Source organism: Thamnophis sirtalis, unplaced genomic scaffold, assembly GCF_051295495.1.
Source record: "Thamnophis sirtalis isolate CommonGarterSnake01/CBP01778 unplaced genomic scaffold, rThaSir2_p1.2 scaffold_12, whole genome shotgun sequence".
Taxonomy (NCBI): domain Eukaryota; kingdom Metazoa; phylum Chordata; class Lepidosauria; order Squamata; family Natricidae; genus Thamnophis; species Thamnophis sirtalis.
The window spans coordinates 56,213,661-56,357,342 of record NW_028261392.1 but is presented as its reverse complement, the minus strand read 5'-3'; the positions used below and the strand labels follow the sequence as shown (position 1 = coordinate 56,357,342).

The 143,682-nt window shown below is 42.4% G+C and overlaps 3 protein-coding genes across 3 annotated transcripts; 1 reads left to right on the top strand and 2 right to left on the bottom strand.

Annotated features, from left to right (window-relative positions):
• The first annotated feature begins 14,947 nt into the window (after positions 1–14,947).
• On the top strand, positions 14,948–25,435 carry CCDC190 (coiled-coil domain containing 190). Its single transcript, XM_014069462.2, has 4 exons — positions 14,948–15,304; positions 19,252–19,468; positions 20,900–21,017; positions 22,533–25,435. Exons 2-4 carry the CDS (start codon positions 19,294–19,296, stop codon positions 23,119–23,121), a joined length of 882 nt encoding a protein of 293 aa, XP_013924937.2. The 5' UTR covers positions 14,948–15,304; positions 19,252–19,293; the 3' UTR covers positions 23,122–25,435.
• A 2,500-nt stretch (positions 25,436–27,935) lies between these two features.
• Positions 27,936–51,157, bottom strand: HSD17B7 (hydroxysteroid 17-beta dehydrogenase 7). Its single transcript, XM_087726708.1, has 9 exons — positions 50,928–51,157; positions 45,626–45,829; positions 41,539–41,631; positions 37,867–37,981; positions 36,931–37,125; positions 34,884–34,988; positions 33,953–34,009; positions 31,917–32,015; positions 27,936–28,597 (listed from the first exon to the last, which is right to left on the bottom strand). Exons 1-9 carry the CDS (start codon positions 50,960–50,962, stop codon positions 28,499–28,501), a joined length of 1,002 nt encoding a protein of 333 aa, XP_087582834.1. The 5' UTR covers positions 50,963–51,157; the 3' UTR covers positions 27,936–28,498.
• A 9,906-nt stretch (positions 51,158–61,063) lies between these two features.
• DDR2 (discoidin domain receptor tyrosine kinase 2) lies at positions 61,064–135,675 on the bottom strand. The gene is made up of 17 exons (XM_087726707.1): positions 135,553–135,675; positions 127,464–127,571; positions 103,563–103,665; positions 100,986–101,217; positions 96,594–96,741; positions 94,780–94,876; positions 91,378–91,561; positions 89,602–89,845; positions 85,376–85,438; positions 81,816–81,946; positions 80,665–80,875; positions 78,324–78,547; positions 72,306–72,433; positions 69,813–70,004; positions 66,675–66,909; positions 64,000–64,149; positions 61,064–61,969 (listed from the first exon to the last, which is right to left on the bottom strand). The coding sequence occupies exons 2-17, from the start codon at positions 127,549–127,551 to the stop codon at positions 61,835–61,837; spliced, it is 2,565 nt and encodes an 854-aa protein (XP_087582833.1). The 5' UTR covers positions 127,552–127,571; positions 135,553–135,675; the 3' UTR covers positions 61,064–61,834.
• Positions 135,676–143,682: the final 8,007 nt, after the last annotated feature.

Here is a 143,682-nt window from a genome sequence, read left to right as displayed (position 1 = left end):
AAATTTAAGGAAAGAGATAAGCATTGGAGCCTTTTCAATATAAAGTTGGGACTCAATGATGGTTACCAGTTTGTTAAATTTGCTTGTGGAATACATGATGTGTCAACATTCTTTTATTTTAAATCAATTTTTCCTTAAGAGGCTGTTCAATCAAAAATGCACCGTGTGCTTCAGAGTATAGTAATATCAGTTTAATGCATGGCTTATGTCTATTGGAACGTTCATGCAGCTTAGAAAAAAATCACACCAGGAAATTTTCCATTTTTATTTATAAAATTGTTGATTTATCCTTATTAAAAATGATTATATTGTGTTCCCAGAGTATGAAATTGACTAGAACCTGGAAAAAAAGGCAAAGGGGATTATTAAAGGAGGGAGCTCTTAATTCACTCATTTCCAAATGGATTGCTAGCAATATGAATCCATTCTTCTCTCTTCCTTTCTCCATTTATAAGTAAAAAAACCTGAACTAAACTATATAAACAGGCAATCTTAATAATAACTTATACCTTCAGGTACAATAATGTAAATCACACAAGACATGTGGCACCTTCTCCTTCACTTAGCCATAGTTAACCAATGTATGTATATCTAGGGCTCATATTCTCAGTACAGCAGATTTCTGCTACGTAATTTATCATATGCTTACTAAGCAGAAACTGTATTTGGAAAACCATAGCATTGCTGTGTTTCACACCCAAAAGAGGCTCCAGTTTAGATCATGCCGAGATATCCCTGACACATTATCACATTCACAACTGCAAAGGACATCAGGCATGGAGGAGGGGGGGGAAACTTTTTTCCATACAATCAGTACCACATTTTGAGTGCTGGGGAAACTTGATGTCCCCTATAAAAACGTCTCTTCAACTTAAAAGTTTTTAGATGTTTTCTGCAAACAATTAACAATTGCACTTTTACTGGGAAAATATATTGCCTGAAAGTGCCTAACTATTCCAGCATGGGATTTTACGAAGAACAGCTTACTTCTGCAGATAGCTGATGTAGACTGAGAAAATGACATTAATATCGGCATCAGATGCATTAAAACTGTGTGAAAACTGGAACCAAGAACACCACCCATCATTAAATCTAAGCAGAGTACTTTCTATATTAAGAGACCCAACAGTTCTTTGGCTGTTGGACAAGCCCACATGGCATGCACTGCCCTCTTCTCTTTGGTAACCACCTCGTTTCCAATGAAGGGGATGGGAGATCCAGGCAGAGGGAGGAAATCGCATGGATCCCCCACCTCCTTCATTGGAAATGAGGCGGCTGTCAGAGGAGAGACAGTGTACGTCCGTGGGCTTGTCCAACATATCCTTGCCTCTTATTCCTTCTTCGCCTGTTTGAAGAAGCCACATGGGGCGCATTTCCTTCTCTTTCACAGCCGCCTTGTTTCCAATTTGGAGGGGGGAAGAAATCCATGTTTTTCCTCCCTCTGCATGGATTCCCCCCCAATTGGAAATGAGGCGGCTGTAAAAGAGAAAGAAATGCGCCCCGTGTGGCTTCTTCAAACAGGCGAAGAAGGAACAGGAGGCGAGGATTCATTGGACAAGCCCACGGGCATGCACTGCTCTCTCCTCTGACCTCTCGCCTTGTTTCCAATGAAGGGGGTGGGAAATCCATGCAGTTTCCCCTCTCTGCATGGATTCCCCATCACCTTCATTGGAAATGAGGCGGCTATGAAAGAGAAGAGGGCAGTGCATGCCACGTGGGCTTGTCAGGGCCTCCGGAAGAACGGGTATGCTAAGGCACGCTAAATTTCACCAACCGGTACACCTGTACCAGTCCATACCGGCTAAAACCCACCCCTAGCCTGTAGATATTTTCACAGACCTTTTTTTGACTTGTGCAGGTCTTCAATGGAAGGCAGGTTGGTAGCAATTGTTTTTTCTGCAGTTCTAATTATCTGTCGAGCTCTTTGGGCAAAATAGCAATGGGCTCCTCCACCTCTGGGACAACTGACTATTACATTTGATTAATAGTCTGGCTACAACTTTAATGAAGTGAAGGTCAAACATTTCTAATCGTCATCATATGTTGAAGTGAACAAGGTAAACTGTGGTGATAACCTTTGTCAGATTACCATCAATGTATATGATTCTGAGAGGAGGAAGGTCACAATCAGGGATCCCATGATCAATGACTACTAATCTTGATGACAGTTTGCTATTTGTGCCGCCATGAGTGGCATGTCTTAAATACAAGCTGTAAAGAAGCAGCAGTGAAAGAAAACTATTAGCAATAGCAATAGCAATTAGACTTATATACCGCTTCATAGGGCTTTCAGCCCTCTCTAAGCGGTTACAGAGTCAGCATATCGCCCCCACAGTCTGGGTCCTCATTTTACCCACCTCGGAAGGATGGAAGGCTGAGTCAACCCTGAGCCGGTGAGATTTGAACAGCCGAACTGCAGAACTGCAGTCAGCTGAAGTAGCCTGCAGTGCTGCATTTAACCACTGCGCCACCTCGGCTCTATTGCTCTGACCACATGCAGTTTCTCCTGTACTGCTATGTTAGAACGCTAGTTGTCATACAGAGAAGATGGAGTGTTGGGCCTGTGCCTTTGAACCTGCATTAAATGGAATTTGTCATACCCTAATCTCATTTCATACAGCTTTGATTGCAGGAATCATCTAATAGAGAGCCAGTCTGGTGTAGTGGTTAACGCATCAGGCTAGAAACTGAGAAACCCTAAGTTCTAGTCCTGTCTTAGGTACAAACTCAATCACTTTCTCAATCCTAGGAAGGAGGCAACAGCAGACCACTTCAGAAAAACCTTGCCAAGAAAACTGCAAAGATTTGTCCAGGCAGCCTCTGAGGATTGAACAGAAGTGGGGAGGGGAAATCATCTATCTAAGAAGATGATTGCTTAGTGACAGAATGGCTTTTGGTTGGAAGTTGTAAAAATAGCAGGAAAAAGTTTGTGGTTTGATTGACAGCCATTAAAAAAAGATGACAATAGTGTTTGTGTTTGAATACAATATGACAAATTGAAGGCAAGCAGAAGGAAACTCAGGTTGGGTTGGGGATAGGATGGGGATATTATATAAACTGTTTACTACAGCTCTTTCATGTCACCGAGGTTTAGCAGATATCTGATCAATATGGATAGATAGAATGGTTTCTTCTTGAGACACTGGAGTTTTAGCGCCTTTTGCATGGCTCTTGTCCCAGAGACTTGCTAAATTGCAAATGATTGTGTTGAATACATGATCACTACAATTTCAATATGTGGATAGCGTATTCCAGAAGACGTTATTTCCTTGGAACATTCAAAGGACTTATAAGAAAATCTGAAAACCTCTCCCTAGCTGTTCCTGAGCAAGATTTGCATCCTAGCATAATGCCCAGCGGTTGTTGGTTGGGGGGGGGGGGCATTGATAACAGCTTTTATGTAATTTGATAACTTGTTACAGTGACACAGTGTGACTCCTTTTCTTCTATTGAATATGATATGATATCATATTATCAGGGATATCAGGGAAGACTTGATTCTCCTCAATATAATCCTGTGGCCTTGGATTTATACTAAAATGTATAGATTAATTTGCCAATGAAGCACCGTATTTCAGTGATGTTTGTTGGAAGGCTTCTTAGACTTAGAATAACTTTATTGTCACTTTGAATGTACACTAATCAGCGTACATTACAATGAAATGATGTTGCATACAGCTCTCAAAGGGTCTCCATCTCTAATATAAACAAACATAACAAAGTAAATAAATAAATAAATACAAAATTGTTGTGACTCAGCAGAAGTTTGCTGTGAGTTGAGTCGGGATGCAGGAATAACAATGCAGCTGGGGCTCGTTAGTGTGGTCTTCTGGAGATAAAAGGACTGATGGTGCCATGCCCTGGTTGCAGAAGTCAACGTTCATCGTTCGTTCGTGGTTCATCGTGCATCGGCCGTGGTTTGTTTGTGAGAGGCACTTGGATAAGTGATTTGCCTTCTGTAACCCTGATTCAAAGAGACACTTGGAGACATGATTTGTTTTCTTTCTGTACACCTGGTGTTACCGTAAGAGATCTTTGTTTTTGCATTCTGTTATCTTCTTGCCCGAGACTTTATTTATGTTTAATTTTGGGCTCGCAGCCAGCGGAAGCCAGGACTGATAAAGTTATTTCCTTTTAAGTCTGTCTGCCTGTCGTCTTTGAACAAGCGAAGGAGGGGGGTCAGAACAGAAAATTATTTGTGTACCCACATATATTATATGACACAGAGAAACAACACAGTATAGTTCAGATGTGTGTCTGTTTTATACAGATAAAGTAGAATTCTAGCGTACATATCGGGGGCAGCTGGATATTTCATTTCAGTCCTCCTTGGCTGCATTATTTGTCTAAACACCAAACTGGGAATGACACTCCTTTGGTAACTATATTTATTTTGCCAGCGATTAGCCCATGCATTCATTGGGAGATTTGAGGTAGATGATTTGCTGAGAGAGTGGAAATTCCATCATGTATTTTGCCCACTGGCTAAATACAGCTTTTACAACTGAGTACAGTAGTAAATTACAGGTTCCCTTCCCATCAGCTCTAAAATAGTAAATTACTTCTCAGCAGCTTCTTAGATATAATTAATCATCCCACTCCTTCACCATAGATGTGCGTCTTAATTTAGATCTCAAATAAATCTTTTTCCACCCAAAAGCTTCATAGCCAACGTAGAGCAATTTTTTACTCCACAGGAATCGCGTTTCCACCACTCCCAACATCACATTCCCTTGTCTTTTGCAAAATAATAAAAAAAGTATTAGAAAACCAGTACAGTACATAAAAATCAACAACGGATAAAAATCAAGGTGAAGGGAGAAAGTAGGGAAGAGTCTTAAAAACTCACATGTATGTCGAGATCATTGCATTCTCCTGTCATTGAGAGATCAGTATCAAGGTATTCATCAGATTTGTTCGCCAGAGCCGAGGTGGCGCAGTGGTTAGGGTGCAGTACTGCAGGCCACTTCAGCTGACTGTTATCTGCAGTTCAGCGGTTCTAATCTCGCCGGCTCAAGGTTGACTCAGCCTTCCATCCTTCCGAGGTGGGTGAAATGAGGACCCAGACTGTGGGGGCACGTTTGCTGACTCTGTAAACCGCTTAGAGAGGGCTGAAAGCCCTATGAAGCAGTATATAAGTCTAACTGCTATTGCTATTGCTATTGTTCTACATCCCCGTGAGGCTTAATGAACAGAATGAGTCTATTTTCATTTCTGAACAAAAGGAAAATTAACCATGTATAAGTATTTAAAGAATTTGAAATAAATGGCAAAAATTGAAATATTTTTTTTAGCCAAGTTAGTTATACATAAATTAAGGGGTCGAGGCAAGTTTAGAATATTGAAATTTTACTAGAAGGTTTTGGAACTAACTATATAAAATAGCCACTCAGAGCAGTGGTGGTTTTCCATTATTTTTTACGACTGTTTTGCTCGTGGATATGCGTGTGCTTGCGCAAGTGTCTGGGCGGGTCAGCGGAGCCTCCCACCACCACTACTACTGGTTTGCCCAATCTGGGCTGAACCGGTAGCAACCCACCTCTGACCCAGAGTCACCTGGTTGAATTGGGTGGCGATAGAAACTGAAAAAATAAATAAAATAAAAATAGGAGTTCTGGTTTGGTCTAGTGGTTAAGGCATCAAGTTAGAAACTGAAAGGTGAGCTTTAGTTCCACCTTAAGGGCAAAGCCAACTTTCAAACCTTGGACTAGTCACTTTCTCTTAGTTGTAAGAAAGAAGCAAAGGCAAACCATATTGCAAAGCTGTAGAAGATCTTTTTCTTTTTTTTAATTCTCCAAAAAAGCAAACAAACGAGAAGCTGAGGTTGTCAATTATAGATTAAACGCCAGATTCCATGCTTCAGTCAGAATAGCATTCATACTGAGATAATATCCATGAAGGAGAAAATAATTGATATTGAGAACTTGAATTGCAAGAGAGTAGAAAGTGCCTTGGGCTGCTGGCAGATGGCCAGTAACAATCGCATTCCAAATATCTCATGAAATTTGAGAGCTTTCTATAGGCACTTTGAACCTTACAGGTGCTAAATCTATTGCCATAACCATCTGATTTTCTTTGATTGTATGTTTGCAAATGTAATCTAAGATCCTGAGCAAATGAGCAAAAAAAAAGGCGGGGGCTCTCAGGCACACCAGAGGTCATCAGCATCACCGCAATTTGGGTGTCCTCCTGGATCCTCAGCTGACGTTAGAACACCATCTGTCAGCTGTGACCAGGGGGGCTTTTGCCCAGGTTCGCCTGGTGCACCAGTTGCGGCCCTACCTGGACCGGGAGGCACTTCGAATGGTCACTCATGCCCTCGTCACCTCAAGACTGGATTACTGTAACACGCTCTACATGGGGCGGCCCCTGAAGAGTATTCGAAAACTGCAGTTGGTCCAGAATGCAGCCGCGCGAGCGATATTGGGTGTACCTAGATACACACGTTACACCTATCCTCCGCGAGCTGCACTGGCTCCCCATTGGTCTCTGGATGTGCTTCAAGGTGCTAGTCGTTACTTTTAAAGCCCTACATGGTTTAGGACCTGGCTACCTGAGAGACCGCCTCCTGCCACTTATCTCCCAACGACCAACAAGATCGCACAGGTTGGGCCTCCTCCGGGTGCCGTCGACCGGACAATGCCGGCTGGCGGCCCCCTGAGGGTAGGGCCTTCTCTGTAGCTGCACCGGCCCTGTGGAACGATCTACCCGTAGATCCAGACCCTTACCACTCTCCCGGCCTTTCGTAAAGCCACCAAGACCTGGCTGTTCCGGCAGGCCTGGGGCTGTTGATCGATATCCAGCCCCACTTAGACGGAATGCATGATGTGGAATTTTAATAATTGTATCTTATTTTTTAACTTTTAAATGTTTCTTTTTACCTTGCCTGTAAGCCGCCCAGAGTCCCAAGGGAGTGGGCGGCATACAAATCTTATTTAAAAAAAAAAAAGAATCAGAAACTAAGATTGAGGCTATTTTTCTGGAACGTTTATTTCTGATTGCAGTGCTAATGAGGCAGGACTTTTCAGCCACACTTAGCACTCCTTTAAGGAAATGCACTGCAAACATGTCTCCCTTGACTGGGGGCAAGTCTGCTTACCTTAGACCTGGTACCTGAGCTTAGGAACCAACAGAGCAGAGGTGGGTTCCTACCAGTACGCACCTATTCGGTAGAACCGGCTCGTCAAATCTACCGAACCGGTTAGAAGAGGTTCCACCAGTGGACCCGGAAAGCAGGCCACACCTACAGAAGAGGTTCCAAAAAATTTTGAAACCTACCACTGGTCCTTGGATATGATTATTCTACACTATCATGCTCCTATTTATAAAACTCAGTGCCTCTGTGAAAGGTAAGGATGACTACTGCGTTTGTGGTGCAATCAGAACATTGCGTGTGTTGAAGTTGTTTTAACGCAAACCAAAGATGCCTTTTAAAAAACAAGTTTACATCATATTCTTATGCAGGCCAGTGCTGTGTGTGACGTAATTTAAGGTGGTTCTGACAAGTGTCGTCGGCATCTTCATATCCGGTCACATGGGCGGCAAGCCACCCCCATCCAGTCACATGGGCGGCAAGCCACTCCCACAAAGGAGGCCACACCCACAGAGTAGGTTCGAACAATTTTTGAAACCCACCACTGTAACAGAGGCTTAAGAGAGGATGGGATCTGAGAGCTGCTGGACACCAAGTAAGAATGATACATTTGATCTTTGGGTTACAGTTATGGCATAGTGACAAAAATGTGCCCCATTTAACTGCTATCAAATCATTATTATTAATAGAAAATGCTAGCATATGGTTGGATGCAGAGGACAAGGACCTCTGTCTAGTAGCAGACTGATTCTTGAAGTATGCTCTTCCGTCACTTTAAGCCTCCACTCCTTTTTTTATGATTTCAAATAGCAGAAGGAGATAGCCTTTTCCTTTACTTCAGATCTTGAAGCTAGGGAGCAAGTTGGATAACTACATGGGGCAGCCCTTGAAGAGCATTCGGAGACTTCAGCTCGTCCAGAATGCAGCCGCGCGAGCGATTGTGGGTGCACCTCGGTACACCCACATTACACCTATCCTCCGTGAGCTGCACTGGTTACCGATTGGTCTCCGGATACGCTTCAAGATGCTAGTCATCACTTATAAAGCCCTTCATGGTATTGGACCTGGGTACTTGAGAGACCGCCTGCTGCCAATTACCTCCCAAAGACCCATTAGATCACACAGATTAGGCCTCCTCCGGGTTCCGTCTACTAGCCAATGTCATCTGGCCACGACCCGGGGGAGGGCCTTCTCTGTGGCGGCTCCGGCCCTTTGGAACGAGCTCCCTGCAGAGATTCAGACCCTCACCTCTCTCCAGGCTTTCCGAAAAGCCGTTAAAACCTGGCTGTGTCGGCAGGCCTGGGGTCGATGAGTTCCCTTCCCCTCTCGAATCGTGTGGCTGTTGGTTTGTTTTATATGCCTTGTATTTTTTGTGTAGTTTTTGTGTTTCCCTTCTCCTCCGTGGGTTTGTGCGCCGCCCTGAGTCCCGTTGGGAATAGAGCAGCATATAAATAAAATGAAACTCGAAACTAATAATAAGAAAAGTAGAGCAAAAAAAGTAGCAGCATTCCTGGGTGGGCAATAGAGTACAGTGGCAAACAATATACCATCTCACTGATTGCTGTACCTGAAGGATACAGAAAAGTCTGTGGGGTTTTGGGGGGGGGGGAAATGTCCCCACTAAATTCATTAAATTAAATGAAAAAGTTAAAGAAGTTACTCTGCGCTTATTATGCCAAAGTAACACTAGAGGGAGCCCTTCTTTTATAACAGCAATTGGTATCAGGATTGCCATCACTAAGCAATGCAATTTTAAAAGGCGATAGTGCATGATTGCACCACTTATCAATGGCAATCATGGCCGTCCTGGTTGTCACTGTAACCCCAAGACATGCAGGTTATTAAGTGAGAGGGGTCTTCCATGCGTCAGCCACAGTAGGGGTCATGCCTAATGCAATAAAAAGATATCCCAATGAGAGCTAAGTGGTTGAAATAAGTCTTCCTGAAGTTATTCAACAAACTCTAAAAGACTTTTTTCAAAAGAAAAAATAAACAAAAGAAGCATGCATGTTATAGGTGTAAACTCCTTGTTGATATAATTCTTCCTTCCCTACCTGCCTTTGGGCAGCAAGCCACTCCCACAAAGGAGGCCACATGCACAGAGTAGGTTCGAACAATTTTTGAAACCCACCACTGACTAGTTCCATCTTGTAAATGAACAAACATGTAACTTTTGTACACTAACATTTTCTAACATATTTGACACAGTTATTTTGTTTGAGAAGTGCAGAAAAAAGCTATGCTCGTAGCTACAAAGGCAAATTACAGTTCTGTTCTCACTATTTAAAGGTGCCTTAATCAAAGGAACGAGATGTTCAGATTTCCAATGTGGAAATAAGTCTGAGGGCACCTGGGAGAGGTTCTCTTCTTGACTTGGGTCCCGGACTTAACTCCTAAAAATTTAGGTGGGAATACAGTGACACCTTGTGGTAGATATAGAGCACCATTTTATTCCTATAGGCTGAGGAAAAGATCAAAAGTCTTCCACTTTCTGCATTGACGGTGGTAATCTTTCATTGCTCCTCCTGGAATAGCCTTCTAGCAGATGCATTCCTTTTTATCCTGCTTGTCTTACTTAAACATAATACTGAAAATAGAGCATCAAAGATAGGAACTTCATCTTTCTTGCTATTTGGAGAATTCTACTTCTGAAACAATCTTTGGAAAAATTTTGTTGCAGAAGTGACAGTGTGTGTGTCTCTTGCTTCAGTAGTGATAATGGAAAAATCATACCCTCCGCTAATGTGGCCTCCCACAGTGTCAGGGAAAGCAACCTATAGTCCAGTGGTGGGTTTCAAAAATTGTTCGAACCTACTCTGTGGGTGTGGCGTCCTTTATGGGAGTGGCTTGCTGCCCATGTGACTGGATGGGAGTGGCTTGCCGCCCATGTGACCGGATATGAAGATGCCGACGACACTTGTCAGAACCACCTTAAATTACCTCACACACAGCACTGGCATGCATAAGAATATGATGTAACCTTGTTTTTTAAAAGGCATCTTTGGTTTGCGTTAAAACAACTTCGACACACGCAATGTTCTGATTGCACCACAAACGCAGTAGTCATCCTTACCTTTCACAGAGGCACTGAGTTTTATAAATAGGAGCATGATACTGTAGAATAATCATATCCAAGGACCAGTGGTGGGTTTCAAAAAATTTTGGAACCTCTTCTGTAGGTGTGGCCAGCTTTCCGGGTCCACTGGTGGAACCTCTTCTAACCGGTTCGGTAGATTTGACAAACCGGTTCTACCGAATAGGTGCGAACTGGTGGGAACCCACCTCTGCTATAGTCCCAGGAGCACAGACACCTACTGCCTCTTCTTTTTTTTAGCCACTAAGAGCTTCTTGGGATTATGATTGCTGAAAACAGTTGGGACCTGCCTACTCTTTAGAACATAGAATAATAGAGATGGAAGGGATCTCGAAGGTCTTCTAGTCCAACTCCCTGCTCAAGCAAGAGACACTATACCAGTAACGGTGGAACTTTTTCTTACAGCATGCCAAAATTGTATGTGTGCGCTATTGCACGTGCGCACGAGCCCACTCAATCCTCCCCGCCCACCTGCGCATGCACGTGTGACCCCTCCCCAGGTTCCGGAGACTTTCCTGAAGCCTGGGGAGGGCAAAAGTGGCCACCCCTGGCCTTCTGGAAGGGCAGGAAAAAACCAGCTGGCTGGTGCACGCATGCGCGCCGGAGCAGATGGCTGGTGTGCCACCACATATGGCTCCACATGCATAGGTTCTCCGTCACAGCACCACACCGTTTTAGACAAATGGTTGTCCATTTGTCTCTTTGTGAAAGCCTCCAGCGATGGAGCACCGTTTATTTATTTTAAAACAAATAGATGAAAACTGCGACATAAAACCTCAAAGTAGGCATATTACAGTTCACCTACCTTTTTTTTTTTCCCTCAAGCTATTCCTTTCCTGCAATGTACATAACCCTATGCATTTGATGCTTTTACAAAATGTTGAACTGTGTCGCTCAGCCACACAAGGGTGGCCCAATACTTCCATTAGAAGAAACAATTTGATGTAATCTATTCTGATTTATTCGGCCCATGAATTCAGACTATGGAACCAGAACTGGGGAGGAATCAGGCCTAATCTGGAAAGTCCGTGCAGAAGATATATATATCAGTGCTGGGGGGGTCTTCTTCAGATTCCTACTGCATTTTTTAAAGAAAAAACAAACAAACATTGCACTTCTGTAATTTAATAGTTCATTGTCAAGTGTTGGTAATACAGCGGACGTGGAGTGGGGGTGGCTGGCATTGTTCCAGAGTACGCAAACATGTTGCATGTTCGTATGAATATAAGTACATTACAAAACATGATTTACTCACCACCAGTGAGTAAGCGCAGCTGCCCAAAACAAAGACGAAATAAAATGGAGACTCGCGCAGGCGTCCTCAGCTAAGGAGTCCAGCCAATCAGTGAGCTGGTTGGCCCGCTCACTGATTGGCTGGAGTCCAGGCCAATTAAATCAGTGAGCGGCAGGCTGGGCTGGCTTAAATTTGTAGGTAGCATAGAACAGAACGATGAGCCAGCCCAGCAGCTGATGGGCGGGAGCTGCGAGCGCCAAAAAAAGCGTGCCTTTTAAAAAAGCGGGCGGGACGCGGGAAAATGTATCAAAAAGCGGGGGTGTCCCGCCAAAAGCGGGACGTCTGGTCACCTTATCGTATGATTATCTCTTCTCAACATTTCCACTGTTGCTAGCACTCCCTAGAAGCTAGGAAGGTAAGAATTGAGGCTGTAGAAACTCATATCCTTACTATTTCTACAATAGCTACCTGTTCCTCTTCAGGATTTCAGTTTGGATCCTTTCCTGGCCTTTTTTAGAGTTGCCAGGAGCTGTAATAGGATTTTCTGCATGCTGAGGGGATATTTACACAGCTAGCATCCTTCTGTGGGAAGTTATTATCCAGCCCTCTCCCAGAAAAATGAAATATCCTAGGAAATATTGAAAAGGCAGAATATTTCTCTGGATGTGAAAAGAAGCATGTTTCAAAAGACAGAATAGTTGCCTGTAGCTTCCTGCCCATCACCAGCTAATGGGCCATTAAGAGGGCCAGGCTAGCCCACTTTACATAATAAAGACTTCTCCTCACTGCAGCTGTAGGGGGAAGGGATATTACTCAACTGACCACAAGGCATCTGAGAACTCATCACAGCCTAGAGAGTAGCCCCCTGCATGGCACCATGGGAGTCTGACAACCAGTCAGAATGCATTTCTTACACAGGAACAGGAAACAGAGAGGTGGGACTGAACAGGGTATAAAAAGCCTAGCAAGCCCCTTCCTCAGCCCTTCTCTCTTCTTCTCCATCAATATTGAAGCATGTGATCACCTTTTCTGTACAGGGCTCAAGCCATGTGGCCCTGTCCAACAATAAACCATCTTTCCAAGCAGCCTCCATGTCTCCAGTGTCTTCTTCCCCACTTGGAGCCGAACCCAGAAGGACATTTCTTTCAACACTTCCATGCTTCTAAAGCACTCCTACTGTTAACAATATTCATTCAGAAGTGTTTAGTCTTCTTCCTCAATATGTCGCTGTCTGAACCATACTAATATTACCCTTGGCTACAACACTGTGGGGGGGAAGCATGCTGCACCATTCAGAATATCTGGTGTTCTTCCCTGACCAATGATGCCCTCCAAAACCAATATTTCATTCTGTTGTATGGCTGGGGGTTTTGGGACGCTTTTCTAGGCGCACTCAAGAGGTGAATCACATGCTCAGGGGGAAACACAGAGACACAGCCCGAGAGCCAACAAATCTCTTGGTTCCTTGTTGCTAGGATTTTGACACAATAGCAGCCTTTTGTGGCACTGTTCATATTTGTCTTTTGCTTTGATTATACATATCAGGTAAACTCCACAAAGAATGAAAAGAAGTTGTCCAGTAGCTCTTTAAAGTCCCCTTCTTGGGGTTTTTGCATGCAGAAACTAAAGATTTGCATGCAGAACTAACGAGAAAGATTACCTAATACAAAGCTGCCCCTGAAATCCTTGGATGATCTCCCCAACACATTGTTACTACATTACTAGAGTATAACATAAAAAATAGGGGACATGTTAAAATGGGTTCCACCACAAATGCGCGCACAACAAAAGCGCGCCTGACTAAACCGCTGTGTCTAAAGCGCGGTGACAAAACCATGCGACGAATGAGCGACTAATTAGCCCTAAAGAGCGCCGACAGAAGCGCGCCGACAGAAGCGCGCTGTAACGTAACCCTAAACCTAACCCTGAACCTAACCCTAAACCTAACCCTAAACCTAACCCTAAACCTAACCCTAAACCTAACCCTAAACCTAACCCTAAACCTAACCCTAAACCTAACCCTAAACCTAACCCTAAACCTAACCCTAAACCTAACCCTAAACCTAACCCTAAACCTAACTCTAAACCTAACCCTAAACCTAACCCTAAACCTAACCCTAAACCTAACCCTAAACCTAACCCTAAACCTAACCCTAAACCTAACCCTAAACCTAAATGTAAATCTTACCTTAAATTAAATCGCGCTTCTGTCGGCGCGCTGTTGTCGGCGCGCTGTTGTCGGCGCGCTGTTGTCGGCGCGCTTTTGACATCGCGCTTTTAGCGCCGCGGTGTTGTCGGCGCGCTTATGACGTTCGCGCTTTTGTCGGGTCACGGTTAAAATATAGGCTTGGAAAGCGATCATGTGAACTAACTTAGATATCATTCAAATGAAATCATATATATATGGCCTTCCCCACATGTTTTTGGAGTGTGCCTCTGGCTGGACATTATAACATGAGTGCAGCCCTCAGCCTGAAACAAATTTCCCAATCCTGAAATTAACTAAGGCTCTAGAGCGTAGAGTCTTAGGGTTTAAGAAAAGGTCTCCTTTTTCTTTGCCAATTGTTGTTATGTGTATTGATTTTTAACAGTCTAAAGCAGTGTTTCTCAACCTTGGCAACTTGAAGATGTCCGGACTTCAACTCCCAGAATTCCCCAGCCAGCGAATGCTGGCTGGGGAATTCTGGGAGTTAAAGTCCGGACATCTTCAAGTCGCCAAGGTTGAGAAACACTGGTTCTAAAGTTTTGCCACTGTACCATAAGAGAGTTTATTTGGTGTTTGTGAAGTTTTTCCCTGAGAAACTGGCACACTCGAACAAGTCTGTTCTCAGTAAGACAGCATTTGATAGGCTGCTTTGTGGAACCTTTTATGAGTTTCTGGAAGAAATGAGGATGGTTCTAATGGGGGTTCCACCACAAAACCGCGGTAGACAAAAGCGCGCTCGACGAAAGTGCGTACGTGACGTCATCACAGCACGACGAAAACATCGCGCTGTGAGTGGTAAATGTAAAATTAAAGCGAAAACCTTACCCTAACCCCCCCAAACCTAACCCTAAACCTAACCCTAAACCTAACCCTTAACCTAACCCTAAACCTAACCCTTAACCTAACCCTAAACCTAACGCTAAACCTAACGCTAACCCTTAACCTAACGCTAAACGTAACCCTAACGCTTAACGTAACCCTAACCCTTAACCTAACCCTTACCTTTATGTGAATCAGCTTGCTTTAATTTTATTTTTATTTCGATTTTTAATTTTTTTCGTCGCGCTGCTGATGATGTCAGTACGCGCTTTCGTCAAGCGCGCTTTTGTCGACTGCGGTTTTGATGGGTCACGCTAATGGGAAGGAGGAAGGGAGGGGAAAGGAAGAAAACCCACTTTTCATAATGATTTCTCAGCAAATGTATAGATTTCAATTGCATTGCATGGGGAGAAACTTTTGACAAGATTGACTTAATTGTGCGTGAGAGAGAAAGAGGGCGGGAGGGAGAGAACTGTAACATTGGCACATTCTCTAATTGTGTTCTGTCTAAAGACTTCTTTCTCCTCGGCTGCCCATCTGTGTCAAGCAGCAGCTGAAGTTCCATAATCTCCGCCTTCCAGGCAACAAGCGACAATAGCTACAAAGGGATTTTCATGAAAGGCTGAGAATGCACTGATTTCACTTGCTCTCTGGGCAGCCAGTGCTGCGGAAAGATTTTGCTTCCCTTGCTGCTGGCGCTTCCTCCAGTTGCTCTTTTTTTCCGAAGGGGACAGGAGACAGGCTAATGGCAGCCTTCCTTGTCCCTTTGGATCATGCTAGGATTATAATCTCCTCACCCAGCTCCACATTCGTCTTGTGCAAAAGAGCATTCTTCACTTCAGCAAGGATTCTACAACTGTAAGTGCGCATTGCTGTTTGCCAGTATTCTTCCTGTGTGCATTTATCAGCAGTCATGTACTACTGATAAGAGTGGATATTTGAACATTATTCCATATTTGTTCAATAGTCTCACTGAAGTTATCATGTCAAAACCAATCTCCCATAGGTCTTTTCTGCTTGGTTATTACCAATAAATTTCAGTAAAGAAAGCTCTGGGTTTACCTGAATAGTGGTTTTTAAAATTCTTTGTATCATTATTATGCATGAGTCACTTTCCCCCTCCTTTTTCTCAAGTCTACCATCCGTGGTAAAATAGTCATTTCATGTCAAGTGGTTTGAGGGTCCCTGCTCGACACAGATTTTGATGAAATTTTGTGTGAACATGTAATGAAGATTGGTAAAGTGTTATGTGTGCCAATGCAATACTTGTGGAGATATAATCATTTGTTTATAAGTTATGAGTTATGAAAGTTTATTTATATGCCGCCCTTTTCCCTGGAGGGGACTCAGGGCGGCTTACAACTCGAAGGGAGGGGGGAAACAAACATTTAACACGTAAAACAATACATAATTAAAAGCACAACATTCATACCATTCGGGTGGGTTACAGTCATTAGCCCCAGGCCTGATGGGATAGCCAGATTTTAAGGGCTGTGCGGAAAGTCTGGAGGGTGGTGAGGGTACGAATCTCCACGGGGAGATCGTTCCATAGGGTCGGAGCTGCCACCGAGAAGGCTCTCCTCCGCGTAGTTGCCAGTCGGCATTGACCGGCAGATGGAACTCGGAGGAGGCCTAATCTATGGGATCTAATTGGTCGCGTGGAGGTAATTGGCAGTAGGCGGTCTCTCAAGTTTGACCTCATACCACAGCCTTCTACAGTATGAGTTTTTTTAAAGCACTTTTCTGAAATCAGAACCACTTGACATGAAATGACTAATTCCACATTTTCAACACTGATTAGAATACCTTTGCACACCTTGGATAATTTCTCTGGCACCATACATCATTTTGTAAGAGTTCTTCCTTAAATTGTAATAGTGTGAATTTTAGTCCTTTAACCACATTTTCCCCCATTGGTCCATCTGAACACTATAACCAAATTCTTAGCCCATTTTATCATCATTAACTTGTCCTTCCTCCATTTTAAGTCTTAGCAAAAGTTTGTAAAATGTTTGGGCTGAAATCAGTAAAGCCATTTCTGGGCACAGCTGGGGTCTGTATCTATTCCTTATTCATAGTATGGCATTTCTAACATAATGATTTTTAAGTCTACATTAACCTTGTCATGCAGTTAAAAAAAACATAGCATCCAAGCCTGAGATTGTGTCCTTCTAATTCTAACATAGACAAATGAGTTCGGATTTGCTTGATTGAAACACTCTGATCATGTTTCTGATGCCTTTGCTACATGTGCCAGAATCCTAGAATTCTCTGCATTCCACCCTATCCCTTCTCTGTTTTGCTCTCTTAACAAACATGGTACATCTAAGGGTGGGGTGGGGACTTCAGGGCAAACCTCAAAACTACCATATTTGCATAGTTTGGAAAGTACCTTTCAAGTTCCTTGTTGCTGCTCTCATAAGTTGGAGAGAGGACGTAGAAATAAATAATTTAAGACACCACTGGCATAATAGATTCATTTGAGCTTTAAAGGTGGCAAGTCAACACAAATGTTTGTCTTTGAAGATTACACAACTGAATTAACATATTAACTATGTGTTGAGCCATAACACATAGCAACTCAATCCCATGAACATAACAAAAAACTGTTCTCTATTCTGAGTTCCACTACCTCCAAGACTATTTCCTTATTTTCTCTTCAAATCTTTGGCTAAAGTCAATTTTGCTACAAGCAGATTTGTAAATCTATTAACTCAGAAGGGAATTTATTGACTTGATCTTTGGTTAAAGTCAGTTTCACCACATGCACAAGGGGATTGTGCTCAAATGAGGTGTATATTATATGTATATTAGAAGCTGTAGCATATACACACATACAGATAAGTGCATATAAACAAAAAACCTACAAAAAGATGGGATGCCATTCCTTGGGATGGGATGCCACTCAAGTCTTGAGTCTGCTGACCTAGATAAATCTTAGCCTTTCTGTGATGCAGTAGAGTGAGTGCATTCTGGGCCATGAAGTCCCAGACTCTAAAATTACTTCATTTAAAATGTGTTAATTGTTTAAAGAATTTAAATAAAATAATAATAATAAAGCCTCTATCCCTCAGATTCAAATTTTGCTTACATTGGAGGAAAATACAAAGCTGCAGTTTTTGCATCCTGTACCCGATGATATTTGCGAAGGCATATATCTTCTAGAGTCGCATTTCTTTATATTTTCTCTCTCCCTTCCCACTTTTAAAAATTATGGAAGACCCCAGAAGTAGTTTTCATTGTATGAGTTATATTTATCTGTATTTACCATAATTAAAAATAAAAATTGACTACTACTGCCACTTCTCATGATTTGATGTTTGGTGGGATTTTAATATTTTTATTTTTCAAGGTAGGTTGGCAAATGATTTTGATTCTGTGGACCCCCGAGAGGGTCTTGAGGGGCATTTTTAGAACAGCTGTTCTAAAGAGAAGGAAGACGGGGTTATATTTTGCTCCCCCTTTTCTTTAGAGTAATTCTGAATGAGCTATAGAAGAAGCTTTCCATTCATGTAGATAAAACTACAAGCAACTGTCATAGGGGGTGGTAGCCTCTGACAATTGCTTTTCTGTAGAAAATTAGCCAACTAGCAATGCCAACTCACTGTTGACCTGAAATGGAGTTTTACTTCTGGAAGATTTGAAAGTTGATAGACGGAAATGTTCTAGTGCCACAGGTCAAAAAAATATTTGGAAAGAGGGTTAAATGCAGAGGTGGGTTCCTACCAGTTCGCACCTATTCGGTAGAACCGGTTCGTCAAATCTACCGAACCGGTTAGAAGAGGTTCTACCAGTGGACCCGGAAAGCAGGCCACACCTACAGAAGAGGTTCCAAAAAATTTTGAAACCCACCACTGGTCCTTGGATATGATTATTCTACACTATCATGCTCGTATTTATAAAACTCAGTGCCTCTGTGAAAGGTAAGGATGACTACTGCGTCTGTGGTGCAATCAGAACATTGCGTGTGTTGAAGTTGTTTTAACGCAAACCAAAGATGCCTTTTAAAAAACAAGTTGCCATCCTGTTTCTCTTTATTTTCACTGTAAAAATAGGACAAGCTGAATATATTGACATATAGTAGAAAGACACCAAAGGGAGGAGTAGCGGGATAGAAGAAAGAGGGGGAGAGAGGGCGGGAGAGAGGATTGGAGGGAGGGTGAGAAGGAAAGGAGGGAGTGGACTGGGAGAGAGGAGTGGTAGAGAGGGAGGGGAAGTAGGGTAGAGGGGAATGATGGAGGGAAGATGGAAAGTTGGAGGGGGGGCGAAAGAAAGGTGTATGGAGGGTCGAAGTGGTATATTGGGTTTCTATTTTGGGGGGTATTGTTGACAAGAGGAATTGCTGTGTTTATTGTTTAATGTTGTATGGCCCCGGTTATGCACAGTATATATGTGACTGTATGAAAATGAAAAATGGAAAAATAAAACACATTTTACACACACACACACACACACACACACACACACACACACACACACACACAAAGAAAAAACAAGTTTGCATCATATTCTTATGCATGCCAGTGCTGTGTGTGAGGTAATCTAAGGTGGTTCTGACAAGTGTCGTCGGCATCTTCATATCCGGTCACATGGGTGGTAAGCCACTCCCATCCGGTCACATGGGCGGCAAGCCACTCCCACAAAGGAGGCCACACCCACAGAGTAGGTTCAAACAATTTTTGAAACCCACCACTGGTTAAATAATACATTTTTCTATTTCAGGATAACATTATCCCAAGGTAAAGAGCGACTGGAAGTGAAGTCCCCAGGATGGCCAATTACAGGTGTTTCTTCTTTCTTTTTAGGATAACCATCGATAGGTTTTTCTGCGGCCTTTTCAAATAAGCATGGCAGAGGGAGGAGCTTCAAGGCATTGGGAGGCAAAGAGACGTGACGTCAAGAGGGCAGAGGCCAGGCTCAGCCTGGGGCTGCGCAGCTTAGAAGAAGCCCGGCTCTACTATCTGAACACCATGAGCAGGGAACAGCAGCGACTCCAGCAGGAACTTCTAACGTTGCAGAAAAGTGAGGGTGCCTTTGCCTCTTTTCATCCAACATTTGGACATGAAATCTCTATTTTCTAGTTGCTTAGAAACGACAGAGTAGAATTGATTTGCAGGAGTTGAGAAATGTTGCCAAAGTTGTCTTAGAGAAAACTCCATGGTTAGAAATAGTCAGGGACGTGCAGTCACTAGAGGCAAGGGTGGCGGAGCCTCCCCAGTCTCCTGAGAGAAAGGAAAGAGTTTTAAATATTTTTTTTTTAATGAATTAAAGCCAGGATAGTTGCTACCAGATTTCAAGTCACAGTGGCTTGGTGTCTGCTCTCAATGTTAACTAGGAGGAGGCGAGAGAACTCGGGGCCTCTTTTGTTTAAGGAATTTTTTGCCTTTTAAAAGTTAACGAGGAGTTAAAAAGCAAAAGATTTAATATGCAAAAGAGGCACTGATTCTCCCGCCTCCTGATCTGGGAGCAGCGAATCATGTCTTGCACTTGAGCGACTGCGCAAGTGCAAGGGTGATTCTGGAGAGGTTTTTCTTTCACCAGCCGCCATTTCTTCTGTAGCCAGCCCAGCACCGAGCGGGGAGGACGAGGAGGAGGAGGAGGAGGAGTAGGAGGAGGAGGAGGAGGAGGAGGAGGAGGAGGAGGAGGAGGAGGAGGAGAGCGGTGAGCCCTTGTGGCTGGCTGGGGAGGGACTCACCGCTCTTCTCCCAGCCAGCCAGCCACTCACCCCCACCCGATCTGCTCCCTGCCTGGCCGGCCGGCCGGCACAAAAACTCACCGCTCTTCTCCTCCCAGCCAGCCAGCCAGCCACCCCCACCCGATCTGCTCCCTGCCTGGCCGGCCGGCCGGCACAAAGACTCACCGCTCTTCTCCTCCCAGCCAGCCAGCCACCCGACCTGCTCCCAAGAATGTCAGCGGGAACGGAGGAGGCGGGGGGGCGAGGCGGCAGAGCGCGGTAGCAGCGAGAAGCAACACCCCTGCCGCTGTGTCCGACAGGCATCTCGCGTTTATGTCCATCATAAACGAGAGACGCCTGTCGGACACAGCGGCGGGGACGTTGCTTCTCGCCGCTGCTGCGCTCTTGCCTCACCAACGGTATCCCTCACCGCACGTCACTGGAAATAGTGTAATTCAGCTTGGGAAGAAAATTCCACCTATACCAATCTACTTGCCCTAATCAAATACATTTAGGGTTTACTAGTTACATATGATTTGAATTCCAATTTAAACAAAGATGTTTAAGTTTGCTAATTTTTCTAGGAGCCAGTTTGGTGCCTTGATTAAAGAGGCTCTTCCTCTGTTCTCAAATTGGCACTCCTTGATGGCTTTTCACTGGAAAGAACACAGGGGAAAAATCAACAACATTCTCAAACAGTTCGTGTGTTCTCTTATTATTGTTTAGTTTGCCTTTAGAGATGAATCTGAATAGCAATTATTTCTTTTCCCCTTTCTTAGGCTGCTCCAAGCAGAAATTCACATTGGGCCCTGGACATATTCACTTTAAAGCAACATTTCCTCTACCTCCTTCTCTGGTTGCACAGAATTCTGGTGACTTCCATTATACAGGATTACGGTAAAAAAAAAAAAAATTGTCTCGTTTGAGGTTGTTCAGTTGTATAGGAGCTTTGGCTGTCTACATCAGCAAGTTCGAGAAGAGCCGAGGTGGCGCAGTGGTTAGAGTGCAGTACTGCAGGCCACTTCAGCTGACTGTTATCTGCAGTTCAGCGGTTCTAATCTCACGGGCTCAGGGTTGACTCAGCTTTCCATCCTTCTGAGGTGGGTGAAATGAGGACCCAGACTGTGGGGGCGATATGCTGACTCTGTAAACAGGTTAGAGAGGGCTGAAAGCCCTATGAAGCGGTATATAAGTCTAACTGCTATTGCTATTGCTAAGTTCCATTTTCTTATTACAGTAGTTGGCTGCCGTGGGCTTTGTAGCTTTAAATTGAAAGGGAAAAATGAGATCCCTCGAAGATGATACGATGTCAGTGTAACAGTAAGAAATAAGATGCAAGTAGTCCAGGTTTCAGAAGGACCAGGCCATAATTGAATTTAGTGAGCCCCTGGTATTCCTGATCAACACCTATTGTGTGACTCTTCAGTTTTTCCAGTAGTATTTCTACTAAGAGAAGAAAAAAAAATTGGAATAAGCCACGGTGGAGGGAGAGGTTACAGAGAGAAAAGCTTCTTACAATAGTCCTGACCTAATTGTGCAATTGCATTGCCTTACAATGGAAATCCTGCTCCCAATTGTAATTATGTTTGTAAGCTACCCAGAATCGTGGCACGACAAAACCGCACTCGACTAAAGCGCGCCCGATTAAACCGTGTCGCTGACGTCATCAACAGGGCGACAACAGCGAACGCGGAGAAAGAAAGGCGCTTTAAATAGCGCTTTGAAAGCAAGCCGATTCAAGTTAAAGTAAGGATTAGGTTTAGGGTTAGGTTAAGGGTTAGGGTTAGGGTTAGGGTTAGGGTTAGGGTTAGGATTAGGTTAAGGGTTAGGATTAGGTTTAGGGTTAGGTTAAGGGTTAGGTTTAGGGTTAGGTTAAGGGTTAGGTTTAGGGTTAGGTTTAGGATTAGGTTTAGGGGGGTTAGGGTTAGGTTTAGGGGTTAATTTTAGGTTTAGCGTTTACAGCGTGCTTTTTTCTCCGCGCTGTTGTCGCGCTATGATGTCAGCTACGCAGTTTCGTCGAGCGCCCTTTAGTCGAACGCGGTTTTGGGGTGGAACCACCCAGAATTACCCTACGGTAAGATGGATGGGGAATAGATTTTGCAAATAAATAAATAGTGGTTGTAAGCCAAGGACTACCAGTGAGGAGAAGAAAGTTGGAGGTGAGAAGCATTCCTTTTTCACCAGTGATATTAACAGGAACTATTTTAAAGACATGCAGGTGAGAAAAAGCTTTGTTTCCTATTAATTCTCTGTTCTCTCCTGAAGGGAGATACTGGAAGACAAGATAATGATCTCCAGAAGGATGGATTAGATATGTGTTTTCCATGCTTACATTAGAGACTACAATCCATTGATTACTTGTGAAAAGAATCCTAATGAAAGAAGAATAGCATTTCTCTCCTCCTTTTCTAGATCTCAAAGAAAAACATTGCCGAAGACTGGCGATGTTGCGTGGACAAAGCATCCTGCCATCCATCCATGGAAGCTCAGTGGAGATGTCTCCGGTTGTGAAGGAAAGAGAAAGGGACATTTGCCACCCTTGGAGGCCAAAGACGCAAGTGTTGCTGATGACAGAGATATGAGCAGCCTTAAAGACTCCATGGCTAAGCAGTTAAATATTTCAGCAGAGCCTGGGGACCAGACTGATATCATAGAAGAACAAGGAAAAGACTCAGTGAAAGAAGAGCCAAGGGATTCTCAAGCCAAAGGCACCATGGCCATCACCAAACCCGTGAATCTCCCTGGGAATCGAAGATCTTCTCTTGATCGTGAGAGGCTGATCATGGATCCTGAGGCCTATGCTGCTGATGGACGTCTCCGAACTATGTACAACAGGCCTGATTTCCTTAAGTCTTATGGTGAAGTTAGGAAAGCCCGCTATATTCGGCACAAGGGTATTCCAGCCTGGGAAAAGGAGCTCAACCTTCAAGATATATTTGGGCACAAAAAAACCATGGGGCATTCCTCCCAGGAAATGGTTGCTGCCAAGGCTAAACCCTAAGCAGGTAGAATGGGCAGATCTAGCAAATTAAAGCACCAAGAGGCCTCTGTTGCAAAAGGCTGCAGAGACAAGATCATTTCCCTACTTGCAACAGGCAAGCTAAATGCAGCCGGGTCTCAAGCAGGCAGCAAAAAAACCAGGTCTTTTATTGAGCTCTGGTGGGCTGCTGTACACAAGGACAAGGTGGGGAAGGAGGGGAGGGAAAGGCTCAGAGGTTCATTGAGAACATACAATTTGAGATCAGTGAATACTCGATGACTTAGTTTTATCAGAAGTAGTAATCAAGTCACTCACGGCTAAACCATACTGATATCGAGGTTCGAGGTTCATTTTATTTATATGCCGCCCTATTCCCAGCGGGACTCAGGGCAGCGCACAAACCCAAGGAGGGGGAAGGGAAAAACACAAAAACTACAAAAAGTACAGGGCATTTAAAATAACCAACAGCCACACGATTCGAGAGGGGAAGGGAACTCATCGACCCCAGGCCTGCCGACACAGCCAGGTTTTAACGGCTTTTCGGAAGGCCTGGAGAGAGGTGAGGGTCCGAATCTCTGCAGGGAGCTCGTTCCAAAGGGCCGGAGCCACCACAGAGAAGGCCCTCCCCCGGGTAGTGGCCAGATGACATTGGCTAGTAGACGGAACCCGGAGGAGGCCTAATCTGTGTGATCTAATGGGTCTTTGGGAGGTAATTGGCAGCAGGCGGTCTCTCAAGTACCCAGGTCCAATACCATGAAGGGCTTTATAAGTGACGACTAGCACCTTGAAGCGTATCCGGAGACCAATCGGTAACCAGTGCAGCTCGCGGAGGATAGGTGTAACGTGGGTGTACCGAGGTGCACCCACAATCGCTTGCGCGGCTGCATTCTGGACGAGCTGAAGTCTCCGAATGCTCTTCAAGGGCTGCCCCATGTAGAGCGCATTGCAGTAGTCCAGTCTTGAGGTCGCGAGGGCATGAGTGACTGTTGCGAGTGCCTCCCGGTTCAGGTAGGGACGCAATTGGTGCACCAGGCGAACCTGGGCAAATGCCCCCCTGGTCACAGCCGACAAATGATGTTCTAAGGTCAGATATGAAGGAGGAAGGGGTATAAACGATAAATGGACTGTGACAGTTCCTATTCCAATTTTTTTTCCTAGAAGAAATCGGTAATTATAAGTTCATTGTGTGCATTAGATTTCAATTGGTGCATTAGATTCCAATACTGTACTAAATATTCAAAGTAAATCAAAATAGGTAACACAGCAGGATGTTTTTTTAAAGCTGGGGTCTTTCGGGTCTTGGTTAACATATTTTGACATCATTTGAACTGATAACCATTTTAGCATTTTGGTATGTAAATCCCCCCCCCACCCACCCAGCTTGCCTTTTAGTTTTTAATGAGGGAGGGGGAGAAAATAGCTAGAGTGAATCTTCAATTCAGTTTAGCTCCTGGCGTCTATTTAGATGAGTCCCTGCAATTTTCCTAGCAAGTTTTCATAAGTGATTTGGCATTGCCTTCTTCCAGCAACATTATGTAATACCTTTATGAGGTATTGAGAGCCGAGGTGGCGCAGTGGTTAGGGTGCAGTACTGCAGGCCACTTCAGCTGATTGTTATCTGCAGTTCAGCGGTTCTAATCTCACCGGCTCAGGGTTGACTCAGCCTTCCATCCTTCTGAGGTGGGTGAAATGAGGACCCAGACTGTGGGGGCGATATGCTGACTCTGTAAACCGCTTAGAGAGGGCTGAAAGCCCTATGAAGCGGTATATAAGTCTAACTGCTATTGCTATTGCTATTGTTCTACATCCCCATGAGGCTTAATGAACAGAATGGGTCTATTTTCATTTCTGAACAAAAGGAAAATTAACCATGTATAAGTATTTAAAGAATTTGAAATAAATAGCAAAAATTGAAATACTTTTTTTAGCCAAGTTAGTTATACATGAATTAAGGGGTCCAGGCAAGTTTAGAATATTGAAATTTTACTATAAGGTTTTGGAACTAACTATATAAAATAGCCACTCAGAGCAGTGGTGGTTTTCCATTATTTTTATGACTGTTTTGCTCGTGGATATGCGTGTGCTTGCGCAAATGTCTGGGCGGGTCAGTGGAGCCTCCCATCACCACTACTACTGGTTTGCCCCAATCTGGGCTGAACCGGTAGCAACCCACCTCTGGCTGGGGAATTCTGGGAGTTGAAGTCCAGGCATCTTCAAGTTGACAAGGTTGAGAAACACTGAGTTCAGAGAACCGATTGTTGGAAGAAATCTCCTTTTGTTTTTTCCCACTTTACGGGGCTAATCATGTAAGGAAGGCAGGAAGGAAACATTCTAGTGTTGTTTCTAGCCTAATCTTTATTGACCTGCTTACAGAAACTGCCTCTCTGGTTAACCCTTATTACATTGTAACAGCTCAGGCGAAGCGCCCATCAATATGAGTGACATTGAGTTGGCCTTGGCCACCCAGTCACATGACCACTGAGCCCCACCTACCCAGCTGGTCATTAAGGCAGAGAACCGGTTATTAAATTATTTGAATCCCACCACTGAGCACAATCCACATGTTCCCCAACCTTGGTTAGAATTTTGTGCTAGTTTCTAAAACTCTTTTTTTTTTAGTCTGAATTATATCTATATATATGTACTTGGATTCACATATATATATATATATATATATATATATATATATATATATATATATATATATATATATATATATATATATATATATATATATATATATATATATATATATATATATATATATATATATATATATATATATATATAATTTTAAAAGAGAAAATACACTCCTCTACCTTGATACAGTTCTGAGCAATCCAGCCAGCGTGACCTTATCGCCCAGAAATTAAGACTTCCATTCCCCTTACTTAATAATGTTTGGTTAGGAGAATCAGCTCATTTAGTGCAAACTCATACTGGGAATGATAAAATCAGAGTTACTTAACTTAAATCTGGTTACCATTTCAATTTTATGTAATACAATTACTTTCCATCAGCATTTGGAAACTTGTGTTAGTATGTGTGGGCTTCCAAATATTAATAGTCTAGGAAATATAAATTTAGCATTTGTTATTAAAATGTTCTGGGAAATGGATGGTACTAATTGATTCAATCCGTATGCTATACTTTCTTTATTATGTAAGAGCCGAGGTGGCGCAGTGGTTAAATGCAGCACTGCAGGCTACTTCAGCTGACTGCAGTTCTGCAGTTCGGCTGTTCAAATCTCTTCGGCTCATGGTTGACTCAGCCTTCCATCCTTCCGAGGTGGGTAAAATGAGGACCCGGATTGTTGTTGGGGGCGATATGCTGACTCTGTAAACTGCTTAGAGAGGGCTGAAAGCCCTATGAAGCGGTATATAAGACTAACTGCTATTGCTAACTGCTATTGCTATTATTGAATATAGCTATGTATGTGATTATGGGTTTGAGCAATGATACATCCTCTTTTCTGAAACCAAGAAAGTCTTGATTGGGTGGGGGACCACTTGGAAATACTCCAATACCACATTTGATTTGCAAACTCTATTCAAATAAATATATCCTAAAGACACTTTAGGCTTCCCAAGGATCTTTTGTGCGTCCATTTTTCAGTAATCTAAAGAAGGGATCTTTTTGGCCTTTGCAAACCCTGGCAAGATTATTTATCTTTGCTGATGCATTGCAGTTATTACACATCTATTTGGTAGATTGTTTTGGCAGGGAGCATTTTTAAACAGGTCTGATAATCTGGTACTCTTTACAGTGCTTTGACCTAATTCTCTTGCCACTGGCTTTCTTGACTGGAGTTGAGGAATATTGGCATCCAGGATCCCTAGAAAATACCAAGCTGCCCGGATCTTCCTCAATAAATCCTTAATATTTATCAGAGACTCTCACTCAAGCTACAGTGAGTTTTGTATAGACATAAATAAGATTGTACTGTAACTTGCCTGCAATCGTTAGAAGAAAAAATTATTTCAAATAAAAACAGTGATGTAAAAAAACCTAGGATGTCAGACTTGAAGATCATCTTGCTGTTGAGATACAACTTATTCCAAAATAAGTTGTATCTCAACAGCAAAATAATGTCAACCACATACACGGTTATTCAGAGATAAATTCCATTTGCAAAATTGGAACATACTCAGTGGTTGAAAGAGATCTGCCAACAAAAAGACGAAGATCTTCATTCCAGCCACAGACTCGGTAAATATCCTTAGTTTTTTTTCAATAGTAGAAATTAAAACAAAAACTGAAGCTAGTGTTCCCTTGGACCTTGAGTTATGTGGTGAGAAACCTGGCTCTGCCATCGGAGGCAGATAGAATGACTCGTTGAAAGGAACACTATCTTGTTAGAGAAAAGAACAATTTTAAAGTAAAAGTAATCGTGTGAGCATTTTTAGATACAGAAATGTTCAACGCCGCTACCTTGATTATACAATCTTTTGAAAAACAGAAAGGATGTCATAGCGTGAGGTTATACATAGAGTGACAAAGTCAAGATGAGAAGTTCAGCTATGGGATCATAGCTGAACACCCCCACCCCCACCACAGATTTGGCATCCCAGAAAAGGATGCTTGGATTTTCTCTCATACAATTTAATGCCAGGACAGTGTTTGGGGGCCTAGCAAAAGTACCTGGAGCCCCAAGGCAGGGTTATTTGAGATCCCAACTAGGGGTGCCATATGTTGAATGAAAAAGCATCACCATTAGAGTGTTGGCCAAAAATATTCATTATAAAATACCTTTGGGAGGAGAAACCAGGTCGATCAATCAATCAGAATGGCGTCATGCTTCCAAATAATGATCCCAATCAATTCAGAACTATATAGCTTTTTTCAAAGATTTCCTTTATTAGATACATATCGGCACCTTCAGGTATGAATACAACCCTAATATTTCCAGTGGTTTGGTAGAATTAAAAATAGCTACTCCCCACCCCGCTGTGTCATAGATCATTTTGACCAAACAGGTAAGCGGCAGGCTGCTCAGTTGCTCCCCCTGGCTGTTACGAGCACTGAGATGACCTTGGTTCCCATGAGTCTATCACCGTTATGTCTGGCACATTAGAAAACATTTCACACTACATTGGTCCCCCTCCCCACACCATATGTATGGCAACTAAGAACGAAGAAAAAGAGAATATGGCTTCAGCTAAAATTGTCTTGAGAGTTGACAAATAGAGTTGGAAAGGACCTTGGAGGTCTTCTGGTCCAACCACCTCTTCAAGCAGGACACCTTATACCATTTCAGACAAGTGGCTGTCCACACTCTAGTCATACAATCCTCCACAGCAGTCCACTAGGAAAATCTGGTTTGCAAAGGCAAACAATAATAACAAAGAGTTTTCCAATTGGAAGAAACATTTTCCTGTGAAGGAAAATTTCCCTCTTGCTATTTTTTATCTGGGTGATCGTTGCTCCCTAAAACCTCCTTTTCTAATTCCAACAGGTTCTTGTACAGTTTTTCTGCCATGTCTTCATTAACATCCATCTGGAAATCAAAAAAGTTGTAATAATTAAATATGCACATACATTTAATAACTAAAATTAATAAATAAAGGGTGGGGAGAGTTAAAGGGTTAGCTCAGTTTCTGTCACTTATGCAAGATCTTTCTCTCCACCAAGTTGCCAAATTAAATTTGAAAGTATGGGAAATGCAAATCCAATGTCAGAAAACCTGAAGGGCAAGAAGTTAAATGAAGCCCTGCATGGCACAGTAGTTGAACCTTCTCCCAAAGAGGCGGGAATAGAAAAATCCCAGAAACTAGATTGGAGCGAGAAGAGACAAACTCAAAAATGCTGAGTTTGTGTATTTCTCAAGATCCAGTTTGGGAGATGCCTAAAGAATCCTGCTTCCACATCTGTCTGCCACGTCTCGACAAAGCGGTTATTAGTAAAATCAACTCACATATAATATTTAGAATGACAAAATGTGTACAAGTAGTCCTTGAGTCACGACTGTAATTGCACATTAAAGTCAGAAGTCAGGAGGACATTAAGTGATTCATGTTAAGTGAATGAGCCTCCAACTCATCTCTCCTCAATGCATTCGTTAAACAAGTGCATGGGTCAAATGCATGAGTTGTTAAGTGAGCATGGGGTGAATCAAGGGTGGGGAAGATGATTGGGGGGGGGAGAGTGCAGGAACAAGACCACCTGCCTCTGGCCTCCCAATGCTTTCCCCCATTGCGATATCTCATGTCCCGCTTCACTTCGGCCTCCTCTGTACCCAGCTCCTGCACCCACCACTGATCAATCACTCACTTATCTTTCAAAGATCTCAAGAGCTCAGGATGTCGGGGCAGGAAAGGAGGACAGGCTTTTTCTGAGACGCGGCCAAACCTCTTTGTTTCTGTCAAAGCTCTTTCCTTGCTACATGCTGCCTCTCTCTTCCAGCAAACACACATGGTCCCATGCTGACTCTTTCTCCCAGCAAGTGCAACCTCTTCTCTTACTGTGACTCTCCCTTTTTCTGCAGGCAAACATATGTTCTCCCAGGGAATGGATCAGTGGTGGGTTTCAATTTTTTTTTGAAGCTCTTCTGTAGGTGTGGCCTGCTTTGTGGGAGTGGCTTGCTAGCCATGTGACTGGGTGGGAGTGGCTTGCCAGCCATGTGACTGGGTGGGAGTGGCTTGCTAGCCATGTGACTGGGTGGGAGTGGCTTGCCAGCCATGTGACTGGGTGGGCATGGCCAGCTTGTAAAATGTGGTGAAACTCGCTTAACAACACTCTTGCTTAGCAACCAAAATGTTGGCTCAGAAACTCTGGCATTTGAAGCACGCAAGTCTTAAAGCTGTCAAGTTACAAGACCCTTGTACCCCTATAGTAAACTGTTACAAGAGGTTTGCATATATGATCTGAAACTAATCTACTATTTTTAAATAGATGTAGTAGAAGGTCCCAATTTGGTTGCACTTCTTTTCCTAGTAAATTATCATTTTCCATATTTTTCAAAAACATTGTTTAACATAATGTCCCATTGCCTTTGGGGACAGTAGCTCATGCATAGACCTTGAGACTCTTTAGAAGAAGAAAAAAACCCAGGGGTGTTCAAACTTGACAGCTTTAAGACTTGTGGACTTCAACTCCCAGAATTCCTCCTCTCGCTCTTCATCTTGATGATGTGCGGACGGGCAGGGGGAGGAAGCTGGAACCGGTTCTAAACAGCACTGTAGATTTGTGGAACCTCTTCTATAGAAGAGGTGACAACTGGCAGGAACCCACCTCTGGAATGGATGCACGAGGGGGGTAAACTATTCCCTGCTGCATGTGTGTGTTTTGTAGGAGAAAGGGGCGGGGTGGGTAGAATGCACTTGTAGGGAGAAAAGGGAGAATGATAGCAAGGGAAGAGATCGCCTTCGCTGGGAGAAAGAGGCAATATATGGTCATGTGCGTTTGCAGGAAGAGAGAGGCAGCATGTAGCAAGGGAATAGTTTTGCTAATAACACTCAAATCTCAGAAAGACTCTGCTTTTCTACTGCTTGGCTCCATAATGGAGTGGTTTGTCCTCTTTTCCTACCCCAACATCCTGAGCTCTGGAAAGGTAAGTGAGCAATCGGTGATGGGAGAATGGACAGTAGTGTATATAACTTGCAGGCTCAGTGCTTGTGGTGAACTGGGGCAGGATGGGGAGAAATAGGTGAGGGCGTGGGGAGATATGTTGCAGCATCTCTGCAATCAGTCCCGATCCAGCCATAAGGGCAAAAGACCACAAAGATGCTGCAACATACATAACTTCGCGGCTGGGCCATAAGTACTTTTTGGGTATATGTCATGTTTGAATTGCTGCTAAGTGTCCTATCATAACTTGAGGTCTATCTGTATGTGCCTAGGCTCTAACATAAGAAAATTGGGATAAAAAATTGGGATAGATGGGGATTATTGCAATGAGTGTGGCTTAGACAGAAATATCTCTTCAATTTCTAAAATTCCAGATTAGCAATAGCAATAGCAGTTAGACTTATATACTGCTTCATAGGGCTTTCAGCCCTCTCTAAGCGGTTTACAGAGTCAGCATATTGCCCCCAACAACAATTTCGGTCCTCATTTTACCCACCTCGGAAGGATGGAAGGCTGAGTCAACCTTGAGCCGGTGAGATTTGAACAGCCGAACTGCAGTCAGCTGAAGTAGCCTGAAGTGCTGCATTTGGTTCTACCACAAAACCGCGGACGACAAAATCGCAGTCGACGAAAGGGCGTATGTGACGTCATCACAGCGCGACAGAAAAGATCGAAAAATGTAAAAATAAAGCTAAAACCTTCCCCTAACCCCCCCAAACCTAACCCTAAACCTAACCCTTAACCTAACCCTAAACCTAACCCTAAACCTAACCCTTAACGTAACGAAAAACCTAACGCTAACCCTTAACCTAACGCTAAACGTAACGCTAACGCTCTAACCCTAACCCTAACCCTAACCCTTAACCTAACCCTAACCCTTAACCTAACCCTTACCTTTATGTGAATCGGCTTGCTGTAATTTAATTTTTATTTCAATTTTTCGATCTTTTTCGTCGCGTTGTGATGACGTCACATACGCGATTTCGTCGACCGCGCTTTTGTGGAACGCGCTTTTGACAGGTCACGCTGCATTTAACCACTGCGCCACCTCGGCTCTTCATTCACCACAGGATTCATTAACAGTTGCCTATGTGACTTTTTATAAGATGTGCTGGAAAGGATTTTTCTGGCAATCCTCAGTGGGAACCCTAATTTACACTCCCTGGTTGCAGAACTGTCCAGAAATGTATTGCACAGCCCGCTACATAAAGAGTGTTTATTGTATCACTTCCTCAAAAGAATTGACTTACCTTGCGGCTGTCACTATAATTCTTCCCCCAAATGTTAGTACAGCTGTGATATTTCACCAGGGGATCCAGCAACTCTGGCTTCTGCTTAAACAACCAAATCTAGAAGGGAACCCAAACATTTCTTATTCCAAGACACTTTACTTTACTTTTACTTTTGCCTTTATTTGTATGCCGCCCTTTTCCCTAAGGGGACTCAGGGCGGCTCACAATTCAAAAGGGAGGGGGAAGCAACAAACAATAAACAATACAGCATATTAAAAGAGAAAAAAACGCAACAATCACACCATTCGAGTGGGGCTATAATCTTAACCCCAGGCCAGCTGGGACAGCCAGATCTTTACAGCAGCGCGGAAGGATTGGAGGGTGGTGAGGGTCCGAATCTCCACGGGGAGTTCATTCCAAAGGGACGGAGCAGCCACCGAGAAGGCCCTCCTCCGGGTAGTTGCCATTTTGCACTGGCTAGAAGATGGGATTCGGAGGAGGCCTAATCGATGCGATCGAATCGGTCTGGTGGAGGTAATTGGCAGTAGGCGGTCTCTCAAGTACCCAGGCCCACTACCATGAAGGGCTTTATAGGTGATAAGTAGCACCTTGAAGCGCACCCGGAGATCAACAGGTAGCCAGCGCAGCTCGCGGAGGATAGGTGTTACGTGGGTGAACCGAGGTGCACCCACTATCGCTCACGCGGCCGCGTTCTGGACTAGCTGAAGTCACCGAATACTCTTCAAGGGCAGCCCCAGGTAGAGCACATTGCAATATTCCAGCCTAGAGGTCACAAGGGCACGAGTGACTGTTGTGAGGGCCTCCCGGTTCAGGTAGGGACACAACTGGTGTACCAGGCGAACCTGGGCAAATGCCCCCCTGGTCACAGCTGACAAATGATGTTCGAAGGTCAGCTGTGGGTCCAGGAGGACTCCACGACAGTGCTGAGAATATTTAACATCTCAGCACTGGGAGCCTCTTCACAGAAAACAAAGAACAGGGTGATCTATCTAAGGGATGGCAGGAGGAGGGAAAAACCTAAAGGAGATAATACACAGGTCAGCCCAGAGCACAAGCAATACCAATATGTTAAAAGAGATGGAAACACTGCTCAGGTTTTAAGAGAACTTGGCTGATTTCAGAGTGCATAGAAGCAAAGCCATCTCTCGAAGTCACTGCTGAGTTCTGCTTCCAATTTCTAACTACACGATCAGTCTTCAGCCCACATCTGTGAGAGAAAGAAATCTTGCACGTGTCATACACTGTTTCTATAGATAGACTATGTTCTGATCCCCTCCTCTGCCAAGTAATGAATGCCGAGACAAGCTTAACTGGAATGTACTTTAATAGCAAGACACCAACGCCTCGGTGTCTGAAAGTCAAGCATAACAAACAGATAAGGACCTTGGCAGCAACTCAGACAAACTCAGGCAGCAATAAACACAGATAACGCTTGGCAGCAAATCCAGCCTGTCAAGCTCACAGTACTGTCCTCCGACATTCAATTCCTGCGTTGACTTCTGCAAAGAGGGCCGTGTGCACAAGTAGCTTTTTATAGTTTGGAGAGGAGCCTAATGACCACCAGCTGAGTACAATCACCTCCTGTAATTGCGGAGTTGTTCCTGACGCCTAGTAGCTCTTCGATGGCGTGCATCCAGGAACAACTCACTACTGTCCTCCGGTTCACTCTCCCTTGTCTCCTCTCCACTGGTCCAAGGCTCAGATGCCTCCTGGTGGCCAACCAGCCTCTCTGCACCCTGCTCAGAGTCGGAACCCTGTCCAGGGTCCTCCACATCCTCCAGAGCCGACTCATAGGGCCCCTCGCTGTTGGAATCTGGTGGCAGCTTCAACGGCACCTGCTAGGCCACAACAGACTACTTGCCTATTTTTTTCATTATAAGGCAGGTGCTAGGCAAGCATGGCTAGAAGATCAAGCCCACAAGAGTTTTGCCTTATACCACAATAAAATAGCTATCAGCCTTGAGTCATGCAATCTATATAGGATAGGATAGAATGACCGCTCTGAGCCATGGATACGTTTAAGAGTATTTTACCTGTGCTTCTGCTCCATTGTACGGTGTCAGAGTGTACGTAGGGGTGTACAGGCGTAGCTGGTAGAGCAAAAAAAAGCGAAAAGGTTAGCTTTCTCTTCCCCCATGAAAACACATTGAACTAAAAAAAAATCTGTTTCAAATGAATCAGTTTTACAATTTCACTGAATATTCGCCATTGCAATATTCCTGTCAGAAAATTCTCAAATAGGATTTGCACCGTGGGTACTACAGGATACAATGGGTGGGCAACTTTTCTGAGCTAAGAACCTTGAATTCTAACATCATACAGTGGATGTACAGTTGAGGAGCCGAGGTGGCGCAGTGGTTAGGGTGCAGTACTGCAGGCCACTTCAGCTGACTGTTATCTGCAGTTCAGTGGTTCTAATCTCACCGGCTCAAGGTTGACTCAGCCTTCCATCCTTTCGAGGTGGGTGAAATGAGGACCCAGACCGTGGGGGTGATATGCTGACTTTGTAAACCGCTTAGAGATGGCTGAAAGCCCTATGAAGGAGTATATAAGTCTAACTGCTATTGCTATGTATTCACAAAATAGCCACCATAGGAACCTTGCTACAATGGACATAGCAAAACAAGAGTTTATCGGAAGGTAAGCCAGAAAGGTAGACTTGTTAATAAATATTATTCTAAGGACAAGTGGCTCCTTTGGCAGTATGCCAGCTTCTATTTAATAGCTTTGCAAACAATTCCTTTACAAAGTCAAATGGGCAGAGAATCTATTGGGCACTGGTGTTTAGGAACATACTGGCACCTACAGGTGTAACAAAGTAAGAGATACTTTCAGTACAAATTTGTATTTTTCACATTATGCTGAATCCTGAGGTACAAATTCAGTTTTCCTGATTCTTTATGAAACGGAATCAACCCTTCTCTCCCTCAATTGTGGTCCAATAATGCTTCAAAAGGCACTTACCAGCCATAATAAAGGGAAAAACAGCTTCCAGAAAAAAGGGGACAACATTTCATATGTCATATTGGTCATTACAACACCTGGACACATGACACTTGAAAATAAGCCCTAGTTGAGGAAAAAGGAGAGAGGGGAGCGATAAGAGGTCGAGAAACGTTCATCATATAAAATATAATCACACTACACATAGAGTCGTGCTCAGCTATGCCTCTTGACTAATACATACCCAAAAAAGGAAATAAATGTTTTTCTAAGCTTCCTTTTCCAAAATGGTCTCTTCTGCGTTCTATGAATATAAACAGCAGAGGACTAAAACTGTAGTACGTGGCCTTGAGGCCAATAGAAAGGGGCCTCCATAGAGTGAAATTGCTCTCCAAGCTTAGGGATCTTTTGGCAATGAGGTTGGCTGTTGTTGGCCAAATCTGACAATTCTCCCCCATGTCCTAGTGGGTCTTTCAAAATTATATCTTTGAAATTTAAGAGACCAGTCATTTAAATATTACAAGCTAAACTGCATAATGGGACAAGCAGAGAATAAACCGGCTGCAACTTTTATCTTAAAAGCAAACCCCATCTCTTAAGATTAGTGATGAGTCCCCTTCGGGGAAAAGGCCGGCATATAAATGTAATAAATCAAATCAAATTAAATCAAATTAGGGCATCTACAGCGACCAGAGATTACATGATGGAATTCAAAGTAGTCAGGAGAATGTTTGCTGTTTTTCTACATGGTAGCCTGGCTTTAACGCGCCAATTGCCTCCCAAATCTTGAATCTCAGCCCTTTCAGATTCAGATTCAGATTCAGATTTAATTTATTTGTATGCCGCCCTTCTCCGGGAGGGACTCAGGGCGGCGAACAACTCAAAAGGGGAAAAGGGGATACAAACACAATACATATAATTAAAATACACAAGAGTCATACGGCCATACAAGTCGAGAGGGGAGGGGAACTCATCAACCCCAGGCCTGCCGGCACAGCCAGGTTTTGACGGCTTTCCGGAAGGCCTGGAGAGAGGTGAGGGTCCGAATCTCCGCGGGGAGTTCATTCCAAAGGGCCGGAGCTGCAACAGAGAAGGCCCTCCCCCGGGTAGTAGCCAGATGGCATTGGCTGGTAGACGGAACCCGGAGGAGGCTGACCCTGTGCGATCTAACAGGTCTGTGGGAGGTAATTGGCAGAAGGCGGTCTCTCAAGTAATTCCTTTCGTTTGTCTTCTCTCCAAATCAGGCACCTGGCCCATGTAGGGAAAAATGGCAGTCAGAAGGACAAAAGATAGGAGAAAAGACAGGACGGGGGAGGTTAAGGCTATGTTCCACTTTGATAGTGACAATGTAATATATAGATAAATTATTTCTGGAATAATCAGACCGAGTCAGAACAATGGCAAATTCTAAATCTGCATCGATATGTATTTTTATCTGAAATGTATCTTTATCTGAAATATGCACATTTGGTAATTTATTTACAATCAGGATTGTCAAACCCACAGCCCGGATGCATCACGTGCTGCCCCCCCCCCTTTGCGTCTGATTTAGCGTAGGGGGGGGGGAAAGTCCTGATACATCACATGACGCTGCCATGACGACGCGGGTTTGACATCCCTGCCTTACTTGATTCCATTCCTTGCTATGAAGGTCAATTTAGAACAGTGGTAGTCAACCTGGTCCTTACCGCCCACTAGTGGGCGTTCCAGCTTTCGTGGTGGGCGGTAGGGGTTTGCTGTAACTCTGCTTTATAAATTTTATAAAGTAAAGTTACTTCCCTACTTTATAAATCACCATTACTGTGGAATCGGTGGGCGGTTAGAAAATTTTTACTACTAACAGAGGTACAAAAGTGGGCGGTAGGTATGAAAAGGTTGACTACCCCTGATTTAGGAGATATTGAAATCTATAAAAAGCTGCCCTTTCTCTGTCTTTGAAGCTTTAGAAATCTCAGCTGTGCATTATTTACAAACTTTGAAGTTTTATCTTTCCGGCCACCTGGACAGCATACTTGTTCTTTGGTGTTCCTGCTGCAGCCCCCTCAAAACCAAAAGTTCTGAGGCTCACCTGCTTGTTGAAACGCTTGTTTAAAGCCACACTTGTAAGGTCAGTGCAGTATTTAGAGGAACTGTAGGACTCTTTGCCCTGCTTGTGCTGGATGTCCTCAAGGCTGAAGTTAGACTTCTGGGCGCTGATTGAAGAAGTCCAGATGAGCTGGGAAGGATTTTCAAGGCAGCAGAGCAGAGGCTCCAGCTGACGGATCTGAAAGTAAACAAACCAAGGTTTACTAAGATTTCAAGCCTGTAGAATTGGGAAACACAGCAGCTTTACAATTGGGTTTTGGATTTGGATTTGATACAATTTGTAGGCCGCCCTATTCCCCGAAGGGACTCAGGGCGGCTGAACAAAGCCAAGGGAGGGGAAATTACAAAAAGTGAAATAAAGACAAACAGACAATACAAACAGTTTAAAAGCACAACAGACACAGCAAATTTGAGTAGCGGGGGGGGGGGGTCTTCACGGCCGTCTGGATGGCCTGGAGAGGGTCCGAATCTCCACGGGGATTCCAAAGGGCCGGGGCAGCCACAGAGAAGGCCCTCCTCCGAGTAGTTGCCAGCCGACATTGGCTGGCAGATGGAATACGGAGGAGGCCTAATCTGTGGGATCGAACGGGTCTGTGGGAGGTAATCGGCAGAAGGCAGTCTCTCAAGTACCCAGGTCAAATACCATGTAGGGCTTTATAAGTAATAACTAGCACCCTGAAGCGTATCCGGAGACCAATAGGTAGCCAGTGCAGCTCGCGGAGGATAGGTATAACGTGGGTGTACCGGGGTGCACCCACAATCGCTCGCGCGGCTGCATTCTGGACCAGCTGGAGTCTCCGAACACTCTTCAAGGGCTGCCCCATGTAGAGCGCATTACAATATCAATGCTATGATGCCATGCCTATTTTCAGAAGTCGAAACTACGAGGCATACATGCATTTGCTCAAAATTTCCCTACCAATACAAAATGTCCGAAGAAATTGGTTGCAAAGACTTCCTGCAGGCCATCTGGATTGACCCTGTCCTGCTGGGTCATCAGTCCCTCCGCGGTGGTGAGCATTCGAAATACGTTGCTGAAAAGAAGATAAGACATTACATTTAATTTTACCAAGGAAAGGACTGGAACCTTTCATTATTACCCAAAATATCATTTCCTTGCCATTAAGCATTTGTATAGAGGTCCAATTTTTCAGTTCACCAACAAAACCGCGAAGCCCTTATCCACGCTGACATAAGCGCGGAGGGCAAATCCGCGCCATCCGAAGCGCTAAGGAAAAAGGCGACCCTAGCGTGACGACATAACCGCGGAGGGCAAATCCGTGCCTTCCGAAGCACTCAGCACCCTAACCCTAAACCAAACCCCTAAACCTAATCCTAACCCTTACCTTAATTTAAATCGGCTTTCTGCCGCCGCGCTGTTTTAAAGAGCCCTTCTGTTGCCGCGCTGTTGTCGCCGCGGTGATGACGTCGCGGTGATGATGTCGCGGCTGTAGCGACGCGGTTTTATCGCCGCTATTTTGATGAGCGCGGTTTTATCGGGCCACGAATTTTTCTTTTAGTTATTGTGAGAATTGACAGAATCCTTAGCTTGAAACCATAGTACTCTAGAATTCTTAAATTTGACCATCAGCAAACTCCAGTAAAGTTTTAGATGTTCTCTAAGACCTCATTGAAAATAACATAAAGCAAACCATGGGTTCTAGTATTTTTCTGTAGCATACAATTGGCTAGTGTCCTCTATTGAAATCGTGGTTGAAAAGGAGCACTTTATTATGTTCCGTTTGATAATATAAATGGTTGATCCTGACCACTTTCTCTTAAACCTATGTAAAAAGCAGTGCCTCTATACATTTTTCAACTTTAAGGTGATCCAAACCTCCCAGTTCTTTTTCCTGAAGCACGGCTAATTTGGTTGAAAATATTTGGCACTGGCATATAGATGCAGTGTTTGTTTTCATTCTGAAGCCTCTTTGTCCAAAGCCTAGTTTGGACTGATGTGACAAACTTCAGCCAGACTTATCTCGCAACAATGGTCACCCTGACAATTGAAACTGGAAGGAAGCCACAGGGTGTGTGATGTGAAGAACAAAACAGATAGTAATCTTGGGCTGTCAGCATTACTTCATTCAGTAATCAGGAAAGAAAACCACAGGACTCCATTTGTATTGAAATCAAGTGTACTTTTACTAATGATAAATGAACAGTTGCAAGGCTAAGCTGAGTCTGGCTAATTAGGCGCGAAAGCTAATAATATAATGTATAATTCATTCCCCTCCCCTTGGCATCCCCGTGCACAGTCCAATCATATTTCCCCCAAATGTCAGGTGTGAGATAACTTCGAAAGGCATCACCAGGATGGAATGCTGGACCGTTGGCCTTGGCGGGAAACACCCCTCCTCCACATGCACAGTAAGGTGGTCAGTTCAGCGTCTAGAAACTTCTCTAGCACATCAATGATCCCCCTCCCAAATACCATGCTCCCCCCCCCCCCGTTTCAATGGCAGCCGAAGCAGCAGCAAAGCAGAGGCTGACATGGGCTTTTTCTAAGTCAAGGCTTTTAAATTTCTGCCACCAGCATATAAGCAAATTTCATAATTATTGTGTGGGTTTAATGTTTTTAACACAGGAATAAGTTTGCATGGGTGAAGGGTAAAGCCGGCTCCAACCTTGGTTAATTTATCTGTTTGCTACCTTTTACTGGAATATCCATTGTATCCATTCCTCCATTTTATATGGCACACGTAACACCACTTTTATGAGAGCTGCACTGATTACTGATATGCTTCTGGCTGCAATTCAAGGGGCTGCTTGTCACCTTTAAAGCCCTACATGTCTTGGGGTAGCTAAGGGATTGCTTTTTTCCCCAAGAGCCTCTATCCTTCAACTCAATCTAGCACAGTGTTTCTCAACCTTGGCAACTTGAAGATGACTGGACTTCAATTCCCAGAATTCCCCAGCCAGCGAATGCCTCTACCCTCCAACTCAATCTAGCACAGTGTTTCTCAACCTTGGCAACTTGAAGATGTCCGGACTTCAACTCCCAGAATTCCCCAGCCAGCAAATCCAGCCTAGAGGTCACAAGGGCACGAGTGACTGTTGTGAGAGCCTCCCAGTTCAGGTAGGGACGCAACTGGTGCACCAGGCGAACCTGGGCAAATGCCCCCCTGGTCACAGCTGACAAATGATGTTCAAAAGTCAGCTGTGGGTCCAGGAGGACTCCCAAGTTGCGGACCCTATCTGAGGGGCGTAGTATTTGACCCCCCCAGCCTGAGAGATGGAACACTTGGCCAATTAGTGGGAGGGAAGCACAGCAGCCACTCGGTCTTATCTGGATTGAGTACAAGCTTGTTAACCCCCATCCAGTCTCTAACAGCCTCAAGGCCCTGGCTCATCACGTCCATCGCTTCATTGAGTTGGCACGGGGCGGACAGATACAACTGTGTATCGTCCGCATACTGGTGGTATTTTATCCCATGCCGTCGAATGATCTCGCCCAGCGGTTTCATGTAGATATTAAAAAGAAGGGGGGACAGGACCGAACCCTGCAGCACCCCATATGTTAGGGGCCTAGGGGTCGATCTCTGCCCTCCGACTAACACCGACTGCGACCTGTCCGAGAGGTAAAAGGAGAACCACCGTAAGACAGTGCCTCCCACCCCCACCTCCCGCAGTCGTCGCAGAAGGATACCATGGTCGATGGTATCGAAAGCCGCAGAGAGGTCAAGGAGTACCAGGATGGAGGCATGGCCTCCATCCCTGGCTCTCCAGAGATCATCGGTCAATGCGACCAAAGCGGTTTCTGTGTTGTAGCCAGGCCTGAAGCCTGACTGGAATGGATCAAGATAACTGGCTTCCTCCAAGGACCGCTGGAGCTGAAAGGCCACCACCTTCTCAACAACCTTCCCCACAAAGGGGAGGTTGGAGACTGGACGATAGTTGTTTAGAACGGCTGGATCCAAAGATGGTTTCTTCAGGAGGGGTCTCACCACCACCGCCTTTAAAGCGGGGGGAAAGACCCCCTCCCGTAGGGAGTCGGCAACAACCGCCTGGATCCAGCCCCGTGTCACCTCCCTGCTGTTAACAACCAGCCAGGAGGGGCACGGGTCCAGCACGCATGTGGAGGCACCTACAGCTCTCATAGCCTTGTCCACTTCCTCAGGGGTAACAGCTTGAAAATCAATCCAGCGATGACCTACCAGATTATCCCTTAGTGCCTCAGCTGGTTCTGCAGGATTGGAGTCCAGGTCTGCCCGAAACCGAGCAACTTTATCCGCGAGGAATTGGACGTAGTCCTCAGCCCTGCCCTGCAAAGGATCACCCGTATCCCTCCTATTTTAAATACAATTTTACAATTTTAAATTGTAAGCTGTGATGGATGGCTATAGAAAAGGAAGGAAGGAAGGAAGGAAGGAAGGAAGGAAGGAAGGAAGGAAAATTTCTGACACTCACTGTCCATTTCCCACAAGGAAACGTAATGGGAAGTTGGAAGTCACTCCCACTGATTTAAAAAAAAAACATCTATGATCATTCTGTTTCTCTGTTTAGGTAAGGAAATATCTTTGAAATGGTGGCAAGGAATTTTTCAGAGTTATGCAGAAAAAGAACAATTACCCCAGCTTATATAACATACCTGGAGAAGAGGCCACGCAAAAATGCCCAGAAACTAATACGTGGATTGACCATGATGCCAGCATTCAAGAAGAGATAATCCAATCTCTGAAATCTATATAATGAAGAAAACATCCGGTTATCGCAAGAAGAAGCAGGTACAAAATGACCTGCCAAAAACAAAAACCTACTTAGCTGGTTAATTAAACTTCAAAGGCTTTAAATGCATAACTAATCTAGAAATGTAATAGATCAACGTGTAATAATTAATAACACTCTATCTTCTTGCAAGAGGTAGTTCTGGGCTAAATGTTCATGTTTATGTCTAAGTGAATTGTTTCACGGAGAAACCAGAAGTCTTAGAATGACCTCACAGTGAGCAGGAAGACAAAAAAAAAATTGCCTTGTATTCACATTTAGGAAAATTACTTTTCTTCTCTTAACAGTGTGTGTGCGCGTGTGTCTGTCTATCTATCTGTTTATCTGTTGTGGTTCAGCAGGAGCCGTTGGAGCTGCCACCAGACTCCGACAGCAAGGTGCCCTATGAGTCGGCTCTGGAGGATGTGGAGGACCCTGGACAGGGTTCCGACAGAGCAGGGCGCAGAGAGGCTGGTTGGCCACCAGTAGGCGCCTGAGCCTTGGATCAGTGGGGAGGAGACAAGGGAGTGTGATCCGGACGTCAGCAGTGAGTTGTTCCTGGATGCCCAGTACCGAAGACCTAATAGGCGTAAGGAACAATTACGCAACTACAGGAGGTAATTGCACTCAGTTGGTGGTCATTAGGCTCCTCTCCAGACTATAAAAGGAATGCTTTTGCACATGCCCCTTTTGCAGAAGTCAACGCATTAACTAATATTGGATGAACAGTACTGTGAGCTTGGCAGGCTGGATTGCTGCCAGGGCTTATCTGTACCGGTTTGCTGCCAAGGACCTGTCTGTCGGTGAATAAATTCTGTAAAGTATCTTTGGCTTGGAGTGTTTTGGTGTGGGACGAGGGGGGTCAGAACACTGTCTGTCTGTCTGTCTGTCTGTCTGAAGAGGAAGACTCCAGAAAAAGTTTTACTACTTGATTCTACCAACTGTGCAAGGCCACATTTAGCCATGAAGCAGTGGGACTACGATTCTTACGATACCTTACCAATTAGATGTTCTTATTGGCATTGATGGGTATGAACTTCAACATTTATGAAGGATACCCAAATGATCGATTTACTCACATACTACATAAACACAATGATCTTTGTTATTGGTCCAATACGATTAAGAAAAGCTTGGATTAATAACTCTGCAGTTATTTTAGGGCACCAATTTGTCAATGTTCCATAATTCATACTGCATAAGAAAAACATCCCAGGTCAGTGTTGAGGAGAAAAATCAACACCAGTCATTTTACATTAGAACAAACTACAGCTAAAGCAGTGTTTCTCAACCTGGGAGTTGAAGTCCAGACATCTTCAAGTTGCCAAGGTTGAGAAACACTGAGCTAAAGCCTAGATCAGTGATGGTGCACCTTTTCAGCAAGGGAGCGTGCATGTGGGCGTGGGCGCATCTGCTCATCTGGGCTGCAGCCTGAAAGACGAGCTGCCCAGGGGACATGTGCGCATTGGAAAATGATCTTCTGGTTTCCAGTGCACACATAAGCTCCAGCCAGGTAGTCTTCCAGTTACTAGCGCGCATGCGCGCATGACGATCGGCTGGCTGGTGGGCATCCTTATGCCAGCAAATGGAAGACCAGCTCTTCCAGTTTCCGTCACTGCCGCGCGCACGGAGACTAGCTGATCGTCGCACGCAAATGCACGCCAGAAACCCGGAAGAGGAACGGGTGACGACACATGTGCCAGGTGACATGGCTCCGTGTGCCACTTCAGACAGGCGTGCCATAGGTTGGCCATCATGGGCCTAGACTAGTGGTAGTCAACCTTTTTCTACCTACCGCCCACTAATGGATCTTTCTTGATGGAAAAATTTCCTTACCGCCCACCACTTTTTGCGCAAGTGTGGAATATTTTTTAGAAAGGAGGGTGTTTTTTTTTAAAAAAAGAGAAATGTACGCACATTTATCTTTTTGTTTTATTTGTGCTGATAAATAAATAAAGGGAGACTAGCATAGATCTATTTCAAGCTATTTAGCTCTCATCAGCTAGCCATACCCTTACTGGGATTCGAACCTGTTAGCTTCGTCCCATAATTGGGGCATACCAGGGGTTGTGACTTTAAATATTTATCTTTTTATTTCTACTTTATGCATGTTCATAATGTTTTTAACTTTATAAAGTTTAATTAGAAAACAATAAAGTAAATTGAAATTAGCTTTACTAGTGATTAATGAGATCTTTGAGGCTGATGCTGCGAGACTAAATATTTGATATCTGGTTCGATTTTCGTAACAACTAAGGTCTCCTCTTTCGGTGATATTCCGACGGTTTCTCTGTTTCCTCATAATATGATTAACAGCACTAAAGCCTGATTCTACACGATACGTGGTAGCTTCTGCCTGTCCCTGCTATCAGTTTCCACTCCTCCCCTTCCTCTTCCCACGTGTTTGCTTGTTTGCGTGCACGCGCACATTGGTTTATTGATGTGTGCGCTCACGCCTGCCCACTCGCTCAAAAGGAGGTTTTAACCTCCAAAGTCCCTACCGCCCACCTGGAATCCCGAAACGCCCACTAGAGCGCCGAAGTGGCGCAGTGGTTTGAGTGCAGTACTGCAGGCCACTTCAGCTGACTGCTATCTGCAGTTGAGCGGTTCAAATCTCACCGGCTCAAGGTTGACTCAGCCTTCCATCCTTCCGAGGTGGGTGAAATGAGGACCCAGACTGTGGGGGCGATATGCTGACTCTGTAAACCGCTTAGAGAGGGCTGAAAGCCCTATGAAGCAGTATATAAGTCTAACTGCTATTGCTATTGCTATTCTAAGCTTTTAGAAATCTGTGTACATATAGAAATAGCTTTTCCTTTATCAAACTGCAACCTAAATAACTAACTTTGATTTTATACACACACACACATAACACACATACACACACACACACACACCCTTATCTACAGGAAAATTCTTATAAAAAAATAAATAACTTTAAAAAGTTTTTTCTGTTGCTCATATAAAATGTATTGACATGCATTTTAGTGGCAAAATATTTTCAACCACAGTACGGTTTAGTGATCCCAGCTCAAGGTTGACTCAGCCTTCCATCCTTCCGAGGTGGGTGAAATGAGGACCCAGACTGTGAGGGCGATATGCTGACTCTGTAAACCGCTTAGAGAGGGCTGAAAGCCCTATGAAGCGGTATATAAGTCTAACTGCTATTGCTATTGCTAGTGGGTGGTAGGGACCAGGTTTACGACCCATGGCCTAGACCATAAAAGTAAAATTAGAAGTAATTGCCACTGCAGGGACCAGCAAAAAGCATGCTTTGGAGCTATGCCCTCCCCTCACACTGCCTTTCTTCCCATCTTTCTATTGCTTTTTTGCTAGACAAAGATTCTCAGTTGTTTGCAGAAGAAATAGTTCAAGGACTCCTTTCACTGTTGTTCAGCTATCTGGCTTGTTTCAGCTATCAGATGTTTTGGTCTGCTTTGAAAAAAAAAGATTAGTGCTACCTCTTGGAAAAAGTATTCAAGATTAACTTATTGTAGAAACATGCAATAGGGGTATGTCTTAGAAATCCATCCTGGAGAACTGATTGAACAGAACGTCCTGAACGTCCCATCTTCTAGCCAGTGCAAACTGGCAACTACCCGGAGGAGGGCCTTCTCGGTGGCTGCTCTGTCCCTTTGGAACGAACTCCCCGTGGAGATTCGGACCCTCACCACCCTCCAGTCCTTCCGCGCCGCTGTAAAGATCTGGCTGTCCCGGCTGGCCTGGGGTTAAGATTGTAGCCCCACTCGAATGGTGCGATTGTTGTGTTCTTTTTAACATGCTGTATTGTCTATTGTTTGTCTTTTCCCCCTCCCTTTTTGAATTGTGAGCCGCCCTGAGTCCCCTCAGGGAAAAGGGCGGCATACAAATAAAGGCAAAACCAAAACCAAAAACCAAGCTACACATAGGAACAATTCTTTCCAATAGACTGCTTCTAGCTACTCATCCGATTGCCCTTCTCCTCCCCTTACCTCATCTTTATTTCTTGAGCTGCGTGTAGGACAGATTCCAGCCTCCCCACATCTATTTTAACAATGCTGATATGTGCACGTGGGAAGGAAGATAATAAGTTGTCACGGGTGGCATTGGCTTTGTCCATGTTTCTGCAGGCTAAACAAATATGGATGTTGTCATCTTCCTGGAGCAGACGTTCACACAGCGCAGAACCAATCCCACTGCAAGAGTAACAACATATAGTTAAGGTCTGGCATAGAGTATCACTAGCAACGCTCTATGAAGTTCATTATTCAACAGTTGAGAAAATACGTATATTCCCTAGCGTGACCCGACAAAAGCGCGCATGACAAAAGCGCGCCGACACAACCGCGTCGCTAAAACCGCGACGTCATCACCGCACAGACAAAAGCGCGGCGACAGAAGGGCGCTTTATAACAGCGCGGCGACAGAAAGCCGATTTAAGTTAAGGTAAGGGTTAGGTTTAGGGTTAGGTTTAGGGCTTAGGTTTAGGGTTAGGGTTAGGTTTAGGGTTAGGTTTAGGGTTAGGTTTAGGGTTAGGTTTAGGGTTAGGTTTAGGGTTAGCGTTATGTTTAGGGTTAGGGTTAGGTTTAGGGTTAGGTTTAGGGTTAGCTTTTGAGCGCTAGTAAAAGCATTTTGCTGAGCGCTTTGGAAGGCGCGGATTTGCCCTCCGCGGTTATGTCGGCGCGCTAGGGTCGCATTTTGCTTAGCGCTTCGAATGGCGTGGATTTGCCCTCCGCAGTTATGTCGGCACTGAAAAGTGCTTCACGGTTTTGTCGGTGAACCATTCCCTAGTATCTCTCTGTAAATGTATGCATTCCATAAATACCAAAGTGACTTTCCTGTAGATGTTAAAAGAGGTTTTATAAAATAATTGTTCTGAGATACACTAGAAAAGTGATGGTTAACCTTTTTGGCACTGAGTGCCAAAACTGGAGCATGCGCCTGAACACTGGAACCTGGAAGAGAGCAGCTGGCTGGTGCGCATGCGTGCGGTGTCCAGCTGCACTTCCGGGTTCCGGTGCGCATGTGCAGCTGCTCTCTTCTGGGTTCTGGCATGTGCATGCGCGACAGCCAGCTGGTATTTTATGCGAAGACCAGCTGGCCGGTGCATACAGAAGAGAGGAGCTGACTGGTGTGTATGCAAACTGGACCAGCTGTCCGGCATTCATGCGCATGACAGAACCCGGAAAAGCAGCTAGCGATGGTGTGTGTGCCCACAGAGAGGGCTCTGTGTGCCACCTCTGGCCTGCATGCCATAGGTTTGCTATCACTGCACTCATTAATAAAATGAAATGAAATGAATGAAACGCACTAGAATAAAAACAGTGATCCAGCAGACCCTGAAACATGTCTTCACTGGTGGACCGAAAGTGACTTTGCTTTGTCTTTAATGACTTCATTTAGCATGCTGAAGAGGAAGGGATCCAACTTATATTGCATCCCTGTTCTCCTTTCATATGACAAATATTCTCACTACCACTAATTGTGTAGCTATGATGCATGTGAATGTTGGGAAAGTAGGACATCATTATAATGAAGAAAAAAACTTATTAATAAGGGATCACCTGATTCTTTGAGTACAGATCCAACAGACTTGCCAAAAAGATTTATATATTTGATAGAAGATAATTGGTTCATTATCGAAACAACTGGATATTATTAGAAATATAGATAGATGCAATAGTAACAAGCATATAGATAGTTGTTAGAGCTATAAAGTATTTGTATTTGTATTTGTATTTTATTATTTGTATGCCGCCCTTCTCCGGGAGGACTCAGGGCGGCGAACAATTCAAGGGGGGAAAAAAAGGGGAACATAAAAGACAAAATACAAATAATAAAAGTGGACAACAGTCGCACAACCATACATGTCAAGAGGGGAGGGAACTCATCACCCCCAGGCCTGCCGGCAAAGCCAGGTTTTGACGGCTTTTCCGAAGGCCTGGAGAGAGGTGAGGGTCCGAATCCCTGCGGGGAGTTCATTCCACAGAGAAGCGGAGCTGCCACAGAGAAGGCCCTCCCCCGGGTAGTAGCCAGATGGCATTGGCTGGTCGATGGCACCCGGAGGAGGCCAACCCTGTGAGATCTAATGGGTCTGTGGGAGGTAATTGGCAGCAGGCGGTCTCTCAAGTAAAGGAATTAAGTTGTGGGCGTATTAGTACCAATAGTCCCAAAATAGCTTTTTTTCCAAAAGGCAATTGGTCTTCGAAAACATTTCCTTCTTACCTAATAAGCTTCTTCAGTTTTAACTTTAGAAGTGAACCTAATAACCTGGATGATTCAGAATCTACACTGACAATTAGCACCAGTAACATTCAAGAAATATAGCTGTGTCATTCCAGAAGCAAAAAAAAAAGTTTCGGAAGGAGGATGCTAAAATCCAAATAGTCCAAGATCAACTTGTTCCACATGTACAGTCAATGGAACTTCCTTGCCAAAGAGACTACAATGGAAAAAGCAAATCACCCATACGTATTAGACTGACGTGAATGAGATAAGGGGTTTATGGTGGTTCTGGAAAAGAGAATCTGGAATGAAGAGTTTTCAGAAAGATCTGCTTTCTTGCTACCCACAGGTCTTACCTCCCTTAGACCGATCAGATCTCACAGGTTAGATCTCCTCCGGATTCCATCCGCCAGCCAATGTCGGCTGGCGACCCCCCCGGGGCAGAGCCTTCTCTGTTGCAGCTCCAGCCCTCTGGGATGATCTCCCTGTCGAGATCCGGACCCTTACTACCCTCCCGGCCTTCCGCAAAGCCACCAAGTCCTGGCTGCTCCAGCAGGCCGGGGGGTCTGTGAAACACCCAGCCCCGCGGAAACTGTGAATGTTGCGGTTTTGTTTTTAAAGTGTTGTCTTTGTCTAGTTTTCCCCCTTCCCTTGTCTATTGTGAGCCGCCCGGAGTCCTTCGGGAGTGGGCGGCATACAAGACAAATAAATACAAATACAAATACTCCTTAGGCAAAATGGCTTCAAAACCTGGGGCAGAAGCCTTATTGGTTATGAAGTCTTCTAACAACGCATCTTCAGTCTATGGACTCATCCCTGCACTTAGGAAAATTTTCCCTTCTCCAAAGTAGCCTGCATTTATAGAATAACTTGCGATCATTCTGCCTTGCCTAATTTCAAACCTAAAATTGCAAAGGCTGAAAAATATTGCCCTCTAAAGCAGGAACAGATTTCTTTTACAGGTAATGTACTGTATCCTCCTACCCCCCCCCCCCAAGAGATCTCAGTGAGACTTTTAAGTGCATCCTGGGAAAGGGGACTCTTCCTCTGAATCCTTAGTTTCACTAGCTGTCTAGGTCAGTGGTTCCCAAACTTGGCAACTTTAAGACTTGTGGACTTCAACTCCCAGAATTCTCCAGCCAGAGCTGGCTGGAGAATTCTGGGAATTGAAGTCCACAAGTCTTAAAGTTGCCAAGTTTGGGAACCACTGGTCTAGGTGGTGGCAAATATGATAATTGAGTTATGCACTTTGAAAAAATATAAAATATTTCATTTTATTGGCCTTAAATCTTTTGTTACTCTACTTAATTTGGCGACTCCAAGTTACAGTATTAAGTTTCTTTTTACCCAGTTTAAAAAAAGAAGTTATCATCTAGATCAGTGGTAGTCAACCTGGTCCCTACCACCCACTAGTGGACGTTTCAGCTTTCGTGGTGGGCGGTAGGGGCTTGCTGTAACTCTGCTTTATCAATTTTATAAAGAAAAGTTACTTCCCTACTTTATAAATCACCATTACTGTGGAACCAGTGGGTGGTTAGAAAATGTTACTACTAACAGAGATACAAAAGTGGGCGGTAGGTATAAAAAGGTTGACTACCCCTGATGTAGAAAAACACCCAGATACTTTAATGTTTCTTCACAAAATTGCAACTGTTTGATCCCTTCTTTTAAGATCCAGTTATTTACCAAGCTTGACTTCTTTTTACTGACCGACAGCTAGAACAGGAAATTCGTGTTCCTTGCCTTCCCAAAAATGAAAGGGCTTTTCGTTAAGGGATGCAAAGACATTAGGCTAGTTGACAAAAGTCCAGTCTTTTTTTTAATTATTATTATTTTATTTTATCAATTTCATATATACATTCACAATTATATGATCTCATCACTGTTATTAATAATATGTATTTATAACAATTTTTTCCCTACAGTTGACAATATACTTGAAAATTGCTTTCTTACCATCCCATAGATCCATCTTATCTTACAACGGTCCTACTTCTTCTTCCCTCCCTCCCTCTTTCCTTCCCTTGTTTCTTCTCTCCTACTCTCCTTCCTTCCCTCCTTTCTTCCCTCCCTCCTTCCCCCTTCCCTCCCTCCTTTCTTCTCTCCTTCCTTCCTTCCCTCCTTCCTTCTCTCCTTCTCTCCTTCCTTTCCCCTTTCCTTTCCTCCTTCCTTCCCCCTTTCCTTCTCTCCTACATTCCCTCCTTCCTTCCCTCCTTTCTTCTCTCCTTCCTTCCCTCCTTTCTTCTCTCCTTCCTTCCCTCCTTGCTTCCCTCCCTCCTTCCCTCCTCCTTCCTCCCCCTCTTTCTTCTTTCTTCTCTCCTTCCTTCCTTCCTCCTCTCCTTTCCCTTCTCTCCTTCCCCTTCCTCCCCTTTACCCTTCCCCTCTTCTTCCCATTCCTCCCCTCTTTCCTTCTCTTACATTCCCTCCCATTCTTCCTCTGCCTTTCCCTTTCTCCTACTCCTCTCCTTTCTCCTCTCCTTCCTATCTTTCCTTCTACTCCTCCCTCCATCCACTCTATCCGTTGTTGTGTTTACATATTCTCCTCTTCAGGGGATGACCTGGTTCTCTCTTTTTTTTTCCTTATTTGAAAGTTATATATAAAAAAGGCAAGATTTACAAAATACAAGATACAAAAACAGTCCAGTCTTAAGTAGAACTAGCAAGGCATCCTTTAATTTACTATATTGACATATACCATGTAATTCTCTTTCCCTTGTCCTGCAGAGCCCCTTCAACTTTACCCAGCTTTCAAGATAATGGTGAGCATCAAGCGGCTTGTTCTTAAAAGCCAGCCAACAAAAATTAAAACATTGATTTTTAATGTTTAATTAAATTTAATTTTTAAGAATGTAAAAAAAAAAAACGTAGCCTGGGCACAATTCAACAGAGTTAAAGTATTTTCAAGTTCCCACCGGATCCTACGCTCTTTACCCACATGGTTCATCATGCCACCGGCTCTAAGCATGCTACTCCCCGTTATGGGACCGGCACATCTTTGCAAATTAACTGCATTAAACCGATTACATCTCCCCTTTTCCCGGGCTTTAAACCTCAGCGATCCGCTCTCACCTGGTGGCGCCGGTGACTACAGCTACCCTTTGCATAGCTGCACGAAGAACCAGGTCGTGCAACGGGTCGGTCGAAAATGAAGGGGAGGCGGCGGGAGCGGCTATTTAAATCAGGGGTCTGCGCCGCCTCCAAGAATCCGCGGCGCTTCCTTCTGGGCGATCCCAGCTAGCCAGGCGCCGCCCCTGATCAACTCCTCGCCGGCCCAGCTTGCCCGTCGCCTCTCCATCCCCAGTCCCGCAAAAGCCAACGGGGCGGTGGCGTGACAGTAGCCCGACGACGGGAAGGCGGGACCTGGGGAAACTCAGCCATTTAGGTGAGTCGCCGGCATTGGGACGGCGTGGTTGTGAGCTTGTCATTGGTTGGAGGCAATGAAATATGAATATGCAAATAGCCATGGTTCCGTTCCGCTCTAAGAAGGCACCGGAGGCAGGTGGGGTAAAGCAGTGTTTCTCAACCTTGTCAACTTGAAGATGTCTGGACTTCAACTCCCAGCATTCCCCAGCCAGCGATCGCTGGCTGGGGAATGCTGGGAGTTGAAGTCCAGACATCTTCAAGTTGACAAGGTTGAGAAACACTGGGCTAAAGGGTGAAGCTGATGCGTAGCAGCTATTAATGAGCTATTAATTAATTAATGAGCTGTTAATGAGCAGAATAAGTCGAAACTTACCCGCTTGTTCCTAGACTTCGGCTTTTCCCATGTTTGGAAGAAATGTCCTTCTGGGTTCGGCTCCAAGTGGGGAAAAAAGACACTGGAGACATGGAGGCTGCTTGGAAAGATGGTTTTAATGGTGGACAGGACCACATGGCTTGAGTCCTGAACAGAAAATGTGATCACATGCTTCAATGTTGGTGGAGAAGCTGGTTTGGTTGAGTTCTCAGATGCCATGTGGCCAGTTGGGTAAAAGGCCAATATTATCATGCCTTAATCCCATTACTCTGGAGCTGAAGGGGAGAACTCTTTATTATGTAAAGTGGACTAGCTCAGGCTTTAATGGCTCTTTTTTTCATAGGAATTTTTTTTATTTTCCATTTTCATAGCATATAATCACATCTATACTATTACATAGTCAATATCATGTTGTATTAAGTAATTACATCAATTCATCTTACCATCAACTACCAAAGGAAAAAAAAAACCCAGTTATTGGCTCTTCTGCTCTCCATACACCATATTTATACCTTATCCGACACTTTCTTCCGCCTCTCTCCTCCCCCTTTCTACATCCTTTCTTTCCTCCATCATTTTCTACTCTACTTCCCCTTCCTTTCTCCTTCTCCTCTCTCCCCTTACCACTCCTCCTTATACACCTCACCTTCCCCCCTCACCCTCTCTCCTGTCCCTCTCTTCCTATCTTTCTTCTCTCCTCTGCTTCCCACTCTTCCTCTAATTCACTTGGTGTATTTCAGCTTCTGAGCAAACTCCCTTTTGTATTGATGGTATTTATAATTCCATTTCAATATACATAAAAAAAGAAAAAATAGCAGTATACATGTACAATCATAATACCTTAAAATCCAACACCCCTCCTCCAACTTAGTAAACTCCACTCCCTCCCCCCCAACCTTCCCCCCCCACTTCCCAGAACCAATACAAGGTGTAAATCTTGAACAAAAACAGTTCAAAATATACTTAAAGAAAAAGTAGAAAATTAATAACGTCTTTGAATTGAGCTTAGCTCCTCCTTGCTAGGCTAACTATAAACAATTTGTATCGTTTCTAATCCTAATCATAAACTATCTGAAATTTCCTAAACCCATATTTATTTTGAATATAGTCAATCCATTTTTCAATCTCGTTTATATCTCTCGTTTGAATAGTCCTTAAGATATGCAGATATTTTAGCCATCTCTGCAAAGTTTGTGACTTTCAATGTCCATTCTTGGATAGTAGGCAAATCTTCCTTCTTCCAGTATTGCTCCACCAACAATCTAGCTGCAGTTATCAAGCGCAAAATCAAGTTAATCTCTACTGCTGTACAGTCAGTAATTATACCTAACAAAAATAGCTGGGGGGGTAAACTTTATCCTTTTTTTGAGAACATTTTGCATAATCCACCATATTTTTATCCAGAATGCCTTAACCTTTTTGCAAGTCCACCATATATGAAAATATGTAGCGTCCATACAATCACATCTCCAGCATTTAGGCTGTAAATTCAAATACATAGAAGCCATTTTTGGGGGGATCTAGATGCCATCTGTAAAACATCTTATAAAAATTTTCTCTCAAGTTTTGGGCCTGTGTAAATTTTACATTTCATTAATGGCTCATTGACAAAGTGGGGATGGGCAGGAAGCTGCAGGCAGCTATTCTGTCTTTTAAAACATGTTTCTTCCTTTTCACATCCAGGGAAATATTCTGCCTTTTCAATATTTCCTAGCATATTTCATTTTTCTGGGAGAGGGCTGGGTGATAACTTCCTACACCCAGATCCATTGAGAGAGCTGATAAGATCTTGACAGTCAATTTAGAAGGCTTCAAATACAGACCCGAGTAGACGTATCTACTCAGAAATTAATACCTTTTAATTCAATGAAAATCACAGAATTGGATGATAGCTTTAAAAAGGGGGCGAAGGAATTCATGCATCGAGGCATGAAGTTAAAGATAGCCTCCCAGTTTGGAAGGACCATGTCTCCAAATACCACTTACAAGATGCGCCAATAAAAGTAAAAGGTAGAAGCTTTTCACAGACAGCTGTAAAGCTAATTGAAAGATGGTTAAACATTTTAGACTGCCCAGTTGCCAAATTCTCTCTGCAGTTTACAATAAAACACAATAAAAGATCACTCCTTTGACTTGTTAGCCTGGCTATTTTGGGACATAGGTCTCCCCCCCTTCCCTCCCGTATCAATAAGAAGCAGCCCTTCCTAGTTCACACTGTAGAACAAGGCGGTTCCACCACAAAACCGCGTTCGACTAAAGGGCGCTCGACGAAACCGCGTAGCTGACGTCATCACAGGGCGACAACAGCGCGGAGACAGAAGCACGCTGTAAACGCTAAACCTAAAATTAACCCCTAAACCTAAACCTAACCCCCCTAAACCTAATCCTAAACCTAACCCTTAACCTAACCCTAAACCTAACCCTAACCCTAACCCTAAACCTAATCCTAACCCTTAACCTAACCCTAAACCTAACCCTTATCCTAACCCTAAACCTAACCCTAACTCTTAACCTAACCCTAAACCTAACCCTAAACCTAACCCTAAACCTAACCCTTAACTTAACTTGAATCGGCTTGCTTTCAAAGCGCTATTTAAAGCGCCCTTCTTTCTCCGCGCTCGCTGTTGTCGCCCTGTTGATGACGTCAGCGACGCGGTTTAATCGGGCGCGCTTTAGTCGAGCGCGGTTTTGTCGTGCCACGGAACAAGGCATCTCTGTCCAATTTGAGGCAAGTCTTTGGCCTTGTGATATTAGTTGCTAGAGTCAAGACTGACTTGACTTACACAAAAATATACCTCAAAATGTTGATTTATGATGCCTGACTTTACCATTCTATTAACAAACTTGAGAAGCTCAATAAATCAATGTTGAATAATTCCACAAAGTCTAAGTATTTATAAAATGCACGGGCATTCGAGACTATTGATAATTTCAATAGGTGGCTTGAGAATGGCAATGGGAAAGCAGCAGTCATAACTACTTTCTGTTGTTCATGTGCTGCATTTATTTTGCAACGTTCGTGGGAGTTACTGAAGGCAAGGGTATGCTCATTGCCAGAGAAACTTTGTTCCACTGCTTCAAAATATGAAGGAAATAGGAACTATTTTTCCATTAAGATATCAGGGCAATATCATTTTAAAAGGAAAAGAAAAATCTTCCCTCGGTTCCAATTTAGTTAATGCTATAGGACATTTGGGAAGCATAGGGCCACTATCTCACCCATTCTGCCCCCCTCATCTTCCCTTGAATGCCAGGCAATTCTTTATTTTATCTCCCCCAGTCACAGCCTTGGTTCTCCTGAACTCTGCGGTTTCTCTTAGCGATTATCATTCAAGGGCAAGTTCTTCCTCCTATTCCAGTGGAGGAGAAAAGTCAGACACAGCTTTCTTAAAAGTGTCTCTTTAATCAACAGAAGAAGAACAACAACAAAAATGGAATTCAGGACAGAAGGAACAAACAGTTTTGTTTACAATTCAATGATTCGAGAGCAAAACCATTCAATAGAACTTTCCAGAGAATAAAAGAAAAAAACCTATACAATTACGATTAGGCATTTAAAAAAAAATACTGATTTTTTTGAATTGAGGATAAATGTCTATTATCTACCATTATCAGCCTAGATTAAGCATGATACCTGTACTTCCTAGAAATGAAGGGATTATACATAATTGTATATATAGTATATCCTTCCCTAGCTTCCACCCTGTAGAAAATAATTACCCTTGAGCTGCGGTTGGCACCACACCTCTTGTTCCTCCAAAAGACCTTTAAAATGTGGTTTTGTCAACTAGTTTGGGGATCCCATGATAAAACAGAGCCTACAGAAGGTGTGCGTGTGAAAGAGAGAGAGATGGGCAAATGGGATTAAGTAAATAATAAAATGTCATCAAATAAATAATATTTACATGATATTCTCATTTAAATCAATGGGGCTGGTTTCACAGGATTTGACTACAAAATTGTCTCAGTAAGACTGATGTTCTGCATATTCAAGACAGTAGCAATAGCAGTTAGATTTATATACCGCTTCATAGGGCTTTCAGGCCTCTCTAAGCAGTTTACAGAGTCAGCATATTGCCCCCACAGTCTGGGTCCTCATTTCACCTACCTTGGAAGGATGGAAGGCTGAGTCAACCTTGAGCCGGTGAGATTTGAACTGCCAAACTGCAGATAGCAGTCAGCTGAAGTGGCCTGCAGTACTGCAGTGCTGCATTTAACCACTGCGCCACCTCGGCTCTTTAGACAAAGATCAATATCCAAAGAACTGCATCCCTTGTCTCAGCTAAGGGGAGATTTGAGTTTCCTTATATAGGTAGGCCCCAAGACTTGCTATCTGCGTGACCTGACAAAAGCGCTAACGTCATAAGCACGCCGACAACACCGCGGCGCTAAAACCACGATGTCAAAAGCGCGCCGACAACAGCGCGCCGACAACAGCGCGCCGACAGAAGCGTGATTTAATTTAAGGTAAGATTTACATTTAGGTTTAGGGTTAGGTTTAGGGTTAGGTTTAGGGTTATGTTACAGCGCACTTCTGTCGGCGCGCTTTTGTCGGCGCGCTTTAGGGCTAATTAGTCGCTCATTCGTCGCGCGGTTTTGTCACCGCGCTTTAGACACCGCGGTTTAGTCAGGCGCACTTTTGTTGTGCGCGCATTTATGGTGGAACCGCTACCTGACCCTATCCCCTAAAACAAGGGCTCTATGGAGAAAGGAGACCTAACGGAGGGAAACTGCAACTGGTGGTATACCAGCTAATGGGAATCAGCTCTCCTCCACCCACCCTCCAGAGCTCCAGGCTCTCAAATCACAAAAGAGAAATGTTGTCGTGAATTTTTGGCAAGTGAACTGGACAAAAGTTATTTTGATAGCTCAATAAAGAGATTAGCAGGGGAAACCTGGGGCCAGATCCCTATGTCAAGTTGCCCATGATAAAACTTCCAAGGCCGTAATAACCTTGTCAAAATGTACAGTATAGTAAATGGCCTCATGAATCTAAATCTAATCATGCCATTTCAAAATAAGTAATATAGACTTGAGAAAAGTATGTATTTGACAAAAGCAGGAACCCGGGCATCCCATCAGATGTAACACATTGTGAAATTTTAGCTGTTTTAATTTCTAATCAATTTAACACTGGGATCTGCAGAAGATAAAGAGACATGTCATATTGTCCACAAGCATCACACAGGCTGATCCCTGACTTATCTAGTAACCTTGAAAAAGCTTTCGGTGATGCTGTAGTGACTTGTGTAAAGGAAAACACTGAAAACCAGTCCTCTATATCATCTTTATTTAAAAACCATTGTTCCTGAACAGTTCCTGAACTTTATGTGCATAAAGTTACTGAACTTTAACAAAATATTGAAAGAATGAATTCCCATTTCCCCTGGAAGTGTAACAGTTTGGCTTGTGTTTTGATGATAAATACAAATGATAAAATACAAGTATCTCTGAAATTTCACTGACTTGTCTAGAAATTACAATACTGTGCCCTAATATGTAATCCATGGCCATATTGTAAACTCAGTGACTACTATAATCTATTCATTAATTTGTTTCAGCAAGATAATAATTGTAAATGTAAGGGGGGGGGAATCAGCCGAGACTCTCTTGTAGTTGTAGAATTCACTGAGCTGTCCACAGCCTTTTCCACGGGGTGAGTAGCCTTCTCAGTTTGTAAATTGCATTTTTAAGAAGGCTTCTATAGCTTTTATAGGAATAGGTATGGGAGGCCTGGAATTTCTTTTAAAAAATAAAGAAAGACAATAAAATAAACACATCAAGTCTAATTTAGGCTTAATTTATTTACCTGGATTATTATTATTTTAAAAAAATACTATTTAAAACTATGCTACCATAATTTGGGAAAAGCCCAGATGTCATTAAAAAAAAAGGATGGTAGATGCTTCAGTTTATAGATTACTGACCTATGCTTCAAGATCTAGTTTGATACTTTATAGAATTTAGAATTTAGAATTTAGAATTCCAAAATTCTAAAATTCTAAATTCTAAATTCTAAAATTCTACTTTACAGAAAGTTTGCAAATGAATATTTTTTTAAAAAATAGGTAGAACGCTGCATTTACAAGCTACTGTAGGTACTTATACAAACTACTGCTTATTTTAAGGTTCTACAATTTGTATTTGCCCATTTTTATTTGTACTGCACTGCAAATATGACTTAAATACAGCTTTATAGATTAATTTATTAAAATGTGCTCCTATATTGAGGGCTCAGGGAAAGGGATGACTTATAAAGCTTCAGCTTGATTGCCCATAAAGGATTGTTTCTTGCCTTACTCTCCTATCTGTGAGCAATGTGAATTTATTGGCATTGTATTTCTTGAAGAGATAAGTAAAGGACTGATTATTATTGCTTGCAACCCAATTAGAGGTTCAAGCCCAGCTTCTAATTAGAAGCTCAAGCATAGCTAGAAGCTCTAGTCAATTCATCTTTAGGTTAGGAGAGATAAATAATATCCATTTTTCAAAGGAGAAGTGTGGGGTGAGGAATATGTGTGGCCAGGACATGAAGATCATTCTCTTCCTACGTTTAACAGTTCAAATTCCATTTCATTCCTAGCCTTGTTCTGATTCCACAAGTGAGTTATTTCCGTATGGTTTATGAGGCACAAAATAAGTACAAGGGGAAGAATTTGCGATGGCTGCATCCCAAATGAGCAATCAAAAAGAAGAAATGCTATTGAATTAATAATGTAAAATTTGCAGAAAAGCCAGGTTTAGGTGCAGGACTTTCTATCTACAGTATAAGAGTACAGTATTAATGAGTAAAACAGAAAAGCAGAAGCTGGAATACATGAGTCTCCCACGACATTAAAGATAAAAGAACCTAGCCAGTAACTGCACTTTTCCTGTCCTTGACCAATGATCAAAGAAAAGGTAGACAAGCTGACCATAAAGACTCACAAAGCTTGATTTAAGGTTCTTTTGTAGATGAATACCAAGAAAACAGATAAATTCCATTTGTGCAGTATGTGATAACACTGTGTAGCAAACACACTTTCTCATCTCAGTCAAAACATGTCAAGCCAGACCAGCTTTGAAGTTTCAGGAAACAATTTCTCCTCTGCCTACTCCTTTACCTCCAAAGAAGCTTACTTATTTCTAAACTATACTATTATAATTTTGTGGCACCCAGATCAGGCGTGAAATTCTGGAGAACCGGTAGAGGAAATTTTGAATAGTTTGGAGAACCGACAAATACCACCTCTGGCTGGCCCCAGAATGGGTTGGGAGTAGAAATTTTGCAGTATCCTTCCCCTGCCATGCCCAAAAAAATCACTACAGAACCAGTAGTAATTTTCTTTTTAATTTCACCACTGACCCAGATGGTTTTCAATGTCATTGAGACAATCTGGTCTTTGTTCTGGGTCTACTGATCCCACAATCTGTAAAAGAAGCAACTCGCTCATTAATTCCTTATTATGCTCTAGATTTTCTAGCAATTAACTGATGGTTCCAAGTCGTATCTACAGATCACAACACCATGGTGTTCTGTCACCAAACAAATAAGGAGCCACTGATTTCATACAAAAGCTATAGCATTAAAAGATTTGCACGTCCAAACTTTGGAAAATATCAGTCTTATATTCACAATGAAAAAATCCAAGACATTTGATTGCAAGAAGCACAAACCAACCTATTGTTAATATGGTTCATAATCTAATGTGAAGTATAACAATTGAAATACCAGTCAATCTATGTCAACTGTCAGTTGATAGCCTCTCTCTCACAGATTCCACATATGAAAGAAAAGTATAAGAAATCTACTTTAACTGCACTTCACAGTGATTTTTGAGGTTTGATCTAGCAGCAATCCTGTATCAATGTTCTTGCTTTTTGTTTAAATGGAAATCCTAACGGTATCCATTTTTTTAACCCCCATACTATGCATGATTTAATAATGACCATTTTTAAAGCCCATGGCCTGCTTGTGATTCATCAAGATCCAAATTGCATGCCCTAGCATCCTGAAACTATATTGCCAAATGCCAATGGTTGTTTTTTTTTTAATGATAAAAACAGGAACATGAGAATCTTTGGGCATTTTTTTTCTCCTACTGTATTTCCATATCTCAAACCTTCAAACTAACCTGAAATTGCTTGTTTAGGAATTTGGGTAATTGAGAGTAGAAGGTATCTCCCCACAAATACACATGCAAAAAATTTGAAATGTGCTCCAGAGGAAGCTATTTAGACTTTCTCCGTGTTGGTGAGGAGGAGCGGTTTGCCTCTTGGAGGTATCCTGCTTCACCAGCATCCCCAAAACTTTGAAAAAAATGCAAAAATAAAAATAGCTAAAACAAATTTAGTCCCTTCCCTTACATCATCAAAAGGTTTCTTATAGTCCACTGGAAGGTCAGGAGCTAAACTGCAGTCTTGACTGGTTTGTCCCACTCTGTCCTGAAATAAAGAGCATCACATATGCTAGCTTATCCTCATATACTCCGTTCCTTTGGTCATTCTGATTGCATTCTAAAGCCCATAAAAGAGAACATCTAGGGCATAAAAAAAATGACTATAAAGCCACGTGTATTACAGCTGTAATATACCAGCTAAAAGCAAATCCATCTTTGTGACTGTGAACTATCTGCTATAAGCTAAAAACAAAGTCAGATATTCAAAACAGGGATCCAGAAGCTACAAGGGGAAGTAAGCAAGATATGCTTAAATGTTACGGTAATTGCAGCACAGCACAGAAGGAATTGACTAATTTTTCCAATACCTAAGTTCAGAACAAAAGACATGTATCTGAATCTACCTATCATCAAGTTTGTGTATATGACGAAGGGAAGGGAAGGGAATTGCTTCCATCTCTGGGCCAGTCTTTACCCAATGCCCTACCAAATGCCTTGGCCTAGCCTGGTTGACTGGTGAGATGGCATGTGCAAATGGAGTATGGACTATACTTTACATAAGAAAACCAACAGCTTTATTGCTACTCTGCTTTTACTCAGGAACTGCACATCTGTATTTAGAGGACTTTTAGTTGATCTTCAAGATGTCTGCACCTGTCCCAAAGGTGCTTTTCTTGAAGAAATCTTTTGGATGAGAAGTGAAACATTTTCAAGGAAAAAAACCAAGAAAGTCCAGTTGCCTTTTAGAAAAGCATCTTTGGGATAACCATGACCTGGATGATTGAGAATCTCCATAGATATAATGTCTGCTACCCATTGATAGTGTGAATGCGCCTATGAATGTCGCCTTATTGTAACTTTCCATCTGTACATCAGGATTAGGGTATCCCTTCTCTTCTGGCAACACTCAGATTAAGAGCCAAGGAGAGAGGCCAAGGCACTCGGTTCTCTACAGTAGGGGGTCTCCAACCTTGGCCATTTGAAGACTTATGGACTTCAACTCCCAGAATTCCTCAGCTTTGTTGGCTGAGGAATTCTGGGAGTTGAAGTCCACAAGTCTTCAAGTGACCAAGGTTGGAGCCCCCTGCTCTACAGGGCAGTGAGTGAAATGTGTAGACTATAAGTGGGACATAGTCTTTAACATCCAACTTTTTTGTAACACACAAACATTCTGCTCAGAGCAATCTAGATTCCACCCCAAATTAATTACATTTTGCAAAGTCTGCATAAGTGTTTAATTGATACAAAATTGCACACTTTATCTTAAGTTTACCCAACCCATTCTGTTATTAGCAAACCCTGTCCTAAATCACAGGAAATCTATTTCAGTACCTTCTTTGGCTTTTGAGATTTCAGCAACCATTGTCCAAGCCACAGTCTGTGTCCAGTATGACATTCTGCTCTTTTACTGCCTCTTACACAATTACAGCTCTTGCACACAGCAGTGGCATAAAACACTACTGTACTAATTGCTTCAGTACTTTCCAAGTCCATGTGCCTATTTCCAGGTCAATTCCATTTTCAAGCTTTTTTTTCATATCCTTTTTTTCCGGGAAAAAGAATATATTTTCTTCTCTTTCATAGACAAACTCCATTTAAAAAAAAACACACACACACAACCTAGAACATTTACAAGATAAATAACTTTTTCAGTCTTTACCAGTCCAAAACACAGCACCATGAATGAGGTTATGTAGCAGACCTGGTCAGATCCCCATTTCTCTCTCATCTGTCCTTTGATGGTTGATTTGAGTCCAGCTGTGTTATTGAAGGAAAGGTGAAGTGGCTTCAGTTCTGGGTATAACTTGGAGAGGGGTAATGTGACAGGGGAAAGGGGTAGTCTATAGCATTTGAAGGCATCACTATGAAGTGGTTGCTTCTTGAAGAAAGCAGTGGATTTCTTGGAAGGAAGGGCGAGCTTTAGTATCTCGTCTCCAACAGTTGAGCATTAGCTTATATACAGGATCAGGGCAAAATGAAGGCTGTGGAAGGTAAGTCTGAAAGGGAAGAGAGAGATAAAAGCGAGTATTGAAGGAAGGCAAAACAATTCCTTCTTAAAAAACATTAAAACTTCTTCTGTCCATATTCTGCTCTGTTCATTTATGGGACGTTAGTTGCAGAATGTGATTCATAGTAGATAATCTCATTTATTTTCTGTTGGTGATTTATTTAGCACATCCGCATCCCTTTTCCACAGAGTTCAGTTAGTTTGTAAGATAGCAATAGCAATAGCAATAGCAATTAGACTTATATACCGCTTCATAGGGCTTTCAGCCCTCTCTAAGCGGTTTACAGAGTCAGCATATTGCCCCTAACAATCTGGGTCCTCATTTTACCCACCTCGGAAGGATGGAAGGCTGAGTCAACCTTGAGCCGGTGAGATTTGAACAGCCGAACTGCCGAACTAGCAGTCAGCTGAAGTAGCCTGCAGTGCTGCACTCTAACCACTGCGTCACCTCGGCTCTACTGCTATCTCTCTCTATTCTTGAAACAATACAGTGAAGTAAACTTAGGTTAAAAGTGATTTTATCAACACACTGCCCAGTAATATTTCTTTTTCTGAGTTAAATACTGGTCTGCTCTGCAGAATCAAGCTTGAGCAAGACACTATTTCTTGAAAGCAGGAATGCATGATGTTACTATCTACCCAACCTGAGCCAACGCAGAAGGAAACTTTCACCTCTCAATCCCTACTGTTATACATCAAAAGTAGTGTGTTTGACTAGCACTAGCAAAAGTGGTACTATCTGGTTTTCCTATTGTGCTTCGTTACATTGCAGGCAAACACTCCCATCCATTGTCACTGCTTTCTTTACATGGCCCATTTTTAAAGAACATTTTCAAATGGTAAAAAGCTGGACTTTTGTTGTTGTTATTAACTCCTCAATGAAAGATGGTCAGTTTTTCCTTTCTTTTTAACCTTAGGGATTTGACAAGTGTTGTGCTAGTTTTCCTTTCTAGCTCAGGTGTCAGGAAGAGTGGTAAAATTGGTGAGTTCCCCCCTCTTTTTAACCAGTCAGTGAATGCAACATGAGGGGGGGGGGGCAAAGCATTCCTATTCAAGCAAATAGCAATAGCAATAGCAGTTAGACTTATATACCGCTTCATAGGGCTTTCAGCCCTCTCTAAGCGGTTTACAGAGTCAGCATATCGCCCCCAACAATCCAGGTCCTCATTTTACCCACCTCGGAAGGATGGAAGGCTGAGTCAACCCTGAGCCGGTGAGATTTGAACCGCTGAACTGCAGATAGCAGTCAGCTGAAGTGGCCTGCAGTACTGCACTCTACCCACTGCGCCACCTCGGCTCTAAAGTGAACAGAAATTATTCCTAGCTAGATACTGAACTGCATATTAAAACACTATAGATTTTTGAAGTACCGGATGTCCTCACTTTATGCCAACTCACTCAGCACCCGATCATTACTACAACATTGCAGCATCCTCCGGTTACATGCTCATCATTTACAACCTTCACTGCCATCTTCCAACAAGAAAAACAGGTGGAGAAGTCAGCATGAGGATGCCAAGGGTGATCACGAGATGTCGTGCTTAACAACATCACATCATTCCTTAACTATTGTAATCATAAAGAACTAGAACTGCTGTTGCTAAATGGGATGGTCATGTCACATCAGGCTTCGTGATCACATCACTTAGCAATGGAAATTCTGGTCCCGATTACCCTTGTTAAATAAGGATTACCTGTATAGTTTCCTCAATAGGTCAAAATAATGTTTCCATTTTCTGAATCTGCAAAGATCTATCTATCTAAAGCAGTGGTAGTCAACCTGGTCCCTACCGCCCACTAGTGTGCGTTCCAGCTTTCATGGTGCGTGGTACGAGTTTTGTCTGATATTGAAGCATTTTCCTTTTTAAAATTTAATTGACTTCCCTACTTTATAAATCATCATGAATGTGGAACCAGTGGGCGGTTAATTTTTTTTACTACTAACAGAGATACAAAAGTGGGCGGTAGGTATAAAAAGGTTGACTACCCCTGATCTAAAGTATTCATATATTTTCATACCTGTCGTCCCTGATTTCTGAAAAATTCTCCGGTGTTCTCAATTACTTGCTCATCAGATAGTTGAGAATATGGTTGCTCTCGGCAAAATGTGAAGGTTTCCCAGAGTGTAACACCAAAAGCCCACACATCACTGGCAGTTGTGAATTTTCCCTGGTTGGAGGAACAGAGGGGAGAAAATCAAAATGATTTATATATACAATACAATACAATGCAATAGCAGAGTTGGAAGGGACCTTGGAGATCTTCTAGTCCAACCCCCTGCCTAGGCAGGAAACCCTACACCGTTTCAGACAAATGGATATCCAACATCTTCTTAAAGATTTCCAGTGTTGGGGCATTCACAACTTCTGGAGGCAATTTCTGTTCCACTGATTAATTGTTCTAACTGTCAGGAAATTTCTCCTCAGTTCTAAGTTGCTTCTCTCCTTGATTAGTTTCCACCCATTGCTTCTCTTATATAACTAACCAGAGATTCGTGGTTTCCATAAAAACTAAGCAGCTCCAAGGAGAAAAACTGCCTATAGGAAAATAAAAATGTATGAATCATATAGATCTGTATGTTTCTGGAAATTGGAATAGATCTATTCATGTTTCAGTCTTCACCTGGTGCTGAAACTTTTCAAAGAAGCTGCTGCGTAGAAAAGACACAGGAAGGAAGGTAAGAGGAAAGGAGGGAGGAAAGGAAGGAACAGGGAGGGAGGAGAGAAGAACAAAGAATGAGGGAGGGAAGGAAGGGAATGAAGGAAGGAAAATTTCTGACATTCACTACCCATTTCCCACAAGGAAACCTTGGAAGTTGGAAGTCACTCCCAGTGATTTTTAATTTTTAATGCCCATGATCATTCTGTTTCTTTGTTTAGGTAAGGAAATATCTTTGAAATTGTGGCCCAACAAATCATGGGTGGTCTAGTCCAGAGGTGGGTTGCTCTTGGTTTGGCCTCGATTGGGCAAACCGGTAGTAGCAGCGGCAGGAGGCTCCGCCCACCTGTCTGGACACTTCTGCGCATGTGCAGAACCATCGTGCGTGCCAATGGTGGGTTCCGGATCTCATTGCAATCGGTACGGTGCAATGGGGCCCGGCTTCCACCACATGAATGCGCGCAGCACACCTGGGACGCTCCAGTTGCTCGGCAGAGCATCACACAGGCGCCGTATGCTCTGTGTGCATGCGCAGAAGCGCCGAAGAGCTCAAATACAGGTAAGGATGGCGGGCAGGTGGGCCCTCCAAAGCACCATACCGGAACGGTACCCAGTGCTCCCAGCAGGCACCAGTACACCCGTACCGGGGCGTACCACCTGCAACCCACTACTGGTGCATGTGCATGAGCACACATGCACGCACGAGCAAACCAATAGTAAAAAAAATGGAAACCCACCACTGGTCTAGACCATGATTAAATGTGCATTAGGATAAAAGTGAAATGATACTTTAATACTGGCACAGATAAATATGGAATAAAGATATCTCATGCATGTGCTGGGGATGAGATAAAGGCAATATCATGAGATCACAGCAGAATAAAAGGAGGATGCTTGGTGTGATTAAGTGAAAGTAAGGGTAGGCCCAGGGGTGGGTTCCTGCCAGTTCTAACCTCTTCTATAGAAGAGGTTCCACAAATCTACCATGCCGTTTAGAACCGGTTCCAGCTCCTTCCCCCTGCCCGTCTGCACCATGCTTACCCCGCCTGCCGCTCACTGATTGGCTGGCTCACCAATCGCCCCACCCGTCTCTAAGAGTCCTATCTAAACCTTAAAGTCTTAAAGCTGTCAAGTTTGAACATCCCTGGAGTTTTTTTTCTAAAGGGTTAGGGATGCAAGGGTCTTGTAACTTGACAGCTTTAAGACTTGCGTGCTTCAAATGCCAGAGTTTCTGAGCCAACATTTTGGTTGCTAAGCAAGAGTGTTGTTAAGTGAGTTTCACCACATTTTACAAGCTGGCCACGCCCACCCAATCACATGGCTGGCAAGCCACTCCCACTCGGTCACATGGCTGGCAAGCCACACCCACAAAGCAGGCCACACCTACAGAAGAGGTTCTAAAAATTTTTGAAACCCACCATTGGGTTGGCCCTATTGTTAGATTAAATGGGCAATTAGTCTGCAGTTATCCCTAAAAATTTCCACTGACCTCTGTAGTCATAATAGCAGAGGTGGTTCCTACCAGTTCGCACCTATTCGGTAGAACCAGTTCGTCAAATCTACCGAACCGGTTAGAAGAGGTTCCACCAGTGGACCCGGAAAGCAGGCCATACCTACAGAAGAGGTTCCAAAATTTTTTGAAACCCACCACTGATCCTTGGATATGATTATTCTACACTATCATGCTCATATTTATCAAACTCAGTGCCTCTGTGAAAGGTAAGGATGACTACTGCGTTTGTGGTGCAATCAGAACATTGCGTGTGTTGAAGTTGTTTTAACGCAAACCAAAGATGCCTTTTAAAAAACAAGTTTACATCATCTTCTTATGCATGCCAGTGCTGTGTGTGAGGTAATTTAAGGTGGTTCTGACAAGTGTCGTCGGCATCTTCATATCCGGTCACATGGGCGGCAAGCCACTCCCATCCGGTCACATGGGCGGCAAGCCACTCCCACGAAGGAGGCCACACCCACAGAGTAGGTTCGAACAATTTTTGAAACCCACCACTGCATAATAGCAAGTGCAACATGCTCACCAAAAGAATGCTTTCCCAGGACATCCAGCGAATAGGAAGCACTGCCCGGCCCTGGATTCTGTAGTAGTCCCCACTGTAGAGGTTGCGGCTCATGCCAAAATCTGCTATCTTGATAGTGTAATTCTTCCCCACCAGACAGTTGCGGGTAGCCAAGTCTCGGTGAACAAAATTCAGGGAGGAAAGATACTTCATGCCAGAGGCAATCTGGATAGCTATTAATTTCAGGTTGGCATAACTGAATGACAGAAGAAAAAGAAACAAAAATGGATCCTTTAGTAGTTGTCCGCAGTCTTAAAGAGCAAACATGCCATACATTCCATCAGCTACCCAGGACAAAAGAGAAGGATTTCCACTTAGAAGGTTTATCAAATCTTCTACAGGTTAAAGTAGATGATGCGTAAATTGTGCGGTATTCTGTTCAAGTTCAACTTGTGTGTTTTTAAATAAATTGCAGTCCAATCAAGATCAGAACCATCACAATTGGGGAAGAAAGAATCATTCCCACCGGGCCCTTTACTATATCCCTACAATCATGATTGCCTTTAAAAACTTTCATGGACGCACAGGTAGTGCTTGACTTATGACCACAATTGAGCCCGAATTTTGTGTTGCTAAAATACATTTGTTAATTGAGCTTTGACCCATTTTATGACCTTTCTTGCCACAGTTGTTAAGTAGCAATAGCAATAGCAATAGCAGTTAGACTTATATACCGCTTCATAGGGCTTTCAGCCCTCTCTAAGCGGTTTACAGAGTCAGCATATTGCCCCCAACAACAATCCGGGTCCTCATTTCACCCACCTCGGAAGGATGGAAGGCTGAGTCAACCTTGAGCCAGTGAGATTAGAACCGCTGAACTGCAGATAGCAGTCAGCTGACGTGGCCTGGAGTACTGCACCCTAACCACTGCGCCACCTCAGCTCACCTCGGTGAATCACTGCAGTTGTTAAGTTGGCAGCATGGTTATTAAATGGCTCTGGCTTGCCGCCCTGAGTCCTTGGGAGAAGGGCGGCATATAAATCGAATAAACCTATTGGCTTTGCTTTTCAGAAGGCCACACAAGGTGATCGTGTGACTCCAGGACGCAGCAACAGTCATTGACCAGTCGCCAAGCACCCAAATTTTGATCACACGACCATGGAGATGCTTCAATGGTTGCAAGTGTGAAAAACAGTCATAAAGCACTTTTTCAGTGCCTTTGAAATTTTAAATGGTCACTAAGAGAATAGAGCCGAGGTGGCGCAATGGTTAGGGTGCAGTACTGCAGGCCACTTCAGCTGACTGCTATCTGCAGTTCAGCGGTTCTAATCTCACCGGCTCAAGGTTGACTCAGCCTTCCATCCTTCCGAGGTGGGTGAAATGAGGACCCAGACTGTGGGGGCGATATGCTGACTCTGTAAACCGCTTAGAGAGGGGCTGAAAGCCCTATGAAGCGGTATATGAATCTAACTTCTATTGCTAATAGCTGTAAGTTGAGGGCTACTTGTAATTTTTTTTAAAAACGAATAGAAATCTCTCATGGCTAGGGGTGAAATTTTAATTATACAATAAGAAATTTAAGGAAGCTTGAGGTTTCTTAGGCCTGAGGATTCCCAGACAGATCGCGCACTATGTATTTAGCAACAAAGTGAATTAAAACTTGAGTAGAACAGCATGGTGCACAATTAACATATTATCTAGTTTAATTCTGGGTGCTATGTTTCCACCATGCTTAGCAGTGCAATTTTTCTTTTGAAAGGCAAACAGCCATCTTGATAAGGATTTGCAATCAAACCATAAGGAACAATCTGTGAAAACTGACTCCCTTTCATCGCATCAACTTCTAACTCGCAGTTTGCCAAACAGAAATAGGAGGCGGGTTAGTAAATTCCTAGGCGGGGTGGGAGAGGACTACGGAATGCATGAGAGCCTTCTGCTGCTGGAGAGGAGATACGCACCAAGGCCAAGTTCTCGGAGCTACCAGCCAACTCAAAATGTTTTCCCAATACAAAAGTACTGAGTGTAATTGGTGGGCGATGTACTATGGATGGCCCAGGGGTGAAATGGGAGTTTTACCTATGTGGGATTTCATGGGAAAACCTCAGAGCTGACTTTGCTTCTGCTGTGCCTAAATGGAACTTTCAATAGTTTTACTCTTCGTAGTTCCTACATGCCAGGAGTTTCTTTTTTGGATGTGCCAAATGGGACGATTGGCACAATCTTCCTTTCCTCTGACTATTAGCAGAGGTCAAAGAAGAAGAGGGTGAATAAATTTTGAAGAAAGTCTTCTAATCTATTATATAGAGCCGAGGTGGCGCAGTGGTTAGGGTGCAGAACTGCAGGCCACTTTAGCTGATTGTGATCTGCAGTTCAGCGGTTCAAATCTCACCGGCTCAAGGTCGACTCAGCCTTCCATCCTTCCGAGGTGGGTGAAATGAGGACCCAGACTGTGGGGGCAATATGCTGACTCAATTTGCTAAAAAAAATCTGTAAACCGCTTAGGGAGGGCTGAAAGCCCTATGAAGCGGTATATAAGTCTAATAAATAAATAAATAAATAATCTTCCCAAAGCCAAGAGATAATTACATTTTTGGCTCTAACTAAAGCCTCAAAAAAACCTTGCAACATTCCTATCATACACATATATTCTCAGACTAGTTTAGTTTAGTTTTAGTTTTATTATTATTTATAGGCCGCCCTTTCCCTGAGGGGACTCAGGGCGGCTTACAAAATATAGGAAGGGGGGTACAAAACAGTAAACATAAAACAATACATAAGTAAAAATAGTACACAACATTCATTCATCATTCGGGTGGGGACAGATTACGATCTTTATCCCCAGGCCTGACGGGATAGCCAGGTCTTGAGGGCTGTGCGGAAGGTCTGGACGGTGGTGAAGGTACGAATCTCCACGGGGAGATCGTTCCAAAGGGTCGGAGCTACTACTGAAAAGGCTCTCCTTCGTGTGGTTGCCAGTCGACACTGACTGGCGGATGGAACTCGGAGGAGGCCTAATCTATGCGATCTAATAGGTCGCAAGGAGGTAATTGGCAGGAGGCGGTCTCTCAACTAAGATAGGTGTCCAACTGAAAAATGGAACAGGCCTACCTCACAAGAAAAACTGTACAGGCTAGAATTGAGGGAGTCCTTATTTTCTACCTGACAGGAGGAGTAGAGCTCTCTGTTAAGTTTTGAGGTTCCTGACGAGACAGAAACTGGTTGAGATCACCATTTTCCATGTACTCAGTAATCATGCAGAGAGGATCATCAGTGATGCACACAGCCAGCAAACGGATTATATTGGGGTCCTTCAGCTTGGACATAATCTTAATCTCCTTGAGGAAGTCATTCCTGCCAGAAACAAAAGCCATGTAAAAGTGAAATTAGTGAGCTATGTTGTTTTCAAGAAAACCTGTTAGTATGGGGTAGAACCCAACAACCTGTTGTAAATATATGTGAGATGTTTGAACATTCAAAAGCATTATGCACAAGCTACCGGTATGTGTATTATTTTAATATATGGCATTAGATTACTGGGTCAGATTACCAACAATTTATTCTTTAACTTGGACTGGCAACAAGCTGTTAGAATCCCTTTGACTTCCCTCTTTGCCCAGGTTGTTTAGGTAGCAGGAAACAAAAAATTCAAACAGCAGCTGAAACCCCAACATGAATATTAATTAACGAAGTACACAATGTACCAAGGCGGCTTCCAGCATAAGTGCCTCTGAAATGAAGGAAGTGGCGAAACCTTTGCAATACATCGATTCTTATGACAATTATGCTATACATTATATTTGCCTTAATTGATAATAAAATCAGGAACAGGGGGAATTGAAAATTAATGCCCCCCAATCTCTTAAAATGATTGTACCTTTGGTAGTAACGCTGTAGAAAATCAGTTGGAGATAGTGATGTGGACCATTTTTTTCCTTACATGCATAGAACCCTATATTCCCATGTAATGACTGAGTATGCAGTACAGAATTGAGTATTTAATTTAACCATTAGAAACAGTGGTGGGTTTCAAAAAATTTTCGAACCTGCTCTGTGGGTGTGGCCTACTTTGTGGGAGTGGCTTGCTGGCCATGTGACCTGGTGGGAGTGGCTTGCTGGCCATGTGTTTTCTCTCTCTCTCTCTCTCTCCTTCCGTTTGTCTCTGTCCCTTTTCCCTTTTTTTCTTTCATCTCTCTCTCACTTTTTCTTTCTTTTTTCTTTCTTTCTTTCTTCCTTTCTTTCTCTTTCTCTTTCTCTCTCTGTGTGAGTCTGTGTGTGTGTGTGTGTGTGTCAGTGATGGGTTTCAAAAAATTTTGGAACCTCTTCTGTAGGTGTGGCCTGCTTTCCGGGTCCACTTGTGGAACCTCTTCTAACCGGTTTGGTAGATTTGACGAACCGGTTCTACCGAACTGGTGCGAACTGGTAGGAACCCACCTCTGATTAGAAACCTATACTCTGTTTTTGACCTGTCTTTGGTCTAGAACACCTGGGTAGAGGGAATGCTCTTTCTCATGTTCAATACACTTTAACCTTGGGATAGTCTCATCTTTGGCAAGATTAGGTACGTCAAGAAAAATAAGATAAATGTATCATAATTGCCCTTGGCGAAATCAAGCTGGCAGCCCACTCGCCATCCATGTTTTGAAGTTCCCTGGCAAGCAGAAGAGTTACAGAGTCTTTTTTCCCCCCTGCATTTCAGAATGCCATAACCTTATTTTATCTCCGTGCATTGGAATAAAGCCCTAAATACTCACACTTACGGGGTTACTACCTTATCTTTGAATTGAATTGAATTCCTTTGAATTTCCTTTATTTGTATGCCGCTCTTTTCCCTGGGGGGGACTCAGGGCGGCTCACAATTCAAAAAGGGAGGGGGGGGAAGACAAACAGTATTCCAATATGGAAACAATACAACATATTAAAAGAGAGCACAACAGTCACACAATTCGGGTGGGGTTGGAATCTTAACCCCAGGCCAGCCGGGACAGCCAGATCTTCAAAGCGGCGCGGAAGGATTGGAGGGTGGTGAGGGTCCGAATCTCCACAGGGAGTTCGTTCCAGAGGGTCGGAGCAGCCACCGAGAAGGCTCTCCTCCGGGTAGTTGCCAGTTTGCACTGGCTAGTAGATGGAATTCGGAGGAGGCCTAATCGATGCGATCGTATCGGTCTAGTGGAGGTAATTGGCAGTAGGCGGTCTCTCAAATACCCAGGCCCACTACCATGAAGGGCTTTATAGGTGATAAGTAGCACCTTGAAGCTACATCTTTGGAGAAACCCAATCTGAAGGGTTAGTTTTGAACATTTTATCTAATTTTTGCCATGAAATAATAAACATTTTTAACATGAAGATTTAGAAATGTCCTGTGCCAGTTTACTATATTTGAAATGTAATCCATTGTGTGACTTTTTTTTACTTTTCGGTCAGTTCCGTATAACAACGAAAATGCTTATGCCCATTGACTGATGCTCTGTGAGCTTGATTGTTTCCTTGCTGACTTTTCATTATGTGACCTCAGTAACATCTAATGATATCTAGTCAGGTAATGAAACATCTCTGGGAAAACAGCCAAGCTCTCAGAAGACCAAGGACTCCACCGTTTAACCCTGAGAACCGCAGCTGTATTCAGCCTCTTCTTCTTCTGTTTGTTCCAAGCACCTAGCATTCTTGTTGGCATCAGCTCTCAGCATTTTCACAGCTAGTAGGACAGGCTGGGTGACACTACCATCCAGAAAAGCATCCTGGTCCACAGATTTCTCCATTCCCTCCACTTCACAGAGGTGAACCTAGAGGAAAAAGCAACAGGCTTAAGTGGTTTGACAGGTCACCCTTGCTTACATAGACAGAAGGTCTTGATTTTAACAAAAAGCCCCATAAGATCTCATTTCTTACTCTCTGTGAAGAGTAGGAATGCATCCAAAATGCTATTAATTTCAGGGTCAAATATACTTGGGAATGTTAAGATCATCTGTTTTTTCATTCCAATGTGTTTATCCTTTATCCAAAGACACACAGACAAAACAATTATTATCTTCAAGGGTTTTAAACAGAGAAGTCTCACAGACAAAACAATTATTATCTTCAAGGATATTAAACAGAAAAGGGCAACTTGACCGCCTAGAAAAATCTGATCGGTGCCATTCTATATCTCAGAGATTAATGATTAATCCTTGACTTTTGTGAGCAACATAAATGATCCTGTGTCTTTAGTTATCTAACTGCAGTATTAAATAATAAAGGTAAAGGTTCCCCTCACATATATGTGCTAGTCGTTCCCGACTCTAGGGGACAGTGCTCATCTCCGTTTCATAGCCGAAGAGCCAGCGCTGCCCGAAGACGTCTCCGTGATCATGTGGCCAGCATGACTAGACGCCAAAGGTGCACGGAACGCTATTACCTTCTCATCAAAGTGGTCCCTATTTTTCTACTTGCGTTTTTACATGCTTTCGAACTGCTAGGTTGGCAGAAGCTGGGACAAGTAATGGGAGCTCTAGGGATTTGAACCGCCAAACTGCCGACCTTTCTGATCAACAAGCTCAGTGTCTTAGCCACTGAGCCAACACATCCCTTATTGAATAATGTTATCCCTTAAAACTGAAGAAACATCAGCAGATATATCTGGTTCAAATCAAAACTTTATCCTTAAATTGTTTAATAGCTGCTGGTATGTGATTGTTGCTATGTTGTCTTGAATATTTAATATTTGCTTTGGGGGCTCTTACAAGCCCCCAAAGAAGCTCCATTGCTTCATTGCTCAAACAAAATAGAGGATTGAAAGTGAGTATCTAATAGTCATAACATGGTCAATAAATCTGTCATTTGATCATCCACTTAATCATGGAGTTGGGGCACTTTCTGAAAAATATTTGGATCCTTCTTTTAGAGCAATTAATATCAAGATGTTTCCTATGACAATACAAATATATATTTTTTTCAGAATATACTTTTTTTATTTTCCATTTTCATAACGTACAATCACATGTATACTATTACATAGCCAGTATCCTATTGTATTAAGTGGTAATTACATCAATTCCTCTTGTCATCAACACCCAAGAAGATAAAAACCCATTATTAGCTCTTCTGCTCTCCGTACACCTCTTTCTTCTACCTCTCTCCTACCTCCTTTCTTCCCTCCAGCATCCTTTCCTACTCTACTTCCCCTTCCTTTCTCCTTCTCCTCTCTCTACATTCCACACCTCCTTATCCTCCTCATCTTCCCCCCTTACCCTCTCTTATCCCTCTCTTCCCATCTTTCTTCTCCCTTCTGTTTCCCACTCTTCCTCTCCTTGGTATATTTCCGCTTCTGAGCAAACTCCAATCTATGTTGATGGTATTTATACTTCCATAACAATATACTTAACATATCCTAGTTCTAAAGAAAAAAATAAGAGAAGACAGTATACATGTGCAATCATATTACATTAAAATTTAACACCCCTCATCAAACCTCACTCCTTCCCACCTTCCCCCCAACCCCCGCCCCAACCTTCCCTCCCCCGACTTCCCAGAACCCGTACACGGTATAAATCTTTAACAAAAACAGTCTAAAATATATTGGAAAAAAAGAATAGAAAATTGATAACATCTTTACATTGAGCTTAGCTCCTCCTTGCTAAGCTAACTTTAAATAGTTTATATCATTCCTGATCTTAATCATAAGCTATCTGGAATTTCTTAGTCCCGTATTTACGTTCTTGAATTATAGGCAAGTCTTCCTTCTTCCAGTATTGTGCCACCGACAATCTAACTACAGTTATTAAGTGCAAAATCAAATTAATCTCTACAGCTGCACAATCAGTAATTATACCTTACAAAAATAACTGAGGAGTAAACTTTATCCTTTTTCATGTAGCTACGATGGAAATAAAACTTAAGGAGGATATATGTGTTGCGCATAAAGAACTGTCTGATAAACTTGAGACTCAGGTTCAGAAGATCAGGGATGATATGTTGGGGGTTGTTAATTTGTTAACAGAATATGTCTTGGAAATTGAAGACAGATTAGAAGATCTTAATGATGCCAATACTAATTTGGTATTGAAAATTGACGTGGTGCAACAAAAAGTTGGAAATGCTGATAAAGAAATTATTATGCTATAGTATAGACAAATGGAGTTTGCACTAAGAATAAGAGGTTTGTGTGAAAACAATCAGGAGAATTTGAAACAGATTCTTTTAGAAGCTTTAGATAATCTGTTGGGAAGGCCAGGGGGAAATTATGATTGGCAAATTGATAAGGTTTATCGTGCTAACTTCTGGCTGGCGAAACAGAAGCAGCTCCCACGGGACTGTGATTTACTTTACTACAAGAGACATGAGGAATATGATATTGCAAGAGTCCTATAAAACTAAGCTTCAAATTGGGGGTCAGGAAGTGATTGTTCTGAAAGAGATACCACCTCAAATGCTAAGATCCAGGAAAGACTATGCTTTTTTAGTTGAAGAGCTTAAAGATCGTCAACTACAGTTCAGATGGGAGGCACCAGTTGGACTATCATTCATCTTTGAGGGGCAAAGATACCGTCTTAAATCAGTATGGAAAGCTCGAGACTTTTACCATAATATCTTGAAGGCCGGACATCCTGCCTCACCTGGACCTAGCGAAAGAGAACAAGAAGGACAAGATAGACAGCAAACTACACAAAGCTTCTTGGGCAGCCATGTTGCCATGCTGCAGCCCCTGCTCCGATTCAGAGGGCAAATCTCTGCTCTGCGAGGGACCTATTGGCCCCCGCTGGGTCTGATGAGACGCTGCCCCTTCTTCGCCACCCCCCTCCAGGAGGAGGTTCTGATTCAAAAGGGATCTTGGAATAGGTTTGTGAGACAGGGTTCATGTGAGGCTTTTGAAAGGTCACTCCCACACACACATCTGTTCAGCTGGAGAACTTCCGGTCAACTCAGAGTGAACTAATTTTTGAGGTTAGAAGTAGTCTCATGTTAGATTATACAAGTTTGCCCCTCATCAAACCTAAATAGGATTCTGAACTCAAGCAGGTATTTTAAAAAAACGGAAAGAAGGAGGGAGGGATAATGAAGGGGTAGAAACGGTGGGAAATAAAAAGCAAACAAAATCTCAATTGGGTTTGGCAGTGGTATAGAGAAAATTGAAAAGGGGGGATGTGTCCCAACAAAAGGAAATAAAAAGCAGACAAAAGATGTTTCAGAGGCTGACAGTGGCATAAGGAAAACTGAAGAAGGAGGTTACACCCTAACAAAGGGAAATATAAAAGATTTCTTTGATGGTGGCTTGGGGAAAATTGAAGAGGGTAGACGTGTCAAAACAAAGAAAAGGAAGAAGACAGGAATAGAGAAGTGGGACAAAAGACTTATTAGGAAAAATATCAGACACCTAGAAATAGTTATATGGGAAAATATAAAGCTGAGATAAGGGGTTTACTCCTAAATATGAGAATAAAATTGAGTTGCTAACTGATTGAATATGATAATGGAAAGATAATTAAATAAAGGTTAAAATATATGGAATATGGACAAATATGAAACTGATATGGGGAGATTGTAAAGCAGAGGTTTGTGATTCACTTTTATACATGATAATTCTAATTGATTGAATATGACAATAGAAGGACAATTAAGCATGGGTTAAAATATACAAAACATGGACATATATAGAACTTCTAAGATGAACTAAGTGAGATGTTTACCGCTTGTTATTCTACATAATAGATTAAGGGAATTGTAATGAACATTGAACAGTAAGGATGGCTATTTATAGACAATTAAGGGTAACCTAAACCAAGATATGGAAAAATGGAGAGGGAACATGAAATATACTTACAATGGGAAACTATTGAGATTTAAAGACAGAATTACAAAGTGGGGGTGTGTAAGGATGCGTAAGTATATAACTTTAATGATGAGAATAGCTGAGAATTGTAACCAGGTTTACATCTTGGCCAAAATTAGGCTGGGCACAATGACTATATATGTATACATTTTTTTTCTCTTTTTTTAAAAAAAGGAGGAAGATATATGTTAAAATTAAATATGTTTATTGAAAAGGAATTATAAATACCATCAACATAAAATGGAGCTCACTCAGAAGCTGAAATACACCAAATAAATGAGATGAAGAGTGTGACGTAGAAGAGAGAGGTAAGGGGAGAAAAGAGGGATAGGAGAGAGGACAGGAGGGGGGAAGAGGAGGAGAGAAAGAAGGAGTGGAAAGGGGAGAGAGGAGAAGGAGAGAGGAAGGAAAAGTAGAGAAGGACGACAGAGGGAAGAAAGGAAGTAGGGAGGGAGAGGAGAGAAGGAGAAGTAAGTGATGGATAAGGTACAAATATGGTATATGGAGAGCAGAAGAGCCAATAATTGTTTTTGGGAGTTGATGGTAAGACGAATTGATGTAAACATTTAATAATACAATACAATGTTGGCTATGTAATAGTATACATGTCCTTATATGTTATGAAAATGAAAAACTATAAAAATAGTTCACTCTCTGGGTCACCAGGAATTGATCCATTGATCCATTGAGGATTTTCAAATCAAGAAAATATTACTATATTTACTTTTTGTTACCTAGATTCTTGTTAAGTGAGTTTTGCCCTATTTTACGACTTTTCCTGCCACATTTGTTAAGTGAATCACTACAGCTGTCTAATTATAGTAAGATGGTTGTTAATGAATCTTGTTTCCCCATGGACCTTGCTTGTCAGAGGATTGCAAAAGGGGATACACATAGCTCCAGGATACTGCAACCATCGTAATATGTCAGTTGTCAAGCATCCAGATGTCAATCGTGTGACCATGGGGATGCTGCAATGCTCATAAATGTCAAAAATGATGATGTGTCGCTTTTTTTCAGTGCTGTTGTAACTTCAAGCTGTCAGTAAGTAAACTGCTGTAAGTCAAGGACTACCTGCATACACTGATTGAAAGCAAAGAAATCATGAATTGCTGTAGCATAAATTTTACAGCAATTTTATGATTTATTTCCACCCAGATTTTGAAGATATATCTACTGTATTGTGTAAATGTGTTTTATTTTCCATTTTCATTTTCGTACAGTCACACATATACTGTACAGAACCGGGGCCATATAACATTAAACAATAAACACAGCCATTCCTCTTGTCAATAATACCCCCCAAAATAGAAACCCAATGTACCTCTTCGACCCTCCATACATCCTTTCTTTCTCCCCCCTCCAACTTTCCATCTTCCCTCCATACTTCCCCTCCCCCTCTACCACACCTCTCTCCCAATACACTCCCTCCCTTCCTTCTCCCCCTCCCTCCAGTCCTCTCTCCCACCCTCTCTACCCCTCTTTCTTCTATCCCTCTACTCCTCCCTTCGGTGTATTTCTACTATCTATTAATATATTCAGCTTGTCCTATTTTTACACTGGAATTAAAGAGCAACAGTATACACGTGCAATCGTGTTACTTTAAAGATATAGCAATAGCAGTAGACTTATATACCGCTTCATAGGGCTTTCAGCCCTCTCTAAGCGGTTTACAGAGAGTCAGCATATTGCCCCCAACAATCTGGGTCCTCATTTTACCCACCTCGGAAGGATGGAAGGCTGAGTCAACCCTGAGCCAGTGAGATTTGAACCGCTGAACTGCTGATCTAGCAGTAGCCTGCAGTGCTGCATTTAACCACTGCGCCACCTTGGCTCTACTGTAAAGAACCAGGGGAGCAAGCTCTTACCTCCCCAAACTGCCCTTCTCCCAATTTCTCCTTGAAAGTCAGCAGCTTCCTAGGGAACTCAGCCACAGCCACCTCTTTGCCGTAGAGCAAGTCCATGGTGATTGCAGGTACAGAATAGGTGTTGCTGCCGGTCACTCCCTGCAAGTTCACAATGTCTGCTTCTGCGTAATGGGGAACCCCTTCGGCTCCGTTTGGTTGGGTTGGCTTGGTGATCCCACTGCAGCCTATGAGGAGAGAAGATTAGACACAAGAAAAATCTCAATGAAGAAGATCCTGAGCTTTGATGGCTGGTAACTTTGATGGCTGGCCCCTAACATATGGGGTGCCGCAGGGTTCGGTCCTGTCCCCCCTTCTTTTTAATATCTACATGAAACCGCTGGGCGAGATCATTCGACGGCACGGGATAAAATACCACCAATATGCGGACGATACACAGTTGTATCTGTCCGCCCCGTGCCAACTCAATGAAGTGATGGACGTGATGAGCCAGGGCCTTGAAGCTGTTAGAGACTGGATGGGGGTTAACAAGCTTGTTCTCAATCCAGATAAGACCAAGTGGCTGCTGTGCTTCCCTCCCACTAATTGGCCAAGTGTTCCATCTCTCAGGCTGGGGGGTCAAATACTACACCCCTCAGATAGGGTACGCAACTTGGGAGTCCTCCTGGACCCACAGCTGACTTTTGAACATCATTTGTCAGCTGTGACCAGGGGGGCATTTGCCCAGGTTCGCCTGGTGCACCAGTTGCGTCCCTACCTGAACCGGGAGGCTCTCACAACAGTCACTCGTGCCCTTATGACCTCTAGGCTGGAGTACTGCAATGTGCTCTACATGGGGCTGCCCTTGAAGAGTATTCGGCGGCTTCAGCTGGTCCAGAATGCAGCTGCGCGAGCGATCGTGGGTGCACCACGTTTCACCCACGTAACACCTATCCTCCGCGAGCTGCACTGGCTGCCTGTTGATCTCCGGGTGCGCTTCAAGGTGCTAGTTGTCACCTACAAAGCCCTTCATGGTATTGGATCTGGGTACTTGAGAGACCGCCTACTGCCAATTACCTCCACTAGGCCAATAAGATCCCATAGATTAGGCCTCCTCCGAATCCCATCAGCCGGCCAATGTCGACTGGCAACCACCCGGAGGAGAGCCTTCTCGGTGGCTGCTCTGACCCTTTGGAACGAACTCCCCGTGGAGATTCGTACCCTCACCACCCTCCAGACCTTCCGCGTAGCCCTTAAAACCTGGCTGTCCCGACAGGCCTGGGGCTAAAGACTTCAACCCCACTCGAATAGTATGACTGTTGCGCTTTTTAACAATGTATTGTCTTCATGTTTGTAACTTGTTTGTCCTTCCCTTCCCTTGAATTGTGAGCCGCCCTGAGTCCCCTCAGGGAAAAGGGCAGCATACAAATAAAGTAATCTAATCTAATCTAATCTATAAAGCCTCTGGAGCCTGGGGAGGGTGAAAAATGGCTTTATAAGAGGCTGAACTCAGCTGGGCATACGCGCTGGCCAGCTTACAAGGCAACGCCTCGCATGCCCTGACAAATTGCTCCACGTGCCACCAGTGTCATGCGTGCCATGTGTTTGCCATCCCGGGCCTATACAATCAAGGAACTTTCACTAACCTGAACTTGTATATTATTTACATAGATAGAATATAATATTCCTCTATTGCAGCTGAGAATTTCATCTTTGACCTCAGCAAAAAAAATGCTGATTTTTAAAATTTATCACATTTGTGATAAGTTTGATCTGAGAGCAACATGGATGATATTATCCCAATGTATCCTTTCCACAATCCATACAGATGTTTACATAGAATAGGGGTCCCTAACCCCTGGGCTGTGGACCGGTACCAGTCTGTGGCCCTTTAGGCTGCGCAAGTAGTGGGTGAGTATACAAAGCTTTAATTGCACATGCATGGGATCTAGATGACACATGTGAAACCAAACACACACACACCGCCACCATTGCTGCTCTGTGGAGCTAGAAAGGTTGGGGAACACTGACATATAGCAATGATTATCAATTTACCAAAGTTTGTACACCGTTCTATTCCTAAGAGCCAAATTACTGTGCATAAAGGAATAAGAGAGTCCGTTATTGCTAGAATCAGCAACTAGTCCTTCCCTCATTTCCACTGAATTTACCTCATCAAGTGGCAAGCACATAGATAATTAAAATTAAGCCACACTTTCTGGTTCTAGGTCAGTGTTTCTCAACCTTGGCCACTTGAGGTCCACAGGACTTCAAGTTGGCCAAGGTTGAGAAACACTGTTCTAGGTTATTCTAGTAGAAGTGGGAATTTGTTCACAGTCTCTTTACACCTCTTGGGCAATCTGACCTGCCTCGTCTTCCCCTGGGATGAATTCAGGAAGCTTGCGGATCAATCGCGATGGCTCTTGATAGTCAGCTCCAAGGGGGAATATGCAAGCATAAGTGGAGTTTGATTCTTGTTCACTGGATGGTGTGGAGCTGTTGTGGTGGAACATATTGGATTCGCTGGGTAGAGAGAGACTCACAGTCATTTCATCATCCAGCATCCGTCGAGAGGCCTAGAAATCAAAAGAAAACACATATTACACCTATCCTCCGCGAGCTGCACTGGCTTCCTATTGGTCTCCGGACGCGCTTCAAGGTGCTAGTCGTTACTTATAAAGCCCTTCATGGTTTAGGACCTGGCTACCTAAGAGACCGCCTCCTGCCACTTACCTCCCAACGACCAACAAGATCACACAGGTTGGGCCTCCTCCAGGTGCCGTCAACCGGACAATGCTGGCTGGCGACTCCCCGGGGGAGGGCCTTCTCTGTTGCTGTGCCGGCCTTGTGGAACGATCTACCTGCAGAGATCCAGACCCTTACCACTCTCCCGGTCTTCCATAAAGCCATTAAGACCTGGCTGTTCCGGCAGGCCCGGGGCTGTTGATTGATATCCAGCCCCGCTTAGATGGAATGGGTGATCTGAATTTTAAACATTGTATTTTTATTTTATTCTGTTTTTAAATTTAAATGTTTCTTGTCTGTTGTGAGCTGCTCAGAGTCCCCTGGGAGTGGGCGGCATACAAATTCTAATAAACTTGAAACTTGAATAAACTAAACATATGATGTTCATAGTCACTATAAATTGATAATGATAGAGTATATTATAGAGCAGATTCCAACGTAAGGTGGCATCTCTGTTCAAATAATATTTATGTAAAACAACTTAGAAGCTTTCCATGGTACAGAGTTTTTAATGGGCCAGGTTTCATATTTGCGTACTCTTCTGTTCAAAAAATGATTTCATGGATCACTGAGCAGTGACTCAATCAGTCATAATTATATCAAGATTCTTTGGGTGCATGAGGAACTTATGTCTACATAAAAAATATGCATGCACCCACATTTATTTCCCAATTTTTATTAATGACCTTTAGACCAGAAGTTAATTTCATTAGCCAATGTCAATAATATATATTTATGATGAGCATTCCTAGCATCTGCCTGTCCTCTTACCTTTTCTAACATCTTCTGCCAAAACTGCCTCCAGAGAATGATGACAATGATAGCCACAAGGATAAAGATGATGGCCACTAAGCAGCCAATTAAGATGCGAGTGTTGCTGTCATCTAATTTGAGAGTAGGATCTGTTAGAAGAGACGAGGATAATTGTGTATCATACGTTGTAGGTGAAATGATGAAAACGAAAACAGGAAAGCCAATTAGTTGCCAACCCTTGTGGGATTCCATTCCTCTCTTCCTACACATTACCACTTGTTGTTTACCACACATTTCAAAGTGCAATAAATATGTATTAGTAAACAGGAATCCAGATGTAGAGCCGAGGTGGCGCAGTGGTTAAATGCAGCACTGCAGGCTACTTCAGCTGACTGCAGTTCTGCAGTTGGGCTGTTCAAATCTCACCGGCTCAAGGTTGACTCAGCCTTCCATCCTTCCGAGGTGGGTAAAATGAGGACCCGGATTGTTGGGGGCAATATGCTGACTCTGTAAACCGCTTAGAGAGGGCTGAAAGCCCTATGAAGCGGCATATAAGTCGAACTGCTATTGCTATTGCTATGTCTATTTTGAAGCAAGTCTTTCTGTCATAAGGATATTGCAATTTCTCATCAGTCCTTGATAACATTTCCCTTTCATGGGAGGTGGATGGATATACAATTATACAATTTTATAATATAAAATTAAATAAATTAAATAAATAATAGCAATTATCACTGAGACCTACAGTATATACTGCCTTGCAGCCCTCTCTAAGTGGTTTACAGAGCCAGCATATTGCCCCCAACAATCCTGGCTCCTCGTTTTACCAACCTTGGAAGGATGGAAGGCTGAGTCAACCTTGATCCTGGTAAGACTCAAACTGCTTGCAATTTGGAATTCTAACCACTGCACCACCACGTAATAATAATATATAATAAATAAATTATTAATTGGATAGATACAATTTTCTCTTACCATGATAACAGTTTTTTTAATGTGAATTTTTGAATTAAATACATGACAATTATTGTTCCCAATCTATCACATAAGTAAAAGCTGGATAAGCCACCAAGAATAAAGAGACTTTCCATTATTAATAACTAAACTAGTCTAAGCATGCTAACACAATGCTGGCGTTAATGAACAGTTGAAAACAGAACAGTATCTTTCAAAACATTCATTTGTATGTTCATTGTTTGAAGCATAATTTCAGATACAATTTTTAATTTTTTAATCCAGAAGCAATTGCGGCCAAGATAGTCATTTGCCAGAATCTCCTTCCTAGGGCTGAGAGAAAATGATTGGCCCAAGGTCATGCAACTGGTTTTGTGCTTAAGATGGGATTAGAATTCACAATCTCCTGATGCTGTAAATATTGCACCAGTCTGGTTCCCAAGATAATGTCTGGAGACTCTTATTTGGCGATTAGATTTTGAAGATATGACAGTGATCACTGCAGTTAAAAGCCTTGATGTTTTAGTTTAGCACTGGAAGACTTTCCCTCAAGGATTGAACATTTACTATTCTATTGGCACCAAAAATATCTCTTATTATTAAATTTTAAAATCCTTTATTTGTTACCTATGCTTTACTGTATTTGTTAAAAAAATTTTTGGAACAATTCTATCTTCCAGGAATAAAATGGAGCTATATAAAGGAGCTGTATGAGTATCACATGGCTGTCCTTCTCAATTTCAATCGTGGGAAAAGACGCTTGTGGTTGACAGGGATTATGTATGTGCCCACATTCTCTCTGAAGTACCTTCCTGCTTTCAAATTGAAACTGCTCCATAATTACTGCTTACTCAATAAATCACCTTATTCCATTTTGTTTCAGATTCTTTTCTCAGCAATTAACTCATTTGTCATGCTGGAGACAGGCCGAGAGGGCATGGAGAAAGTTAGTCTCTCCATAGTCCTAGGAATTTATGATATCACAATTGAATGGAACAGATTGGTAACCTATCTTTTTTAACATTGTGTTGTCTCTTGACGTTTAATTTGTTAAGCATTTGATATTTTACTTACCTCTCAATAGTAGAAAACCTCTGTCTAAGGGCTATAAACCTTTCACTGCAGGAATGGTTCTCAAAAGAAAGATGGATTTCCTTACAGAGGTGTGGAGAGTAACTACTGAAGGCATCAGAAATAGTAAAGAACAGAAACAAAAGAGAAGTGAAAGACTGAAGGTGCTAAAGAAAAAGGTTTTGAGAACCTAAATGACAAGGACTTAAAGTTGGAATCAGGCAATGAGAATTAGAAGTTCCTTTTTTGATAACAGAATCCCTACAATATCTTGTAAATGTGTATGTTTTCATATCTGTATTTCTTTAATACATGGACATTGTTCTATTTTCCCTTTATTAAGCTATTTTTCTGGTTTTATAAATATTATCCTTTTACTCTTTATACACAAACATGCATACCAGTGGTGGGTTTCAAAATTTTTTGGAACCTCTTCTATAGGTGTGGCCTGCTTTCCGGGTCCACTGGTGGAACCTCTTCTAACTGGTTCGGTAGATTTGATGAACCGGTTCTACCAAACTGGTGCGAACCGGTAGGAACCCACCTCTGATGCATACTAAATGATTCCACCTTCATATCCAAAAACACTGATTCTTGGGATTTCTCTTAAGTATTATTGAAAAGATAGCCTGTACAACTAATTATTTTTCCCATGATATTGTACATTTCAAGTTAACACAAGAGAGGTGAACAGCTTTGGAGACCGGTATTGAATGTTGGGAATGTAAGTAAGTAAATTTATTGTTATAACCACAAGTTATGCCATATAGCAATGACGGTAAACCTTTTTTGGCTGCTGTGCCAAAAGCAGTGGGAGCACAGGGGGGTTGTGTGCCGGCACGCCACACCCATAATGCTATGCATGCACGTGCATGCAGACAATTAGCAACAAACACCCCTCCCTGCTTTTGCTGTGGTTTTTTTTCACCTTCTCCAGGCTCCAGAAGCTTTCTGGAGGGCAAAAACCAGCCCTATGAGCAAACCGGAAGTGACTTCCAGTTCGTCCATAGAGCCAATTTTTGACCTCCGGAGCCTTCAGGGGACTTCAGGAGGCTTCCCTGAAGGCTCCGGAGGGCAAAAAAACGAGCAAACCAGAAATGTGCTCCTGAATTTTCGGTTTGCCCGTAGGGCTGGTTTTTCGCACTTTGCAAACTTCAGGGAAGCCTCCGGAGGACGAAAAACAGCCTCAAAAGAAGGCCGAAGTCAGCATGTGTGCTGGCCAGCTGACGGCATCGCCTCGCGTGCCCTGACAAGTGGCTCTACGTGCCACCTGTGGCACGCATGCCATGCATTCGCCATCACGGCCATATAGCATACCATATATTAAGAAAGTGCTATGCTTCTGAAAAAGGGCTGCAAATAAGAACCTAGTAAATTTCAAAGCTCCAATTTAGGTAAATATTTCCTTTCACCTCCAATAGCATCCACTCTTGCCAGAAGAATCCTGCTTATGGGGGGGGGGGTATCCTGATATAAACACACACATACAAATTTTGTGGTGCTAAATAAAAATACATTTATGAATATTTTCCCCGACATAGCAAAGTACATACCATAGGTAGTCGGAATCACTGAAGACTCAGGAAGGGCTCCAGAATTGTTGTACATCGCTGTATCTAAGAAAAAAATGAAAAGGAAAAAAGAAAACATTACTCATATTCATAACAGAGTAGAGACAATTGTAAACTTTTGCTTTAAAAACAGTGAACCCGTTTGAATGCGCTCAAGTATGTTGGCAATCACATCCAAAGATGCCTGTTTCAACTGCATTTGCATTGGATATGCTTGTCAAAAAAACAAGGCATAATAATATAAGTGCATTGGATATAAATCTAATGTTCTCTTCAGGGACAAGAAAGGACTATGCATTATTGCTGATAACAATATCCCACTTTTCTAAGTATTTGCTAACTGAAGAGAATATGCAATCAAATCAAATAAATCTAGCAAACTCATTTCAAATATAATCCATACAAATTTATAATGAACATAGAATATCTTATCAGACAATGAGAAGCTGAATCTGGCAGCAACATTGTGAACCAAATCTTCTTGACTGATTGCAAGAGTAACCTCACATAAAGTAAATTATGATAAACCATTCAGAAGTACCAAAGTAATTACAGGTCACATCTAGGTCTGACTTCCCCAGTTGCAATAGAAAATAATCAAAGATACATAGCTGGTAGGAGGAATGCAGAGGTGGGTTCCTACCAGTTCGCACCAGTTCGGTAGAACCGGTTCATCAAATCTACCGAACCGGTTAGAAGAGGTTCCACCAGTGGACCCGGAAAGCAGGCCATACCTACAGAAGAGGTTCCAGAAAATTTTGAAACCCACTACTGACACACACACACAAAGACAGACTCACACAGAGAGAGAAAGAGAAAGAAATGAAGAAATAAATAAATAAATAAATAAATAAATAAATAAATTAGGATTAGGATTAGGATTTATTTCATTTATATGCCGCCCTTTTCCCCGAAGGGGACTCAGGGCGGCTCACAACTCAATCAGGGAAAGGAGGTACAAACAGGGGATAAAAAGACAAACAAACAATACACAATTTAAAAACACACAACAATCATACCATTCGAGAAGGGGGGCAGAAGCTCTTTAGCCTGTCGGAATAGCCAGGTTTTAAGGGCTTTGCGGAAGGCCTGGAGGGTGGTGAGGGTTCGAATCTCCACGGGGAGTTCGTTCCAGAGGGTCGGAGCAGCCACAGAGAAGGCTCATACCATAAAGTACATACCATACTTATTAATAAATAAATAAATAAATAAATAAATAAATAAAGAAAGAAAGAAAGAAAGAAAGAAAGAAAGAAAGAAAGAAAGAAAGAAAGAAAGAAAAAGTGAGAGAGAGATGAAAGAAAAAAAGGAAAAAGGGACAAAGAGACAAAAGGAAGGAGAGAGAGAGAGAGAGAGAACACACGGCCGGCAAGCCACTCCCACCAGGTCACATGGCCAGCAAGCCACTCCCACAAAGGAGGCCACACCCACAGAGTAGGTTCGAAAAATTTTTGAAACCCACCACTGGAGGAATGCCTCACCAATTGGATGATTCTCCCTTCATAGAGAAATATAGGTGTCAAAGCTCTCCTATTTAGACCTTACAACAAATGCATACAGGGCAAAGGAAGTGGGTAGACCATCCCTGCACATACTTTGCACTGCTATAAATAAATAGACCTAAAGAGTATAACCTGCATTCTGCAACCTGGCCACAACCTGTGAGGCATTTATCTGAGTCCATCATAAATGAGCCAAAGATATAGGGGGGGTGGGGTGTTAATATAATTGAAATACAATGATTGCCAGTTCAAAGCCTGGTGTGAATTTAGAAAGGATCTCTTGCAAAACTAAAAAAAAAACCAACTGCTTCAGAGTCTTTTGATATTTGTGATCATCATTAAGGTTCCAAATTCTGACAGACTGGAACCAGCATTACAGTTCTCAAATTAAATTGAACTAAATTAAACTAAAAAAGAAAGAAAGAAAGAAAGAAAGAAAGAAAGAAAGAGGGAGGGAGGGAGGGAGGGAGGGAGGGAGGAAGGAAGGAAGGAGGGAGGGAGGGAGATTGGTTTAAGGGTTTTTTCAGTGGAAGATTCTTTTCTTTTCCAAAGATTCTTTTCTTTTCCAAAAAGGGGGACAGGTTCCTTTCCCAATAAGTTTATTTTAAATGCCTTAATCTTAGAACTTTAGAATTTAATTTGCTTTAGTTGCAGTCTAAAACAGAATCACCTCAATGTGTTTTTATTCACAACTCAGTAGTCAGACTATATAAATTTTATTACACTGAAGATTTATGCTGGACTTTAAACTAAAAAATGTGTGTCAAATATTTTCTATCATATTAGTTAATATTTTCTGTAATATTACACTAAAAAGAAAATATTACATTTATGAGGAAGCAAATAAATTATTTTAATAATATTAATAATGAACAGCATCTAGGCAATCTCTGTTACTTATTTTGCTAAGTATGACAATTATTTACCCACATCTATTGCTTACTATCAACAGTCTAATAAAGATGGGGAACTTTTGATCCACAGACTGCATGCAATTCTGTAGCCCACCCAAAATATCTCAAGACAACTGACCAAAATTTGTCAGCAAAATGGCCACATTTCCGTGGTGCAATTTTAGCTCATTGTTCAGAATGTTAGGAGAATTTCATCATGCGGATTGGAGCGTCTTGCCACCCTAATGAGACTTACTCTTATTCCTATTATTTAAAATCTCAGATCGAAGAAGAAATATGAGGCTGAAAGGCTGAGTTGTGGTCTCTCATACTTTTAACATTTGTCTACCACTCCCCGAAAAGGTGGGGCTGTAACTGGGAAGGGAGACTTCTGCTCCAATGTTTATTTTTGGGTCTGTCTAGGTAAGATCAAAAGTTGCATAACAGGGAAGAGAAGTTTAGATAAGGTTTTCCTCAGGGGTGGGTTTCAAAAAATTTCGGAACCTCTTCTGTAGGTGTGGCCTGCTTTCCGGGTCCACTGGTGGAATCTCTTCTAACCGGTTCGGTAGATTTGACGAACCGGTTCTACCGAATAGGTGCGAACTGGTAGGAACCCACCTCTGGTTTTCCTCCTCTGAGGTCATCTACAGAGAACCCCCTCCCCCTTCTCAGTGTTGGCCCCCCTTCTATGCATCAGCTTACTTCCAAGTATCCACTCCACCATCTTATTAAACTACAAAGACTGTTCAGGAAAACATGTGGGGAAGTGAAGGTTCAGTCTACCTTTATGGATGGTACTGTTATAGTATGCTGATTGGGAATATTTTGTGGAACTAGTTTTTTAAAACTCTCTGTTATGGCTTTGTTTTCCCAATTGCTCAGAGCCTGTGGGAGTTAAGCGATATAGAAGCCTCATCAAGAAAAAAATATACAGTAAATCTCCTATCAACATTGATAAAAACAGCGACTGCTCTCTATGGAAGCCTAGCAAGTGTGAGACATGTCAGACCGACCTGCATGCATTAGAACAAATTCAGAAAATTCTTTGTACAACTCAAAAGAAAAAAACAGTTTTAGTCTATACTATTTACTAAAACATTTTCCTGTTTTGTCTCCTTTGGAGGGCCAAAGATCTTGGGGAGAAATGCTGATGGCAAGGCATTTAGTAGTAGCATTGTAACAAGCCCTAATTCATAAAATCCAATATAAAATCCATCATTGTTGTCTGTGAACCACCCAGAGTCATGTAGATCAGGGGTCTCCAACCTTGCAGGGGTGGGTTTCAACTGGTTCGCGGCGGTCCCCGCGAACCGGTTGGTCGGCGAACCCGGAAGTAAGTAACTTCCGGGAACGGCGAAGGGCGCACCCGCCCGCCCACGCTCCTTACCCAGTTTTGATGAGTTCTGCGCTTCCATGCATGCGCAGGATGCATACAGCGCCTGCGCGATCCTCCAGGAGCAGCTGGAGCATCGCACAGACGCTAGTACGCATGCGTGCACTGCGCACGTGCACGAGGACGCCGCCGGCCCCGTTCCAACCAAACCGGTTGGAACGGGGCGAGAAACCCACCCCTGCAACCTTGTCAACTTTAAGCCTGGTGGACTTCAACTCCCAGAATTCCTTGACAAGGCTGGAGACCCCTGATGTAGATGATATAGAAATTTGATAAATAAATAATCTGTAACTTTATCTCCAGAATTTATTTATAAGTAACATCTTAGATGCGGCTCTCTCTGTCCCATTCATGTATTAATATATCAGTGATTTCAGTATATTGCATTTCTTTTAACACCCTGAATTCCCTTCATCATACCTGACTGGAAGGTAATCTCACTGAACATCATCCAGGTATCAGCAAAGTAAAACTGGCATTTGATGGCATTAGCCATCCGATGGAAAAGGGGAACAGTAACAAAGCGGGCGCTGGGATTGGCATCATCTAGTACCAGTAGCGAGGAGACGGTATTTGGTTCCCATTCATTTGCATCAGAGCGGAAGTAACACTGCACCTCCTTGAAAATCTTTACGTCTTTGGCAAACATATTGTTGCAGTGAACCTGTGTAATAGAGATAGATGTTCTATAAACTGGTCATGTTTATTTACCTCTGAAACCATGATGGGTCCCAATCAGTGTGGCTGCTTTGTGTGCAAGTATAATATATGATGAAATAGTACGGTGTGTCCCTACTTACCAGTCTGTGAAATTGCAAATGAGGAGAGCAAATTTATATAACCCGAGAGTTTCAATCCATCTCTATTCCAGCTTGGTATTCATGCTTATATGAACACATTAATATGCCAATGATTCATGGGATATTCCTGAATTCAGAGGAGTGTCTCCAGGGTGAGCAAATTCATAATTTTCTGTTTTCATTTCTTTTAATTGCACATAAACAAAATTCACCATACAGACATAAGTTAACAGCAATAGCAATAGCAATAGCAATTAGACTTATATACCGCTTCATAGGGCTTTCAGCCCTCTCTAAGCGGTTTACAGAGTCAGCATATCGCCCCCACAGTCTGGGTCCTCATTTCACCCACCTCGGAAGGATGGAAGGCTGAGTCAACCTTGAGCCAGTGAGATTAGAACCGCTGAACTGCAGATAACAGTCAGCTGAAGTGGCCTGCAGTACTGCACCCTAACCACTGCGCCACCTCGGCTCTTGTATGAAAAAGATAGGTACCATTTTTGTATAGAGAGGATCCCTCAACTCTCCCCGTACTCTAAATCAGGGACGTGCAGTCACTAGAGGCAGTCATGAGGAAAAGGAAAGAATTTTAAAGAATTTTTAAAAAATAATTAATGCCAAGGTAGTTGCTACCAGATTCACAGTGACTTGGAACAGTGCTTAGTGTTAACTATAGGAGGAGGCCAGAGAAATATGGGCCTCCTGTGCATAAGCAATTTTTTGCCTTTTAAGAGTTAAGCAAGGGTTAACAAGCAAAACATTTCGTATGCAAAGGAGGCACGTGTTCTCTCGCCTCCTGTAGAGGGCATTTTTAGAGGCTTTTTAGAGTTCTCTGGGAGCAACTAGCTCAGTCTGACTCAGAGCTCTGGCCTTTCAAGAGGGCAGGGCAGGCAGAAGCAGAGTTGAAATCATCTCTGAAACAGCTGGAAAAGGTGTGTGTGTGGGGAGGGGGAAGGAATTCAAAAAGTTTGATTGGAAGGCAGCAGGGGAAGTGGGGGGGGGTATGACAGAGGAGCTGCTTTCAAGCCTTTGGAAAATATATCCAATCCAACTTCTGTGTTTGTGTTTGTTTCAGAGTGAGTGTGTGAGTGAGAGAGGGATCCAATTTCTCTGTGTGCGTGTGTTTGTTTGAGAGAGGGGAGAGGGAGGGAGAGAGGGAGGAAGGAGGGGGAGGGAGAAGAAAAAAAATGGGAAAACTTATTTTGCAAGGGGGAAAAATGCTGTCACTTTAAATCAGAATTGAGCATGCCTGGCTGTGGAATTCTGGGAGTTGAAGTCCACAAGTCTAAAAAGTGCCTCACCAGCTATAAAGCTGACCGCACGTCACTGCTCTAAATAGTATTTAGTTGGCAACCTGAAAGGAATTCTGACTGAAGCTTCAATTTTGACAACTAACCTTCATGGTGGTGAAATTTCTGATTCGGTCAAATTCAAAGGTGATTTCCACATGTCCATTTGTGGTGCTCTCATTACTCCAACCAACATAATCATAACCAGGCCATACATGATATTCGTGGCTCTGGCTGAAATCATCCAAGCCAGAAACCCCATCTGTTAGCTGTCCTAATCCTTCTGTCATGCTGATGGCAGACATATGAGAAGGAAAAGAAAAGGACAAGATTAGCATTTCCTTACTGAATTTCAACAAAACCAGTTTGTCCAAAACTGGTACCGTGTTTCTCCAAAAATAAGACAGGATTTTATTTTCTTTTGACCCCCGAAATAAGCGCTTGACCTTATTTTTGGGGAGGTCTTATTATTTTTGAGGTGCAGGCAGTGCCGGATTTTCCTATAGGCTAACTAGGCTTCAGCCTAGGGCCTCAAGATCAAGAGGGGCCTACATTCAAATTGTTAGCAAAATTAAAATTACACTATTCTAAAAACAGTGAACACTAAAACACTGAACCGAAAATAAGGAGAAATTCTACGCATGTGACTAATAAACAAACATAAAAATGTATTGGTTAAGATCGTTCCAGCGCCGCGGCAGTTGGGGAGCCCGCCCACGTTCCCAGCACCGGCGGTCAGGCGAGAGGCGTGGCCGCTCCCAGTAGCCGCCCTGTCAACACGGAGCCTACCAGCGGCCAGGCAGGTGAGGGCGAGGGGGCTGAGCCAGGCAGCTGAGCGCAGCAGGGGAGGCATCTGGCCTCGCTGCCATTGCCACAGAGCAGAGCCGCCCTCCGTCGGGAGGCCAGCTATATATATTGATATATATTGATATATATCACAGTAATTATGTATTTTATTGTCTCTCATGTAATTTACAAACTTAAAAATGGGAGGTGAAAGGGCCTCATAAGTGGAATAGCCTAGGGCCTCTTTTCATCTGTAATCCGGCCCTGGGTGCAGGAGGCGGCGAGCATAGTCACCTCAAGGCTGCTGCTGTGTTGCAATAATTTTGGGGAGGGATTATTTTCAGGGGAGGGATTATTTTAGCTCATGCGCTCAAAAGCCTGATTGGGCTCATTATCTGGGGAGCCTTATTTTCAGGGAAACAGGGTAGCGAAAGTGGATTTTTTTCCAAACAGAATTAAAATAGGATGGAATTGTAGGCTTATTTAGCAGAAGCAGAAGTTGAAATGTGGAATCCTTAGTGGAAAGTCCATTTGGATAAAGACAGAGGGAGCCAATTTCCTGGTCAGTTCTGAGACTCTCCTAGCAGAGGTGATTGCCATGAGAAATGCCACCTTAAGGGTTAGAAAACGTAACGTGGCTGTCCGTAAAGGCTTGAAAGGAGATCCGGTGAGTGAGTTTAAAACCTTAGACAGATCCCAGGTAGGGTACCAGTGCACCTGTGACCCGTCAAAACCGCGGAGGACAAAATCGTGCTCGACGAAAGTGTGCATGTGACGTCATCACAGCGCGATGAAAAAAATTAAAAATTGAAATAAAATTAAAATTAAAGCAAGCCGATTCACATAAAGGTAAGGGTTAGGTTTAGGGTTAGGGTTAGGGTTAGGTTAAGGGTTAGGGTTAGGTTTAGAGCGTTAGGGTTACGTTTAGCGTTAGGTTAAGGGTTAGCGTTAGGTTTAGCGTTACGTTAACGGTTAGGTTTAGGGTTAGATTTAGGGTTAGGTTAAGGGTTAGGTTTAGGGTTAGGTTTGGGGGGTTAGGGTAAGGTTTTCGCTTTATTTTTACATTTTTCGATCACAGCGCGATGTTTTCGTCGCGCTGTGATGACGTCAAATGTGCGCTTTCGTCGAGCGCGATTTTGTCCTCCGCGGTTTTGTGGTGGAACCCAGTGCACCACTGATAGTCTCCGGTTAAAAGCCCCCTTCAAGGTACGACGCACCGTGGGGTGTTGAGTTAAGGACTGCAGTCCCCCAGTACCAACGCTAGTGCAGCTACCTGCCTCCTGATGGAATTTGGAGACAGACCCCTATCAAGGCCGTCCTGGAGAAAATCATTTAGCTTCATTTGGCTTTGAAGTCTTTAAAGATTTTGTTGTTGTTTTCTTAGCAGTTCAGTATTCGCACCTATATTGTATTTGACTTTTTCTTGTTTTCCTTTTATGTTGTACATTTTGATATAAATTTTTATACAAATCTGTTTAGCAATGGTAATAAATGGCATTGATAGGGGGGGGGTTATTATTTATCAAGTTAATCACAGTGATATAGGAACAGAATAAAATATTCCTTTTAGCTAGGGCTGATTATCTTCTTTTATTCTAAAAGCAATTTATGGAAGAAAAGGTTTTGGAGGCCACTCTAGAGATTCATAGACGCTTGTAGATAGCATTTGCAAAAGAGCCTTATGTCCCCTTGTGACTCCTACATACAGGTAATCCTTGACTTACCATTGTAATTAAGCCCAGAATTATGGCTATAAGTCATGCTAGTTGTTAATGACTCATAATGTGAGTCATTATGTCACCGTGAACGATTTTATGACCTTTTTTTGCAGTGGTCACTTAGTAAAGAGATCTGACGGGTCCCAAAGACCCGTCAGATCTCACAGGGTCGGCCTCCTCCGGGTTCCGTCCACCAGCCAATGCCATCTGGCTACTACCCGGGGGAGGGCCTTCTCTGTAGCAGCTCCGGCCCTTTGGAATGAACTCCCCGCGGAGATCCGGACCCTCACCTCTCTCCAGGCCTTCCGGAAAGCCGTCAAAACCTGGCTGTGCCGGCAGGCCTGGGGTTGATGAGTTCCCCTCCCCTCTCGACTGGTATGGCTGTGTGATTTTCGTGTATTTTAATTATGTGTACTGTTGTTTATGTTCCCTTTCCCCCCCTGAGTTGTTCGCCGCCCTGAGTCCCTCCTGGAGAAGGGCAGCATACAAATAAACCAAATAAAAAAAAATAAAAAAATAAAAAATAAGTGAAGCAAACCTATTCCTCCCAAAGGGTATTTTTTTGCTAGAAACCAGAATTTTTCTGGCAAAAAAATAATAATGTTGTAAATCATGGTCACGTAACTGCTGGGTGCTGCAAATGAGTATAAATGTAGGCTCCTCATAACATTTTTTTCAAATGCATATTTTATGTTTATCAGATTTATAATGGAATACAAGTATGGCAGGTTGTTGTTGTTGTTTTACAAATATATGAGTTTTAGCCTACATACTATTGCTCACATAAGATGCACATTTGGAAATAAGGATGGTTGCACTGAACACAAGATCTCCCCCTAATCATCAAAATTATATGAAGGTGTCAGACAGCCAAAATCTTCTGTAAAATACTGTAGTTATAGTTTATATTTTACTTCTATTGTTTGCATTTGAACACTGGACGATTTTGCTCAAACATTAAAAGTTTTTCCTCTCCTTCATTGGACATATGAATAGACAACTCACCTATAACCATCATAGATTGAATCATTCAAGTAAACCACGTTGCCATCAGGTAAAACTAATTGCTGTCCAGCTGGAGCATTATATGAAACCAACCCATCTGTAGAGGAATAGAAATAGAGTTACTTTTCTTGTTTCTTTTTTACAACGTTTTATTAAAAGGCATAAGCATTACAGCTTAGTTCTTTAGATGCATAGAATGGCTAGACTGATGTAAGTTTAAATTGGATGGGGGAAGGAAGGGAAAATAGGTTGGTTATGAAATATAGGTTAGATGCGAGACAGATTATAAGTACCGGTAACTTTCAATTAATGTTTAATTAACTTAATGCTTAACTTAATCCTTCAGCTGCCTGAATTATTTTTAATAGTAATTTTATTAAAAATTGTAATTACAATGCTAAAAACTAACACAATTCTTCAAAAATATCATTCAGTATACCCAGCTGAAATATTTTGCTTCATGTTTTAATTGTAAACTAAATGTTAATCTCCTCTCATTGTAATCTTTAGTTCCCTCTAGTGTCCAATTTTAAAAATCTTTTCATGTGGAGTTTTCCTATGGGAAGGATTCTTTACAATTAATTCCAAAATCTTATTTCAAATTTATCTGGACCTTCTTCCTTTTCGTATAATTTAATAAATCCAGCCTCTGCACAGAGATAATGCATTTGTTTTTTGTCTTTTAAATTGTTTCCATTTCACATACTTCCTTAGCACTGAAAACGCTTCCTGGATGAGAAGCAAAATGTTTTTTTTTTAAAAAAAAAACAACCCAATAAAGTCCCGTTGTCAAAGCACCATTGGGACTAATATAGAAGAATTAGGATTTGGGCACTAACAAAATAGTGTGTCAACCAATCACTGCTATGATGATCAAACATTAATATAGACTAGATCAGTGGTTCCCAAACTTGGCAACTTTAAGACTTGTGGACTTCAACTCCCAGAGTTCTCCAGCCAGAAGAGCTAGCTGGAGAATTCTGGGAGTTGAAGTCCACAAGTCTTAAAGTTGCCAAGTTTGGGAACCACTGGACTAGATATTACTACAGTGATAGAGTGGTGTTACAATGTTCTAGCACAAAATCTTCAATTTGAATTTTTCCTGTACCAATCCAATTAACATTTGCAGGACACTTAATAGCAAAAAGAAAAAAAGAAAAAAAAAAGAAACCTTTCCTAAGAACCTGGTGTTGGTCAATACTCTGTTATCAATGATTAAGAGACACATCACATAAAAAAATGGGCATCATAGTATATTTCCTGGCAAATGTGAGTCCAATTTCATTCCACAGCTCCAACATGCATTATGTTGTTAGAATATCCGGGGGTGGCAACAGCATCTCTCCCTCCCTCCCTCCCTCCTTCCCTCCTTCCTTCCCTCCCTCCGTGTGTGTGTGTGTGTGTGTGTGTGTGTGTGTGTGTGTGTGTCTCGTTCTGCATGGGCAAATCAAGACTATCTGTAAAAATCAGCTTCTGTTTCAGCTTATAGAACAATATTTTCTTGTGCTTATCTCTGCACAGGAAGGTTTCATTTGCATTCCACACAGTCAGAGAGCAGGCTTGATTTTCTAGGTCAGTGTTTCTCAACCTGAGCAACCTTAAGATGTGTGGACCTCAGTGGAGAGATAACACCCACACATCTTGAAGTTTGTTGAGGCAGAGAAGCACTACGCGATTAGAGATACATCACCACAAACATCAACCTTTCATCCTATTGACAATTTGGGCCTTGGGACTTCTCCTTTCTCCATCTGCTGTTCCCTGACTGAAGTATTCTTTCAGCATGAATCCTCTTCAAAGGTTGTTGTGCTTACCCAACCAAACACAACCGTACAGCTCGACTCTGAGACACACATTTGTAGAGTGATCAGTCACAGGGATGAAACGAATGAATCGCCCAATAATAGGTGGCTCCAGGTCCTTGAGGACAATGTCGTACGGATTAGTGTTTCCTTCAAGTACCTGAGGAGAAGGAAAGCAAATGAAAGACAGAGGAGGAGGTTATTGGCGAACGAGCGGGAACAGAAGCAATTTAGTCATGCTAGCTTATCAAGTGCCATCTAAATATGTACACAGATAACGTAGCATATTTCCATTTGGTTCAAATCAGGGCATTTCCACATGAGCAGCTGCTACCAATCATACAATATTAGCTAGTTTTAAACGAATTGAGCTTTTTTTGTTTTATTTTGCCACAATTTATTTGAAACTAGAGCAAAGCATTTTATTTTTTTTAATCAAACTGTGACTTTGTTGTGTCAGCTCTGCCAAAGCTTATAAAAACCGGGACAGCCAATACACCTTCATCCAACCATTCAGAAGGTACTATACATTCTGAACCATTCCAGAAGGCTAGAAAGGAAGATGTAAGATTAAACCTTAACTAACCTTTGCTAACTATTTTGACCAGTAGTCGATGGGCTCCTGTAGAACTCCTCTATCATCTGGCCAAGCCTCCATGATATACACTACAGTTCCCTTGTAGCTGTGATGGCGAACCTATGGCACGCGTGTCAGGCGGCACGCAGAACCATTTGTTAGTGCACGCGAGGTGTTGCCCTGTCAGGTCCAGCGCACATGTGCATGCTGACCAGTTGACTTCAGCTTTCTTTTGAGGCCATTTTTCACCCTCCAGAGGCTTCAAGACTCCGGAGTGCAAAAAAACCAGCCCTACAAGCAAACCGGCCTACCTCCAGAGGGCCTCCAGGGGGGCAGAGGAGTCTGTTTTCACCCTCGCCAGGCTCCTAGAAAGCCTCTGGAGCCTGGGAAGATAGCAAAAAGGCATGTCAAAAGCAGGGGGGGGGTCACATTGGTTGCGTGCGCATGCACGGGGGGTCGCACACATGTGCGCTGGGGTCACATGCATAGCATTATAGGTGTGGCACACCCGCACACAACCCCTCTTCCCTCCCCGCGCTTTTGGCACGGGAGCCAAAAAAGGTTAGCCATCACTACCCTAACATAGTGGCCCTGATTTTTATATACCAATATAGAGTAAGTGTGTGTGTATAAAACAGTGGTGGGTTGCAGGCGGTACGCCCCGGTACAGGCATACCGGAACCTGCCCGGAGCACCGAGTACCATTCCAGTACAGTGCTCCGGAGGGTGCATCCACCTGCCCAAGCTTTTTACCTGTCCTTTAAAGCCTTCGGCACTTCCATGCACGGGCACCTGCGTGATGCTCCACCAAGCAGCTGGAGCATCGCGGAGGCTTGTGGAGCCATTGCGGGCACCTACGACGCATGCGCGTGCTGCACGCGTCCATGTGGACGACCGGTTGGAACGGGATCTGGAACCCACCACTGGTATAAAAATATAGCTGGATTATGTGCAAGCAAATTGGTGCTGATTCAGTTTCCACATTGATTGACCTCCTCCAAAACAATATGTCCCCAAACCAGGCTCTTCAGATGCTTCCTACAGAGCATCCATCACCGCTGTAATTGAGACCACCAGTCTTGAGGCTGGTAGTCAGCTGTCTTTCTCTCGCAAGATTATGGCCCTCTTAAGGGAGCCATTCTTTTGCATAAGGTATCCCAAATATAGAGGAGTTACTATGACTTTTTCAGAAGCATAGATTAAATAAATATTTTCTTAGCATTACCTATGAACTGGATCAGTTTCCAGTTTTGGGAATTTTTATCAGCTTTGTCAGAATGTTGAAAATCCATTATAACTTGGTCTTGCCATGCTGAAAGACCACATTAGGAGATCCATGATTAATCTGAATATTTTTTTTAAACTACAGATACTACAGGAGATTGGATGATTAATAAAATCCTCACTCCACAATATTTTCTTTAACTCCAGTGCTCTGCAAGAACTTGGTGCTCATGAGATACTTAGACCTCATTTCCCATTGTTCATAGTGATCGCATTTGATGAGAGTTGAAATCTAAAATGCCCAGAGAACACTAGATTATCTGCTTCTGTCCTGCACCATTTTCCTAAATCTAATATACTGTCCGTTTGATAGTGTTCTATGGTTTCTTCCATTATGAAGGAAACAGGAGCTAAAACGTAACTTGGATCAAAGACATTGTGGAGAACAGCCTGCATCTTCTCTATTAAGCATTTAATGGGCAGGAATTTTGTTAAAACATATAGTCAAATAATTTCTATGGTCTGAAGTGGAATAGTTGAGTTACAGGTTTTCTACCATGGTGAAAATTAGGCTGTTTTCCTTTTGCAGATCTATAATTCCCACTGCTAGAATAATAACAATTGAGTGTGACCACTAAAACAGACTACTAACCACAAAAAGAAACAGGCAAGTCAACACAAACATATTATATGAATTAATATTCTTTCTTTCTTTTTCTCTTCCCCCCACCCATGTGTGTGTAAGAGAGAGAGAAAAGGTAGACCAGTCTAGGGAACTAAAGTTATGCATGTGAATCCTACTTTTATTATAACGTTATTGTAACAGAATCTCGCAAATCTGAATGTACTTCCCCTTTCCCAGGGGTGGGTTTCAACCGGTTCGCGGCGGTCCCTGCGAACCGGTTGGTCGGCGAACCCGGAAGTAAGTAACTTCCGGGAACGGCGAAGGGCCCACCCGCCCGTCCGAGCTCCTTACCTGGTTTTTACGAGTTCTGCGCTTCCACGCATGCGCAGGACGCATACAGTGCCTGCGCAATCCTCCAGGAGCAGCTGGAGCCTCGCACAGACGCTAGTACGCATGCATGCACCGTGCGCGTGCACGAGGACGCCGCCGGCACCTTTCCAACCGAACCGGTTGGAACGGGGCGAGAAACCCACCCCTGCCCTTTCCCTCTGTTTATCTGGGTGAAGATTAGGAAAGATCTTGTCTGAGATGCTCTTTCAGTTTACATTTCTGCACTGGACTCAGATTTCTTTTATTTATTTCTTTATTCTTTCTTTCTTTTATTTGAGTCCAGGGTAGGAAAAAGTGGACCTGGTCTTGATTACTGCTCTTCCTCCTATACCTCAAGGTTATTCCTTCGGCCCATGACACCATCTTGACTTTTTTGAATCCCCTCTAAAGACATTGTTAGGAATATAATTCTAACAGTTGGGTTGGCAATATATAAATCATGTAACAATGTTGTACCTGTTTCTTTAAATCATACTGTAAAATGTGATTGGTTGCTGTTTTCCTCAATCGGCCATAAGAGGGAGCCAGAACGACTGTTAGCTCTCTGTTCGTTAGATGCTGGGCTGATCTGATCTGAGTGCCGTGAGCTATTGTAAGTTTTGCAACTGCTAGCAAACTTTGAGTTCTGAACTGATTATATGATACTGGACTATGTTATTTGGATTATCCCTTAACTGAAAGGCATTGATGACTGACTGTCTTATCAATGTATGACTTGGACTGTTTGATGGACTCTGATACCTCTATTTCCACGAAAGTAAAAGCCTATTTAAACTGCAGTGTCTCTGTATGCTGGTTTGTGTGTTCTCCAACACAACTCTACAACGCTTCCCTGAACGTACTCGCTCTCCCAATGGGGAGCGTACATAACATCCCCTCTAAAGACAACTCGCCCTCAGTGATGGAAGTTCAACATGAGATCAAAGTAAGTGGTCACTTCTTCAATCCAAGGGTTAAAGACATCAGTTGTGCCATGAACACTTGCCATAAATTTTGGACACACTAGTTAAGCACCATCATACATTCTTTAAGCCTGTCCTTTATAGGGCTAACTCAAACAGCTGCTCACAGTTACTTTCAATTAATAGTGATCACAGATCAGTCCAGAGTTTCTATTGTGGAAACCACAGTGAAAATCATGGACATTGTGCATTCAAAAACAAAATGTTTAAACCAGTGTTTCTCAACCTTGGCAACTTGAAGATGTCCGGACTTCAACTCCCAGAATTCCCCAGCCAGCATTCGCTGGCTGGGGAATTCTGGGAATTGAAGTCCGGACATCTTCAAGTTGCCAAGGTTGAGAAACACTGGTTTAAACATTTCATCCAAGTTCATAAATTGTTAATATTTCTTGAAAATCATAGCCATGTTTAACAGAAACTATTTGATACCAGTTCATATACATTTTATGCTGGCGGTAGCTCTGCCTTCTTTAGAGACAGTCTTCAGAATTGGATAGGTTGCCTCCCGTATAGAGACAGAAATGAATAAATAAAGCCTAAAACAGTCCTTAAATACAACCAGATGTTTCATGCTTAATAATGGACAATAAAAATAACACCACAATCCCCTTTTCTTCCTTTCTTACCTGGCTTCCATGCCTGTTTTGCCAAGAAATCCAACGGGTGCCATCCCGGCTGTAGTTAATTTTGTACATAGGAGCAAATTCATTGCCATGGCCTCCTGCATGCCGGCCTTGTGTCCCTACTAAGGTGATAAAATGCAACTCATGTAAATCAACCTCCAGGAACTCCTTGAGATCATCGGGTTCCACAGGGACTTCAGGGCACCACGCACCATCACCATCTTCTGATGCTAGTCTAAGGAAAAGCAGAGGGGGGAAATGGCTGTTGTGGTCCATCATCCCAAAGCTATACCTTATATCTTTCAAGCCTCTATGCATTGCCAACTATGTTGTACTATCTTGTTGCCTCATTATTCTGAAGAGCAGGCTCCAGAACTTCTTTTTGCAGGGCATTTGTGTCCCTGGCACATCCATATCAGTGGTGGGTTTCAATTTTTTTTAGAACCTCTTCTGTAGGTGTGGCCTGCTTTGTGGGAGTGGCTTGCTGGCCATGTGACCGGGTGAGAGTGGCTTGCCAGCCATGTGACTGGGGTGGGAGTGACTTGTGAGCCATGTGACTGGGTGGGTGTGGCCAACTTGTAAAATGTGGTGAAACTCACTTAACAACGCTTTTGCTTAGCAACCAAAATGTTTCTCCTCCAGTCATGTTGGCTCAGGAACTCTGGCATTGAAGTGTGCAAGTCTTAAAGCTGTCAAGTTACAAGACCCTTGCACCCCTAACCCTTTGGAAAAAAAAACCCAGGGGTGTTCAAACTTGACAGCTTTAAGACTTGTGGACTTCAACTCCCAGAATTCCTCCTCTCGCTCTTCATCTTGATGATGTGCGGACGGGCGGTGGGAGGGAGCTGGAACCGGTTCTAAACAGCACTGTAGATTTGTGGAACCTCTTCTATAGAAGAGGTTAGAACTGGCAGGAACCCACCCCTGATCCATATGATGACCCAAGCTTCTCAATTCCCATTCAGCATGAATTCATGAGCAATGATGTTGTTAACGGAAGGAACATGACAAGACAAACACAACGCTGGGAACCAAAACCCTAGTTTGAAATGTGAGACCAACTGACAAGTCTAGAACTACAAGGATACCCTGAGGTCCAATTATTGTATGTTGTCAAAATGCTTGCATTGAATGATTTTCAACTTATTCCAGCTAAGTGCAGCAATAGCAATAGCAGTAGACTTATATACCGCTTCATAGGCCTTTCAGGCCTCTCTAAGCGGTTTACAGAGAGTCAGCATATTGCCCCCAACAACAATCCGGGTCCTCATTTTACCCACCTCGGAAGGATGGAAGGCTGAGTCAACCCTGAGCCGGTGAGATTTGAACCGCTGACCTGCTGATCTAGCAGTAGCCTGCAGTGCTGCATTTAACCACTGTGCCACCTTGGCTCATTGCAAACAACTCAGAAGACAGCATAATGACTTTTTAAGGCTCTTAAACAAAATTAACTGAAATCTCTAAAAAACACGTGAAGGCCCAGATCTAAGTATGCAATATGAAACTGAAACTGATGAAGTATGAAATGTTAACTACATATTGAAATTGGTGCTTTCTCTTGTATCACGTTTGCTTCCATTTTATTTGTTCCTGAAAGAATTTAAACAAAATAAAGTCATCTAGGACACAGGGTTTGTTAGGTCCCCCAAAATCTAAGGTCACATTGTTTCATGTTCATGCCCAGTGTCAACAGGGACTGTGTGAAAAGAGGACTAAGGCATCCCAAAACTTCAAAAAATTTTTTTAATAGCTCAGAAAACAAAACTCCTTCATTCACAATGATGCTGATAATCAAGGACTACATTTTTATTTACAATATTCAAAAATTAAGGCAAAAGATAATTTGTAAAATTCATAAAATTCTATATATTTGTTGAGGGGGCTAAGCCATGGATACGGTAGTCATCGGCCCAGCCATGATGATTTTTTACCATAATCCTAACCCAAACTACTTTTCTGGATACTATATTATAAAACTTCGGAATTAACTAAAGACATTTAGAGCAGCAGGCAATCTGGTATATCAGTCTAGCTATCCAAGACCAGAGGTGGGTTCCTACCAGTTCGCACCTATTCGGTAAAACCGGTTCGTCAAATCTACCGAACCAGTTAGAAGAGGTTCCACCAGTGGACCCGGAAAGCAGGCCACACCTACAGAAGAGGTTCCCAAATTTTTTGAAACCCACCACTGGTCCTTGGATATGATTATTCTACACTATCATGCTCATATTTATAAAACTCAGTGCCTCTGTGAAAGGTAAGGATGACTCCTGCGTTTGTGGTGCAATCAGAACATTGCGTGTGTTGAAGTTGTTTTAATGCAAACCAAAGATGCCATTTAAAAAACAAGTTTACATCATATTCTTATGCAGGCCAGTGCTGTGTGTGAGGTAATTTAAGGTGGTTCTGACAAGTGTCGCCGGCATCTTCATATCCGGTCACATGGGTGGCAAGCCACTCCCATCCGGTCACATGGGTGGCAAGCCACTCCCACAAAGGAGGCCAAACCCACAGAGTAGGTTCGAACAATTTTTGAAACCCACCACTGTCTAAGAGACTCAGGTTCCTGATCCTCCTTACCTTCCATACTTTGCTGCTGTGGATTCTGACCACTGGCTTGAAGCAGAAATGTCTTCATCAGGGATGTGCCCACCTGACATACCTAAGGGGTAGCGACAGATAGCTGCAGAAAAAAGATAGGAAGAGGATAGGAAGATATATCATTCACTTATAAATGGGTAGTGAGAATTTAAACCTCTCTGGCAGACCCCCTCTTCTTCTTCCAGAAAGCTCCCAATAAAAGGTACTTTTGATAAGCTGTTACGAGTCAGGCTAGACTACTAATCTCAGTATTGCTGGGGGTTCAGTAAACAGAAAGGAAATAGTTTGGGGATCTTACTGCCCCAAATGCAGAACTTAGTAACACCTATTGAGCCAATCTTGAGTACGAAGCATAGCAATTATAAAACCACAGCCAAGTTGGTATAAGGTAGCAAAAATTAGGAGACAGATGATGGAAGCAGTTAGCTTCCTCCCATAATTGGGGCTTACCAGGGGTTGTAAAAATCTAATAGATACCTTTCACCCTGGCATCACTGATAACGGATAAGAGCCTGTGGCCTAATGACTAAGAAGTCTGCCTAGTATGTAATATAGCCCAGGTTCAAATCCCAGTAAGGGTATGGCTAGCTGATGAGAGCTAAATAGCTTGAAATAGATCTATACTAGTCTTCCTTTATTTATTTATCAGCACAAATAAAAAAAATTAAAAAAACACAAATATAACAAAGGCAACAGTAAAAATATTGGGTTTCTGTTGTGATGGACTCTTGTGACGAGCCGATTGACAGATGATGGAAGCAGTTAGCTTCCTCCCATAATTGGGGGCTTACCAGGGGTTGTAAAAATCATATATATATATATATGATATCAAGATCACGTGAGGTACTAATACCACTTTATGAAGCATTAAGACCACACCTACAGCTTTAAGCTGTATTTACATGTTTAATCAACTTTTCATTCATAGAAATCACGCAAAATTAGTACTTTGATGAAAATGTCTGCAGTCTGATTGAGATGCATAATTTTTATTAATATAGCCAAAGTCTTTTTAAGGTTTTGAGTGAGTTTATGTACTAAAACAAACACAACTTGAATTTTCGAGAACATTAGAATCGAAAGTAGCCAATCAGCAGCGAGCTTTGGTTGACCAATCAAAATACACAGAGGCTAAATCTATGAGCCAATCACTGTTGTCATTCTCTCTGACTATAAATAGGCCTGAAAAGCATTGAAAAATTTAATTTAGCCCTGGCTGCAAGCAAGGATGAAGGCCTTTGCTTTCACCAGTACTGAACAGCAGCATCGCATCATTGTGCTTCATGAAGAGGGTTATGCCTGTACAGAAATAGCCAAGAGAGTGAAATGTCATCGCACCACAGTGGGCAGAGTGGTTGAAAAATACCAAATAACTGGTTCAGTTTACAACAGGCTCCGCTCTGGAAAAGAAAGTCGACAAAACGGCAAAATCGGGCTCTGCAACGCATTTCAATGGCTGACAGGAAGTTCACCTCACCTCAGATTACAAGAATTTGGGGTGAAACATGTGATGTAAAAGTGTGCACAAGTACAGTGCGTCTCAGACTGCTTGCCAGAGGGCTCAAAGGCTGCAGGGCTTACAGTAAACCTTTGCTCATAGACGCTCATCACTCTTGTCGACGTGCGTGAGCCAAGAAGTATGCCAAGTGGACCAATAAACAGTGGGCCAAGGTCATCTTCGGTGACGAGAGCAATTTCGACTTGACTGGAAATCAGTGCAATAAGTATGTCAGAAGATTTCCAGCTGAAGAATTTAAGCCGTACTGCCTGAATCTCTCTGTGAAGCATCTATTGCACATGATGATCTGGGGCTGTATCGCTGCTTTTGACATTGGTCGGAGACAAATCATGCAGGGAATCATGAATTCCAAGCAGTATGTTAAAATCCTGGGAAAGACCATGCTTCCTTCAGCTCAGAAACTTGTAGGGAAGGATTTTTGCTTCCAGGATGACAACGCTCCTTGTCACCAAGCCAAGTTCGTTCAGCAGTAGATGAAGAAACATGGTATTCGACTCCTGGATTGGCCAGCTCAGAGCCTGGATTTGAACCCAATTGAGAACCTGTGGGCCAAGATTGGTTACGAAATAAGCAAGAAGCATCCGAAGGCCAAGCAGGAGCTGATTGAATCCATTATTGCAGCCTGGCACCACATTGTCACCAAAGATCACGTGCAAAGGCTTATACAGTCTATGCCGAAGCGATGCTGCCTGGTGATAAGCAATAACGGCTGGTCAATTTCATATTAGTGACCATGTTTGGTTACCTAAACGGTCTTTTCCAGGGCCACAACCAATAAAAATGTTAACAAAACACTAGCATTGGCCTTAGTAATTGCAACACGTATGCCATCACTGGGTATCCATCAGTTACCGTAATCTGTTTTCATAGTCATTGTAAGCATGCATTGTAAAGCACACAAGAAAATTAACAATCCCCATCCAAACAACACCAAATTGCAAAAAGCGTATGCTTTTCACTTAAAAACCACCAGTATTTATTTAAATATAACAATATTTGCATAGCCGTTAGCATAAAATATCATAATATCAATGGCCCATCCAAAAAATGTCATAAACTGTAAACCGTAAACCGTGCAGGACTTTTTCACACAGCTGTAGAATAATGCATCCAGTTTTGATTACCAGACTATAAAAAACGGTGTTGAGACTGTAGAAAGAGTGCAGAGAAGAGCAATAAAAATGATTAGGGGGCTGGAGGCTAAAGCATGAAAAATGATTGCAAGAACTGGACGTGGCTAGTCTAGTGAAGAGAAGGATTCAGGACTGACATAATAGCAGCGTACCAATATTTGAAGGGCTGCCACAGGGAGGAGGGGATCAACCTATTTTCCAAAGCACCCTGAAGGCCAGACAAGGAATAATGGTATAGGGTCTCCTGTTTGGGCAGGGGTTGGACTAGATCAGTGGTCTCCAACCTTGGCAACTTTAAGACCTGTGGACTTCAACTCCCAGAGTTCCTCAGCCACAGGTCCTTGAAGTCCACAGGTCTTAAATTTGCCAAGGTTGGAGACCACTGGACTAGATCACCTACTAGGTCCTTTCCAATTCCAACTCTGTTATTATTCCATTCTGTAGCTTTCTTCCTTCTTTTTTTCTGTTAAAAAACTTTATTTATCAACAATACACACAAACACAAATATAGAAGTATATATTCATTTCCGTCTTTTAAAAGGTACATCAATGTTTTAATTTGATGTAGTGTGATTGCTTTTTTATTTAGTCTTATTGTAAGCATGTTAATTTCAAAAAGGTATATTTTTAAGAAAAAAATATTATCTATGAATGAACAGATAATTACTGAGGCTATCAATTATTAATATAACAGGTTATACAGTAATAATGATAAAAAGTATAACTGTGTGAGTTTAATGACCATATAGCCACTGTGGTAGTGTTTAAAATAGAAGAAAAAGAAAAAAGGGTAAAAACACACTTAAACACAATGTAGATAAATTTTAAATTTTCAGTTCTCCCTTCTTTGCATTCTCTGTATTCCACTGATTTGTTGGCATAATTTTTAGAAACCATACTGTAAATATTTTCATTTACCTTGCTGTGCAATATATAATATATACAGAAGTAATTCTTGCTTAATACAGCTTCAAATTTTAAGATACTGGACATGAGTTCCCATTACTTATGAATAATAAAATAAAATTTTATTTATGCAAAACCTATATGAAATGAATAATGCTTCAAGACTATCAGTGAAAACTCTTTGGACTTGTTAAAAACCAGCTGCAAATTTCATTTGCAGGTTCAGCAAGAGAAATATGCATGCTGTAAAAAAGTAGGAGGAGATCTAATGTTGCTTGCTTTTACTTATTTAAAAATAATCTTTATTTAACAAATTTCCGCTAAACATAGTGCAATACTGTTAAATTCATTCATCTTCTGATTAAAACACTACATGACGTATTGCAATTGGAATTAGATACAGATGTTTCTGTCATTCAGGAATCTGACAAGACTCCCCACACTTTTTTTTGAAAATATTTTTATTCAGCTCATTCTAAATATGCAAATTGTCTTACTTTCCATAGATGAATTCATTTCCATTGAACCTTGGAAGACTGTAACAATTTTCAGTTATTGTTTAGACAGTTGTTTATCTGTGAATTATGAAAAAGCCTAGTGTTTCCCAAGCCTAAGAAAAGTTTAGATGACAGATTTTCATAGGATGCAGTGAGTCTAGGAATATAAATATTTAGTATTTAAATTAATACAGTAGTAACTGAACATTGCACGCTTAGTGGGCTATTTTTAGGGCCGTGCAAACTTCAAATGTAAGTATTACATTATTTTTTTCCTAGGGTACCTGTTGTAATTGAATGTTCATAAAGATACTATTTTAAAACAACTATCATATAGAGCACCTATTTGGGGAACAAGAGAGCTGTATGGTTTAGAAAGAATACCAGCTACGTTTTTTAAAATGCAGTTCTTAACACAATTAAGTTTTGAATAGAGATTAAGACCGAAACTGATAACCTTTGATCTTCCTAACTCTTCACTCTGAATTACTGCTGTATTTGGACTGCATTTTTTGCTATTCTTTCAGAACTCAGCTTTATAATTTTTAGGGATTTTTTTTTTAAATTTGTTTCAATCTAAATTAATTTTGACATTTTAGTGGTCTATCCTTTAATTGCATAAAGATCAATACACTTTAAAATAAAATAAAAATCTATTGAACCTTTTCACAATGGGCTGCATAATAATAATGAATAAAACAATCTACACATTGCAACAGAGACATTCTTCCAGGGGAAATATTAACATATTTTCTATCCTTATAGCCACTGTAGGAAGTTATCTCCCAGAAAAATTTAGCTTCCTGCCCATCCTCACTTTGTCAATGGGCCATTAAGAAGGCCAAGCTAGTCCCTTTACATAATAAAGACTTCTCCACTGTAGCTCCAGGGGGGTGGGATTAAAGCATGATAATATTGGCCCCAACTGACCACATGGCATCTGAGAACTCAACCAAACCTGGATTCAAAACACAGCCCAGAGAGTTGCCCCTGCATGGCCCCATGGGAGTCTGACAACCAATCAGAATACATTTCTTACACAGGAACAGGAAACAGAGAGGTGGGACTGAACAGGTTATAAAAAGCCTAGCAAGCCCGTCCCTCAGCCCTTCTCTTCTTCTCCACCAACATTGAAGCATGTGATCACCTTTTCTGTTCAGGGCTCAAGCCATGTGGCCCTGTCCAACAATAAACCATCTTTCCAAGCAGCCTCCATGTCTCCAGTGTCTTTTTCCCCACTTGGAGCCGAACCCAGCAGGACATTTCTTTCATCACCACAATTTCCTTTTTTTTCTTTTCTTTTTTAAATGCATTGATTTAAATGTCAATGAATAAGATTAATTTTGTTCAATATCTTGAAATGTATTCTTTTTTGATTATTTTTGTTTTTTCTAATAAAAATTAAATAAAAGTAGGAAAATTTCTCACCTATTAAATGGACAGAGGGCAATGCTTAAAAGTTATACCCCGGTGGGACGGGGGGGGGGGAACCAAGACATGTTGATGTAAAATCAAGACTCAAAATGGAATTCTTTGTAATGATCTTGCTTTCTGAAAATGTGCTAACTGGATAAACAGATTATCTTAGTTCTATTTTTCACCTGTGCCATAATCAACACTTTAGATGCCTCCATCATTTGCCAGATATATTGGCCAGATATAGTTTGACTTCTACAACAGAACCTGGTAGGACTTATCCAGTTTCTGCTCTCAATTGTTTTTAACAACACTTTTAAGAAGCTCACTTCTTCCATGCATTTTGCATAAAACAATTTAGAACAAAATTTAGAGTTTGAAAAAGCCAAAATAAACATGATAAAAGATGTAGTATTTATTTATTTGTCTTAAGAGATTTATATAGCTGTCTATCTGGGCAGCTCACAGAGCAATAAAAACATAAAAGAAAAATAAAAAGGCCATCAGAAAAATAAACAATTCCTGGTGCCTCAAAACAGCACTGCCCAGTACATAAAGAGCCATAATCACTGGGTCCTACCAGCTTCATTAGCGGTTCGCTGAGCACGCGCACATGTGTATGCAGTTAAGAGAAAAAGGAAAGTTGGAGGGGGTAGATGGGGTGTATGGAGGATGGAAGGGTTAGGTGGGGTTGTGAATGATGAGTTGTGTTTCCTTTTTATTTGTTCGTTTTATTTCCTTTTTTTTTTCTTTTCTTATAGTAAATACCCTGTATATAAGTGATTGCAAATGGAATGTGAAAAATGAATAAAATATATTTAAAAAAAAAAAAGAGAGAGAAAATTGAACTTCTACATTGAAAACAAGGAAAGGAGGTCCGGTGATATAATGTATAAGGTTAAGAACTTATTATAATGATATTTCGCTGCTGATAAGCAATTCTAATAGGGGAACAAATGAAAACTGGTATATATAGGCAGCGATGCTTTGTTGAAAAATGAAGGAATAAGATCTCTGTTTGAAGGTATGAAATGCAAGGTTAACAATAAATAGAAGTATACTTTCTGGGGGAAAATAATGCTAATGTTAACTGAATATATATTGTAGAATGAAAATGAGGCCTTTAGTTATATTAGATGAAATATTTGAGACGGTAAATATTATTTGAAGATGCAGAGGTTAAAACACTTGTAACCAAACAACATGCCGCATGTGATGATGGGTTTTTTTTCCCCTTTTTGTCTTTTTTCCTTTTTTTTTCCTTTTTAAACCCTAGGTTATTGTGGTGTCTATTAAATATACAACAGAGAGATACAGGGTGTGTGTATGGGGGGGAAACGTAGTAGGGATGCACCTGTAATCAAATGACATATTATATGGGATGATGGGTTTTTTTTTCCTTCTTTTGTGTGTGTGTGTGGGGTTTTTTTTTTCTTTTCCCTTTGCCTTTCTTTTTCTATTGTTATGTGATTATGTTGTCTATGTAATAAAAAACAAAATAAAATTGGGAAAAAAAGAAAACAAGGAAAGGAGCAAGCAAAACTGCTGAGGAGAAGCAATTTAATCTGACGCCCCTGGTCAGCGGGGTTTCAGAAGCAGAAATAAAGGTTTGTATAATGCAGGGGTGGGCGGGCGGGCCCACTTTCAAAGAAACAGAGAACCGGTTCGCTGTCGGCTTGAAATCAGAACTACTGGTTTGGGTGAACCAGTTCGAACCAGTAGAATACCATCTCTGGTCCCACCTCATCCCACATGGGGGAAACGCTCACTTTTTAAGGTCTTCCAGAAGTCTAGAGCAAGAGGAGCCTGCCTCATCTCAGCGGGGACGGAGTTCACCAGTGCTAGGCCATTATTGAGAAGGCGTACTCGCTAGTAAATGGGCCGCCACCACAACAATACCAAACCAGCAGCATAGGACCAGGATCTTTGCAGGACTGCATCTCCTCACTGTTTCCGCCCGCCCCGCCAGGTCTAGCGGGAGCACATGCTTTGGGTCCCTTCAATCCAGCCATGTCACTTTGTGTGACCCAGGCATCGTACTGTCTCTATGGCTGTGCTTGCCCTGTGGAACAGCATCCATCCAGGATTGCAGATGGCCCTGACTCAGTTAGTCTTGGGAAGGCTCCAAAGACTTGGTTTCTCCTCAGGCATTTGGCTCAGGGCATTAGATGAGCTTCACTGTTCGTGATTTCTTTTTTTTGGGGGGGGGGAATTGTTGTTTTAACCAGGTATCAAATTATACCTGGTTGTGGTGTTAGTGCTAGTCGTAACTTATAAAGCCCTTCATGGTATTGGACCTGGGTACTTGAGAGACCGCCTGCTGCCAATTACCTCCCAAAGACCCATTAGATCACACAGGGTCGGCCTCCTCCGGGTTCCGTCTACCAGCCAATGCCACCTGGCTACGACCCAGGGGAGGGCCTTCTCTGTGGCAGCTCCGGCCCTCTGGAACGAACTCCCCGCAGAGATTCGGACCCTCACCTCTCTCCAGGCCTTCCGAAAAGCCGTCAAAACCTGGCTTTGCCGGCAGGCCTGGGGTTGATGAGTTCCCCTCCCCTCTCGACCTGTGTGGTTGTGTGATTCTTGGCTATTTTAACTACTTGTATTGTGTTCTATGTTTCCCTTTTCCCCCTTTGAGTTGTTTGCCGCCCTGAGTCCCTCCCGGAGAAGGGCGGCATACAAATAAAATAAATCTAAATCTAAATCTAATCATTTAATCTTGCACACCCCCAGAGTCATTGCTGTGAGATGGCCAGCTCGGTTCCACCACAAAACCGCGGTAGACAAAAGCGCGGTCGACGAAAGCGCGTATGTGACATCATCACAGCGCGACGAAAAAGATCGAAAAATGTAAAAATAAAGCGAAAACCTTACCCTAACCCCCCCAAACCTAACCCTAAACCTAACCCTAAACCTAACCCTAAACCTAACCCTAAACCTAACCCTAAACCTAACCCTAAACCTAACCCTAAACCTAACCCTTAACCTAACGAAAAACCTAACGCTAACCCTTAACCTAACGCTAAACGTAATGCTAATGCTCTAAACCTAACCCTAACCCTTAACCTAACCCTAACCCTAACCCTAAACCTAACCCTTACCTTTATGTGAATCGGCTTGCTGTAATTTAATTTTTATTTCAATTTTTCGATCTTTTTCGTCGCGCTGTGATGACGTCACATATGCGCTTTCGTCGACCGCGCTTTTGTGGAACGCGGTTTTGACGGGTCACGGGCCAGCTCCAGAAATCATTTAAACAAATATCTCCATCTTTCTATTTTTTACAGATAAAAAAAATCTATAAATGAATAAATTCTGTAAGAAACAAATTACCATTAATAAAAGTAATGCAGCCAAACAGGGAACTTGAGGGAGGGAACTGGAAGGCCTTGTCTTTAGTGACTGTCAACTATATAATGACACAATAGCAAGTCCAGGTGGCAGCTATTATCTTAATACACAAGAAGGATATTATTATATAACATGATATATTATAATTATTGCATCATAATGCCAGGTTCAGTCTTTGCTAAATAATTTCATGAAATAAAAATATGGTATTACTGGCTATAAATAGGCCTTAAGATTATAATTTGTTTTTATAGGTTGTGCTATTCATACAATTTTGAAAAAGATCAACATCCAAACATAAACGTGTGACTAAAAAAATATCCTTACCAGCATAAATGTAATCTAGAAATAGTGGAGAATGAGGATTTTAGAAAACCTTCAGAAAACCCAAAGTATTCAGCATACTTGTTCTAATTCACATATAATATAGTTATTTCATCTGTTTTAGGCCTTTATGTCTTGTCCAAAAATTCCCAGTTTACTGTTTTGTACAAACCAGACCAGGTATTGCTTGGGGCAAAAAGAAAGGAAACAGAGGAACAGAACTGCATGGAGATGTGATGAAGGAAAGAAAAACCCGAATTAGGGAAGTAGAAGAAAGACAGCGAAGTCCTTTTAGCATATCAAAAATAATCACTCTATTCCATGCAATAGCTAATTTTCAGGTGTAGGAAGTTAAAACCCACCCCTCTCCTAGAAAAATGGAATATCCTAGGAAATGTTGAAAAGGCAGAATGTCAGCATGTAGTTATGGATTAATTCTTTGGCATAGTTAAGGATGAAGGATGTTTAAATAACTGTAGTTAACTAAAAGTGGAGGTATAATGATGTCAATATGGTAAACATTTGAGTTAAGATATTTGAATTAATATGAATTAATGGAAGAGATGCACCAAAACATGTTGTAACCAGCTGATATACTTTTTTTATAATATATACCTGTGTTCTTTTTTTTTTTTTTTTGTTTCTCTTTTGTTTTTCTTTTGTTTTTCCCTGCCTTGTTTTTTGTTCTTTTTGTCTTCTTTGTTTTTGTTTTTTTCTTTTCCCACTGGTGTGGGCATGTGTTGTTTAAGTAACAAAAATTATTATTATTATTATTATTATTATTATTATTATTATTATTATTATTAATAATAATAATAATAATAACAATTATAGTCAAATGAAAATGGATATATGATGATGGTGACATGTATGAATATTTGAGTTAAAACGCTCGAGTTAACATGAATTATGTTTGTTGACTGTGGAAGAGATGCACAAAAGTCTATTTGTAACCAACTGATACACTTTCTATAGCATGTAAAGAAGGATGTTGTATTTGTTTTAAATTAAAAATTAAAAAATTTTAATTAAAAAAAAAAGAAAAGAAAAGGCAGAATATTATGTTTCCCTCAGAGGTGGGTTCCTACCAGTTCGCACCTATTCGGTAGAACCGGTTCGTCAAATCTACCGAACCGGTTAGAAGAGGTTCCACCAGTGGACCCGGAAAGCAGGCCACACCTACAGAAGAGGTCCCAAAAATTTTGAAACCCACCACTGGTCCTTGGATATGATTATTCTACACTATCATGCTCATATTTATAAAACTCAGTGCCTCTGTGAAAGGTAGGGATGACTACTGCGTTTGTGGTGCAATCAGAACATTGCGTGTGTTGAAGTTGTTTTAACGCAAACCAAAGATGCCTTTTAAAAAACAAGTTTACATCCTATTCTTATGCAGGCCAGTGCTGTGTGTGAGGTAATTTAAGGTGGTTCTGACAAGTGTCGTCGGCATCTTCATATCCGGTCACATGGGCGGCAAACCACTCCCATCCGGTCACATGGGTGACAAGACACTCCCACAAAGGAGGCCACACCCACAGAGTAGGTTCGAACAATTTTTGAAACCCACCACTGGTTTCCCCGGATGTGAAAAAGGAGAAATGTTTTAAAGAGAAACTTCCTGCAGCTTCCTGCCTCCCCCCTTTTGTCAATGGGCCATTAAGATGCCAAGCCAGTCTATGCACATAACAAAGACCCCCACCCCATCAACTCCAGGGTGATGGAATCAAGGCATGCTAGTATAAGCCCTTCACCCAACTGACCACATGGCATCTGAGAATTCAACTAAACCTGGACTCAGCCTAGAGAGTTGTCCCTGCATGGCCCCATGTGAGTCTGACAACCAATCAGAATACATTTCTTGCACAGGAGCAGGAAGCAGATAGGTGGGGCTGAACAGATTATAAAGAAAACCTGTAAGCCCCTCCCTTGCCCCTTCTTCTTCTTCACCCAACACTTGGTGTGTTGTGATCACCTTTTCCCCCAGGACCTCAAGCCATGCGGTCCAGTCCACCATTAAGCCATCTTTCTAAGCAGCCTCCATGCCTCCAGTGTCTTTTTCCCCTCTTGGAGCCAAACCCAGAAGGACATTTCTTCTAACACAGGTTTATCTCCAAAGGAATCACCTTTGAAGCAGTGCCTCCTGAAGCCATTTGCTTATACTGTTTTCAACAGATTCTCATCAGCAAAAAACAAACACACACCTACCTCTTTTGGAATAAACCAAATGCACGTCTATTGACAGCCTCTTGTAGATACTGGGAAAGGTAAGAGTTTCTAATTGGGTAAGGATCAACGTAGGACCTTTTGGGTCTGTCGTTTCACCTTTTGATTATCATAGAACACAATAGGTATGTATCAGATACAAAAATCAGGCCTTCGTTGTAAACTCTTAGTAAGTATAGTGGGTTTTCTGTTATTCCAGACAATGAACTGTGACAAAGGAGAAAGAATGAGACTTTCCCTGTAGCATATTTAGCAGTCTGAATGCAGAATGACCAGCTTCCTTCACGGAAATTGATTGTAAGGTTTTCTTTCTTGTCTCATTTATATTGTAATCAGTTTAATGTACTTGTGTAAGAATTGTATTTGAGAGTGGCTGGCACAGCAAGATCTGAACACCTTAAATTTCTGTCTGGTGGGAGGGAAATTCGAACAAAATGTCTGTATTTTATGTATTATAGAAGTAGCTACACACACACACACACACACACACAGAGAGAGAGAGAGAGAGAGAGAGAGAGAGAGAGAGAGAGAGAGAGAGAGAGAGAGAGAGAGAGAGAGAGAGAAACCCCATTCAGAATTAGATTGAAAATATCTCCTCCAATTTACCTCCGCACAAAGCTTCTCTAGGTTGATTTTTGTCCTTGTTAATCCCATGGGGGAGGGGAAGTTCCAAACCCAAGCCCTCACTATGACAAAAAAAAACAAAAAAGCACCACGCTGCCCAGTAAAGCAGGATATGTTACTCTGGTGGTCTCAGGAGTAGGAATCCCAGGACTCATTGTATGTAATTTTAAAAATACTAAATAGCCTGGATTGCACACTAGCTAATCTCAATTTGGCCTCACTAAAATAAGAGCTAGCGCAGGTTCAAGAACCATCCCTTGGAAATGGGCAGCCTGTAGTTCATTAAAAGGCAGAACCATGGCTGTGAAGGATATTTGGGACTTGTGGTTGCTTGCAACCTGTCTGGAAGTTCACAGAAAGTGATATCAAACACTGAAAATAATTGACATGGAAAATTGGACACTGTAAATTTCTTTCCAGAAATTGTGCCCTGGTTGCTAGACCTTCATGGTTGAAAGCTCTCTGGGAGCCACAGAAGGGATCTTTCTGCTGTCTCTCTCAATGCCTTTCTGTTCTGACCCACCCCCCCCTGACCTGCAAATCACCCAGACACAGGCTTGGCTGTTTGCCACTCTTTAATCACGGCTTTATCAACTCCTTTGGCTGAAGGCCCAGACACAATTCACATGCAAGACTAGTTGAAAATCCAACAGGCACAGATACACGACAGACAGAGTATTCCAATACAGTTTCAAATGGTTGTGTCTTGTAAATGACTCCTCCCAACTTCTTTACTTATATACTCTCTTGGGAGGGGCCAAGCCACAACCATCTGGGCTTAATTATCGTCTCTGAGTCTGCTCCGCAGCTGCTGCTTCCGTTTCTTCGCCCTTCTTTGCCTGGCGTCAGGAACAAACTGCCTTGAGTCCTCCCCACTGCTCCATGCCTCAGGCGCCTCCTGGTGGCCAACCAGCCTCTCTGGTCCCTGCTCTGAGTCTGAACCCTGCCCAGGTCCTCCACATCTTCCCTGGCAGACTCATATGGTTTTTCGCTATCCGAGTCCATCAGCAGCTCAACCGGATCCTGCTGGGCCACAACATCTTTCCATCAGAAAAAAAAGTCTCCCGGATCTGACCAATTTTAATCTTTTGTCAAAAACTTGGGTGTTCCACTCACATGTTTTGAAAAAAAAAAAGGAGGGATTGTAGGAAGTTATCACCCAGCCCTCTCCCAGAAAAATGAAATATCCTAGGAAATATTGAAAAGGCAGAATATTTCTCTGGATGTGAAAAGGAAGAAACATGTTTTATAAAGAGAGAATAGCTCTCTGCAGCTTCCTGCCCCCACCCATTTTGTCAGTGGACCATTAAGAAGGCTAAGCCAGTCCCTTTACATAATAACGAGTTCTCCCCTTCAGCTCCAGGGGGATGGGATTAAGGCATGATAATATTGGCCCTTTACCCAACTGACCACATGGCATCTGAGAACTCAACCAAACCTGGACTCAGCCTAGAGAGTTGCCTCTGCATGGCCCCATGGGAGTCTGACAACCAATCAGAATACATTTCTTACACAGGAACAGGAAGCAGAGAGGTGGGGCTGAACAGATTATAAAAAGCCCTGCAAGCCCCTCCCTTGGCCCTCCTTCTTCTTCACCCAACACCTGGAAGCTTGTGATCACCTTTTTCCCCAGGACCTCAAGCCATGTGGTCCTGTCCACCATTAAACATTAAGCCATCTTTCTAAGCAGCCTCCATGCCTCCAGTGTCTTTTTCCCCACTTGGAGCCGAACCCAGAAGGACATTTCTTCCAACATAAGCTTATAGTAAGGTAAATAAAATACAAAAGAAGAGCAGCACAACATTGATTTTATGTATTAGCCCTCAGATCAGAGACACAGCAGAACAGATTCCTTCCCAGCCTCTTCCTCCAGTTTAGAAATGGAAAACTACCAGTGCTTCTGATTTGCAAGAGGTTAGCCAAAGCATTTCAGAAAGCTTTGCTCAGCTACCTGACATTATTTTTGTAAGCCTAGCTGCCAGAACAACTTCTCAAAGAGCTGCTTATTTTACAGTATTTACTGTCTGACCGCTGGATCCAGCCCAAAACTCTCTCCATAGTTGCCTGGAAGTTAATGCTTAAAAACCAAGCTACATGTGGCATGAAAAATGGAGCTCAACTGAACTTTTTACACAGAGGAATCCTGCTCCAATCTAAGGATAACCAACTAGCCCTCTTCCAAATCTTTTAGATTACAACTCTTACAATCCCCCTGCATTATTGCATGCTAACTAAAACTAACAGGAATGATATTAAAACTTCTAAACTAAAAATATTCAACATAGCCCACACATTCTAGAATTGCACAGACTGGAGTGAACTGATCCAGTAAAATTGTCTTCAGATTCAGTTAGGACGGAAGAAATGAAATATTTCTCACAGGTATAGAATTTCCTGCAAAAAGATACAATAGCTGGCTAGTGTCTTGAATAGCTTGAAATTCCATTCTATAGAATTGCACAAAGGGTAAGTCCATTAATAACTGTAGCAAACAGTACCTACAGATTCAGAAATGTGCCTCTTGAGTGCCAGACTGCTGAGATAAATAGCAGAAATGAGAATTCCTGCCCAGATCGTAGGTTTTCTAGAAACAACTAGCCAAGTGCTACTAGAAGCAGAGCAGAGGTGGGTTCCTACCAGTTCACACCTATTCGGTAGAACCGGTTCGTCAAATCTACCGAACCGGTTAGAAGAGGTTCCACCAGTGGACCCGGAAAGCAGGCCACACCTACAGAAGAGGTTCCAAAATTTTTTGAAACCCACCACTGGTCCTTGGATGTGATTATTCTACACTATCGTGCTCATATTTATAAAACTCAGTGCCTCTGTGAAAGGTAAGGATGACTACTGCGTTTGTGGTGCAATCAGAACATTGCGTGTGTTGAAGTTGTTTTAACGCAAACCAAAGATGCCTTTTAAAAAACAAGTTTACATCATATTCTTATGCATGCCAGTGCTGTGTGTGAGGTAATTTAAGGTGGTTCTGACAAGTGTCGTCGGCATCTTCATATCCGGTCACATGGGCGGCAAGCCACTCCCATCCGGTCACATGGGCAGCAAGCCACTCCCACAAAGGAGGCCACACCCACAGAGTAGGTTCGAACAATTTTTGAAACCCACCACTGAAGCAGAGCCTTGTGACAGACGGACTTTCAGTTTGGTTCAGTAGGAATCATTTTAAGAGATCAAATGAGACAATAATTACAAGTGCCCTAAAAGAACTATTATTTATTAAAACTTTAATTTCAAGGGTCTGAAACAGCCAACATTCATTTAAACAAATCTTATTCAGCTATTGCGTTCACCAAAATACATTCAGTAATTTTAATCCTAATATGATGCTGGCTACATTTAACTTTCGGTTGAAAATATAAAGGGCACATAAAAGACCCACGTTGCCTTTGGAATGTACTCAGAGCTCCACAGTAATATTACAGTGCTATTCTTCTAGAATCTAGAAAACATCAACCAATTCAGTGCTGATATTTATAGTTCTGCATCTCTCTATTTCATCTTCTGCTTCACCATTAATGCCACGTCCTCCAGGAAGAAAATTAACTACATAGCAATTACACATAAGAAATATAAACGGTGTGGTTTCCAGTAATCTCGGGCACCTGGAAGCAGGGGACTGAGATCCAGAATAGATTATATGTTTGCCATTCAGTTATTTACACTGGAATACTGGAATCTTTTTTTAAAGTAATAATATATTTATCATGGAATTAGGGCTATGAGATGTCTGCAAAGAGATAGAGAAAATTCTGTTTGCAGCCATCCAGTAATCCTCAGGATTTATATATCTCTCTATCTCTATCTCTATCTCTATCTCTATCTCTATCTCTATCTCTATCTCTATCTCTATCTCTATCTCTATCTCTATCTCTATCTCTATCTCTATCTATATCTATATCTATATCTATATCTATATCTAATCTATATAATTTATAGGCTGTCCTACTCCCAACAACTCTAGGTAAGTTACTATTTTAAGAAGACTAGTTTTTAACAAAGCCTAATAAGTATATTTCCTACTGTCTATACATTAACAGATACCAGCTTTTTCCCCCCATAAAACAGGGTTCTTTATGATTTTTCTTGAGCCCAGGGTGGTGTATGGCTCAGAGGCACTGGGCTAGAGACCAGGAGACCATGCGTTCGAGTTCTGCCTTATACATGGAGCCATTCTCTTAGCCTTAGGAAAAAGAGAAGGCAAACCAGTTGTGGAAAATGTTGCTTAGAAAATGCAAGTAGTTGTCCATGTAGTCACAAATCAAGAGTGACTCAAAGATAAACACACACACACACACACTCCTGGAGGGTGTTGTTTTCCATCAACAACCATCCGCACAAATATGCCATTTCCTGTCATTACACTATGGGAGATTAATATCATTGTTATTTCCCAATAAGATTCACACAACTGGATATTCCTACACCTGGCTGCAAGTTATAAATCTGATCCAACAAGCTTAATGAATGATATATGCCTGTGAATCTTAAAGAAGTAAAACAATATATCTGTCAACTTGTAAAGTGTTATCATGACTATTATCAAGTTGACATGGATGGGAGGGAGGATTCCATGCATACCTTCAGCCAGAGTCAGGTCTCATATTTCTACAATCTCATTGGTGGATATGATTTATGACACAGACTGAGGGAGGAGAGAGATAAAGTGCAAAGACCATTAACTGGAAATTTGCAAGGGATTTTGGTAGAAAAATGGCAGGGAGGAAGGTTTTTTTTTAATATTGATTAACTCGCTTTTTACTAACTGTCTTAAGAAAACCAGGCAAGCAATTAGAAAGGGCAAGACTGACACAAAAACATTATATTCATGAAACCAGAGCTTATGCCTTATTCTCAACTAAGTGTGACCTCCTACTTTGGGAAAATTTAAAATATGGTTGTTTTACATGAAATTTGATATTTCCCAATAAGATTCACACAACTGGATATTCCTACACCTGGCTGCAGGTTATAAATCTGATCCAACAAGCTTAATGAATGATATAGGCCTGTGAATCTTAAAGAAGTAAAACAATATATCTATCGACTTGTAAAATGTTATCATGACTATTATCAAGTTGACATGGATGGGAGGGAGGATTTCATGCATACCTTCAGCCAGAGTCGGGTCTCATATTTCTACAACCTCGTTGGTGGATATGATTTATGACACAGACTGAGGGAGGAGAGAGATAGAGGTAAAGTGCAAAGACCATTAACTGGAAATCAGTTTCGGCTCCGCAGAAGAACACGCCAAATGTTGATCCTAATAAATGATTGGATTTCTTTTGAACTTTATCTCGAGGCTCGTAAATTAATTAGGTCATCTTTTGGAAACTTCACAGAGAGCCAAAACTGACTTTTAAAATCTATCAAGATTTCCGGGTTTCCTGAATCCCGGGCTCTCCAAGCACTCCCCCAATATTTGGGTGCTTAAAGGAAAAATCAGGCAACTATGGCTGAAGAGAGAGACTGATTGCAGCTGGAGGTATACGGCTAGCTCCAGACATCAAAGCTCCAGATAGCCAAGCTGCAATAGCTTTCCCAGCAGCAGAAGCAAGAAAGGATGAGTACTGGTGGAAATTAGCCCCTAAGGCAGCTGAAGTAGAGTTCCCTTACCCTAGTCGCCAGATTCAGGGAAGGGTCTCAAGGATGGACTGGAGGTGGGACTAGTTACAAGCCAGGCTCCTAAAGCCCCAAATGGAATCCCTGGGGAGTGCAATAGATCAACAAAGGGAGGATTTTTACCGGACCACCCTTCATGATGAGGGGCCATCATGCCGCCGAAAACAGGGGAGTGACATCTGATCCTGTTGAGGAGAGGAGATGCAGACTGGAGCACAGCCCCCGTCCTCCACCCAATAGAAGGAGAAGGAGCCCAAAACTGCAACCAGTGCCTCTCCCACACAGCAGGCAGGCTGCCCAGGGCAGGCAAACCCCTCCCTGCCTCCAAACTAGAGGTGACGAAGACAGCCAGTCATATCAGGCATAAGCATACCGAGGCCGACAGGAGGTTGGAGGAGTAGGGCTGAATGACCCACCCCAATTCAGGGGAAAGTATGATGGGGACTCAGACCAGCTAGCTCTATTTCTTGATTCAGCTGATATCCACCTAGAATGCTATGGGCACCTCTACCTATCCCCCAGAGCCATGGTGAATACCTTCGCAGAGGGACTAGAGGGAGAAGCAAGGGAATGGTTAGCAGCCCTCCACAAGAGAGAGCCTCCCAACTGCAAGACATAGATGACTTCCTGCAACTGCTAGAGGCCAGATTTGAGGAGGTGGAGGAGGTCCCATATGCAGAAGAGGAACTCAGCAACCTAAAGCAGAGGGGCAGCCCCTCAAAGAGCACATCCATGAATTTAGGAGGGTCATAGGAAGGCTACCCCCTTTACCAGAGTGGCTGCTGGTGATTTTTTCAGAACAAGCCTGGACAAGCAAATTGCCCAGGTAACCGCATACTGTGACATCCCAAATTGGCTCTCTGAGTGGTTCTGAATAGCAACAAAAGTCGAGAGCGGGCTGTGCGCCAACGACAGGAGAAAGCAACCGGACTCAAAAGAGAAAGGTCAACCTGACCTGAAACCACCCAGCTGATGGGGAACCACAGCACCACAGCGGGCCCTGAGACCAGCCCTCCCTCGAAATCCGCTGAAATGCTACAGGTTCGAGGGGATGGGCTACATGGCAGTTGCATGCCCAACCTCAAACCAAAGCCAGACCCACTGCCCAGGGCATGACCAGAATGGACCACCAATACGTCCGTGAAAGCCCTCCAGGCTGCAGAGGCCCCTTCCCCCTCAGGTGAAAGTGGTGGAACCCCAGGCAATGACAACCAGTCGCCAGAATCACATGACAGTGAGGACGAGGGAGAAAATGACCCAATGGTAAGTGAACCAATTCACCCTTTCCTTTTTCCAATATGCCTCACAGCCCCAAAAACAAGAAACCAGGGGGATTTTCAAGCCCTAATAGACTCAGGTGGCACACAGTGCTTGATCAACCTAACCACAGTCCTGAAACTGGGGATCAGAGCAAAAAGACTGGCCCACCTGATCCGGTTCAAACAGGTTGACAGGTCCCTAATGGAAGGAGCCTATGCCACCCACCTGACCGAAACAGTGAGGCTAGAGCTAGTGGATCACTGGGAAATAATTTGATTCATAATAGCCCCCAAAATGATAGGCACAGTCATACTGGGACTTTCCTGGCTAGACAAGTGGGGACTGACCATCTGGTGGCAAGGGGGTATCTGCAGACTTAGGATATCAAGGCCCCCCCACCCCTCCCACACCAGCTAACAGAAACACCATCCACACAGGACCCCCCTCCCCAAAGAACACACCAGAACAACTGGCAACCACATCCAACAAAACCCCAGAGGCCAAACAGATCTAGATGGAATATCAGGACCTTGCAGAAGTATTCAGCAAGGCTGAGTGCGATGTTCTGCCTCCCCACTGAGAGGCAGACTGTGCCACTGAAATCATCCCCAGGGCAAAACTACCCAAGCCCAAACTGTATGCCATAACTCCCCAGAAAATGCAAGAGATGCGCAAATACATAGACAAAAACCTAACAAGGGGGTTCATCGAGCCAGCCAAGCCATGGGTCGCAGCACCAGTCCTCTTCAAAGAAAAAAAAGATGGAACTATGAGATTGTGTGTGGACTTTCAAGGGATAAATGGGGTGTGCGTACACAACCTATACTGAAAAGTGGGGAAAACACGGTGATTTGGACTGTAATAGACCTGTTCTCCAAACAGGCACACTTCATACCCTGCAGTGGACTACCCTCAGCTCACAAGCTTGCCAAACTGTTCATGAAGCACATCTACTGCCTGCATGGAGTACCTCGAAGAATTATCTCAGACAGAGGGGTCCAGTTCACGGCTAGGTTCTGGAGGGAGTTCCTGCAGTCCATTGGATCATCCCAGGGCCTTAGCTCGGATTTTCATCCAGGCACCAATGGGGCAGCAGAGAGACTGAACGCCATGGTAGAGCAGTACCTGAAGTGCTATGTGAACTATCAGCAGTCCAATTGGACAGACATCTTTTGCTGAGGTCGCGTACAATAATGCTGTTCACAGTAGCACAGGACTCACGCTGTTCAAAATAGTGAGTGGCATGGACTTCGTCCCAATGCCCGAGTATCCAAGGGATCCCCCCTCCTCAGTCAGTTTGACTGATTGGATGTCGATTTTGAAAGCAACCTGGGAAAATGTCAAAAAAGCACTCACTAAAGTGGCACAAACCTATAAGAACCAGGCAGATAAACACCGAGCTCCGCAACGACCATTTTGGGTGGGAGAGAAGGTTTACCTCTCCACAAAATATTTGAGATTAACACTCCCTAGCAAGAAACTGAGGCCAAAGTTTATGGGATCACTCCCCATAGTAAAGATCATCAATCCAGTCACAGTGCCATTAAAACTGCCTTGATTGCTGGGGAAGATACACCTGGCGTTCCATAGTAGCCTCTTAAAACCCATGATTGGATCCACTCTGAGACCATTACCCCAGGAGCCCCTGGGCCCTGTGGTCATAGGGAGCGAAACACATTATGAGGTTCAACGAATCCTTGATTCGAGGTGGCAGAGGAGACAACTCCAATACTTAATCAAGTGGAAGGGCTACCCCTTGTCAGAGGCATCTTGAATAAAAAGTAAGATCGCCTTATAGCACAATTCCATGCAGAAAATCCAGGCAAGCCTGGGGGAGGGACACATCCCTAAATTATATACCTGTACTCAAATTGTTTTTGTGTCACACAGGTCGCTTTCCGAAAGTGAGGGGAGCCGGATGTCAACTTGTAAAGTGTTACCATGACTATTATCAAGTTGACATGGACGGGAGGGAGGATTCCATGCATTCCTTCAGCCAGAACCGGGTCTCATATTTCTACAACTTCATTGGTGGATATGATTTATGACACAGACTGAGGGAGGGGAAAGATAGGGGTAAAGTGCAAAGACCATTAACTGGAAATCCGTTTCGGCTCTGCAGAAGAACACGCCAAAATGTTGATCCTAATAAATGACAGGATTTCTTTTGAACTTTGTCTCGAGGCTCGTAAATTAATTAGGTCATATTTTGGAACCTTCACAATATCAAGAATATTTTGATATCAAGATAAAGAAAAAAAGCAGATCAATCTGAATATAATGATTGCATGTATGGCATTTATTTTAAAAGGTACTAGAACAATCCTTAAATACTTCAAAGAATTACACATACCACGGTTCTCCATATATTTTTCAATACACCCTACATCTCTTTTTATAAAGCACTAGGAAAAGTACTGTATGCGTTCGAAAGCCTGTATATTGAAGAGCATTTTAAAATTTGGTTTCTTTTTAACATTCAAGAAAGTTTCCACCTATTACTGAGAAAATGTTGAAGAGCAACTAGAATCCAGCTGATTAGTGATTCCTTTCTGCCAAAGAATGACATTTGACCCAGTGCAAATGTAATTTTCTTACTGAAGATGAAGCCCTTCCTCTAAGTAAAATTGCAGCTGGAATAAACTAGGATTCCCTTGGCCACATGTAGCTGAAGTTATGCTGAAAAAAATAGTCTGGTCAGAAATTTCATTTTTGTTGCTCAATGACATACATATTCAGAGCCAAGTTAAGATCTTGCAAAACAACTGGATGTGGGAAAACAGGAAGTCAGAAGACACCATTGTTTTTAGAGGCCAGTGAAAGCAAGAGGTCTTCTACCCATCTATTACAGCTCCCCAGTACTCATCTGTATTCCAGACATATATTTTCTGGTGTGAAAAAATAAGGAGGAAGTGCAAAGGAGACAGAGTGGAGGATAGAGTAAAATTAGAGTATGGGCTGAAGGCTGCTCTAGATAATAACTTGGAAAAGTTTTATAACTACAGGCAAATATCTGTTATCTTCTGAATGAAACAACAGAATGGGATCTGCTGAGCCTTTATAGTCTACTTTAGGTTGCAGTCATACCTCCTCCCTTTGGGTCACTGGGCAGTGCCCTCTTTGGTCATTTTGGATGGGGTTAAGGGCAGAGGTGGGCTGCTATGGGTTTGCCTGGGTTTGGGAGAACCTGTAACTAATGTTATGGCCGGTTTGGAGAACCTCCAAATCCTACCCCTTGCTGGCCCCGCCCACCCCGCCCCTCCCAGGAGTCTCCATGCAGCCTGTTTTGGATACGAAGTAAATGCAGGGGCGTGCGGAGGCTCGTGCGGGGGAAAAATGGGCCTCCTGGGATGCTGGAAGGCCGAAAATGCCAGTTTCTGGCCTTCAGGAGGCTTCCGGAGCCTGGAGGAGGCAGTTTTTGCCCTCCCAGAGGCTTGAGGAAGCCTGGGGAAGGCGAAAACTACCCACCCACCCACCCACCATGGTGCAGGAGGCTGACTAGGCCATGCCCACCCAACAACCTGTTGCTGAAATTGTTGAAGCCCACCCCTGGTTAAGGGAAAGACGGGACCTCTGACTTCCACACAAGCATCTCTCCATAGAATGCTTGACCAATGTTTCAGAAAGGGCAAGTGACTAAAAAATTAGAATACATATCTACAAATATAAATTATACACACAAACACACATACTAAAATTAGCAATATTCCTCCAGAGAAATGTTTTTGTGCCATCCTCTGCCTCATAACATTCTGCTTAAATCATCCAGTGACAAGCACAAGTCCACTCCTCCCTACAGGGCACTGGTAAACTGGAAGATAGAGATGGCTGCTTTCCTACTGCAAACTGGGAATTGTACAGTATTGGGAGCCCTAATAAAAATTCAGCATGCAGGCAGGAGCAACGTCTGGTGGGCAAATTGCGCGCACACCGAACCAGCAGTATTGCCGGCAGTAACCCACCCCTGATCCACACAGATATACCCATTTGAGGTTGAAGACATAGGATTCTTAAAATGATGATAGAACTATCATTGCAGGTTAAGGATTATATGTTCTAATTATCCATATCCCTAGCTGTAGAAATAAAAACTTTAAAAAAATGTGGAAGAATATTTATTTGAATATTGCCCCCGTTCCTCCTTTGAACTCCGTACTCAATTCTTGTTCTTCTCCTTTTTTTTGCCCCTTAAAAGTAGTGTTCTCATAACTGTAGTGCATAAAGAAAACCCAAAATATAGAAATCGGTTTTGGGATTCCATTTTAACTTTTTAACATTTCACTACCTTAGTGAAAATACTGGTTCACCGACAAAACTGCGAAGCCCTTATCCGCGCCGACATAAGTGCGGAGGGCAAATCCGCACCGTCTGAAGCGCTAAGGAAGAAGGCGACCCTAGCGCGATGATATAACCGCGGAGGGCAAATCCGCACCTTCCGAAGCACTCAGCACCCTAACCCTAACCCTAACCCTAACCCTAAACCTAAACCTAAACCTAACCCTAACCCTAAACCAAACCCCTAAACCTAATCCTAACTCTTACCTTAATTTAAATCGGCTTTCTGCTGCCGCACTGTTTTAAAGCGCCCTTCTGTCGCTGCGCTGTTATTGCCGCAGTGATGAAGTTGCGGTGATGACGTCGCGGCTTTAGCGACGCGGTTTTGTCGCCGCTATTTTGACGAGCGCGGTTTTGTCGGGCCACGAAAATACTGGTCACTTTCAAATATTTTGGATAGACTCTCTGTTTATGCCTTGAGCAATTGTCACCACCAAAAATCGCTTATAGGTACAAATATTTTCTGTCTGGTTAACTGACCTGGGTTTTCTTTGTCATCTTATGGTTATTGACTTAAGAGAAATCCTCTATTTTGTCCCTCTCCAACAATCCCTGGAATCAGCTACTCCACTTTAGGAAACTATGATAAATTCCAGTTCTCACATTTTGTGGACCTCATGATACTAGGAGTTGCAGCATTCTTCCCACTTACCTGGGTTGACTTGAGTTTTCACAGCAGTTGGAATATCCAGCAGCAGCAGGAGTAGCAAAGGCATCAGTCTCTGAGAAGAAGCAAGCATCTTCGAATATTCCCACAGCCCTTTACCAAAAGAGGAGAGTCAGAGTCTATAATTAATAACATACTTATTGTGAATAAAGCAATTAGGGTGACTTTGAAAGTAGGTATGTAAGCTTCTTTTGACCTTAAAACGATGTTAATTTTAAAAAATCTGATAGTCATTAGATACTTCTAAGAATGTGTAAGACTGCTAGCAGTTGTAATGGTAGCCAATCTGAATGGTTTAAGAATAAAATTATACAGTTTCATAGAGAATAAGCCATTGATGTTTACAACACCGATAAATACAATATTTATCATCTCTTGAATTATAAACAGAGTATCTTCAATATTGTTTTCTGGGAAGTAACCATGGAAGAAGCCTATCTCCTTTCAGTCCAGGCTGAAAGATGACATGCATTAAAGATGGTTGGTGTGCTTTATGCATGCCATCTTTTCTCTCATACCTAGCTGTCCCACCAGATCAGCCAATGGTGAACACCATCCCATCCCACCCTGAAGGCCTTCAGTAAACTGGGTGGCTGGCATGGCAGCTGACAAGACCTGTTTCCTTACTGCAAATCCTGCCTTGCATGGAGAACACCGCTAAGGGTTTAACATGTAGGAGAAGTGGTGGAAGGAAGGAAGGAAGTTAGGTTTTTATGAGCAGTGTTGAGCAGTGTTGTGGTAGATCATCTTAACAGAATCTGTACAGTCATTTTTTTCCTGCAGTTTTGAGTTATTCTTTACATTGTAAAGCTTAATAATTTGTGTAGGGTAGTACTTTTTATTGAGTCCTTGTGCTGAAATCTTTTCCTCAAATGTTAAACACTTTCCTTACCCAGGGAGCCTCTTCTAGATTGGCTAATTTAAGTAGCCAATGTTAAAGAACTACCTATTTAAAAATAGCTGGTTACAGGCAATATATTAATTATTATATGAAATAGTGAAGGGAAGATTCCTATCAGACAAAGTCTGCATGAAAAGTCTAATCCTTTTCTAGATCCAATTCAGTTGGATGAAGCCAAGTCATCTATGCTGTTTGCATGCTTGTTTGATTGCTAGGTTTCTATGCCATTATGAACCATTAAGTGACCTACAAAATCATCTCCAATAAGAGAATTAAAAACATTACATCAAGTGTAACAAATAATTAATCAAAACAATAAACAAATTGCAATTTCACTTCACACCAAATAAATAATGAAATTTATACCTCAATGGGAGTAGGGGAAGGGAGCTCCCTTTCCACAGCAATTGTTTTGTTACCTTGGGGAATAATTTACATATTAGGGGATAAAGGACTGCTCCTATTGGCTCTCTTAGAACTCTTGGCAGGTTTTGAAACCATTATCCACGATATTCTTCTAGATCTTTTCCCAAAATTGGATTACTATAACACAACACAATGGTCATTAACCCATAGTATCTTACAGAGTTTTATCTTGTCTTATCTTGTTCTAGGGTTACACGGTACTGACTGAAAGACATAATCAACAATGTGGAGATTGTACATAGTTTCTTTTGTTATTTTCACCTAACTCTAAAAATGAACCGAATCCTTCTGAACATTGGCTAAATTCATTAATGGTTTGGTTTAAGGTGAACCGTAAGGATGAACAGAACTGATTTTGCTCAGTTACAGTCAGGCAGAGGTTAGAGACTGAATGTGTTCTGGAAGAGGTTTTGCACTCACAGAAAGACCAGGGTCACTTATGTAGGAGTATACCAGGGGTGGGTTTCAACCGGTTCATGGCGGTCCCTGCGAACCGGTTGGTCGACGAACCCGGAAGTAAGTAACTTCCGGGAACGGCGAAGGGCGCGCCCACCCGCCCGCGGTCCTTACCCGGTTTTGACTAGTTCTGCACTTCCACGCATGCGCAGGACATATACAGCGCCTGCACAATCGTCCAGGAGCAGCTGGAGCGTCGCACAGACGCTAGTACGCATACGTGCACCGTGCCCGTGCACGAGGACGCCGCCGGCCCTGTTCCAACCGCACCGGTTGGAACGGGGCGAGAAACCCACCCCTGGAGTATACCTGTAGAAGCACAGCTTGGGGGCAGCTGTGAAGAAGCACAGCTTGGGGGCAGAGTCAAGAGGAGAATCAGTTTGGAATCTTTATGTTGCCATAAAAGATCTAAGGTGAGCCTTACCTTGAATTCCATTGACTCTTATCTAGCACTAATTTAGTGCTGACCAATAGTTGACTAGATTCTTGCCTATAAGTGTAAACAATAAATCATCTTAAATGGAACCTATAGTATGATCCTGATTTTTCATGCCTGACAACTCCTTGGTTCTACACTGTTCCTGGATCTTTAGGCAAAGAGCAATTATATGTAGAGCACTAGTATAAGCATCCCTGAGCCCTCTGCTCTGATACTACCAATGTATTAGTTACATTACAACTAAACTACAATAACGTGTTCTACTTGATGCCACCTTTTAAGATTATCTTGTTAATTCAACTAGTATAAACTAAAGCAACTAAAAAGCTAAGTGGTACTCAAAATTTATTTATTTACATCAGAGGTGGGTTTCTGCTGGTTTGGCCTGGATCGGGCGAACCGGTAGTGGCGATGGCGGGAGGCTCTGCCCACCCACCTGGACACTTCTGCGCATGCGCAGAAGCGTCACGTGAGTGCATGAGCGTGTGCCTGCACATGAGCGAATCGGTAGTAAAATAAATTGAAACCCACCACTGATTTATATGGTCACTCATCTCACACAAGTTACTCTGGACAGTATACAAGGATTAAAAACACCCCCCCCCCAAAAATAATCCTTCCATGACTTATATCCCAATGATAATCTAACTACATCATTCCAATATTAAAAGCAAGGGAATTCAGTTTAATACATTGGTTTTAATCTTTAAAACCCTATCTGACTTTGCCTTTCTCAAACTGGGCACCCCCAGATGTGTCAACGTCTTTGGATGCAATCTATAGAAGTAAATGACAACAGGACATCAAAAATGGGAGGAAATAACATTTTAGAATTATTATTTGCTTATTGCTTCACAATTTGCCTTTGTTGTAAATGATGCTAAATTGGTAAACAGAATTTTTCTAAACAGTACAATAGCTATTCGTTATGCTTGTGAATTCATAAAATTTACTGAAAAGAGAGTGTAAGCACCATCTAAAATAATTATTACAAAATTTTGGACTTGAAAAGGCATAGTTTTACCAGATGACAAATTATTTTCAGTACTTGCTTCCTCTGAAGATGTATAAAGTTCCATTAGAATATTGTACAATAGCCTTTGCGGTGTTTTCAACATCTGTGTGGTTATGGACAAATCCATACTAAATGAAAAATGGATTAGCTGAGCAGATGCTGAAAATATTGTGAAAGCTACTGAACAATGTCTATCTGATTCAGGATCTGCCTTAAGCAACCAGCTTTATCTCACAGATTATTTCACTATGTTTCTTGACTTGGGTTCATGGGGAAACTCTTTTTACATTATCAAACCCTCCACATCTCCCTTTAGGGCTTGAAACGCAGCATGCTTGTTTAGGAAGGAAAGGAGGAGCTAAGAAAAATTGTGGATTTTGTATATAACGCAGCACGCTGAACAAACCATTTATTTTGGACCCTGTCAGCTGTGCTATATAAACCAGACAGAACTGTAAAGCTACATTAACAGAATCATACAATTCTGAAAGCACAAACTTCCCTCTGCCCCTTTTAACAGTTTGATTCATTAGGGTTGCTCATTACTAAGTTTCTTTTTCTGGCCCTTAAACCACAGGGGCTCCTGCCTTTCTTGCCTGATTGTTTCCTATGCAGCTTCTCTTCCCCTCATTCCCCAAGGTCATCCACACATTCCATTACAGATCCTGATGTAATGGCAGAAAAGCTTTTGTAGGAACTCTGACCAAATGGCTGAGTGACCTATTTGTGAATAGGTACAGATCCATTATTACAATTATCTTGTAGTTCCACTTCCCACATTGTGTTGAATAATGCCCAGGATATATATTTTTTCTCTTTCCAGTGAGAATGGGAAGGCTGTGACTTTCAAACAAAGCTAGGCTACAGCTTCTTATCATTTTTATTTTCCAAGAAGTTTGACTCAGCCTTCCATCCTTTCGAGGTCAGTAAAATGAGGAGCCAGGTTGTTGGGGAGAATACACTGACTGTCAGGCCTGCAATTATATTCCTTTTAGAATTTTGGCCTGCCACACTTTCTCTTATTTCATTATGCTGTTTCATTAGTATAGTTGAAGGGAGGGGGGAATAGACAGGAGTATGATTGTGCAATGTATTGTTTTTATTCTTCTCTAGAAGCCAATGTCATCTTTTGTCTCCGCACTTTTACACCTGACCGGAAGCAGCTAGGTGTGGATGCCAGCGTGGAAGAAGAAGATTGGATCATGTGATGGCTTGTGGGTGTGGGGACAAGATCATGAACTTTTAACTGGGTGGAAATCTGATGTCATTTCCAGAATTGGGATTAACACAGATGTGCTAAGATGTCTGCTTTATTAAATTGGAACTTTAAGGATCGTTTTGCCTTGGACTCTGATTTAATTCTACATGATACTTGGAACGCTGACACTGACATTGTAAACCTCTCAGGGAGTGCCGTAAAGCACTGTGAAACAGTATATAAGTCTAAGTGCTATTGCTATTATAGATATTTACTTTCATAACCTTCCAAATTCTATTGCAGGAAACCTTTGGGTGTATATGAGGATTCTATTCGGCTTAATATTATTTTATTTTAGAACTATGTTGGTTACTGTATTTGGAAGGCATTATGCTATTTGTTTTTACTATGTCTGATTTAGTGTCTCCTTGTCTAGAGAAGTACTGTTCTATTAAACTCCAGTTGGATAATGAGAGAAAAAGAAAATACACATTATACGCCTCTTCTCTTGTTCTCTTACCATCTTGCTCACTTTCTCATTGACAGCCTCAAGATTTTTTGTTTGTCTTAGCAGTTTATCTATGGGTCCAATAGTTCTGCTATTCAACAACAGTGGGACAAAAATGAAACTTCTCTTATCCATGATTTGATTGAGGATGAGGGCAAGGGAATTGGGAAGAGTTTCTACTTTGCATTATTGATGGAGAAAGCTTTTGTACATCGGTACTACTGTATTATCTCAATGTTTATCCATGTGTAACTTTCTGAGTTTCCCCACTGCTTTTTCATTGTTCTTGCTTACTAAAAATTATCTAAGAGGTCTTTTGAATGATAATATTTGAAAAGCCATTAGTTTGGAAGTGACTGGGATTCTAAGGCAGCCAAAACCTTGAGTCCTCAGCATACAATTTATTTTCACAAATGTGTTGGGCAATGCCAGTGTTGGGTTTCAAAAAAATTTTGAACCTACTCTGTGGGTGTAATCTCCTTTGTGGGAGTGACTTGCCAGCCATGTGACCTGGTGGGAGTGGCTTGCCAGCCATGTGTTTTCTTTCTCTCTCTCTCTCTCTCTCTCTCTCTCTCTCTCTCTCTTTCCTTTTGTCTCTGTCCCTGTTTCCTTTTTTTCTTTCATCTCTCTCTCTCTCACTATTTGTTTGTTTTTTCTTTTTTTATTTCTTTCTTCCTTTCTTTCTCTTTCTCTCTCTGTGTGAGTCTGTGTGTGTGTGTGTGTGTGTCTGTCTGTCTGTCTGTCTGTCTGTCAGTGGTGGGTTTCAAAAAAATTTGGAACCTCTTCTGTAGGTGTGGCCTGCTTTCCGGATCCACTGATGGAACCTTTTCTAACCGGTTCGATAGATTTGACGAACCGGTTCTACCGAACTGGTGCGAACTGGTAGGAACCCACCTCTGGGCAATGCTGTTCTTGGTGCTAGTTAATCTCTTACTTGATTTCGTTTTTAGAGTCTTTTGACTCGTAATGCATAAAGAGGACACTAAAAGGATGCAAAGCGAAGTGTCTCAACATCAGTTACATTTTTTGGACATAATGGTAGGTGGTTGCATGCCAGCATTTTATGGTAAGAGAAGGCACTGCTTAGGAAAAGAGGGAAGAGTAGGCTGAGGTGGCCAGAAGTATCCTGGGAAGCAGAAAGGAGAGAACGGGAGCATTCTGTGCCTTGTTGCCAGTGGCTGAGTGGGAAGACCCATTGTGGTACTTATGTTGTGAGACAGTCCAGAAATATAATCTTTGATTCAGACTATGTCATTTATTAAGTGAAAGCACAGAATTCTTCTGCAAACACAAGCAATAACTACCGGTAAGTGTCATTAAATGACATGCTCAGTATTATTTGTTTCTGAAAATGTATTCATTTTTTTCATTATTAAATATTCTGAATGAATTTTTTTTAATGAAAAAGAATTTATCAAACTTGCATCATGGCTATTTGCTACTAAAATTTAACATGTTGAAGGCTTTCCCATTTTTCCTAAACCCACAGCATTGAACATATAACATTTGCATTTATGAAACCATATTATCCCATTTTGGCTTTCAGATAGATTGCTAATAGACTTGGGGGGGGGGAAACTCCTGGGCATCATGCAACATGCAACAAATTGCACCATGTTAAGCAAATGTAACAGTAAACACACCAATATATATATGTGTGTCTTTAAGGAAAAATACATGAAATACATTAAGATCAGAAGGATCCAACTAGAACAGGACACTGCTTACTTCCCATAACATCCCGTCAGTTATTTCGAAGAAAACAACATCACAAGATATCAGCTTTCTCCATTTATTATTTCCATTAAACAGACTTTAATTTGCCCTCAATGTCATCTATCCAGTAGGACAGCAGAAAAAAGTGTAAATAAGAATAAAAGTTTATATTGCCTCTGGCAGCTCCATTTTCCTTTGTTGGGCACTGATTGTCTTTGGTTAAAATCTTTTAACTGAACCTTTTGAAAGGTATTGAAGCCACTGATGATCTCCACTTATTTTAAATTAAATTCCATAATTTAATTGAGGCTAATTAATAGTATTTTTTAAATCTGATCTAATCTATTGTATTGGGTTACTTACTAGTACTAAAGAGAAGGCAGATCTTTCTGCCAACTTTCTGTACTTCTAGTACAATAATTTGGAATATAAAGCTGTTATTATACTTTTCACGCATCGAAAGACTTTTCATGAGTTATGCAACAAGAAGAATCAATTTGCGACCAAATATATACCTGACAAGGAATCAGAATCAATTACAACTTCAATATCCATATTTATGTTTAAATTTAAGTTTAAAAAAAAAAAAATCATGCATCTTTAGAAAGTATAACACTTCTTACGAGACAGATATAGATATGTAGATATATGTTAAAATGTATTTGAATACAACCAACAGCCCAGATATATATGTAACAATATATCTTCCTTAAAATATGTTAAAAGGCCGTGTTCCAATTTGGAACTAACAGAATTAACTCCCACCCCATCCCCTCTTCATCCACCAAGCTTTGCTCGCTCTCCAATGAGCCTAGAATTCCCAGGGGAAAAAAGGAAAAAGCATAGGTTCTGGCCGCTTTTTGAACTTGATCCTGGTAGCTTTGCCAAGAAAAGATGCAGGCGCCACCGACAATAGGACCAACAATCATGAAACACAGGCTTGTCACGAGACATGCGCACACATCCAATGAAAGAGAGAGTCTGAAAATGTCTCATAATTTCCCAAGAGAAACAACTTAATGCAAATGGAATTCTCGGCTACTGAATCAACAACCTGAAAGCTCAATTAGCCACAAAAACAAGAAATAACAGAATGTTTTTATAGCTCCAGAGCCTTCTCTTTGACTCCCATCAGTGGCATCTGTAATCAACCAGCCTGGCCTGCCATGCAAACATTTTTTTTTTTTAAAGAACCATAGTTATTTATCTTTTTATGTGGCAGGTATGCCAGGAAAATATCCTCTTTCATAATATCCTCTTTCATATAACCTCCTTTTTCCCCCGAAAACTGTCCCAAGCCAAACTCGCCTTTTGTTAAGAAATGGCTGAGATGTCCATTTCGCTTCTTCGACTAGATAGACCGAGAGGGAGAAAGTCTGGTTATCGGTTTATAAAAAACATAATAAAATCCATACCTGGGTTTTAAAATCACCTTAAAGTAGAGAAAGTCAGGACGTTTCCACAAATTTAATCCACAGCTTTAAGGGAAAGTAGATAGTTCTTGTTTTCTCTCCCTAGATGGAGAAGCCGGGCTGGAAAGAAACTTCTGTAGGCTGATGCAAGATGCCTTTGCGAGCAATTTAGCATTCTGAGGATTCCTGGGACCAGGCCAGAAATCCCACAATCCAACATATTTCACATTTGGTTTCAATTAGGAAATGAAAAAGGAGAAAGAAAATCGCCAATTGAAACTCAGTTCTCTTTGGAGGCTCTTTTCCCTCACTCAAGGGAACTGAAGCTAAACTATAATTTACAACAAAGCTCATTCATTGGAGATGGGAGAGCTATAGTGACCTGGCTCCAAGAATCTGTGTTTGCTTTTCAAACATGAAAAATATGACCCCTTTTATTATTTTTCTTCTGAGTTAGATAAACAATAAAAACAAAAGAAATTCTGTTCACTGTTGGAAAACGGCTCAGGGGGAAAGGTTTAAATTACGGAGTTTAATTTTAAGAAATACAGATATTGGCAATAAATGGTTGGATGAATTTTCCTCTTTGGTTTAAAGGCAGAAAGTTCACCCATTTGTCTGAAGATTACAAATTCTAACTCTTAAATAGCCTTTCCCCCCTTTCCCTACTTCCTAAAAATGAACAGAATAGAAAAGGAAATAAATAGGAAGATACCAAAATAACAACAAAAGTATATCTGAGGGTTTCTTATAAATGTACGTATGTATTAAAATTTACATACTGTTGCAATAAAGTTTGATCACATTTCATAGTAATTGTTCATACACAATTTATGTCTGTAAGCAGCTCATTCACAAATTGCAGTAACTTCTAGCTAGCCTTTCTCTATCACATAATTGGGGTATAAATGATCTTGCGAATGTTGTTGAAGAACAAATCTGCTAGCAGAAATAGGAGGTGAGGAATCTTTTTCTTAAGATGAATACCGGTAGCTTAATATTAATATAGGTTAATATAGATAACAAAATGCGAAGTTTCTTTTGAGAAATCCTGTTTGACCTTTATGTACCAAGTACAAAACAAGACGAAAGACAAAACTAAGACTAAATTTGTCCCTTCCTATCCCATCCCATCCCGTCCCATCCTGTCCGATTCTATCCTCAAATTTTGAACGTTAAAATGTAATTCATAATTAGGTAGTTTAGAGGTTTAGAGGGTTATTCAACTTGTATGCCGCCCTATTCCCAAGGGACTCAGGGCGGCTCACATACAAAAGGAAAAGAACAAAGACAAGCAACAATACAAAACAGTTTAAAAAGGTCTCAACTAGCAGTCCAGTTCGAGAGGGGATGGAACTCGTCAGCCCCAGGCCTGTTGGAACAGCCAGGTCTTAACGGCGATACGGAAAACCTGAAGGATGGTGAGGGTCCGAATCTCCACAGGGAGATCATTCCAGAGGGCCGGAGCAGCCAGTTGAAAACATTTAGAAATGATGACCTCTGTTAATTTTTGAAACAATGATAGGAATCAAATATGAAACTGCAAATGCCCTTGAATATAAAGATTTAAAAAAAATCACTGAAATTCATTATATGTTAAAGCGTTACATTTGGTTTGGTGGATTTGCTAAAGAAGGACCCAAGTGAAACAGTCTGACAAAATACTATTTGCCCTGGAAATTTTGGTATTCCTGAAGAAGAGAGTGAGTGAACATCAATTTAAGTAAAAGGGTTGCTGTAGAACAGTGACAGCTAACCTTTTCGCCACCGAGTGCCAAAACTGGAGCATGCGCCGGAGCACTCGAACCCAGAAGAGAGTAGCTGGCTGGTGCACATGCATGCAGCAACCAGCTGCTCTTCCCAGGTTCCTGCACGCGCATGCGTGCCAGACAGCTGGCCAGTGTGCATGTGCACGCCAGAACCCAGAAGAGAGTATCTGGCCAGTGTACATGCATGCCCACAGAGAGGACTCTGCGTGCCACCTGTGTCACGCGTGCCATAGGTTCGCCATCACGGCTCTAGAATGATATTATGCCCCAGGAAGATCTGTGTCCCTAATGCTATAGTGACTCAGAACAGAGGCCAGTGCTATGCAAAATCCAAAGATTAGAAATTCTAATTATAAGATACAGCATTATGTTCTAGCTATCAATTATTGAGAAATAGCATTCCATGCAGTGAATATTGTAATGCATTTACTGAGTATTTGGCCGATATTGAAAGTGTTTCTGCTTTTGCAGAGATGCTTTTTTTTCCCATAAAGTTTTTTATTTTTCATTTTCATAACATATAATCACATGTATACTATTACATAGCCAACATCATATTGTGTTATTAAATGTTTACATCAATTCAACTCCCCAAAAGAAAAAGAAACCAGTTATTGGCTCTTATGTTCTCCATACACTATATTTGTGCGTTCACTTTCTTTTCCCACTCTCATCCCCCTCCCTACCTGCTTTCTTCTCTCTGTCCTCCTTCCCTTCTCTACTTCCCCTTCCTCTCTCCTACTCCTCTCTCCCTTTTCCACTCATTTCTCTCCTCCTCTTCCCCCCTCCTACCCTCTCGCCTATCCCTCTCTCCTTCCCTTACCTCTCTCCTCTTCTTCCCACTCTTCATCTCATTTGCTTGGTGTATTTCAGCTTCTGAGCAAGCTCCATTTTATGTTGATGGTATTTATAGTTTCTTTTCAATATACATATTTAATTTTAAACATATATTCTCCTCCTTTAAAAAAAATTGACTCAAAAAGTATGTATGTATGTATGTATGTATGTACGTACGTACGTACGTGTCTCTGTGTGTGTTTGTGTGTGTGTGTGTGTGTGTGTGTGTGTATATGTTGTATTTGTGCTGTATTTGTGTAACAAAGGCAACAGTAAAAATATTGGGTTTCTGTCTGGATGGTCTCTTATGATGAGCCGATGGACAGATCATCTGTCAATCGGCTTGTCACAAGAGTCCATCACGACAGAAACCCAATATTTTTACTGTTGCCTTTGTTATATTTGTAAACACACACACACACACACACACATATATACACATACAATATATATATATTGTACTTTTAACAACCCCCCCAGCCTAATTTTGGTCAAGATGGTTACACCTGGTTACAATTCCCAGCTATTCTCATCATTATCTTTATATAATTATACATCCTTACGCATCCCAATTTGTGATTCTGCCTTTAAGTCTCAATAGTTTTCCATTATGTATGTATTTCATGTTCCCTCTCCAATTTTTCCATGTCTTGGATTAATTACCTTTAGTTGTCTATGAATGGCAAACCTTCAATTCCCTTAATCTCTTGTATAGAATAACAAACGGTAAACATCTCGCTTTATTTCATCATCTTAAAAGTTCTATGTATATCCATGTTTCATATATTTTAACCCATGCTTAGTTGTCCTTTTGTTGTCATTTCCTGTCAATTTGCCACTCCGTTTAATTATCATGTATAAAAGTGAATGGCAAATCTCTACTTTACAATCTCCCCATGTCAGTTTCATATTTATCCACATTCAATGTATTTTGGGCTTTGTTTAGTTATCTTTCCATTATTACATTTAATCAATTAGCAACTCCATTTTATTGTCATATTTAGAAATAAAACCGTTATCTTAGTTTTATATTCTCCCACATAAAAATTTCTGGTTGTCAGATTTTTTTTTCCCTAGTAAGTCTTTTGTCCCACTTCTCTGCTCCTGCCCTCTCCCTTCTCTTTGCTTCGGCACATCCACTCTCCCCACCTTTCCCCAGGTCACCACCCAAAGGATGTTTTTTTTAATTTCTCCTTGTTGGGGCAAAACCTCCCCCTTCAATTTCCCTTATTGCCACTAACAGCCTCAACCTCTTTTGTCTGCCTTTTGTTTCCCTCCATTTCTACTCCTTCATTTTCTTGCCCCACTTCTTTGAATTCTTCTTTAGGTATCTGCTTTGCAGAGATGCTTTTTAGGTATCACCCTTAGTTAAACAAATGTGGGTGACAATCAGGAAGGAAACCTTTTTAAATTCATTGAAATCAGGCAATCTACTATTTAATTTTGACAGGGTTGTACCCACCATTTTTTGCAACTGCACTGCATTGATAAGATTGCAATATTTGCTTCAATTGTCACATTCACTTTGAAGGGATGATATTATAAGTGTCAGCGTTCCAAGTATCATGTAGAATTAAATCAGAGTCCAAGGCAAAATGATCTTTAAAGTTCCAATTTAATAAAGCAGACATCTTAGCACAGTGGTTCCCAAACTTGGCAACTTTAAGACTTGTGGCTGGAGAATTCTGGGAGTTGAAGTCCACAAGTCTTAAAGTTGCCAAGTTTGGGAACCACTGTCTTAGCACATCTGTGTAAATCCCAATTCTGGAAATTACATCAGAATTCCACCCAGTTAAAAGTTCATGATCTTGTCCCCACACCCACAATCCATCACATGGTCCAATCTTCTTCTTCCACGCTGGTGTCTCCACCCAGCTGCTTCCGGTCAGGTGTAAAAGTGCGGAGACAAAAGATTACCTTGGTCTTCTAAAAAAGAATGACAACGATACACTCCACAATCCTACTCCTGTCTATTCCCCCCTCCCATCAACTATACTAATGCAACAGCATAATGAAATAAGAGAAAGTGTGGCAGGCCAAAATTCTAAAAGGAATATAACTGCAGGCCTGACAATAAGATGCTCTAACTCAGCGGTCACCAACAGGCGGTCCGTGGACCACTGGTGGTCCATGAGAAAACTTTGGTGGTCCACAGAAAAATTATTAGCATTTTTTATATTGCACTACATCAGCTGTCCTCAAACTACAGTCCCTGGACCAGATACATGCAATGAATATTTGTGTTGCTGCAGAGGGTCCCCCCCCCTTTGGAGTCTTTTTGTATGGGTTGGAGGGGGGCAGAAATTCCAAATTGGGGTCTGCTCCAGCCTCCTGGTGCGGGGCTTTGGGCAAAGGCTGGAGAGAAGTGGTGCTGGTGGCAAAGAGCCGGAGGGCCTTGTTCTAGTGGGACTGCATCATGGCCTGGAACTGGCTGAGCATCTAAGCCTGCTGAGCCTCCAGGCACTGGTTCCTGGCCTTGCACTCCTGCAGGTCTTTCCTATGTTCATAGTCCTCAGGGAGGTGCTTCTACTGAGCCTCCTTCTTGGTCAGATCCAATTTGAATTGAGCTGTTTTGCCAACTCTTTCCCATGGTGGCTGCTTAGTTCCAACAACTGCTTCCTGTTGGGGCCTTAAGGAGCCTATGCAGGGTGGGGAGGAGTGGCTGGCAGGGGAGGGGGCAAGTAGAGACTAGTGAGGTGCCCCTTGACATGAGTGACATCAAATTGGCCACGTCCACCCAGTCACATGACCACCTAGCTATGCCCACCCAGCCAGTCATTAGGCAGATGATATTAGTGGTCCACGTGAATAAAGATGCAAAGATCAGTTGCGTTGATGTGGCATGTATAAGCTGTTATAGGACGTGACCCAACAAATGCGCGATAGACATATGCGCGCTGACAAAATAGCGCCAATTAAAACGCGATGTCAAAATCGCGCCCACAAATTCACGTCAAAATCGCGCCGACAAAAGCGCGATGACAAGCAAAATAAAATCGAAAATTTTTTAGGACTAGGATTAGGGTTATAACGTATGTATACATGTCCCACTATGTTAAAGGCCCAGCACACTCACTGTCTATAGTTTGTTGATGATGCGATTTTGTCGTCGCGCATTTGTCGTCGCGCTTTTGTCGAAAATCAATTAGTGATTTTGACGGGGCAATTTTGACGTTGCGGTTTTGTCGGCACGCATATGTCTATCGCGCATTTATCGATGAACCGTTATAGAGAGCCAAATTCATAAGAAATATTCTCTATAAATTTCCAGGGATGGATGGATGGATGAAATGAGTGAATATAAAAATCAACTGTGACTTTAACGAAGAACTATTATTCTAATTATTTCACAGATGCTGTCGGCTCTGCCATCTTCTGCTTGGTGCCTCGCCAGCATCCTGCCATCAACTGTTAGGGAGGAGGGCAAGGACAGCAAGTGGGAAATAAACATGTATGGGGCATTGATGGGAAAAAGGGAGGCAGGATGAGAGTTTGAGGGAAACCAGAGGTGCAAGAAACCAGCCTGCACAAGTCTTCAAGGCGGAGAAGATTGAGAATGGAACATGGATTGCTCCAAACATTGGCATGGTTCTCAAAACATATATGAAGTTTACCATTGCCTGGAGGCAAATTGGTCAAGGGGGGAGGGCCAGGATGAAGGGGAAAAGTTTGTAACCTTCTTGCGTGGGGATTTTAGTTCTAGCCTGCTTTTACTACAGCCAGGAATTCTTAGTAATTAAGAACCTATCACTTCAACAAAATGGAGTCGAGGGTCTTTCTTTCCTAGGGACCTAGCTGGAGCAGGTCTGACAGATGCGTCATTGTGGGATATCTGTAACACTGCTAATTTGACATGGCATAATTGCACATGGCTTTAGTGGTGTAGTATGGACACTCATCTATGGTAAATTGAAAAAGGAAGGTGGTTAGAAGAACAAGATCAATACCCTCAAAGCAGTAGCATTGAACTTAACAAAGGAAAGAGTACTGTTAAAGAACAATCTCCACAACCCATCTGAAGCAGCTCTTCTCAAAGTGCCCTTCAGACCATTTCCATTGTGCCCAAGATACTTTTAATGAGTTAACCGTATAACCAAAATAAGATTAAAACTCTTGTCATCAAATGTTTCATATATATTTACAATATTTGTGTTCAAGTATGGCTGATTGCTTTCATCTTGAGAGACTGCCTGCTGCCAATTACCTCCAACAGACCGATTAGATCCCACAGATTAGGCCTCCTCCGAATTCCATCCACTGGCCAATGCTGATTGGCTATCACCCGGAGGAGGGCCTTCTCTGTGGCTGCTCCGGCCCTCTGGAACGAACTCCCCGTGGAGATTCGGACCCTCACCACCCTCCAGGCTTTCCACAAAGCCTTAAAAACCTGGCTGTTCCGACAGGCCTGGGGCTGATGAGTTCCTGTCCCCGCTCAAATGGTGTAGCTGTTGATTGTTTTTAAAATTGTGGTGTTGTGTTGTCCGTTGTTTTTCTTTTTTTCCTGTTTGTTTCCCCCCCCCCAGACTTGGTTTGTGAGCCGCCCTGAGTCCCTCTGGGAATAGGGCGGCATAGAAATACAATAAAATCTAAATCTAAATCTTCCTTTCCCCAAATGGTTCATTTCTTTGAATTTTTAGGGAAATCCCTCAATTTGTCCTCCTGCTATTTATTTTGCTTTCTGAAGTATCTTATCAGATTTGCTGCTTTGTGGAAATTGTGTGACTTGCTGTAGAGTCCCCATTTGATGAACTTTCAAAGAGGCTTTATTGCCACTCTAACAACTTCAGGTTAGTCATTTCAAAACTCTTCAGATATCCTTCCCCCATGTTGCTAGTTCTGTGAAGAAATCTACACTTTTATTTGTACATCTGCGGAACAGATGTGCTACAAAGAATGTTTCCACTTTAGAGTGGATTTTCACTTATCATTTATTTTTTTAAATGTCCACCACTATACTTATGGGCTCTAATAAAAGGAGGTCTTCACTGTTTCCCTCTACAAAGCAAAGATATGTGTTATCAGCACCCAAGTCCTTATTTGGGCTTGAATAAGACGAGTAGCATTATATTGTGCATTTGTAATATGCTCTCTCAAATACAGCAGAATCTTCTAGGGCTGCTGCTTTGCTGAGAATAAAGAAGAAATCTACAAGAGGCCTGCTTTGCATTTCTTGCAAATGGCAACGAGAACGCACAAATGTCTTACATACTGGGAACAACTGGCTTCTTACCATCTGTCAACAAAAACTGTGCTTTGCAATCTGATCAGCTGACTGGGAGGAAGGTGGATACATACCAGGGGTGGGTTTCAACCGGCTCGCGGCGGTCCCTGCGAACCGGTTGGTCGGCGAACCCGGAAGTAAGTAACTTCCGGCAACGGCGACTGACCCACCCGCCCGCCCTCCTTACCCGGTTTTGATGAGTTCTGCGCTTCCACGCATGCGCAGGACGCATACAGTGCCTGCGCGATCCTCCAGGAGCAGCTGGAGCATTGCACAGACTCTAGTACGCATGCATGCGCCGCGCAC

What these genes read in the sequence shown, in the direction of transcription:
- CCDC190 (XM_014069462.2), top strand. Translation starts at nt 19,294, where the DNA reads ATGGCAGAGGGAGGAGCTTCAAGGCATTGGGAGGCAAAGAGACGTGAC. An exon ending in ACTTCTAACGTTGCAGAAAA is followed by an intron (nt 19,469 to 20,899) that starts GTGAGGGTGCCT and finishes CCCCTTTCTTAG; the next exon opens with GCTGCTCCAAGCAGAAATTC. An exon ending in TTCCATTATACAGGATTACG is followed by an intron (nt 21,018 to 22,532) that starts GTAAAAAAAAAA and finishes CTCCTTTTCTAG; the next exon opens with ATCTCAAAGAAAAACATTGC.
- HSD17B7 (XM_087726708.1), bottom strand. Translation starts at nt 50,962, where the DNA reads ATGCAAAGGGTAGCTGTAGTCACCGGCGCCACCAG. An exon ending in TTTTCCCTTTATTATGGCTG is followed by an intron (nt 34,010 to 34,883) that starts GTAAGTGCCTTT and finishes TTGCTCTACCAG; the next exon opens with CTACGCCTGTACACCCCTAC. An exon ending in ATTATAGTGACAGCCGCAAG is followed by an intron (nt 28,598 to 31,916) that starts GTAAGTCAATTC and finishes TTTGATTTCCAG; the next exon opens with ATGGATGTTAATGAAGACAT.
- DDR2 (XM_087726707.1), bottom strand. Translation starts at nt 127,551, where the DNA reads ATGCTTGCTTCTTCTCAGAGACTGATGCCTTTGCTACTCCTGCTGCTG. An exon ending in CCCAGGGGAAGACGAGGCAG is followed by an intron (nt 78,548 to 80,664) that starts GTCAGATTGCCC and finishes CTCTCCTCATAG; the next exon opens with GCTGCAGTGGGATCACCAAG. An exon ending in CCTGGGAAAGCATTCTTTTG is followed by an intron (nt 64,150 to 66,674) that starts GTGAGCATGTTG and finishes TCCTCCAACCAG; the next exon opens with GGAAAATTCACAACTGCCAG.